This window comes from Lutra lutra, chromosome 9 (assembly GCF_902655055.1).
Source record: "Lutra lutra chromosome 9, mLutLut1.2, whole genome shotgun sequence".
NCBI classification, from domain to species: domain Eukaryota; kingdom Metazoa; phylum Chordata; class Mammalia; order Carnivora; family Mustelidae; genus Lutra; species Lutra lutra.
This window is the reverse complement of record NC_062286.1, coordinates 123245629-123389807: the sequence shown is the minus strand read 5'-3', so window position 1 is coordinate 123389807 and position 144179 is coordinate 123245629. Positions and strand designations below refer to the sequence as shown.

The 144179-nt window shown below is 44.6% G+C and overlaps 2 protein-coding genes and 1 long non-coding RNA gene across 11 annotated transcripts; all 3 read right to left on the bottom strand.

Annotated features, from left to right (window-relative positions):
- Window positions 1-21082: 21082 nt before the first annotated feature.
- Window positions 21083-32103, bottom strand: LOC125109939 (uncharacterized). Its single transcript, XR_007130378.1, has 3 exons — window positions 31974-32103; window positions 24958-25036; window positions 21083-24606 (listed from the first exon to the last, which is right to left on the bottom strand). It is a non-coding gene; the product is annotated as an uncharacterized LOC125109939 (long non-coding RNA).
- Window positions 32104-37141: 5038 nt separating this feature from the next.
- ADIG (adipogenin) lies at window positions 37142-53736 on the bottom strand. 4 transcript variants are annotated; one of them, XM_047747224.1, is made up of 3 exons: window positions 53423-53736; window positions 49722-49857; window positions 37142-37961 (listed from the first exon to the last, which is right to left on the bottom strand). In XM_047747224.1, the coding sequence occupies exons 1-2, from the start codon at window positions 53547-53549 to the stop codon at window positions 49763-49765; spliced, it is 222 nt and encodes a 73-aa protein (XP_047603180.1). In that variant the 5' UTR covers window positions 53550-53736; the 3' UTR covers window positions 37142-37961; window positions 49722-49762. The 4 variants fall into 4 exon arrangements, with proteins under 4 accessions (XP_047603180.1, XP_047603179.1, XP_047603178.1 ...); XM_047747223.1 differs by lacking the exon at window positions 37142-37961 and adding an exon at window positions 46536-47979; XM_047747222.1 differs by lacking the exon at window positions 37142-37961 and adding an exon at window positions 46536-48118 and having other exon boundaries at window positions 53423-53734.
- Window positions 53737-56035: 2299 nt separating this feature from the next.
- RALGAPB (Ral GTPase activating protein non-catalytic subunit beta) lies at window positions 56036-139187 on the bottom strand. 6 transcript variants are annotated; one of them, XM_047744303.1, is made up of 31 exons: window positions 138932-139187; window positions 124639-124854; window positions 121493-121695; window positions 116144-116307; window positions 114273-114459; window positions 110605-110736; window positions 109763-109941; window positions 108191-108339; window positions 107847-108063; window positions 105557-105592; window positions 104138-104339; window positions 101207-101374; window positions 100576-100690; window positions 100057-100204; window positions 97208-97272; window positions 95884-96013; window positions 93950-94083; window positions 92083-92265; window positions 90892-91043; window positions 83956-84143; window positions 81532-81638; window positions 79564-79716; window positions 77027-77236; window positions 74811-74969; window positions 70873-71038; window positions 67897-68019; window positions 66166-66302; window positions 63027-63135; window positions 62156-62234; window positions 60825-60973; window positions 56036-60125 (listed from the first exon to the last, which is right to left on the bottom strand). In XM_047744303.1, exons 2-31 carry the CDS (start codon window positions 124822-124824, stop codon window positions 59932-59934), a joined length of 4524 nt encoding a protein of 1507 aa, XP_047600259.1. In that variant the 5' UTR covers window positions 124825-124854; window positions 138932-139187; the 3' UTR covers window positions 56036-59931. The 6 variants fall into 6 exon arrangements, with proteins under 6 accessions (XP_047600259.1, XP_047600263.1, XP_047600260.1 ...); XM_047744307.1 differs by having other exon boundaries at window positions 93950-94071; XM_047744304.1 differs by lacking the exon at window positions 138932-139187 and adding an exon at window positions 138556-138578.
- Window positions 139188-144179: the final 4992 nt, after the last annotated feature.

Here is a 144179-nt window from a genome sequence, read left to right as displayed (position 1 = left end):
GGTTCTGAGCTGTAGGAGTGGTTGATGTGACACTTGTACACAACATAGGCACATGAATAAGGGGATTGCCCACGATTGCTCTTGATTATGCCATTGTGACTGATGCTGTAATCCAGGGCAAAAGTGTCTTCATGCGGGAGAGAGAGATAAGGCCAGATATTACAGTCAGGTGCTGCCCAAAGAGAGGGAGAGGGCAGCCCTGCCTCCTCCCACAGCTTATCAGGGCAGCTGCATGGAGGAGGAAGTCTTTGGAGGCAGCCAGGAGGAGTCCAGGACCTGTATTCTGCCCAGAATCCCTCCTTGTCCTACACGAGACCCTCCATGGCTCCGTCTGCTCCTGCTAGCCCAATGCTTCTCAAATTTGAGCATGAACCACCTGGGGACTTATTAAAACACAAGTTCTGCACCCCCCAGAGGTTCTGAGTCAGTAGGTTTAACAAGGTTCCAGGTTGCTCATGCTCCTGGTCTACAGACCACACTTAGAACCTGGTTCTCCAGCCTCAGCTCTCCCCATCTCGTCCCATCCCACCTCATATCCTCTACAATACCACGACTTTCCCCACCCCGTGCCCATTGTTCATGACCAGTATTTTTTAAAAAGCCAGGTGGTTCTGATGTGCGGTAAGGGTCAGGAAAGTCTTTCCCAAGCACCCAGAATGAGAATGGGATTTGGAACTGAATTGACTAGGAGCCATGAACAAAACAAATAAGACAGAAACTAAACAAACACCAGGCCTTCTGGAGCTGTCCTGCTGGTTTATATGGAGGTCTGTAACTCCAGATCTCCAAGTACTGACTGCGTGCCCAGGGTCCTCTCTACTCCAACCCCCATGACACCTGCGTGGGCAACGTGTTTTGCAGCCTCTGTCTATATCCAGGGTAGCTCAGAAGAGTTAGTCCCAGAGGCCAGCAGCCCTGTAGCTACGTGTCTGACACACGTACCTTTAGTCTCCTCTCCTCACCCATTGCAGACATCACTAATCAATCCTAGTTCTCTCTATCCCCGGGGGACTGACTTAGCCTCAGAATATTTTCCAGGTTGGTCCAGGCACCCATTTCCAAATAAGCAGAGCTGGTACCCCAATTCACAACTATGTGGTCTGCTCAGGAACTGAGGCTGCCTTCCCCACCTGCTCTCTTGATACCTTTAATGGCAGATGGCTTCTGTTTCATTGTCTGCTCCAGTTTCCGAGCTCTTAGTTCCATGCTCCTGCCTCTGCGCTGTCTCCTGGCACCCCCAGCCTCCCAGCGTTTTAGACTTCAGCTCTCTTGAGTGGCGTTTTGCTGTGGAACTCAGCATTGGACCTGGTGACAGCTGATACTCAAATCATGTTTGTGGATATCTGACAGTGTGTGCATGAAAAGGTAAACTCTCCTGGGTTCTCAGTCATTATTCAGTAACACTCTACTCCGAAATTTGCTAGCTTAAAGCAAGAGTAGTATTGGCTCCTGACTCTGGGTCAAGGATTTGCTCGGTTTTCAGCTGAATGAATCTTCTGCATACATGGCCTCGTGCGGCTTTCTCACTTGGCTGGTGTGGCTGGCAAATGATACAGACGTCAGGAAGGCCTTTCCCCGTGGCAGCTTGGTCTTCCTCGAGTTGCAGTGGTTGGGTTCCAAAAAGGAGTATCTCAAGTAACAAAGGCGGAATCTGCTGATCTATTAGGACCTGGTCTCAGAGCCACGGTGTCACTACTGTCACTGTCCACTGGCCAGACAGGCCACTGAGCTAGCCCTGATTTAGGAGGAGGGAAACAGGCTACCCGTCTCCACAGTGGGAGCGACAAAGAACTCGCAACCACCTTTGGCTCACCAAACCTGGGAGTTTAGTGTCAGGGCACCCAGTAGGTGCTCAGTAAGTATTTCTTAGCGAATGACTCCATCAGTTCCATTGCCAAGAGGGGCCAGGGCTCCTCCAGTTCCTGCCCCTTCACCCAGCCCCCAGGCCTGCTCAGCATTCCCACCCACAAGCCCAGACCTTGCCCCTGACCCAGCCCTCCAGGGCAGTAGTAGATGATTGGTGAATTCCTACCCTGGTCTGGCATCCAGGAGGCAAGATGTGGGTGTGGGGATGGGTGGACGCCTCCTGCAAAGAGGGCAGAGTCTGGGCTGCCCCAGGGCCCATTTCCATCTCATTGTCTCATTGATTTGGAGTTGGAGAAAAATGATGATTTTTTTTTTTTTTTTTTTTGGAGCACTGGAGACGGAGAGCAATCTGGGTTGCTATGCAACCAGCGCCTGTGCCCAGCTGATAACACCAGAGGAATTAACTGTCCTTGTCCTGCTCAGGCTCGGGAGGAGGGGGCTGCGGCTGCCCCCTCCCAGTGCCTCAGCCCCCGCCATCTGAATCTGGCCCAGTTACAGATGGAGGAGTCTGGATCCAGGTCCTGGCCTGGCTCCGGCTTTACAGAGCAACCTAGGGGTGTCCGGTGCCTGAAGCCAAGGGGGGTGCCTTGTGGAGTGTGAGAGGGGGCTGCCTGGGGTGTCTTAGATGCAGAGCATCCTGTCTTTGTGGAGTGTGAGAGGGGGCTGCCTGGGGTGTCTTAGATGCAGAGCATCCTGTCTTCTTTGATCTGCTAATGAGCTGTGAATTAAAGACAAATCTGAACTGGAGGGAGGCTTTCAGGAGGCAAGGCTGAAGGAGAAGATGGGCAGAATGTGGGTACAGCAAATACAGCCCTGACCAGAGGCCAAACAGTGTGCCTGCCACGAGCCCCCCAAGGCCCAGGCAGAAGCAAGCCGGGTAAGGGTAGGAAGCCCTGGTGGGCAGGGGAGACATGCGCAGTGGTGGTGGCCCCTTGGCGCCCTGGAAAAAGGCTGGGACTCTCTTATCCAGGGCCTGGAGACTGAAAGCAGCCCGCCTGGAGCCCCTGAGGATGGACGGGAGAGACCGGGGGAGACAATTTAATGTGGTTGCTTCCCCCACTGGACTGTCTCTTTAAGGCAAGGAACATGGAATCTTTGGGTTTCAGGGTTGGACCTGCTTTCCTGTCCAGCCACTTAATAGCTGTGTGACCTTGGGGTCCTCAGTTCACCTTCCTGAATACCACTCTTCCCCACTACAAAAAGGAGAGTATCCCTCTACAGACTCGTCACCAGGACAAGAGCGATCACATATCTGGTTGAACCGTGGGAAAATACTAGGTCAGTGAATGAAAACTGCTTCAAGAGCGAAAACTGCTTGAATGTCAACTCTCTCATTTGGGTCAACCGTAATTACACGGTGGGCACCAAGCAGGGTCCTGCTGCACATTAAAGACACTTGGTAAATAGAGGCAGCTTTAAAAAAAAAAAAAAAAAAGATTTTAATTTTTAAAGTAATCCGTCCACCCAGTGTGGGGCTTGAACTCACAACCCCAAGATCAAGAGTCACGGGTTCTACAGACTGAGCCAGCCAGGCAACCTTAGAAGCAGCTATGGTTGTCTCTGCTGTCCTGGGTGGTGGTCCAGCATGCATGCTTAGAGAATGGATGAGTGAAGAAACCAGCATCAGGACTGAGCAGACCCAGCGGTGAGGGGCGGGGGGAGGGGGTGAGGGGGCTGGAACCGCAGGGTCAGAAGCTACTAACAGATCGGGGCTCCTTCCCTGAGCCTAGAAGCCCCAGCCTGTCTGCTCCTCCTCTCCTCTTCCCCACCCCCGCCCCTTCTCCACGTGCACGACCTGTGTTTCTTCCTCTTTCCTGCCCCATTTACCAAGCAGAAGTCTTGTTTTTAGGTTACCATGGTTACCATGTACTTGCACACTTACTCTGTGCCTGGCTCCAATCTCTGCACTTTGCAGGCACTAACTCACTTAGTCCTAACAGCAACCTAATGAGAACCTTATTTTTAACCCTTCGCGTTGGGGTTTATTGGGGTATCATTTACACACAATAAAACGCACCTGTTTACACAGTTGAACAAATTTTGGTAAATGGATCCATCCCTGCAACCACCACCGTGGTGATACAGCATTTTCATCCCCCTCTTGCCCCTTGGCAGCCAGGCCCCCCACCGGTTTTCCCACCCACCCTCCCCCAGTCCAGGTACCACAGATGTGCCTTCTGTTAGTGTAGATTTGCTCTAACTTTTCTAGCATGTCATACAGATCATTGGAATTACATAGTCAATACATCTTACAGTGGCTTCTCTTGGTTTTCATTCATGAGAATCATTTGCCATCTCTTTTATTTTTTTAGTGCTTTTTTATTTTTTTTAAGATTTTATTTATTTATTTGACAGACAGAGATTACAAGTAGGCAGAGAGGCAGGCAGAGAGAGAGGAGGAAGCAAGCTCCCCGCGGAGCAGAGAGGCTGATGCGGGGCTCGATCCCAAGACCCTGGGATCATGACCTGAGCTGAAGGCAGAGGCTTTAACCCACTGAGCCACCCAGGTGCCCCTATTTTTCATTTTTTTTAAGATTATTATTTACTTGAGAGGAACAGAGATAGCAGGAGAGAGTGAGAGAGAGCATGAGCAGGGAGGACAGGGAGAAGCAGGATCTCCACTGAGTGGGGAGCCCCATGTAGGGCCCGATCCCAGGACCCCGGGATCTTGACCTGAGCCAAAGGCAGATGCTTAATTGACTGAGTCACGCAGGTATCCCTGTTTATCATTCATTTCTTCTTTTTAATTGCTGAATTGTTGTTATGACTGAATTGTAACATTCCCCCCCCCAATATTTTCATAGTTTGAAGCCCTTGACCCCAGCATGACTGTATTTGGGAAGAGGGCCTTTGAGGAGGATATTAAGATTAAATGAGGTCATAATCCAACTGGACCGATGTCCTTAGAAGGAGAGGAGGAGGGATGCTTGGGAGGCTCTGTCGGTTCAATGTCTGCCTTCAGCTCAGATCATGATCCCAGGGACCTAGGACCGAGCCCTACATGGGGCTCCCTGCTCAGCGGGGAGTCTGCTTCTCCCTCGGCCACTCCCTTTCCACTCATGCTCTCTCACATTCTCTCTCTCAAATAAATAAAAACTTAAAAAAGAAGAGGAGGAGGAGGAAGAAAAGGAGGAGGAGGAGGAGGAACCCCCAGAGATGTGCACGCAGGGAGGAAAGTTCCCGTGAGGACACAGTGGGAAGGGGGCTGTCTGCAAGGCAAGGAGAGAGGCCTCAGGGGAAAGTGAGCCCAATGACCTCAGGATCCTGCCTTTCTGGCCTCTGGAGCTGTGAGAAGTATCTCTCTAGTGTTTAAGGCTGGGTCTGTGGTGTTCTGCTGTGGTGGCCGAGCTGACAGATACAGCAGCATCTCATCACGTGGGCATAGAGCCTCCCCCAGCGGTGATGGCCGGTTCATGGACAAGGACACAGACCTAGAGGCACCCAGCACCTCGTCCAAGGCCCCTCAGGTCAGCCGAGCGGCAAGGCCACGTCTGCGGGACTGTGGAGTCTGCGGTCCTGTGGGTGGGGTGGAACGCGGCACAAAGTGGGTGCTTGCGGGAAAGCCAGCATGGGCCCCCAGTGCCCTGAAGTGAGGCATCCCCAGCTGGAAGCCAGAGGCTGGCAGTGCCAAGAGAAGGTAGCCAGGGCAGATGAGGTGCCCCGGGTCAGTCCTGCGAGCCTCTTGCCTGTGCCCTTGGACGGCGGGGGACACCGGCCTTCCAGGAGCCCACATGGAGGAGGGGCAGTGCCTCTCAGACTGAGGAGGACCAGGGGCGGGAGAGAGGATCCGAGGAGGGAGGCTGTCCAGTGAAAGGCCCCACCAAGGACTTGGCAGAGCAAACTGGTCCTGCCCTGCTGAGCCTCAGTCTTCTGGTCAACAAAATGGGCATGATAATTCTCCTTTGCTGATGGTTCTGAGGAGGAAGAAAAGAGACAATGAATGAGGTGGGGAGGGGAGTGGTCACCCCTTCTCCCAGATGAGAATCTGGAGGCCGAGGGAAGAGAACGGACACAAGGGTCTCTCCAGCCCACCAAGAACCATCCTGCTGGGGGCTGAGAGCACGCCTTCAGGTCTGGGCTCCGAAAACGGCTTCTGGGCCTTTAATGCCATAGGACAGAGGTCCCATGACCAAGGCCTGCTTCTCCTCCAGTCCATGAGCTTCTGGAGACCAGGGCTATGTCCAGTTTTGTTCATCATCATATCCTCAGCGACCAGCAGAGCTCTTGACACACTGAGGGCACCCAGCCAATATTCGTGGAATGAATTCATAAACGATTGAAGGTAGCCATGCTTTTCAAAAAGGTACATGAGTAGCCTGGCACGGTAGCAGAGAGTGCCAGAAACCATGGGTGCCCCTTCCTGAAATGTCCATTAAATCCAGAATAGGGGCGAAATAGCCATGTTACAGGTTAACATCATTTTTTAAAATTGTGGCTGTTTTGTAAAAAGCTAAACATAGATTAACGACGATGTAGCAATTGCACTCCTGGGGCTATATCCCCAGAAGAAGTGAAAGTAGGAACTTGAACATGTACGTGTACACCAACACTTTCTGCAGCGTTATTCACAAGAGTCAAAAGGTGCAACCAACAAATGTCCATCAATGAACAAATGGGTACACAGAATGTGGCATGTCCATACCACAGAAAACCACTCAGCTTTAAATAGGAAGGCAGTTCCAACATGGACAAACCTTGAAGACATGATGCTGAATGAAATAAGCCAGTCACAAAATAATAAATGTTGTCTGATTCTACTTACGTGAGATCCCTTGAGAAGTCAAAGTCATAGAGACAGAAAGCACGGTAGCTGCTGGTAGGGACCCAGGCAGAGGAACACGGAGCTGGTGTTTAATGGGGAAAGACTTTCTGTTTGGGAAGATGAGAAAGTTCTGGAAACGGATGGTGGCAATGGTTACACAGCAAGATGAATGTACTTAATGCCACCGAATCGTGCACCTAAAAATGGTTAAAATGGCAAACTTTACATTAGTATACGTTTTTAATACCAGTAAAATACACACAACTCCACAGCACTAGCATCATTCTCATGGGGATCGGGGCCACCCTTCTGTCCCAGGGGAGGGTCACGGCCATCTTCCAAAAAGGCTGAGTCCCATCAGGAGCACAAGGTATCAGTGTCCGCACTGCAGGTTGGATGGAGAAGGCATGGGAGGAGGAAATGGGGTGATTTAAGGAGACATGTCTGGTTAGGTGATTTTTCCAGTAACCCACAAAATCTGCCTGTCTTGTATTTATTTCCTTCATCAAATATCTCGAGTGTGTGCCAAGTGCAGGTTACCTGGAGGGCTGTGGGGAGGGATGCCAAGGAAGACAAGCCTGGGTCTGGTCTCTGGAGCATCCAGGCCAAGAGGAAAGGCATGACACCCCCGTCTGTGAAATAGGCTGAAACCCTCCATGGGGTTGGAAGGGAGGAAGCTTGAAAAGCTCTTTGTACAGGGCCTGACCCAGAGCAAGAGCCTAGGAGAAGCCCGCCGTAGTTCTTGGTTTTTTAAAAGATTTTATTTATTTATTTGACAGACAGAGATCACAAGTAGGCAGAGAGGCAGGCAGAGAGAGAGGAGGAAGCAGGCTCCCTGCCAAGCAGAGAGTCCCATGCGGGACTCAATCCCAGGACCCTGAGAACATGACCTGAGCCAAAGGCAGAGGCTTAACCCACTGAGCCACCCAGGCGCCCTTGTTTTTTGTTTTTTTTTTTTTAACTTCTCAATCTCATAGGAGGTAAAGAAGGTCCAAGTGAGTTGGTTAGGGGGATGGGGGGTTCTGTGAAAGGATGAGCCCATGAAAGAGTTTTTTTCTTATTTTAAATATAGGAAAAATATACTGGAGAAAATAGAGAATATCTACCCTATACAAGGAGGAAAACTCACTGAGGGGACAAAGTGGTGGCTTGCTAATCCTGATTTCTCTGCAGTTTCCCACCCCCACCCCAATCAAGAGCCTGGTCTAACATCAATCTCCGTCCCCCCTACACTTAGTGCCCCCTCCCCATGACTCATTTGCCTTAGATCCAATTGTTCTCCCGGCCTCCTCAGTACGGAGCTCTTGATGGATTTGGTAATTGGAGTAATTACGGTAATTTTACCTTAAAGACAGGCAGCTGCAGATTTCCTATTGGGAGCCCCTCCCTGGGCCTCCTGCCAGCCAGTATTCAGGGAAGGCAAGGACAAGTGGCTCCCATTCCCCTCCCCCAGAATGCAAAGTGGCTGGGGTAGAATGAGTGCTTTCAATAGAAGGCATGTCCCAGCCTCTCATTGCTGGGCCCCCCAGAACCACCCCCACTGCAAGAGGGGCAGAAGACAGCGGGATGGATTTGCCAGAAATCACTTCTCTCCAGCACCCCAGCATTGGCTCCAGGACTTGTAAAACACAGCAACTACATTCAGACTTGTTCCCCATCCAGGCCTGGAAACCAAGACAAGGGACCCCCCACTCCCCACCAAACCCAGGTCTAAGGATGAAGACTCTTATAGATCCCCTAAAGCCCCAACTCATGTATCCTGTGGTCTCCGTATGTAAGAGGCAGGGAGGGCTGATGGACCCTGCGACAAGGTGAGGAGAGTCACCTGCCCACAGCCAGGTCCCAGCAGCACCCTCCCACCCTCACCCCGCCCGGGCCTGGGCTCCCTGCCCCCAGGGCAGCCTGAGAAATTTCCCCTTCATCCCAGTGCCCCTCAGAGTCCAGAGACCAAAGCACCGCAGGCAGAGCTCCGATGGTGTCAGGGTTAGAAGGCTTCCCAGAGGAAGGACCTCAAGGAAGTTCTCAGAGAATGTATGAGGGACTCCCTCTGATGCTTGGGAATCACGGCCGGACTGCCAGTTGGGCCCACCAGTGAGGAGGAGCACTGGTGGGTGTGGAATTCCCCCCCAACCCCCATCAAGATAGGTGCCTCCTGGACACCTTGAGTTGGGGAGCAGGGGGCTGGGAGAAGGGTTGAAGGAGCAAAGGTCAAAGGAGGGACATGGTACCCTAGGTTAGCCTCCCAGGTTTGCAAGAATTATTGAGGACTAGAACTCAGATTAATTGGATTATGAGTAAGTGAGGTAACCTGTTTGCACCCTGTCCATATTCCTAAGGCTTTATGGCTTCGGTATGCTCCAGCAAGGTCCAAGGACATGGGGCTCCCCCCAGCAAACATGGGTGGCAAGGGGAGGGGAATTAACATTCTCGAAACAGCCCTCAGCCAATGACTAATGGGAGTAGGCCTTTAAACACACCTCTTCCTCGCCCTTCAGGAGTGAATAACTCTGAGAGTGTTCTCTGTCTCCCTGAGTTCCTCTCTCAATGGAGTCTCAGTGTGATGACTCACCGTTCAGTGGCTTCCTGTCCCACGTCCCCACTGTCCTGCACTCAAATCCTTGTCTCTGGCCTGCTTCTGGGAACTCATACTGAGACAGCACCCAAGCCAGGGGATGCTGGAGGGATGTTCTGACAGAATATCACGAGCCTGGGCTCTACTCCCAGTTAGACCACTGCAGACAGAACACCCCTTGTTGGGGTCCATATCCCAGTCAGCCTCACTGGGTCACCTCATTGCCATTCTGCCCACTTGATCTGGCCACTAGTTTAGACTGGGGCTACCGGAGTCGCGGGGTCTGGGGACTACTTAGAGCCAGAAGGGGAACATGCCCGTGTGACATCACAGCATCACTGGATGGCCAGGGAAGCACATCACTGTGTCCTCGAGCATGGGGCAGGGTGGGGCGGGGTGGGGTGGAGGGAGGGCAGCAGTGGCTGCAGAATTCCAACTTCTCTGGCCTCTCACCTCCCTTAGGTGAGCAGCATCTCCCCAGCCCTCCCACCTAGTGAATGAATGGATAGGACCTCCTGGGATTGGGCCCCCAAGGCCCGGCCCACCCCAGCCAGCCAATCACTGACTAGCCGTAGGTGGGTACAAGGGTGAGAGGAGTCCTGGGGAAGGCAAGATGGGAAAGGTCTAGAAGCAAGCCTAATCCATCTCTTAGCCCGGCTGCCCAGACAATCTCTCTTCCAGCATGTGCTGCTCCAGCAACAATGGCCCTGGCCGACATCCTTCTGTTCCCTCTCTGCAACCCCTCTCCAGGCTCTTCCAAAGGGTGACCCTTTCTCATTCTGGTGTCTGTTCAAGTGTCCCCTCCTCAGGGAGGCCTTCTGTGACAGGGGCTATGCCCACATCTGCCCCACCCACATCCCCTATCACCCACTGATCCTGTCCTCACAGATGGCTTCCTATAGTAAGCATCTGGGATCCCCTGCCCAGGCTCTTTCTGTGACACACAAGAGGGTCAGCCTTGTATCTGTGAAATGGACCAGATGCACCAGGGAGTTAACACCCCCAGAAGCAGCTCTCAACCAATACAGGTGGCCGGGCAGTCCGTGATAACACTGTCTCTTCTTTACTCCTTAGCTGACACAGACCGGAAGCAGATCTATATGGTTGCCCAGAAATCCCTGCAGCATCGAGCCCCAGCTGCTCACCGCTGAAATCTGCTGGTTAGCACACCCTGCTCTGGCTCCAGCCTTCCTACTCACATCTCTACCCTCAACAGGGTCTTCCTGGGACCACTTCCCAAATAAACTTCTTGCCCTCCAATTTTTGGCTCAGGGTCTGCTTCTAGGGACTTCCAAACTTAGATCTTTCTCTGGCCACCCAAAACACCCACCCACATTCCTTCCACCATCTCTCTCTAGGGGCTTTCCTTCTTTCTTTCTTTCTTTCTTAAAATCAAGTTTCTATTTATTTATTTGAGAGAGAGAAAGAGAGAGTGTGCACCAGCAAGGGGAGGGGCAGAGCGACAGGGGAAACCTCAAGCAGACCCCCACTGAGGGCAGAACCCAATACCGGGCTTCTTCCCATGACCCTGAGATCGTGACCTGAGCCACAATCAAGGGTTGAATGCTAACCGGACTGAGCCACCCAGGCAACCCAATAATTTTGTTGTGTCTCTGAATAGTCCATGAGTTCCAAGAGAGTCGGGACCTTCCCTGTCTTGTTGATTACTCTGGTTCCAGCCTAGCCCAGTGCTGGGCATTGAATATCATTGCGGACTCAATACAGATTCCCTCGTGTCATCCTTCCATCCTTTGGAATGACACCGGAATGGCAGATTGACTCTCCAGGAGCACAGAGAGGTTACCTGCAGCCCCACATGGGTGTACCGGAGCTCAGGGCTGCCATCCAGCCCCATGTGGCCACCACTAAACACTGCCTGTCCCAGAGAAGCCCTCACTTGAATGCCAGAAGAGACACCTCCTTTGCCCAGGGGGCATTTCTGCCTTTGCCCAGGGAAATAGTCCCACTCAAAAGCATCTTTCCAAATCCCATCCTCCTTCCTCGCAGAAGCTAGAGGCAGGAAGGGCTTGTCTCTGTCGGCTCCAGCTGCATAACAAGACACCATAGGTTGAGGGATTTAAACACCAGACACTATTCTCTCCCAGCTCTACAGGCTCGAAGTCCAAGGTCAAAGGTGGCAGAAAATTGGGTTTCTGGTGGCAACTATCTTCCTGGCTTGCTGACAGTTGCCTTCTTATTCTCTCTTCCCATGGCCTTTCCTCTGTGTGCCCGAAGAGAGTTTTGGTGTCTCTTCTTTGTATAAGGACATAAGTCCTACAGGATCAGGGCTCCATCTTATGACCTCCTTTAACCCTAATTACCTCCTTAAAAGCCCTATTTCCAGAAACAGTCAACTTGGGGGTTAGGGCTTCAACACATGAAAGAAGGGGGACATAATTCAGGAGCCTATAACTGGGCTTCTTTTTTTTTTTTTAAAAGATTTTATTTATTTATTTGACAGACAGAGATCACAAGTAGGCAGAGAGGCAGGCAGAGAGAGAAGGGGAAGCAGGCTCCCCGCTGAGCAGAGAGCCCAACGCGGAGCTCGATCCCAGGACCCTGGGATCATGACCTGAGCCGAAGGCAGAGGCTTTAACCCACTGAGCCATCCAGGCGCCCCTATAACAGGGCTTCTTAAAAGAAATTTGATCCTAGCCCAAGTCAGCCCCCAGTGCATAGTGCTTGGAGAAGCTGGGCACCCAGTGTGAGCTGTGCTAACCCAGCGGCAGGGCTGGTGCAGGCTCATCAATCATCATGATACCACTCAGTGGAAGAAGATGAGCCCTCAGATAGAGCCAAAGATGAATGGGCAAGCTGACATGTGATTAAACTGGGATCCTCTGCTGGTGGCTGATGGCCCACACTGGGTGCCAAGTTAGCACAGCTGGGTGTGGGCTCATAGCACCCACCGAGGCACCTACACCCTCTTCCTGCCCAGGTTAAAAGATTGTCCCTCCAACCACACAGATCTCTGCCATCCCGGCCCTCTTAATGAGAGAATGAGGCAGGCAATGGGACCAGTGTAGGTGCTGGAAACCATGTGGGAGAGAATAGCATTAGTTACCATTCAGCCTGCCTGGTTCCTCCTAATAATAATAATAGTGAGGGCACTGAATGAGCACTATCTACTTCAAAGGCATTTTCTCATTTCACTTATAGGACCAGGGAGGTCAGAGTTCAGTTAGGGGATGAGGCAACAGTTTCTAGAGGAAACAGACAGAGGGACAAAGACGGATTCATTTATCCATTCATTCATCCAACAGATTTTTATTAAGCACCTACTGTGTACCATTATATCCACAAAGGTGAGCAAAACCCCACATGATCTCTGCCTTCAAGGGACTACCTTGTATTTGGGGAGACAGATGACTAAAAAATGAATTAAATAAGATAACTTCAGGTAATGATAAATGTTAGGATGAAAATTAACCAAGGTAACGAGAGAGGATGTCAGAGGAGACCGTGTCAGAGGAGACAGTGGGATGGTCAGAGGAAGGGACATCTGAGCAGAGACCCAGATGTGGGAGGAGCTGGTCATGGGAGTGGCTGGACTAAAAGTATCATAGGCAGAGAGGGCAGCAAGGGCAAACTCTCCAAAGCAGGAATGAACATGGTATGTCTCAGGAATTGATAGGAGGTTCGTGTGGCTGGCTTTGGTGGTTGTGCGTGAATGGCAGGAGAGACATTAGACAGACCTCATAGGCCAGGGGAAAGACTTGGCTACTATTTTAAGTGATATGTATCCCTCTGGAAGGTTTTTAGTAGGAAGGCTTTCAGAAGAATTGAGTTTTTGTTTTACAAGGAGCACTGTGCCTGCTGTACAGAGGATAAATAGGAGGGTAACAAGAGAGAATAGTTCTAACTGACAGTGAAGCCACTGAGACTTTGTACCATCACAATCATCACCATCACCACCATCACCATCAACACCATCATCACGGCCACCACCACCATCACAATCACCAAAGGCATTCAGGTGATTGTGGCTTGAACTAGGATGGTAGTAGGAACGAAATGGTGAAGTGGGCAGATTGGAGTGTATTTTGGTGGGTGGTTCCATAGGGCTTGTAGGTGGATTGTGGGGGTAGGGAGGAATTGGGAAACAGAAGCAGCAACTTTGGCTGAATCCCATGGTATTTCCCCCATTTGGATAATCTACCGAATCCCCCTACTTGCACTGTTGTTGTTGTTGTTTTTAAGATTCTATTCATCTATTTGAAAAAGAGAAAGAGAGAGCATGAGCAAAAGGAGAGGGAGAAGCAGACTCCCATCTAAGCAGGGGACCTGACATAGAGCTTGATGCCAGGACCTGAGATCATGACCTAAGCTGAAGGCAGACGCTTAACTGACTGAGCCACCCACGTTCTCCCCCACTTCCATTCTTGACTGTCCCCTCTCGCTAGAACCTACCAGGTCTTGATCCTGCTTCAGGCAATCATGGTATGGCTGAAAGAGCACCAGATTTGGAATTGGGCATTTAAGCATCTCACTCTGTGCGGCTTTGAACCCATGGCATAACTTTGCGGAATTTCAGTTCCTTCATAGGTAACATGGGACCATAGTAACACATACCTCATGGGATTGTGGGGCTAGTGTTGGGCTAAACTTGTACTTCATCCAGCTCTTTGGATGGAGCTGCTGGGGAAACTGAGGCCACTCAAAGGCTCTTAATCTGTTGCAAGCAGGAGGGGATAAGTCAGATGGATATCTTCTACAATGCTTCTCAGAATTCTCCAGTAGAATTAAGCTCTGGTTGCCTACCTGGTAACCTGTTTGATGATGGGTCCTTTTATGAGCTGCCTCCCCTCTCACCTCCCCACCACTTTGTGTCTCTTGGGAGTCACTATTTGCACTTGAATCATTGTCTCAGGGGCTGCTTCTGGATGAACCCAAATGGAGACATTGGATTATTGCAGAGGTTAAACTTGTAAAGCCCTGGGCATATGTTAAGCACTTCATAAATCCATTGTTGAATAAATGAATGAATGAGGCTTCCCCTGTTCTGAGGAGACAGAGCTGGGAAAGGGAGAGGAAGAAGGGAGAGACCTGGGAAGCTGGGAAATGAGAGGGGGAGGCCTTGGGCATTTCTGGGAAATGAGAGTCAGCCTTGCGCATGCCCACCACATTCACGACTCCATCCCTCCCTCTCCCGAGTTCTCTTCCTGGCCCTAGGGTGGGGGTAGCTGCAGGTGCAAGGTGTAGCCAGATCTCTTTGAGAAACACAGCCGTTCTCAGCACCAAGCCCCCAGGTTCACTCACCGAAGGGACAGCACCCACTAAGAGCTGAACTGGGGAGAAAAAAACCTGAATGAAGTGAAAGCAACATTTCACACGTGGCTTTCTTCTTCAAGTGGAATTTAAACATGATATTACAGAATGACAAAACTGTACAAAGCAACATTGAAATCAAGAGAGCTGCGGAGAGTCTCCGTCTTGTTTTTCCAGTTCTTCCCGGGGCTGGAGTTCAGGTGGCAGAGCCTGGGCTCCCTCTCCCTCTCCCTCCTGGAGGCCCAACCTCTCCTCTTTCAAGGCAGCACAGAGAAGGCAAGGGGTTTAGCCCAGGCCACAAAGCTCTTCTGACTTGGTCTCCAGGACTGTCCCATGATATACTCTAGGGCCACTTTCAAAGTAATTTCTCTGGGAGAAAAAAAAATAACTGCCTCTCAAGAGAGGTGCTGTATTTTTTATTCTCCTCAGACTGGGACTCACGACAAAACTCCATAGAGATCCAAGTCCCTGCGTGCTGTGGCCATACAGCCAGCCCGTGCAGGAGTCACCATCCTGAGGGCTGTGGAGCCCGTGGCGGGGGTGGGCGCTCTGTGTGTGGGGTCCTGAGGGGAGAGACAGCCCCAGCCCCAGCCCCAGCCCTCTGCGGGATCTGGGAGCCATCGCAGAGAAGGGTGCTTCTGAGGAAGATCTAGACCTTTCCCTGAGGCAGCTGCGCTCCCAGGCTGGGTCCACTGGCATAGGACAGAGAGGCAGGGGTGAGGCATCTGGGGCTGCTCCTCAGAGCCCAGGGTTTAGGGGGGCTCTGTTTAATGACCCACTGGCCATGGGGGTTGGAGCGATACAGAGCTAAGCGGCAGGGCTCTGGGTCCAGGCGATGTTCACCTGTAGGAAGCGGGGAGGAGGGACGTGGCAGGCAGTGGGTGGGAAGGTGCCGGCTTGCCAGGAGCCTCACCGGACCAGTGCACCGCACCGACCCCTACCTGTGTGAGCTTCGGCTGCTGTGGCTCACAGCTACCCCTCTGTCTGCAGAATGGGCCTCTGCAGATGTCAGGTGCCTTGAGGGGGTGGTTGAGCTGCCTTCCCCAGGGCATCCCACAGCCAAAAGCTGTCAGGCGAGGTGGGAACCACAGGCTTCCCGGCCTCCGATGCAATTTGCACTCTAGCGCCCCCGTGTGGCCGAGGCTGGACTTTTCTCTTCTTCCCCTTCTCCCCTTGCTCCCTCCTAAAGCTTAGCCTGCGGAGCACTCCCTCAAGGCACCACCACCATCCAAGCCTGGTCTTAGCCTCTGCTCTTCAGCCAGGGGTTCTCAGAGTGGAGACCCTGTACGGCCAGCAGCAGCAGCACCGGGGAACCTGCTAGAAATGCGGATTCTCTGGGTCCAGCCACTGTGTCTTCACAGCCCTCTAGGGGATTCTGACCCTGTGGTACAGTTTGAGAATCACTGCCCTGGAGAATGGCATCTGGAAAGAAATGCCCATCCTTGGCTCCCCCAAAGCCAGGGAAAGAGGCCTCAGAGCCGGGCGTGTGTTGGCAGAATTCCTTCCAGAATCCCTGGCCAGGAGGTGCAGGAGGAACCTCCTCAGCCAGGGAGCCCCAGAGGCATCCCTTTCAGTGGTGGCGCTGGCAACTGTCTCACTAAACAAAAATTTCTGCCCTCCCCTGTCTCAGGCCAGCTCTGGGCAAAGCTCCACATTCCTGGACAGAATTCTGAGGCAAGGCACAGGCTGACCCTCTACCTCCTGGCCAGGTCCCACCTGTGTTCATGGGAGACAGAGGCCCGAGGGGAAGGCTCACCCCAAAGTGGGCTCTGGTATCCCCCAGAGGAGCCTAGTGAGCCCTCGAGGTCAAGAGCTCCCAGGACCTGGGCTTGGGCCTCCCCCCGCCCCATGCCCCTGGGACTTATAGATATTCCCTCCAACCTCTTAGAGGAGGATGTCACGAGGCAGAGACAACGAAACCACTGATCTTTTCTCCCAGAGGCAGCGAGGTCAACTGCTTCTGGACCAGAAACCTGGAAGGGCCAGCCTGACAGATTTGGGGTGCCAGGTGCGAGAGGAGACAGAAGAACACCTCCCAGGAGAGCCGGAGCCCCTGAAGGAGCCCAGGGCCCAAAGGGAGGGGAGAGGTAGCCGGATGGCACTCAGGGGACGAGCCCTGGGTATCCTCTCACCAGAACATCAGGATGGAGGCTATGAGGGGGTGGAATGAGGGGAGACAGATGGGAATAGGAGTCTGCTGTGAGAGGCAAATTCGAAGTCAGTGTGGGTTATGGATATTGTATGACTACATATGAGAACTAAAATTATTATATAATTGTCATATTATAATTATGAATATCCCGAGTTCAACTGCAGAATCTGTCCCTTTTGCTGTGTGGCCCTAGGCAAGTCCCTTTCCCTCTCTGGGCCTTAGTTTTCCCATCCATACAAAGAGGAAGTAGATGAGACACTTGCTAAGGCTGGCTGGCAATCCAAGATCCCTCATGCCAGTTCCATCAAGGAGGCTCCAAAGGTTTCAAGCTATTTCTTGCATCCTGGAACAACTGCAGTGTACCAGCCCCACTAATCCTCTCTCAGCATTTTGGCCATACTGCCTCAGGACCTTTGCACCTGTGGGTTTCTCTGCCTGGAACCCTTATCTCTTCCCCCAAACTATACCAGGTACGTTGTTTGACATTTACATTACTCCCTGTATGTCTTGTAAAACCAAATACAGTTTGTAACTTGATATTTACTTTGTGGCTTTTGACTCCTGTCTGTCTCTTCTACCGGGTTGGAAGCTGGTAAGTCCAGGGCTCCTGTCTATTCTTTTCATGGTGATTCTAGCCTTCCCCATGGTACCTGGTCTATAGTAGGCAGTCATTAAATATCATTATTATTCAGAGCCAAAAAACTCTCTAAGAAGTCTGCAGAACCCACTTCTGAACACCTCAAAGAGGGAAAAGCCAATGACATGAGCAACTCCCCTCAGTGGTAAGCTCTGAGACACTGGTCCCTCCTTGCACCTGCTCCCTGCAGGGGAAGGGCTCCTGTCTCAGCACTCTGTGAACAGCCTAGGGACATGGGCCACTTCGGGGGCTGGGAGTCAGGGGCACCTCCAGGGGATCTGTGATAGGCCAGGCCACCTGGATCTTTGGCACTTTGGAAGTCTACAGAGAAAGAAAAAGATCCATCTGCAGAGGACATATATGCATTCCTGGAATTCAAATGTATGAGCATAAACACACATGTGCACTTACACAAAAACCCACATTAGAAATACAAGACTCAGGGGTGCCTGGGTGGCTCAGTGGGTTAAAGCCTCTGCCTTCAGCTCAGGTCATGATCCCAGGGTCCTGGGATCGAGCCCCACATTGGGCTCTCTGCTCGGCGGGGAGCCTGCTTCCTCCTCTCTCTCTCTCTGCCTGCCTCTCTGCCTACTTGTAATCTCTGTCTGTCAAATAAATAAATAAAATCTTAAAAAAAAAAAAAGAAATACAAGACGCACACATACACCAGCCGTCTGTACACAGAGCATCTCATGTGCACGTACATAAGGCCCCCGAAAGTGTGCATACACAGACATGGAAACACGAGTGTGCACAAGGCTTCACACTCAAGACACACACCAGGAGTGAGTGCAATGCACCTAGACACGCACGCATGTAGGTTTATATAAAGGTACGTCATGCACAACACGATGGCGGTCAAGTTCTCTGTTGAGGGCTCCAGTAAGGACCTCTGCTGCGGGACTCGCAGGAGCACTCCGGGTTCTCGGAAGGCCATTCTTTTCTACCACTCCTCTCCTCACCCCAATCACCCCACAGCTCACCATACAATCCCCACTTTCCCAGCCCTCGGTCAGGCACACAAAAGGCTGTGCGAAGCGGGGGTACGGGAGATGGCTGCTAGAAGTCCCCGCACCCCGCCACTTCCCTCCCGCTCAGTCGGGGCTTCTCCCCGGTCTCAGAGACACGGCCTCCTCGCTCGCTCCGACGGGGCTGGCGCGCCCCCTGGTGGCCGAATCCGCAGCGCCATTCCTGGCTTTCCTGGCTGTCAGGTAGAGAGCACCTGCAGGAGGCGGGAGGCCGCCTCCCCTGGTACCTGTCTCCGTCCGCCTGGCAGGGGACGCTCAACACTGCCTCTCAGCCGCATCCCCGTCCCTGTCCCTGTCTGCGTGTAACCTTCGCATCCAGGTCTTGAGGTCCCCGTCGCCGAGCTGGGGTCGGGGGGAGGCAGCCACGGCTGTCATTCAGTTTTCGCACCTGGACAACCAAGAAAGAGGGGAGCTGGCCGGAAGGAATCGTGAAATAGCAGGGACCTGAGGCTGCTGGGGAGAGACGCAGAGCATAGGAGGGTCACTGTGGCCTCTTTCCTGTCCCAGCACCCCACGCAGGGGTGGCAATACAATTCGTTGAAGTTGGGGCTGAAGCGCTAGTTTGGTAGGATGTGTTGGGGGAGGGCATGTAGGCCCTAAAGAGGGCCAGGGAGTAGGAGACTCTGAGAGTTAGAACCCACTTTGGGGTTTAATGGACAGCAATCTCCCAGACAGAAGCTGGAGGGTCATGTACCTGCTGTGGGACAACTGTACAAGGTGTCCCCAAGAACACACCTGGAGTGGGCTAAGGCTGTGGGAAACCCCAGCCATCCCTGCACTGGCAAATTCCCAAAGACCTTCAGATCAGCCCATGCCTGTCTGTTGGATCAGAACCCAGCAGACAGAGCTAGAAGAACCTAGCTCCCTGGGACCCTGATGGCAAAGAGCACGTGTGCACATCTGAAAGAAGTAGGTTCCATTCTGGGCTCCTCTGTTTTTTTGCCTGTGAGACACCCAAGCAAGATAATACACGTGGGGGAGGGAGAGGGGCAAGTCTCCCATATACTGACGCTTGCAACAAAAAAATACTTAGGTATTCCTGGAATTTTTAAACTCCCTATGATAAAAATTATCTAATCTAATGTGTCTTAGTCACCTTAGTTCAGAGATGAAAGACACAGAGGAGAAAGGAACTATGGGAGCAGAGGCGGGTACCTGCGTGGGGGAAGAGGGGGAGGGAGCCATCCACACAGCTGATTCTTGAACTAGGCTGGAAGAAGGAGCAGAGCTACCCGGCTTCAGCCCTTTCTGAAAACACATAAGCCAAAGCTCAGAGGGATGACATGTCGGAGGAGGGGGGAGAACTGGCTGACATACGGTGGGCTTAGAACACAAAGGAATGCCTGGGTTTGGTGGGGGAGAAACAGAACAGTCAGAGCCGCACTTGCTAGTTTCTGGAATTAAAAAAAAAAAAACTATCTTACTGACTTGATGGATGGAGGGAGTGAGGGAGGGAAGGGGAAAAGGTGAGTCAGTGGGTGTATGAGTAGAAGGGTGGGTGGGTGGGTCCATGGGCTGCTGTCTCCCAGTGCCGCAGTCACCCAGCCGTGGTGGGCCATGCTGCCTGTGTTCACAGGGGACTCCAGTGCCAGCTGGGTCTTCCCAGGGCTCCTGCCCGGCCCTCAGCTTTTAGCAGGCCTTGCATGCCTATAGTGCAGAGGGGTCCCTCTCCTTACTCTCATCCCTCGCCTTTGCTTTGGACTACTCTGATGGTTGCTCAGGGTGAGGCTCGAGGGGGGGCCAGGGGAACGTTGGCTCTCTGGCTGCGGCCTGGGTTTTAGGGAGGTCCTGTGCTCCTGAGCCTCAGGAGTGGGGCTTTTTCAGCATCTTTGGAGCTTTAATGTGAAGGAATTCCTTGCAAGAGCTCGGGGAACACCCCGAATCTGGGGTAGCCCAGACAGTAGTGGACTGGCTGAGAGGCACGGCAGTAGAGACAGAAAGTGGAGACAGCTCTTGGACACCAAGGCAGGGGGAGGAAGGGGACCAGGGTCCACACATAGGATCCCACAAAGATCCCAGAAGAGATTGGAGAGACAGCCAGGGAGACATCCAGTCCAGGATGGCGGGAGCAGCAGGGCAGCTGACCGAGAGGAGGATGGGAGCTATCCCCACCACCAGGACGAACACCTTGTCCCCTCCACTTGTGGTTGACCCATGGGCACTCACCGTCTGGAGCAGGTCCTGGTCGTGCACCGTCCTCGGCACCCCCCCAGTCACCCCCCCATGCCAGCTGCTCCTTCTAGTGTTTGGGGAGCTTAGGGGGGCCATCCTTGGTGCAGGAGAAGATTCAGGGCCATAGCGTCATCTTGTTGCTTGGCTCTCAGGCCACCACCTTCCCAAGGAATTCGGGAGTGCCTGGGGAAGGACACAGAACCTCCCTTGGGTCTTAGCGTGTCCCAGAACTCCTTACCTTTCCCAGAACCCCATGCTGCACCCCTTGGGGCATGTGGAGGGAGCCTGGGGCCAGGATGGGGGGGGCCTGTTTCAGCTTTGCCATCAGCCCGTGAGTTCCTCCCTGCTTCTCAGTCCCCTGCTGTTGTCCATACCCCTCCCTGTCCCTCTTCCCTCAGAAGCAAAGGAAATATCAGAATGAGACTTCAACTTCCAGGCGGAAAAGAGCCACAGCTTTGGGAAATGGGTCTTTTCCCCAAGAGCCCCAGGATAGCTGCTTTTTCTGGAGTCTGGATCTGCCAAAATGTGCAAAGGAAAAGCCAGGGAAACAGAGACAATGGGAGGAAATGGGGGAGACGATACAACTCCCATTTATTAAGTCTTCTTTGTGTTTCTGGCCGAGTGAGCAACGTACTTGCATTTATCATCCTGTTCAGTCCTCACAACCACTCAGCAAAGTGGGTTCTATCATTGTACCCATTTTACAGAGAAGGAGAATGTGCAACAAGGCCACATAACCATAAGGGTGAAGGAAAAGAGGATGGAAAGCTGGAGAGATGGACAGATGGATGGATGGAAGGATGGTGGGGAGGAGAGAAGAGCGCGTACCGAGGCCCCGCAAAGCACCACACCTTCTGCTCTATGAGTTCTCATGCGTTAGCTCTTTTAATTGCCAAAACAATCACACACCATGCTATTATCATCCTCCTTTTACTGAAAAGGAAGCAGAAATTCAAAGAGGCCGTCTCTTCCACCAAAGCTGAGGCACGAGGCGTAGAGGTCCCTCGAGCCCGGCTATCTGGTTTCACAGACTTCCTCAGGGCCTCCCGTGCCCACAGCAGACGAGGACTCCAGGAGGCCCGGACCTCCTCACAGCCTCACCCTAGCATCTGACCCAAAGACAGCCAGGAGGGGCTGGAGTTAAGGTAAGGCTGCACCTGAGCCCCACTCTAGCCTAGGTCCTGAGCACCAACTCCCGCAACACACAGTGGGAGTTTCCTAAAAGAGTGTTTCCCAGACTGGTGCCCCCCCGCAGCCCGCCCCTGAATGCCAGCGCCCTGTAATGCTTTCCGCAACTAAAGAGGTCCGTGATCAGCTGGGTTGGCAAAGTACTACATACTCTAGTCCCACTTGGAGACCATATCACAGGCTCTGAGAAGTCTGTAGGGAAGAATGAGCCTCAGCCTTGTTTCGGGGAGTCAGTGTTCACCCATGTTATTTGAACACGGAGCCCTTTTCCTCTGTGCCACCTGTGAGCGCCACACAGGACTGACGGCCGGCAGTCCCCACTCCAGTGAGCCCTGATTTCCTTCAGGGCTCATCTGCTTTCTCTAGGGAAGAAGTCCAGGAAAGCCTCGGTCATCACTGTCGTCGTCACAGCAGGCAGCATGTGGCATCGTCATGGAAGGGATGGCTAAGTCGATGAATGAGGAGCCATGATGGCGGCCGTGGGCTGAGATCGTGGAATGGAGGCAGCTCCAGTTACGGCTTCTCCTTTTCTTTTTTTTATTTCTTTTTTAAGTAAGCTCTCCACCCAACGTGGGGCTCGAACTCATGACCCTGAGATCAAGAATCGCATGCTTGCTTTACTGACTGAGCCAGCCAGGTGCCATTCGGGGCCTTTCTGCTGGGTTCCGGGAGGATCAGGATGGGCAGGTGGAGGGCCGGCAGGGGTTGCCTGCCTGAGGGAGGAGGGAGGCTTCAGCCTCTAGTCTCCAGTCCTTGAGAGTCTCAGGGACTCTCCCTCTCTCAGTCTGGAGGCCCCTTCTTGGGGGGAGATCGCAGAGTCCAGGGACAGCCAGGAAACCCTTCGTCACAAGACCAGGAACTGTTTCCTGGGCTTGTGGCAGCTCAGAGAGCTCTGACCAGTGCCGGTCACGAGGCTCACTCTCTATGCTGTGAGAATAAAAAGTATCCCGTGGGTGCAAACACAGACACATACATGTGCACATGTGTGCGCGCACACACACACACACACGTATGCCAAGATGTGTGGCCCGAGAGCTCCAGTCCAGGGGCAGAAATGCGCTGAGCCCACAATCACCCTTAGAGGGGAGATCGTCAAGTGCCCTGGAGAGGTTTCATGGGACCCTTAGCACTGTGAGAGCCACAAAGAAGCAGTCATCCCCTACCTGGGGTCAGGATCTCCAGGGAGCAGAGGAGGTGGGAGTTACAGAGTTCAGAGGAGGAGTTCCCCAAGCCAGACCAGACCCCTGGGCTGAGAGCTGGCAGAGCCTGCGTGGGGGCACAGAGGCTGAGCGCTGGGCCTCCTCCCTCAGATCCCGCGGGGCTCGCGTTCCTTCGTTCGGCGCTGGCTCATCTATTCATTCACTCATCCGCTCCCTCCCGCAACAAGTATGCTCAGTGCCTATCCGGTGGGCTCTCCAGTCCAGGTGCCGGGACGCAGGACCGAAGAAGAAGACAAACAGGCCGCAGATCTGCAAAGCTTCGGTTTCAGGGGAGAAGGCAGACAATAAGTGATTCGAGAAATGACTATCTTCAGACAATGATTCACACACACAACTACGCAGCAGAGCGGAGCGTCTGGGATACGCAGCGCCTGGGCGGGCCTCTGGGAGGCGCTGACAGCCAGCGGCCATCCCAGTGCCCAGCGGCAGCCCTCCAGGGGGGTGGGCAGGTTTCTAGAGGGGGAGGGCGGTGAGCGCACCGGCCAGAGGGAGGGAGCCAGGGCCCGAAGGCGGGGAGGACGGGGGAAGCCCCCTACTGGGAGGGGCCCAGAGGGAGACTGGAGGGCCCTGGGGGCAGATGAGGGGAGGGACTGAGGATTGATAGCGGGTGGTGGGGCGTGGAGCAGGAGGAGCTCTGCAGCCACAAGGTTTCTGTTTTAAAACGAGGCTGAGGAGCCCGGGGATGGGTACGAAGGAGGGCACGGACTGCACGGAGCACTGGGTGTTATAGGCCAGCAATGAATCAGGGAACGCTGCATCAACACTAATGATGTCCTGGATGGCGACTAACATATTAAAAAAATGATAAAATAGAAAAAAAAAAGAAGGGAAAAAAATAAAGCAAGGCTGTGGGAAGCAAAGGCTGGAGAAGATTTCTCGGGGTCCCTGACCTTGGCTGGGGATGGACATCAGACAGCCCGCACCCTGAAGCTTATCGGAGAGTCGGAGAGAGTGACAGGGCGAGCGGGTTTCCCCGCTAGGTCACAGGTGGACCCTGGGCGGGTTGCTTTATTCTTTTCAGCAAACTAGGAGTGTTTGCACTCTGTGGGTTATGAGAAGTCCAGGCAGAAGGTAAGTGGGGATCTGTGCAATATGTGCCCACGGGCAGACCTACATGCCCACGGACAGATGGATGTGCACACATGTGTGCGCCTGCTGATATACAATGAGCTGAATCTGATAAGCTCGGCCCCACTGCCATCGTGAAGGGAGGAAAGCTGGTCTGTAGGAGGATGAATGAGGACTGCGGTGAGCAAGCCGCACCTCCTCTTCTCCCCCCTTACACACCACACACACGCATGCCCTTGACATACACATATAGGCATACACTATATACCCATGCACACACACACATACCCGATACAAACCACACACACCTGCGCGTGTGCACGTGACACGCGTACATGCAAACACTACATGCACACACATACGGTACACACCATACACAGGCACACACATGTACAGGCACATACATCCTTCCCCATCAGCTCAAGGTCACAGGGAGGAGGTAGTCCTGTCTTCCCACCATGTCGCCTCTCCAACCAAGGTCAGTGGCATCAAATACTCTTCTCTGCAAATGCAAAGGGCTGGGACATCCTCACTGGGCAGCGCGGTGAATGTCGGGAGGCTCTCGGCACTCCCGGATGAACCTCTTGAGCAAATGGGACGTGTCACTATGGTGAACCTTGTCCCAGCCAGAAAGGCCAGTGGAGAAATCTCTCTCCAGCTCTTGTTTCATCCCCTAAAAGAAGGAGGGGCATCAGTGAGAAGCTGGCCCAAGACTCTAGGAAAAGTTGTTCTACCATTTCTCTGGGCCTCCATTTCCTCATCTGGAAAGCAACAGCACCATCTCTGTGGGCTGATATGCAGAGTAAATGGCCGAACTGGGTAAGTGATAGCACAAGTTTCACCCAAGACATGCTGGCAGGCTGACTCCACCCCTGTGCCGCACGCTGCTGCCTCCCTGCTTTCCACCCTCCTGGAATTCCCTGACCCAAACAGGACCCAAGGCAGAACACAGACTGCTTCTCCCATGGCTTAACTCAGAGATGTAGCTTCGATGACATGGGGGAAACCAAAACCAAACCGTTACCTTGACCCTGGCCTGGGATCCAAGCACCCTGAGAATACCTTCAATGTCCAGTTCTCTCTTTTCCAAAACAGGACAGTGGCTATGAGAGAAGGAAGCCAGCATTTAAACCAGCACCCCTGAAAAGTGTGATTCAAACTGGTGTGTTTGTCTCCCATGAAAACCAGGAAGAGGAGAGAGCTACGAGGAGGGTAACAGCTTTCTCAGCCACTTCCAGAAGCCAGCCCCTGCTCTGAGAGCTTCATATGCATTTCTCTTACTTAGTCCTTCATAAAAGGAGGGTACTATTATTATGACTTCACTGCACAGATCTTGACAGGGAGGTTTACGGAGGTTCAAAAATTCATCCCCAGTCTCCAAACTGGCAAGTGTCGGAGCCAGAACTTAAAACCAGGAGTCCAATTCTAAAGCCCACGTTCTTACGCTCCTGGGCTAGACATCTCCCAATGGTGGCCCCAGACACAGCCTCTCACCGGCTCAATGAGCCAAATCTGGGCACAACTAACGGCATGAAGGACCAGCAGGACCCCGGGGCTAGGGAGGGCTCTGTGGTCAGCTTCCGGCAGGGCGTCAAGGGGCATGCCGAAAGCCATGTTTCTATGGGAAGTCAAGAGCAGAAGGGCCATTTCATGTCGTGCAAGGCCAGTCGGGCTCTAGCCTGCAGGATCGTCTGGGCGACATGAGTCCGACTCCTTTCCCTGCGTGGGGACTGAGCTCTCCGCAGAATGCTGAGCTCAAACTTCACATCTCTCCAGCAGAAACTTCAATCTCAGCAATAATGAAAATGTTAGCTGCATCACAGACCAGAAAGTCTCAGCTGGACAAAGAGGTGTTAAAAGGAAAAGGTGATGCTGTGCTGGGGGTTGCTGGGTAAGGTACCAGTGGTCTGAGGCAGAGGGCCTAGCCCTGCAGGCATGCGCCAAGTTCCTAAGACGTACCCCCAGGTCTTCTTACTCATCCTGTCTCATAGTCTTCTCGGGAAACTTCCTCCTTCCAAATCTACCCTACCTTCCTTCTCTCTTTACTTCTCTACCCCTCTCTCTGCAAAACTCCCACCCCTGGTCTGTCTTACCCACTATGTTCTTGCTGTGTTTTTTTTTTAAACATTTTATTTATTTATTTGACAGAGAGAGAGAGAGATCACAAGTAGGCAGAGAGGCAGGGAGAGAGTGGTGGTAAGCAGGATCACCACTGAGCAGAGAGCCTGATGCAGGGCTTGATCCCAGAACCCTGGGACCATGACCCAAGCTGAAGGCAGAGGCTTAACCCTCTGAGCCACCCAGGTGCTCCTGTTCTTTTTTTAAGGACACAAATAAAAAATTCAGTGTGTAATGTTGACAATGATGCAGTGAAATGAACACTCTCATACACAACTGAAGGGTAACAAACACCAAGAACTTAACAGGTCTATTTCAGATAATCCAAGATGCACTCATGGTTGTATGTACAATAATAGTGGTTGTGTTTTACAATCGCAGAAACAGGGAAATAGTAAATGTCCACTAGTAAGGAAATGGCTAAATAAATTAGAATATATCCCCAAGGGGGTGCCTGGGTGGCTCAGTGGGTGAAAGCCTCTGCCTTTGGCTCAGGTCATGATCTCAGGGTCGTGGGATTGAGCCCCGCATCGGGCTCTCTGATCAGCAGGGAGCCAGCTTCGTCCTCTCTCTGCCTGCCTCTCTGCCTACTTGTGATCTCTGTCTGTCAAATAAATAAATAAAATCTTAAAAAAAAAAAAAAAAGAATATATCCCTAAGGACGAAAATAATACCGTGAGTAAAAATCATGTTTTCAAAAGGAAACAACAAATGTTGGCAAGGATGCAGAGAACGGGGAACCTTCCCACACTGTTAGTGGGAATGCAAGCTGGGGCAGCCACTCTGGAAAACAGTACGGACGATCCTCAAGATGTTAAGAACAGAACCACCCTATGACCCGACAATTGCACTACTGGGTATTTACCCCAAAGATACAGACACAGTGAAAAGAAGGGGCACATGCACCCCAGTGTTCATAGCAGCAATGTCCACAAGAGCCAAACTATGGAAGGTGCTAAGATGCTCTTTGACAGATAAATGGATAAAGAAGATGTGGTCCCCCTACACTATGGACTATTGTTCAGCCGTCAGAACCGTCAGAAGGGATGAACACCCACCATTTGCATTGACATGGACGGACCTGGAGGGGATCATGCTAAGTGAGGTAAGTCAAGCAGACAAGGACAATGATCATATGGTTTCACTCATATGTGGACATAAGTAATAGCATGAGGACCACAGGGGAAGGGAGGGAAATCCAAAGGGGGAGAAATCATCGAGGGAGACGAACCATGAGAGACTATGGACCCCAAGAAACAATCTGGGGGTTTCAGAGGGGAGGAGAGTGGGGAATGGGGTAACATGGTGATGGGCATGGAGGAGGGCACATGCTGTGATAAGCACTGGGTGTTATACTTAAAATAATGAATCACTGAACACTGCATCAAGAACTAGTTATGTACTCTACAGGGACTAACTGAACATAATAATAAAAAAATCATGTTTCCAAGGAATGTTATTACTAGTTGTAATAAATGGTAACATTGTTCCAAGTTCATTACCCAGCCTTGTAGCCACACCCTTTGCCATATGAATTTGCAGTTCTTCCCATAAAGCAACAGAAAATACTTCCCCATGGCTTTGCTAGTCAGCCAGGTGATAGTTTTGACCCATGGATCAATAAATTCCATGATGCATGCAGAGGTTTAAAATGCATTGTGTGTCAGGGCACCTGGGGGGTTCAGTCGGTTAAGTGTCTGCCCTGGCCTCAGGTCATGATCCCAGGGTCCTGGAATCGAGTCCTGCATCGGGCTCCCTGTTCAGTGGAGAGCCTGCTTCTCCTTCTGCTCCCTGCTTGTACTTTTTCTAGCTCTATCTCTCTGACAAATAAGTAAATAAAATCTTTAAAAAAATAAAAAAAATGCATTATGTGGTAGGGTTTGCTCTCTTGTGCTTCTGCCATTAATTGCTATAAGGACAGGCTCCAGATGGCCTGCTGGTCCCAGGCGGATGAGACACATGAAAAGCAGCCCCAGCCCCAGCCAACAGCTTGAGCCAAGGCAGCCTAGGTCAGCCGAACCGCCAAACATGTGAACAAGAGCGAGTAATTGTTGTTTTAAATCATGAGTTTGCCGATTGTTTGTTATGAGGCATTATTGTGGCAATAGCTGAATGATACAATGGGAAATGTCCATAATTCTCTAATATTTAGTGAAAAAAAGATACACGCACACACAGGAAGATGATGCACTGAGAGCTGACAGCACTTAAATCTGAATCGTATCTTTCCGTTTGTATTTTGCTCTATTTCCCAAATTTCCCACAATGAGCAGGTTTGTTTTCAGATGCAGAAATATACATATATGTGTGTGTGTATATATACATACACACACACATATAACAGCATATATATTCTATATATAACATAATATATTTGTTACTGTTATATGTAACAGGAAGAAATACAGCAGCTAAGCATGCTTCCTTTCCACGCAGCTCCTTGGATGAGAAATCCACAGGGTTTTCGGAGCTGGGACTGCTGACCAGTTGCCTTCCGCTTCCCTACCTTGTTCCTCTTCAGGTCCAAGCCTCACTGGTGCAGAGCACAGTCAGCTCGAGAGGGCCAGAGCAGGGATCGTCTGCATATCCTGCAGGGAGAAGTCTCTATCCTCGTCAAGCCAAGTCTGCCTTTGGGAATCCTAAACATCTAGAGAGGGAAGTAGAGACAATCGCTCAAGGGGCCCCTGAGTAGCTCAGTTGGTTAAGCGTCAGACTCTTGGTTTCAGCTCAGATCATGATCTCAGGGTCCTATGAGCGAGTCCTGCATTGGGCTCTGCACTCAGTGTGGAGTCTGCTTGAGATTCTCTCTCCCTCTTCCCCATTCATGTGCTTGCTTGTTCTCTCTCCAAAGAAATAAAATCTTTAAAAGAAAAAAAGGCAATCGCTGAAGCTGCATGTCTGGTAAGGGCATTGAGGTTCTCCCATCCCCCGCAGGAGGTTACTGGGGGTTGGGTAACAGAGGCGATGAGGACTGGGGCTCAGGCGTCCATCCCAGGTTCAAGTTTAAGCTCTATCTCTGACTGATTAGGTTGCATTCTGAGCTTCTAAATCCTCATCTCTAACCGTAAAATAGTGCCTGCCTCATAGGGTTTTGTAAAATGGGCTAAGGGGTACAAAGTACTTCTGGTGCCAAGCACACAGCGAGGCCCCAATAAATGGAAGCTGTTTTTATTACTTGCATTCCAACAGGAGGGAAGACCGCACGGACCTCTTATCATTGCTTCTATTCCAGTCCTTTGTTGCTCTCTCTCGCCCCATCCGTCTCTGCCCTTGGCAGTGCCACCCATGGATCCAATGCTCCTCTTCCTATTACTCTGAATAATAACAGAATATTAATTGAAAAAATAAATTATGCTCAACTGCGCCGTCTAGAGGCCATAGTAGGGTTCTGCGGGCAGCACGAGGCATTCCTGCGGCCAGAGGTCAAAGACAGCAAGAGGGACGGACTGATGGATTTGTTTAGTATTGCTGGTCAACTTGACCAGCGTATTCCCCAGGGCCCCATTCCAGTGCCCTAAGAAGGGAAAGGAAGCATGTTGTGCTTGTAGGTAACAATGTTGTGGCTATCGTACAGCCTAGTGCTTGTGGTGTGAGCTGTGATGTCACATCTTCTGGGTTCAAAGTCTGATGTTCCCTATGGATTTGGGGAAATCATTTTACCTGTCTCTGTGTCAACAGTCTCACTTGTAAAATGGGGCTAATGACAGGAACTACTTCACAGGATTGGGGGGGGGGCGTTAAATTAGATAAAGCATATGAAACACAGTTTCATATAACTACTATAATTATTTATTTTTTCAGGGCATGATTGCTCACATAGCAGAAAGAAATGAAAATCATAAAGGTAAAGTACTGGGTATAAGGCCTGATCCATGGTAAAACATCCATATATAGTATCTCCAGATTATTAATCATCATCCTTCATGGGTTAATGCGGGAAATCAAATGATCAAGGCTAGAAGGTAAGATAATGTTGAGCATTAATTATCTCTGATGCTTTAGAAATAGAAAGTCATTATTTAAAAAAAAATTATTTTGATGTACTGTGCTTACATAAGATATTTTCCCTGGGAGAAACTAGGTAAGGAGTACATGGGAACTCTGTACTATTTTTGCAACTTCTTGTGAGTCTAAACTTATCTCAAAAAGAAAAAGAAACATTCTATTTGTGGAGTAGAGGTTACCGGGGGAGGGGGCATATTTCCTAAGCGGTGGACAGTAACAGTCCACCAGGAAGTTACTGGGTGGGGCGGCTGGGGGCTCCAGTCCTGGCCTCAGGATCAGCCGGCTCTCTCACTTCTCTCTGAACCTCACTGCTCCTTTCCTACCAGCGAGGTGAGGATGCAGTGACAGCACCCACCTTCTAGGGTGAGGGAAGAAAACAAGCCAGTGCATGGAAGCCTCTGGAACAAGGCCCAGAGCCAGCTACCTAGGGTTATCCAATGACATCAAAATATGGTCAGTGAAGAACCTCTTCCTTTTGGTAACAGCAGGACCTGGGAAAACCTATACATGCTAAGAAGAGTCAGAACAGTGGCTGCCCTAGGCAGTGGGGATTAACTAGGAAAGGCACAGTGGAGACTTCAGGGGTGCTGGAAGTGATCTAGACCTTGACCTGGTGGGAGTTAACAGGTGCACGCATCCAGCTGCACATAGCAAATATTTGCCTACCTTCCCATGCACTTTATTTCAATCTTTAAAACATAGCTATAGGGGCGCCTGGGTGGCTCAGCGGGTTAAAGCCTCTGCCTTCAGCTCAGGTCATGATCCCAGGGTCCTGGGATCGAGCCCCACATCAGGCTCTCTGCTCAGCAGGGAGCCTGCTTCCCTTCCTCTCTCTGCCTGCCTCTCTGCCTGCCTGTGATCTCTGTCTGTCGAATGAATAAATAAAATCTTTTAAAAAAAAATTAAAAAAATTAAAAAAAAATAAAACATAGCTATAAATGATGACATCCTCATGTGGAAGGAATTGTGCTGGGACAGTTCAGCCCTCTGGGAGAAAGAAAAGGGCAGGAGTTGGGTGTTTCTCTTTCACACCAGACACCAAAATGAATTTTTTTTTTTAAGATTTTATTTATTTATTTGACAGACAGAGATCACAAGTAGACAGAGAGGCAGGCAGAGAGAGAGAGGGAAGCAGGCTCCCTGCCGAGCAGAGAGCCCGATGTGGGACTCGATCCCAGGACCCTGAGATCATGACCTGAGCCGAAGGCAGCGGCTTAACCCACTGAGCCACCCAGGCGCCCCCAAAATGAATTTTTAAAAAAACTAGGAAAAATACCTGGAGGTGGACAGTTTTCAGTTTGCTGGATTAAGGAGGACTTTCTAAGCGTAAAAACAGAGAACATAAATGAACATAGAGTGAAGAAGGAGCATGAATGCCTGTAGCTCTCCGCTCCCCAGGCCCCAGCACAGCAGTTACCAGGCAGAGAGCTGTGCTAGGAATTCAGTGAGTGAACGGTTCAACCCCTGTGTGCTGGGTGCCCCGCAGCTCAGCAGGGGTGAGGATGGCGATGCAAGATGTACAGGTGCCAAAGGATGGGGCCCAGCCACCACCCCTCTGGGCAGCGTGCTCACCAGCTAGGTGCCTCCCCTGAGGCAGCGGGCCCTCTGCAGGAGCCCAGCAGCATCCACGGGGATGCACCCCCCCCCACCCCCACTCGCTGCTGTGGGACTGGAAACAGAACAGAGAGGCACACATTCCTGGCTGCCTCCCCTCATTGACTCCAAGCCCAGAGCCGCAAGAAGCAAATTCCCAGGCTTGTGCCCTTGCGCAGGCCCACGTAACTCAGTAGTAATTGCCCAAGATTAGGATCGGAGATTGTGACTCCAGGAAGCAAGCCGTGAGGCCAAGGATTCAGGCCTTTACCCCAGCAACCCGCAGAAAGATGGAAAAACTCAGAGGGGTGCGCCCTCTCTTACCTCAGAGTGCAAGCCCCGGGGGCGCAGGTGGAGAATGCCGACGCCTGGAGAATGCAGGCCATTTACCTGGAGGAGACTTCGAGGTCCTGGACCTGAGCTGGGTCCATTTCATACCCGAGGCCCCAATCTCTGAAGACGCGTCCTATGCGAAGGACAAACGGCTCCCAGTTAGTAGTGCAGGAAGCACGGGGTGCTCGGTCGCGGGACGCAGGAGCAGTCCCCAACCCCTTCGCAGGCAGAGCCGCTGAAGCTCAGGGAGCTTGCCCAACACCCCACAGGGGCGGAAGACCTACACGTATCATGAGAACACAGTGGCTGACAAGCACCCAGATGGGCAGTCTTGCCGTCTGTGCGCACGCGCACACGCGCGCACACGCGAACACACACACGCACGCACGTACGTGCGCGCGCCAATACAGCTCTGCCGTAGTATTGCTGTTGTGCTCAGGATGTGATGACATCCCAGAGGCCCCAGGGAGACAGGGCCTGCCGTGACCTTATGCCACTTCCTCACCATTGATCGGAAGACCCTGCGGGTGTCCCCGACATCTCTGGCAGGTGCCCGGTATTGTCTGCAGGTTTAGCAGGCAGAGATGTGCAGCCGGCCGCACACGGCAACCGCCTGGGGCCGCGTCGGGGTGGACGGGAGCCCCTGGTGGTCACGGCCCAAGCTCTGGCCACCAAGGAGGCCTGACAGGCCTGTGTCCTGCAGCCACTGGGATTCGGCTTCTCCTGCCAACAGAGAACACCCAGAGGAACACACACAGCTCCGTGCCCAGCCACAGGCACTCACCAAGGCCACATGTAAGAATACATACTCCCGTGTACGCAAGGGGCATCCACATATCCGACCACGGGACCCCCTAACACCAACCACACCTTTCAATGGGGAGATCTAGTAAGACGCCTGAGAATACGGGGGATACTGATGGGATTACCCACTAGCTAGATGCCAACACTTAACACTGCCACCACTGGGAAACAGAGCAGGCTGAGGAGGCCCCCTGTATGTACTGATTCTGAAATGTAGCAATGAACTCACTCCCTCTCCCAGATCTGGCGGAGACCACCACAGAATCACATGGGCCCTGCTTTGTAGAGTGTGGGCAAGCCATTGGTGTCCCCTTGGAAAGTCCCTTTCTACTCAAGACCTTATTTATGATAGAAGACACCCTCCACTATGTTTCCCCCTCTGCTTCCCACCGCAAAACCGTTCATCCAGATCAGTCCTGAGACCCACCTCCAGAGACCACCCAGGAGATCGGCCCCAGGCCCGGGAAACTGCACTTGGAACATCCTCCCCAGGTTCCTGGAGCATCTGGGAAACACTGGCCTGCTGTGTTCCTTCCTTCTTTCGGCAAACAGATGAGAGCTCAAGAAGGAAGTTGCACACACATGTGAGCTGACTGGGGGCGCGATATATGGTTGTGCCCAGTGTGACCAACTTAGTGGACCAGGTGCCAGTGGTTTAAAAACCCCAAATTGCCTTTCTGGCAGGCTGGATCGCACACATAAGACAGACACGGTAGTCTTCGAACATTTCCCCTGTACTTGGGTGCCAAGGAAATGCTTCCAGGGCAGACACAGCTCTGTGGGTCCTCCCCTCTGGCAGGTGGAGGTACTGATGTCACTGTAATGCTAGGAGACTTTTCCCTCCTGCTAACCACAGGTCATTTGTGCAGATCTTTTCAATGAATCAGTGTTTCATGAAATTGAGACATTTACCTACCACCTTTATCATTTTTATCTGTATCTAATTAGTCCCGTACAATTGTTTCCTTACTATTTTTCCCTAATCAAGGGCCACATTTTTACTTACATCTGTTCTTGGAAAAGAAACCTAATATCCTAACCACTAAAGGGAGTATCTATCACCGCAGGTAGTAAGTAGAAGTTAATGAGAAACAGTGACTATATTAACGTTCTTGGCCCCGCGCCACCCAGAGGCTTCCGCTGTCCTGTGAGTCTAAAAAAGCTCCTGTGTCTATTTAGTCGTCCACATGGGTTTCTCCTTTACCCACCCCAGCCCCAATCCCTTTGATTGTGTGAAATTAGATTGCTGGTGAATGCACGATGGCCGCCTGGTTTCCTGCAGCAGGGGCATCTCCCCAAACCACTTCTTCTGTGCCCAGCGATGTGCGTTCTGCACTGGAGCTGCGGTGGCAGACCATCAGGCCCTTGGGGGACCCCTGTCTCCCATACAACCACATGTTTTGGAAACCAGGGGCTAGCGTAGCTGAACTGTATTCTAAACCAAGGAGGTTTCCGTGTGGATGCTCTCTCCATTCCCTCCTTCACTGAACCAATAAGGATGGAGTATGAGAATGTGCTTGGCTTGGGTCTAGGCACTGAGGAGGCAGTGGTAAAGAAGATGGGCAATGTCCCCAGCCTTGTGGAGCGTCCCTTCAAGTCCCTGAGTGAGAAGGGCCCGGCTGAGCCCTGTCAAGCCCTAGATGATGCCGTCACCATCGTCCTTGTCGTCGTCATCATTATCATCACAGTGAATGCTGCTTTACACTGCTGAGCTTTGGGTGCCCGTGCAGTAATAGGTAACAAGGACACAGGGTTGTCTGTCTCTCAGAGAGATGGGGAGACATCTAACTTGTGAGCAGAGCACTTTGAATTCCACTAGGATGTTAGCTCCACGAGGGGAGAGATTTTGCTTTGAACAGTGAACAGTGTTCACTGTTGTATCCCCAGTGTCCAGAACAGTTCTTGGCATGTGATAGGCACCCATCAATATTTGCTAAATGAATTAATCTAAGGAGGGCATGATAATTTACATTATAAAAAGATCATATGACTGTTGCATGGAAAAGGGAGAGACCGGACGGCTGGGAGCAAGGGGAGGGCAGGGAAACCGGTGAAGAGGATACTGCATCAGTCCAGATTCCAGGTAGAGCCCCTTCCTGTTCTGGTTCCCGTCTGGCTCCTGTCATGTTTTTCTTCCCCTTGCCCCAGCACCCAACAGGCCCCAGCCAGGGCTCCTCACCCTCTGAAAGCTGGCTTTCACCCCCATCGCACCCTCTTCCTTCAGCTCACCCCTCTGTTGGATCCACTCGACCTCCATCCAAAAGCCATCCATGGATGAGCTCTCTGCCAAGCTATTATTTAAAAAACAAACAATAAACCAGAAAAGAAAAGAAACATTAGGTGCATTCCTCCAGCCACAATAATTGATTCAAGGAAGGGAACATGCAGGACTTTGGCTGGGAGTTCTAGGCTAGAGACGACCAGCTCTAGCCCAGGACGCAGAGCGGGTAGCCCCATGGAGGTGGCGAGCACACGTGGTGATCCAGGCTCAGAACGAAGTGGATCCCACACTCAACACAAATAGAAAACTTAAAAACTTGGTCCTAGATGATGTCATTGAGTAGTTGAGTCACAAGAGGGTCACCTACATGGCGCATATTCAGGAAAGATCCTCGTGGGGAGGCAGTAACCCTCCCCTTTGACAGGGGTTGGATTAGCTCTATCTGTCAGTCGCAAGTAACGACGATAAGCGTCCTCACGTTCATTCTCATGTTCCCTTGTGTAGAGGTAATAGCGGAAAAGAGTGTGAGGGGCGGATTTGTAAGCACAAAGGGTTTGTGAGATTGTGACACTTCTAACCCAAATTGCCTTCCAGAAAGGATTGTTCTATTGGATTTGTTTGTTGTGGTCCATGTTGCAGCCTGGGGCGGGCTGCTGATTTGGTTCCTGCTGCCTCCCTGGCTTCCCTCTTGTGGGTCCTGTGCCCTTGAGTCTCTGAGGCTATATTTTGCCCATAACCTGAGATCCCACCTCCTGATGTCCCCCCAGCTTCTGGAGGTGTGATCCAGTATACCCAGGATCAGGGTCACAGATGTGGGACCTGAGCAGTCACACACGGTCCCTCAGTTAGAAGGGCCTCCCATTAGGTTTGATCATTATCAGGAAATTCTTAATAACGGTTGAATAAGAGCCTCCATGTTCATTTGACGCATGGCTTGTGCCTTTCTCCCAAGTGTCCTGCCCACACACTGAGCTCGACTCCAAGCGATAAACACTCACATCCCAAAACACACTCAAACGGGGTAAAGCCGAGAATTCTCAGGTCCTTTGGGGCCCAAGGCAAGAGGCAGGGCACCAGCTCTCCCCTGGGGGAACGGCTTGGCCATTCTCACTGAGCAGAAGCTTAACTGGGGACCGATTCCCAGTTAATTATAAAATTGGCTGTTCCACTCTATTTATGCTTTTCGAGAAAGCTGCTAGCCGGCGCCCCTCCTGCGAATCCGTTTGGTCCCGCATGCTGGCGCTCAGTTTGGTTTCTTTAGCTGTTTTGCGATTTCGCTTGAAAATTGCCGGCATCTGTGTGTTTTCCTGACAATTTGAAAACCTCCGTGACTAAACCCAAACAGAAGACAGTAACTGTGTCTCGATTTGACAGCTGAGAGTGAGAGAGGAGCCGTTGCCATTTCTCTGGGTGAACTTTTCTAAAGAGGTCAGACAGGGACCCAGGAGAAAACAGACACAAAATAAAACCCCAGCAGTTCTAAAAGGATTGTTGCGCTGAGATCACGGCGTGCAGTGCGGTGACAGATCTTCAGTTTAGCACAACTGGGGCACTCGGCACGTCCGCAAAATTCATTCCGAGCTTCACAAACACAGCCCATTTTCTGCTTTTGTTGTCAACATTTTTTTGAGGTATCATGTACGCAGAAAAGCGCACAGATCCTAAGCGTACAGCATGATGGTCTCTCGTTGTAATTTTGTGTTTAGGCATTTACTGAGCACTTACCACACGCCCACTAAGCGATAGATAATGGGATCCTTAAGTTTAGAAGGTAAGAACTTCGGCTCCAGTGTCAGGTGTGACTTTGAATCCTAGAGCCGTTATATTAGCGAAGTAACCTTGGGGAGCCTGTGAACCTGGAAAGCCTCCGCTTCCTCCTCATCCCACAGAGACCCCTAGTGTGGTTTAAGAGATACTCGGGGCAGTCAGCAAATGTGGATTGAGCCCCCGCATAGTTTCTAGAGAGCTGGGGCACGTACAGTGCTGGACTGAGAGGTCCTCCACAAATGTCAGTTCGATAAATACTTGTTGCTTCGGGGCACTTTCCGCCTGACATTCAGACGGGACGAGTGACTTGCCCGGGCTGCCCAGCCGATGAGTGGGTTTGTTTTCAGATGCAGAAATATAGCCACGCGCCAGCTGGTTGTCCCTCCAGGTGACCCATGGGAGGACGAAGATCCTGCAAATTCTCAGCTGCAGTCTGTGCCCCCTAATACTTCCTCTCTGCGTGACCGTGGATGTTTCCCTTTCTCACTCCAGGCCTTAGTTTCCATAACCGTGCAGTGGGGAAAAGGTGGTTGGGACAGGAACTTTGCAAGACAGACTTGGGAAGACTCTTGCCCGTGGGGTCACGGCAGGCGCCCAAGGATCAGGTGATGGGGGGAGGCAGCGGCTGGAGAATGGGCCGAGGAGCCCGCACCGACAGGATGACCGAGGGACGAGGATGCCTCACTAGGGGAGTTCCAGGGGAGGTGTGGCCAGGCCTCCTCTCCAGCTCAGCCGGCTGGCCAGCCGGCTGGTGGCAGTCAGGCTCTTGGGCCCCCCTTCATTCCCTTCAAAGAGCCTGCCATTGCTGTCACCTCCCTGACTCCGATGAAGTAATGGCAGGTGGCAGGACCGGGCATCCAGGTTAGACAGAAGCTGAGCTCCACACGCTGACTTTGCATCTCAGCAGAGATGTTTCACTTCCCTGAGCCTCCGTGTCCTCTGCAGAGGGGGGCTAATCCGAGCTACTGTCGCAGTGAGCATCACAAGAGGGGTAACTGAGAAGCCACGCAAAGTAGCTGGCCTGCCCTGGGTGCTCGGGAAATAGGAACCGTTGCCACAATTGTCATTAGTGTGACAGCATCACTGCTCCCCTCATCATGAACGATAGAGGCAACTGTAAGTTTGGGAGAAGGATCTGAACACCAGCACAGGCGATGTGGCCACAGTGACATGTTGTCACATGTCTCCTGGGGGGGCAAAATTACGCACGTTAAAAACCAATGTCATTCATGTCATCTTCACAACAATTTCTTATTCTTATAATCGCATTTTACAGAGGAGAAAACAGGCACACAGAAATGAACTTGTCCAAGATTACCTGTCTAGTAAATGGGCAGGACTCTGACCTCAGGCATCAGGCTCCATAGCCCACGTTCTCAACCACTATGCAATAAGGCCTTTGTGCAACTTTTTTTCTTAATTGTGACTTTTCCTTCCCTCTCTCTTTTTTTCCAGCCCATTGGCCAGATGCAGCAGGTGGCTGGGGAGGAAATACCACCAGCCTAGACTCAGTCCCAGCTCTGCTTCTTACCAGCTGCTCTGACACTTTTGAAGATTCCCTCTGGCCCATCATTAGGAGTAGACAGAGGGGCCTGGTGACTCAGCCGGTTAAGCATCTGCCTTCAGCTCAGGTCATGAGCCCAGAGTCCTGGGATCGAGACCTACATCAGGCTCTCTGCTCAGTGGGGAGTCTGTTCTCCCTCGAACCTTCCCCCTGCTTGTGCTTTTTCTCTCCTAATAAATACATAAAATCTTTTTTAAAAATTAGCAGTGGGTAGTGATACGTCATAGCAAAATGGACTGAGATAAATCCCCATGGGGCATGCTGGAGGAGCAACTGGAGGTCACTGTCGGGGAAATGCCAAAGTCTCCTGGGCCAAGTAGATGACCCAGGGGCTGGTAAGAAGAAGGGGTGAGGATAAAGGAGGGACAGAGGATGAGTGGATTTCCAAGAACGGCCACCATGGGAGGAATGGCCATAGGGCACGTGATGTGACCCTATCTTTTATATCCTCTACAAACATTTAGGAAATCAAACAGACCAGCCAGTGCTTTGGGAATTGGGTTGTTTCAGAGCTAGTTGCTAAAAATGCTGACATCAGCCTCTGGTTCAGGGTGGAATGAGGACACATGCTGGATACTCAGAGGTGTTAGTTACATATACCCAGTCACAACCACCCCAATTCCCAAGAGGGCACAGGCAAAAGTACAAGAAGGGAAAAGCCACAAATATTTGGCATTTGCACAGTTTGATCCCTGGCTACCAGAGGAGTTTAGTTTTTTGGTCCCAGCGCTGTATTTTACACTGTTTGAAAATGTCTTCCTGACAAAGAGTTCTAAGTATGCTGCTTGTGTTATCCCTATGTCATTTGAGTTTGCCCCCCACCCATCTATTGACATGGGCTTTGGGCACATGCCATGCTCTGGCCCATAGAATGTTCACAGACATGAGATACTCGAAGGCATGAAATGTGCCTGCGTGATGGGGCTGGCCCTCCAGCGGCTCCCATCACCATGGGAGTTGCTGTCCGAGGATGGCTGCAGCCTGAGTCCCAGAATGAACACGTATGGGACAGACAGAGCCCAGCCAGCAGGAGCAGCAAGTTCAGCCAGACCCACAGCTTGAAATGGGGCCACCCAGCAGAGCCTGGGCCAGATCAGTGAACTCTCAGCCAGCCAGCAGACACATGGCTTGAGTAATGAGCATTGTTTAGTGAATGATTGCCATTGAGTTCAAGATCATTTGTTACACAGTGATAGCCGACAGAGACAGTGTATTATTGAACAACCTAAACCACTTGGCTAGAGCACTAGTGGGCCCACTGGAGGGAGCTGGGTGGTGGCCACCCCTTCCAGCGGGCTTTCTAGCCAGCAGTGCATCCCTGCCCTGCTTGCCAGAGAGGGTCTGAAAGCTCCCATGGGGTTGAGGCTTGCCTCCATCCTTCCTTTAAGGAAAATCATGGACACTACCTTGTCCCCACCTGAGCCACTTAATCAGATTATTTTATATGTTGGGCAACATATGGAATTGTGTTGGTCACCTGTGCCTACCCAAGCCCTTGAAATGTGATTAGTCTAACTCCAGGCCCTGGAGTCAAACTATCTGGGTCTGGGTCTGTCCTCTTAATATGTGACCATGGGAAAATATCTTAGTCTCTCAACTCCCCCTGCAAAATGGGCATGATGAGGATGATACTAGTATACACAGGTTGTGAGGAGGAAGTAAAGCAATGCACACAAATCATTTGGCCCCTAGGAAGTGCTCCACCAAATGTCTAAAAGCAAAACTGTGCTTCAACACAGCCTACAAACCTCCTAAAATGAGGCAAACAGCCCCGAGGGACAGAACAGGAACAAGAGTGGGAGGGGGCTGAAGAGAGAAGGCCTCCTGGAGGAGGCAATCTTGGGACTTAGTTTTAAAGGGTCAGTGAACACCAGGGAGGGAATGAGATAGAGAGCTCACGGGAAGGGGAGCAGGTTATTATGCTGGTAAGTACAAAGGAATTTCCCTGGGTGGATGGGAGTCTACATTAGGGTTTCATGAGAATGAAGTTGGAAAGAAATAAAGGGTTATGGAGATCTCCCCATGCAAAATAAAACCTAGAAGCCATTAACCAGCAATATGAAAGGTTTGATCACACCAAAATTCAAAATTCCTGTATAACAAAGACACCATACACAAATTTAGTGATCAGCTGACAGGACATTTGCAACAAATGATAAAGGTTACTACCTAATCTATATAAAGAGTTCCTGGAAATTGATAAAGAAAAAATACCTTCAAAAAACATCTCATAGGAAAGTACACAACAGATATGAATTAACAGCCACTGGAGATAAAATGTAAATGCTCCATGTGAAAAGATGTGATTAGAGAAACACAAATTAGAACAATGAAACATTTTCACCCACCAGATTGGCAAACACCAAAAAGATGGCTAATACCCAGGGGTGGCAAGTGTCAAGAAGACATTTTCACAACCTATGAGTATCTGCTGGCTCAACTGGGCGGAGCTGGTAATGCTTGACAGGAGGGGAATTAGGGGTGGGGAATTCCAGAGCCTTGAAGGGCCCTCACCTAACCGCTCAGCATAATGAGAAGCTTCTCCCTTTGCTTCATTGTAGGGCAAGAGAGGAAATATGGAGCCCATCAGAAGGGACTTGCCCTTCGCTGGTTTGTAAGCAAGTCGGCCCAGGTGAGCCCCGGAGAGAAGCCGCCTGCCAGCCCATCTGTTGCAAAAGTGGTTGGAATGCAGCCCCCGATGGCCAATCCGTGGTGGACATCCAGGAGGACATGTGTGAGCAACAACTATCAGAACAGTATTCATTGCAAATGAAGGCGCAGGCTCAGAAGGGTGACGTAAGCGGAGGACTTAGAGCTCAAATGCAGATCTTTCTTCCACTGCAAGGAGTCAGGAGGCCTGACTTTACTTACTGTATGAAAATAAGTCTGTGCTATTTGTGTCCTTCCCAGAGCGATCCCTCATAGTGCTAATGTCTGGGGGCATCCAGCGCGCTCCCCACATCCCCGCTCTGTGCCAGACCCTGCCCGTGCGTTCATCTCCTTGGGTCCTCATAGCAGACAAGGCAGAGAAGGCTGCCCCCATCTTACAGAAAAGGAAGCTGAGGCTCAGAGAGCTTAAGTGACTTTCCTGGAGCCCCACACAGCTGGGAAAGGTGGAAGCTGGACTTTGAGCTTCAGGCTGACCTTCAACCACTGATGCATTTAAACTACCCTCAGCGATCTCTTGGTGCTTGGGTTTGCATACAGGGGTGTGTGCCTGAGGGGTTAAAGCAGCAGGATATCTGGAAAGACTGGTGACATTACCCGTGGTAAAGACCTCAGAGCTACACATGAACAGAGCATGAGGTTAGGCAGGCTTTGTAAAAATGACTTATGACATGAGTTATCTGTGTGTAGCTGGGCAAGTCGCTTATCAGAACCTAGACCGTCGCACTAGACTCAAAATGGTCTTCCTGCTTCTGTGATCTACCAGACACTCAGCATGTGAAAAGTTGCTCAATGGCACTTATATAAGAAAGTGGAGTTAGGGTGCCTGGGTGGCTCTGTGGGTTAAAGCCTCTGCCTTTGGCTTTAATGATCATCAGGTCATGATCTTAGGGTCCTGGGATCAAGCCCTGCATCGGGGCTCTCTTCTCAGCAGGGAGCCTGCTTCCCCCACCCCTCTGCCTGCCTCACTGCCTACTTGTGATCTCTATCAAATAAATAAATAAACTCTTTAGAAAAAAAAAAAAGCAGAGTTAAGAACAAGATACAATTAGCATAGGCTAAAAAGAGCAGTATTGTCCAGTCAAGAATGTCAACATAAAAAACCAAACCAGCACCCACACTGTGAGTCTGTAATTGGACACAGACTTCTGGGAAACCACTGGGTGATATGATTCAGTTTTAAAGGTACAGACCTTTGGATTCAGTGATTTCTGTTCTGGGAATTTATCATAAGGTAAGTGCACAAAGATATATATGCCTAAGACAATGCATATAGTTAAAATAGCAACAAGAAAAGAAGGAGGGAAGGCAGAAGGAAAGAAAGAAAGAAAGAAAGAAAGGAGGGAGGGAGGAGAAAAAGAAAGGAAACGGCCTAAATTTTCATCATAGGGTATTTGTCAACAAAAGTAGAGTTTGGTCATAAAAGAGCTACATAGACCCAGCTGAGACCCCATAGCTTAAGGTCCTGAATCCTGAACCCCAAATAAACTCTTGGGTCTCTAATACAGCACACATGGTGGGGGGCATCCCTCATATCCCTTGGAATCTGAAAATCAGTGACACCTGCGGAAGGCATGAGTTGGAATTCAGGGCAATGTGTGTCCCAGAAGGGTCTCATTTGGAGTTCACCAACCAAGGTTTGAAATACACCCCCAACACTTGGCAGCTTGGAACCTTGGGTCATTTACTTGACCTCTCTGAGTTTCTGTCTCCTCATCTGTAGGATAGGAGGACAATTCTTCCCTCACGGGGGTGTAGCAGGGACTGACAGAACATATACCCCTCTAAGGTCTTCATCTTATTCCTTTTACCCCTCAGGCCTGGCCCTGAGACACCAGTGGCCCAAACCTCCCCACTCTCTTTCCTTGACGACTGTACCTTCAGCCCAGGTCTGCACAGTGCCGGGGCTGCTGGGCGGTGCGGGCTCACAGGATCCAGGGACATGGTGAGGCAAGGGGCACTGGGGTCCAGCCTCTCCATCAGGAGTGCAGGGAAAAGGGCTGACACCCTCACAGCTCCTAGTTCAGTGGCTGGGCTCCCATCACCATGAGGCTGACTCGACCAACGATGCACGCAGGAGGAAGGCTGCAGAGTTCTGTGACACATTCAATTCCCAGACGCCCCAAAATGTCCAACCTCCTCTCCTGTGAGCCTGTCTCAGCTGGGGCCACCTACAGGCAGACACACACAGACAGACCGCCCCCCACCACCCACCAGCGCACAGTGAAGTAAAAATGGCACCTTTTAAAAAGTCATGAAATATTATTTGCATTGCATTATTACCTGCAGCCATCCAATTTTAAATTAAACTGAATTAACAAAGTACCCGACTAAGATAGCCAGAAAAAGTAGCTGATGACTCAGGGATCTTCACCCCAGCCTGGCCACTCTTTGAGCAGGTCGCCCACCTGCTCTATGTCTTGATTTCCTCCTCCTTGAAATGGGGATGGTAACATTTGCCAGGAAGCAGGAAAGCAAGCCAGCAGGTTTGTGTTGAAGTGGTGAGAAGGGCAGGGCCTGGGTGGGAGAGGAGGCTAAGGAGCAGGGAAGGAGAGTGGCAGAATGTGGGGATCCTGGGAATTGACATTTTGCCTGGAGTGTGAAGGAGCAGGAGCTCGGCACATGCAAAGGCATGGAAGTGAGGGATTTTCCTGCCAGTTTCCCTGGCTTGTGTCCCCATATCTATAGGGACCAGAAGGGCCTCCTCTTGCACTCTGGCCAGGACAGAACCCTGTGGTCTTCCCCCAGGTTGCTCTGGGCTCCCGCACTGTCCTCCTCAAGGTCTCTGAGTGTTAATGAACCTCCCAGGGCAGCATAGTTGACTTTACACTAAGAGTGGCCCCAGGGAGCAGTTCAAGGATGGGGCCCAAGTCCACAGGTCACCATAGCCTGCTCTGTCCAGGGAGAAGAAAAATGGAGCCCAATAACTGGAAATAATACCCCAGGGGAACCACAGTGCCCAGGACTGTGCATGACTCTCACATCAAAAGATGGTAAGGGCCCCACAGGACAAAGACTCTGTTGGGAGCCTCAAGTCTCAGGTAAATGTCACTGGCTCTCACATGGAGACTAAGACCATGCAGATGACTAACTGTCCAGTCTTCCCAAGGTCCTCCTGAGGACAAGACTCTGGAACCATGCCATCAGAAGGTCAAGTACTTGGAGGTCCCATTGGTGCAGAGGCCCTCCTTCCCAACTAAGTTGAAATAGCCATGAAAATGGGTGAAAAGTACTTTAGGAGCCATAAGTAGTTTTGTGTGTAAAACATATAGATGCTTAGTAAGTGTTAGATGGGTGGATGAATGGATAGATGGTTGGATAATGGATGGATGGATGGATGGATGGATGGATAATGGAAGGGTGGATGGATGGATGGATGGATAATGGATGGATGGATGGATGGAGGATAGATGGATGAAGGGATGGATGGATGGATGATGGGTGAATAGATGGATGGATGGATGGATGGATCATGGATGGGTCATGGATAGATGGATGGATGGATGGATGGATAATGGATGGATGGATAATGAATGAATGAATGGATGGATGGATGGATAATGGATGGATGGATGGATAGATGATAGATGGATGAAGGGATGGATGGATGGATGGATGATGGGTGAATAGATGGATGGATGGATGGATGGATGATGGGTGGATAGATGGATGGATGGATGGATCATGGATGGGTCATGGATAGATGGATGGATGGATGATGGATGGATGGATGGATGGATCATGGATGGGTCATGGATAGATGGATGGATGGATGGATAATGGATGGATGGATGGATGGATGATAGATGGATGAAGGGATGGATGGATGGATAATGGATGAATAGATGGATGGATGGATGATGGGTGGATGGATGGATGGATGGATGATGGCTGTGTATATGAATGTGTTAGAGCATGAATGAGTGCATGAAGAATTCAGTGAGCCATTAGGCAAATGGATAGAAAAGCTAATGAGTGAAGGAATAAATAAATGCTTGAATGAGTAAACAAGTTAGTACCCGAGTAAATAAACTTATGGTCCAGAACAGAAAACCTAACTTGTTATCACCTTGCTTAGGTGTAGGGAACCCCTGGAAAGCAAGGAGGAAGAGAGAGTATCCTGAGTCTTGAGTAAGCTTCTTTAAGGAAGTACTACTTCCCAGCTTCCTGGAGAACCACACTTACTCAGAAGAGGGTGAAGTGTGCCCGCACTCTGGGCAACATCCTTCTTTTGAATATAGAGACAGACACACACAGAGGGAGACGGTGCAAAGACCCACAGGAAGAAGGCCGTGTGAAGAGGGAGGCAGGGGCTGGAGGGATACAGCCAGAAGCCAAGGAATATCTGGAGCTGTTAGAAGCTGGATCCTTCCCGCAGGTTCAGAGGGAGCACGTCCTGCCAGCGCCTTCTGGACTCCTGGCCTCCAGCCTGTGGAACAATCCATTTCTGTTGTTCTAGGCCACCCAGTTTGTGCTGCTCTGTGGTGGTCGCCTCATGAAAGGAGTACATAGAGGATTGGCCTCAAGTTGCCAAGGACGACACTGAGCGGGGGAGAGGGAAGGTCCCAGAGCTTCCGGTTAGAGGTGGAAAATATGGGCATGCCTGGGAAATGTGTCATGACAAGAGGTCCAAAGAGAGAGCCACGTCCACTTACTGTCCTGAGTTTACTCGTGTGTCTTACAAACATCAATGGCACAACCTTCAGTTGCATCGTCCGGGCTAGGAAGAGCGAAGGATATCCCTGCGGATCTTCAGATATACCTCTCAGTAACAGTCAGGAAAGCAGGCCGTTTCCAGGCTGTGCGACTTTGGGGGAGTTACTTAACCTCTCTGACCCTCAGTTTCCTCATCGGAAAATGAAATTAAGACCCACCTCACAGGGTTGTTGGGAGGGTCAAATAAGACAACTCACGGGGAGTGGATAGCCCTGGGGTAGGCACAGAGCAGCAGGCACTCAGCCACGGCTGCTGTAATGGGGATGATGTCTCTTGGAGAGCCTATCACTAGAGGCTCACAGGCTGTGTTTCACACACACACACACACACACATCTGCCTTATAGAACAAAATGTTGAAAAGGAAACCTCAATCCATACCCCTCAGAGACACGGGATTTCAGCCTTCCACCCAGAGCTGGGAGGGCTTCTTCCCACAGCTCCCACCACCATCCAGTGCTGTTTACCTGCCAGGAGTCCCAAGGAGCTGTGTCCCCTGCCTTCTGCAGCAGGTGCTCCCAGGTTCATGGCCAGAGGTCCTCCCTGCAGAGCCAGGCAGTGCCCACTCTCCCTCAAGGTCTGAGCCCCCACCCCAGGAGGCTTCTCTGGCTCCTCCAGAGTGACGGGGGGCAGGAGGGTGGGGCTTGATGGCTCATCTGGCTTTTCTAGGTCAGCACAGAGGCTGACCCGCAGCATGTTCCCTCACAGCAAAGGGGACAGAGGTGACCAAGCAGTGCATGGGACTCTACGGAGCAGGGAAGCTGGAGGAAATGCCAGACAAATCCTGAGAGAAGCTCTAGCCACAGGGGATGTATGTTACCAAAAGTGTTTATTTCAATGCCAGGAAAGCTTCCAGGAAAACACAGGTTGCCAAAATCTCATCAGCTAGAACAAGGCATGTGTGGAGGGAGAGGTGGGATGGGGTGAAGGGATGGGGGAGAATATGTGTGTGTGAGGATACCTGTACAGTAGGGGAAAGGCCTGGGGGAACAGGCACATAATGTACACCCTCGGAGTTACCATATAGTGGGGCAACTTAGCAACATCTGCAAAATGTAAACACATAGGTCTCAAATTCAACAACTTCTCCCAGAATTTATCCTCTAGATAGAAGCGCACTTGTATACCAAGATAAAAGTTCAAGGATGTTCCCATTGTCGTTAGGAACAGAAACCTTGTCCTGCAAATTTAGTGGGGCTCAGCTCCCAAAGGGCAGCCCTCTGTACCACACAAGGAACTCAAGACTTTAGCCCTAGGACAATAGGGAGCCATAGAGGGCTTGAAGCAGGCGGAAAGACATGTTCTACTTTGTGCATTGGATGGACCGTCTGACAGGGCAAAAAAAGCAGAGCCGGGGAGACCAAACTCCAGACGAGCTAATAATTCATACTCCTGAATGGTAGGATCTAGGTGGCAGAGGAGGGGACACCAGGAGGGCCTGTCCCCTTCTCCTGCCATCAACTCTGCTGCCCCTGTGAAGCTAGTGAGGACGCAAGGACAGGGGATTTCTGCAAAGGAGAGAACACTTCCTTACCTGCACCACCCCCACATCCCACACTGGGTGAGACCTGGCACCGTGGAGTCAGGGTCTTGGCTCAAAGCCCAACTCCATTGGCATGGCTCCAAGCCACAAAATGAGGTCATTCTGTGCCTCATTTTCCCCTTCTGTGAAACAGGGATCACCAAAGACCCTACCTCATAGAATTCTTGTGAGGGTTAAAACCCCTGTATAAAGCCCATGGAAAAGTGCCTGGTATACAGTGGGTGCTTATGAAAGGTGAGTTAATTTTATACTAGCATATGGTAGCTGCTCTGTATTTACAAAATGAGTATTTGTTATTAAAGTCAACCTAAAGGCGAATCAAGGAGTGTGAAATTATAGAATGGGAGCTGGGAGCAAGAATCCCCCAACCCTTTGAAAGGATGGGAGAAAGTCAGGCATTCCCAAAGATGGTCAAGGACAAGTGGAGTCAGTGCCAGAGGCTGGGCCCGGACCCGACGGCTTATTAAATGAATGGATCTGGCCAGGCCCAGTGGACTTGTCAGGGCTCTCCTGAGCACAGGAGACTCCTCGTTTTTTTTTAATATGGACCCACACCTTTTGGCCCAGCCCTATCCTCGGACCTCCTCTGAGTTCAGATGGCCAACTTTTCCCTGCATGCCTGTTTATCTATCCCATCTTCACAGGCTCAGGCTCCTCCCCAGGGACCCTGGGAGGTCATCTGTAGTGAGAGAAGAGCTGGGTCCTCTGGAGGCTTTCCCGAGTCCGTCGGTGGAGGAGCGGAGTCGGGGGACCCCCGGGAAGCACCACATTTGCCAGAGTCCTCTTCCCTCATCGGTGAGTCTCTCCCATCCAGCTCGGTTACTGCCACCGCTCCGCTGACTCCAGGAAAGCCAGGCTGGAAAAGCATGGAAGGTTGAGTCTAGAGATGACGATGGAATGAAAGAATGAGAGGAACAGATACATGATGGGGCGGTAAGGGCTCTATATGAATGGGACAGGGTTGTGGAGCAGAGTCCAAAAGTCTCCTTTCCTTACCCCACTAATTGTACACAAACAGGGCAGGTTACGTAATTTGTGGGCCCATTGAAAAAATGAATGTACAGGGCCCCTCATTCAAAAATTAAAAATTTTAAGACGAGAGACAGCAGATCATTAAGGCAAGCACGGGGCTTTTCAGAACATGGGACCTCATGGGACCGCACAGGTTACCACCATGAAGCTGGGCCTGAACACGGTGCTCTGAGTGCAAGCACTCGCGTGTGTTTTTCCAGGGAAAGCACCCTCGGCTGTCAAAGTCATGGCCCAGAAAGGTTAAGAATCAGTGTAACTGAGGTTAAGTGAGGGCCCTTGCTTCTCACCCCACACAGGCAGGGGCTCCACACTGTGACCCACAGGGAGCAGAGGGGGTTGGGAACACGTTGCATCGGCAGACTTGGAATAGATCAGGCTGGGGTGGCCGTGGGGACAGAGGGAAGTGGGCACATGAGGGATAGAGTTGAGGACTTGCTGATGGATTGGATGTGGGCTGGGAAGGAAAAAAGGCACGAAGACTGACTCTTGCGTTTATGGCTCAAGCAATGAGACCGAGCAATGGAGGTGCTATTCATGGAGATGGAGAAAGCTGGAAGAAGTTCAGGGGCAGTGTTTTGCTTTGTTGGGTACCCAAGGGAATCAAGACTCCCCTTCCAGCCATGAAAAGGTGTCAAGGAGATAACAGAGCTGAGAAGGACGATTAGAGCATCGGGGTCATTGGCACAGGGCTGACATTCCACTCTTCTGGAGTGGCTGAGGCCTTTCCAGGTGTTCAGTGGGTGCCAGGGCCCCGTTACTCCAGGCAAATTACTTACTGCTCTGCCACTCAGGTTCTCATTTGCAAAGTGGAGGTAAGAATGATACCCTCTTCGTAAGATCTCATAGACGAGCTTGTGAAAGGGAAGTGCTCGGCACAGGCCCTGGTGCCTTGTAAGTGTCCAGTGAATATCAGCGAGCTGCATCACTGGATCGTGTCATTCCTCCTCCAAAGGGCTGTGTGTCAGGAGTGCTGGGAGGGCTTTGGATTTGGAGCATCAGTTATCGGGCACGTCAGGAGGTGGTAATGCTATGGCAGAAGACAATCTAGAGCAGAGGAAGGGGGACATTTGAGCTCAATCTCAGAGGTGAGGGAGTGCACTGAGTGAATGTGGGGGAGAAGGATTCCAGGCAGAGGGAGCAGCAAGGGCAAAGACCCTCTGTATGGAGAGCAGTGGGAGGTCATGGAGGTAAAGGGTAGGGAAACTTTGTGAAGGCACTCTTCATGGCAGAGAAGTCTGGTCCTCCAACATGGTGAAAACATGTCTCCAAAAGAATGAAGCAGAGGGTTCTCCAACATGGCAAAGACAAGCAGCTCTTGTCCTATGGTGGAGGGAGTGGATATCCAACATGGCAGCCACCCAGGCCTTGGGTAGGACCTGAGGCTCCCCTTTCCTGCCCCCCTGCCCCAACTCCCAGAAGGGTCTCACCTGGCTGAACAGAAGGCTCACAGGCAGGGCCTCTCCTCCTTTTAGCTATGGAGTGTCCCCTCCCAGCAAAATTGGGCTGGGGCTTTGCTCCAAGGCTCCCAATCAAAGCATACATCTGAGTCATTTTCCTCTGAATCTGTGGAGGTACAAGATAAGGCATCTTGGGTGGTCACATCCTGTCTCCTACCCCTGACCTCAAGGGAGCCCCCTGCCACGCCTGGGCATCCCTGGTAACCCTATCTGAGACCAAGGGGCCAAGGCAGAATCATGACATATGGGACAGCCCTGAGATCTCAGGAAGACCTGAGGACCTTGAAGGTGACCGGGACCAACAAAGGTTGTCCTAGGACTCAGAAAGTGGCCACACACACCTACTAAATAGGGACAGGCCGTCGAGGCAAACAAACAACCTATTTGTATTCGGAATGGTCCAAGAGCGGGCACTGGGGAGACACACACCCAGCGACTGGCCCATCCATCCATTCGTCCACCGGTCCACTTATTAACAAGTGTCTGAGCATGTATGTGCAACATTTCCCTGTAGCACTGCTTTGTGGTGAAGCACGCACAAACAATAAAATATGCTAGAAACTCCGTGCATGTGTGTGTGTGTCCATCATGAGGGGTCTGGGTGACGGAGGGTGGCACAGTCGCACTGCACAGAGCCACCCCTCCATCCAGTGCCATGTTAGAAACTGTTAAAACAACCATGAGACCTGTAGCCTTTGACTTGCAGGATGTCCATGATACATCACAAGCAAGTTTCAGAGAAATGTATAGGTTAGGATCTCCTCCCCTTTTTACTGAAAAACAAGTAACAATCTGCCCATGCTTTTTTGGAAAACCGGCATGTGTTGTTAGATAGGTGTGTGAGCTTGCCGCCGTGACTTATCGGGGAAGGCAAGGTGGAGGAGGAGGGAGAAGGGAGAGGGGAATCCTCCTCCTTACTATACTCCTAAGGAGCCTCACTGATGGCAGAGAAGTAATGAAGACTGAAGAGAGCCCTCCGCTTGCAGACCAAGAGCAGGAGACAGGAGAGGCGGGCTTCATTTCCTCATCTGTAGAATGGGCACATTACAGCCCTATGAAGAGGGAGTGATGAGGATTTACAAACCAGTGTAAGGGCTTGAAGGGTCCGCTCTTCGCTACAGGTCGTGATTGTTTCTTGAACACATGCTAAGTGCTAAGTATGGCACGTGCATTTTCTCATTTAATCCTGTCAACAACGTCTTGAAGGAATTACTAATGTTTGTTGCAATTTGCCGGTGAGGAAGGCTCGGGAAGGCGGAACGTCCAGGCTCCCAGCCAGGAAGCGGTGGGGCTGGACTCCAATGGGCCTCCCAGCACCAGGGCCCTGAGGTTCCATGTTCCATGGGCTGCACCAGTTTGAAGTCAGGGGATTCAAAGGGAGCTTTGCATTTAACCCCTCGCTCCCAGGATCACCCCGAGGTGGGCGGGACAGGCATGTTTCAGCCCTAAATCCATCTCTTCGGAGGTTTCTCTTCTTGCTGCAAATTCCTTTCCGATCACAAAGGAAATGTCCTCAGGGGAGCACCTTCCCCTTGAAGGGCACACGGGGCTGCATACTCTCTCCTGTCATGGTCCGGAATTAGTAGTCCCCACTGGCCAGCTTCTCCAGGGCTCAGCTGCCCACGATCTTTTCTTGCCTCGGTGCCAAGCTTGCCGGGCAGCTCCCTTCTCCTCCCCTTGCTCCCTCATCTACTTGAGAAACCGTGTCCTCCTGGGCCCCATGGCACTCCCTGCCCAAACCGGCTGCCTTCTGGGCCCTGGAACGGCCCTGCTGAGCAGGGGGGTCAGAGCTAGTCCTGCCTGCTTTTCACACCTGATTCCAGGCCAAACGGATTCCAGTGAGATCAACAGCAGAACAGAAAACTGCCAGCCCAGGTGTCCCTGAGAAGCAGCTCCCCCAAACCCCGGCAGGCCCAGACCCTGGCACAAGGACATGACCAGGGCAACAATACTAAGAGTTCTGAGCAGATGGGCCCCTGAGAGGAGACTGCTTATCTTGCTTTAAGGACAGTTTCTGGTCATTGCAAATTTCCAAATGCCTTTTTGCAAAGGGCCATGTGAGATGTGGGAGGAAGTTTGAGACAAGGTCAGGATAGGGCAGGCTGCAGATGGTTTTAGAGGGGGGCATTCAAGGAGCATGAACTGCTGGAGATTAGTGCCTTAGACTTTGGGGGAGGTGCTCCTGGCTTCTGGAGAAGCCATCCGAAGACACGCCTATGCTTCCTCCCACCTCGTCTACACCGTCACTGAAATGGATTATTTCTCAGCCTATAAGCACCTACTATGTGCCACACATGTACATGTCCTCAACGCCCTGCCCTTCACACGCATCTCTCCACAGCCCCAAAGGGTAGGGACTGATATTCTCTCCATCCTATAGATGAGAAACCCGAAGCTCAGAGAGGACTTGCCCAAAGTCACAGAGCTGCTGGGAGGCAGAGCCAGGAGGTGACACCAGATAACCGGCACTCTCAAGTACTTCATGGGTGTGTGATCTGGGAACGTGGCTCCTCTCCCTGAGCCTCAGTTTCCTCCGTTGTGCGATAAGGATTACTTCTCAGGTTATTTCGAGGATTAAATGAGATGATGCACATCAGTGTTTAGCACACCCTTTAGTACGGTATGCAAGAAAGGTTAGCAGTTATTCCGAATGATGAAGGGCCAAGGCTCAAATGTGGGCCCCGTCCTAGACTCCAGAGAGACGGCTTTTGCAGCCACTGCACGGACATGTGCTCTGTCCACCACCAGCCACCAGCCCTGAGCCTGAGTTGCGCCCCTCAGGGAAGGCGGCAGTCCACCCCGGGAATATGAGAATGTACTCTAAACAGACATTTTCCAAAAGCTCTCGCCAGGAACTCCCAGTAATGACACCATCAGCAGCCCCCACACTGGAGGACGTGGGGCAGCTCTGGGGATGAACCGCTTACCCCGTCTCAGTGCCATCGGACCAGAGCTGGCGGCGCATCAGCACCCTCCCTGCCTCACTGACCAAAGGTCTTGGAACTGCGGAGCAGGAGGTGGGAGGTCAAACGGTCCCCAGGAAGAGGCTCCATGGTGAGGGGAGCGCCCAGGGGAATAGGACACCTGCGGAGCCGAAGGCCATCCCTGCCACTAGCCCCAAGCTTCCCTTCTGGCCAGCTTCATCCTGCCTCCTGTCGCTCTGGGGGGCATGCCGAGCTTGGGACAAGCGTCCATCAGCCTCCATGATCTAGCGACCCTGAGAACCCAGCTGCCTCCCTGATGCATAGTCCAGGCAGAAAGCAGCGTGAGGGGTCTCTTGCCTGGCGCTGCCATATCCCATCGCGTCCGTTATTTACTGCACGGAAGCACTGGGAGGGGCTCAAGTCCAGCGCATGCCTTGTTGCCCCCACCTTGTGCCCTGGCTAGTCACAGCAAAGGGCCCCTTTTACTAATTCATCTGGGGGAAGGGGCCACCTCTTTTTCGGACCTGATTTGTGCTGAAGACCTTCTTTGCTAGCAGTGGCTGTGAGGGGACACAGGTGTACGCACGCGCGCGCACACACACACACACACACACACCCCGCTTCCCAAACTCGGGGACTCACTCTTGGCCTCTAAACTACTCAATGAATCCTTTGCTCCTACTCGCCTGCCCAGCTTCGGGACCCCCTGCTCAGCTCCAGGATTAGGGCCCAGCCCAGGAAGCTCACCTTGGCTCAGTAAGAAGCGGAGCCAGACGATCAGCAGGACCAACAGCAAGCTCACGGGCAGGCAGAGCCAGAACACCAGGAAAGAAAACGTGAGGTCGTTCACCAGCGGCACCAGAGGGTACTTCATGGTGTGTGGCTAAGCCACGGCTGCCTGGGCTGGGCTGGCAGGGCTGCCCTGGGGACCCAGTGGGCCGGCCCACACTCTGCTCTCAGCTCAATTGTGACTGAGTGGGTGACCTAACAAGGAAGTCAGTGTCTTTCAGGCAAAGGGAGAGCTGTTTTGGACAAGCGAGTGGGAACTACTGGCAGGGAGACAGTTTGGCCAAGAACAAAACGCCCAGGCTTCCAGGCAGGCAGGTCTGGGTTGGAATGCCAGCTAAGATGCTATGGGTTCATGGGACACCTCCTCGGATCCTCTTGTAAGATGGAAAGAATCCTTACTTCAGCAAGCTGCTAGAAGAATAAATGATGGGATAAACATCGACCCCAGGTGGCTATTCAAGAATTTGAGGTCACAGGTTCCTTCAGGAGCCCGCCAGATCCCAGGGCCTGTCCTTCTGGCTACAGGTGCCCACGTGTGCACTTGGTGGCACTGGGAGGGGGGGATGCGGCGACCTGGTCGGAGTTTGGTGCATCGAAGCAGGCAGCTGTCGCAGCTTCAGGCAATAACTACTGTGTGTGAAAGGCAGGCCTGGTACTGGCACATCTCCTTTCCTAAGAGAGCCCCACAAATCTGCATTTTTATGCAAAATCTTCCAATTTAAAAATGTTGCATCAATCACTGAAACACTGTTAGCTCAAGAAAACAAATCTGCTGGGCCTGGGTCACTGGGCTGCCATTTACAAACTTTCTAACACATAGGAGGCCCTCAATAAATGACTATTTACTCTGGAAACTTTGGCAGCTCTCCTTAGGACAGTTTTCAGTGACGGGCTTCTAAGTAGCTAGCCTTGTTCCTTTGTCTCCCAAGTAGAGCGAATACTCTCCAAATGCCGTCTTCTCTTCCCACCTCACCTGTCATTCGTTCGTTCATGTAGAAGCACACCTCCATGTGCCCGGCCCTGTGTCGGGAAGAGGACCTCCAGGGCCCGGCCATCCCAGAGCTGGAGGGAGATGCTGGCCAGACGGGGAGCCTGACAGCTGCGGGGAGTTCACAGGTGGAACGGCTGCTGCTTGTGGAGCGGAGCGAGGCAGAAGCACTCGGTCCCCACAAGGGTCCTGGGCCAGCTACCTCAGTCACTACCGGCAAGTGTCTGTGAAACACACCAATTCCTACACTTCCCCCTGCTCTACTCAGAAACTCTAGGCGAGGCCCAAAGAGCAGCCGGTCTGATCCAGCCCCGTCTCTGGCGCCACAGCAGCTCACAGAGCGCGGGTCGGAAAGTCAGGCAGGCGCAGTTCCAGCTGGGAGAGCAGCTGCAAGGATTGGGTGGTAGACCTGGGGGAGGCTTGGGGTGGACGGACCCCCTTACAGGAGGACATCAGCTCAGGGAGAAAGGCAAGAGGCCAGCCACAGGGAAAGTAGGGAAGGGGCGGAAGGAGGAGAGGGGGGAGCCGGAGCTTGGGGGCCAGTGCTTAGAGTCTTAGGCCGGGGACTCAGAGACTGGAATCCTCAGAAGGGGCGGCCCGGGCAAGACGGCATTACAGTGTGTGTCCAAGAAGAACAGCGCCTTGGCGGGCTGTGCTACTCCGAGCCCGGAGGCCATGACCAGGAGAGGCTTGGGCTGGGGTGGGGGTGGGGATCCTTTGACACGGAGTCCCGAAGGGGCTGAGCAGCACTGGTGGGAAAGGCTTGAACGGACATTTTCTCACCAGAGCCCGAAACAGGACCACTGTGCAATCAGCCTGACGCTTCCCTAGCCTCCAAGGACCGGCTAGAGGTCCTGTGGGCAGAGCAGGCATGGACACACAATTACAGGGAAGGCAGCTCAGAGAGTCACCTGTTAATGTCAAGTCAGTGATAGGCTGGAGGGATAGCTCTTGGCAGAGGCACGAACCCTAACCATTCTCATTGCTGTTTCCTTGGTTCCCCACATGTGTGGTCTTGGTAAGAAGGTGCTAATCAGGCTGTGTGGAACCCTCTCGAGCCAATCTTACTCACGGGGCAGTAGGTGGGGGGAGGATGACTGCCTCTGCGTCTCCCCTTTCCTGACTGCTAGCCCTGGCAGAGCCCAGATTTGGGGCAGGCAGAAGGTAAAGCTGCTTTTCTGTGTCCCTAAGATACAGGCAGCCGGCCCCTCGGTGAACACAAGCCTCTGTACGGCGGGTTTCTGCTGGCAGTGTTTTCATTACACAAGCCCTGTGATGACTTTGTACAGTGACAGAGAGTAACTTATACCTATGGAAGTAATCAATTAATCGTGTATAAAAACAGCAAATCACTATGTTGTAGCCTGAAACTAATATAATGCTGCATGTCAATTATAATTCTGTTAAAAAATTAATCTAACTTTCAGTATTCCATGAAACTCTACAAAACCAGTGTGAAAACCCACAGATCTAAATTAGGAAGGTCAGGCAAAGCAGAGCACACAGCCCTGGAAAGAGTAAATGAGAAACACCAAGTGCAGGAATCAAAACCCAGCCTGTCACCAAAAGCACACACAATGTTATTAGATAAGAATCTCCTTAAAATTTAATTGACTAAATGTATTACATTCAATATTCCATGGGTTTCTTCTGGACAAAGGATCGGCATAAATACAAACAAGCCTCTGGGCTTTTCCCTAACCGATGAAGAGAAAACACAGGAGGCGAGGGGACACAGGTACACCTTCGTATTTACATTTCGCCTTTACTTTACAGTTCAGTGCCAGGAATATTTACAGAAAATACAATAAGAAAAAGATCATGTCTTGGCAACATACCGAAATTCATACAAACTGTATATATGATTTCAAGCAAATAATGATACTGTTTATTTTTTAGCCACAACCGCCAAGCCCTTCAGAGGAGAAAGATGTTCTCGGTCACTGCAAGAGGCAAGGACTTGGGAAACTTGGTTTGCTTCAACAAATGTTTATTGGGCGCCTACTATATGCAAGGCACTGTGGAATCCCAAATTACACCTTTTCCCTCACCATTAAAAAAAGAAAAGCATCTGAGGAACGTGAGCTGATGCTCTGAGAAAAACACTATACAGTACATGGCTTCTTCAGCTACCGAGAACCCACAGTTGGATTCCACACTGAGCGGGTGGATTACCTCCAATCTCTCCATCTCAGGAAAAGAGGCTGTCACGGAAATCCTTCGAACAGACCATCTCATTCAACTTACTGTTTCATGTAAACACATAAATAAAATCTTTTCAGGAAGATATAACATGAATGGGTTTTAAAATGCTGAATGGAGAACCACTGCCAGCAGGAGTGTCCAATTACCCCCAATACATCTTTACTATCTACCTCAAAGCGGGTCTTTGAGCAAGGCTGATTTCCACCTTGGGTAAAGTCTTACCTTCCAATGGAAATAAATGCTCCCGAAGACGGTCTCTCCAAAAATCACTCTGTAGAGCCTCACAAATGCTTCCCCACAGTAGGCAGAAAGTAACCATTCATAAAGGCCTCATATACACAGCCTGCGGGCAACCGACATTACTGGCCAAAGACGTAGGTCTTTTCTATTTATAAGGGAGTCCAGAGGAGAATGGGCTACCCTGAAATCGAGGACCAGGAAATGGAGGACAGCACGCACGCACGTTGCTGTGTATGGCCAGCGCGGGAGGGGGTGAACCCACCACATAACTATTCCTTTCGGGACCAGTGCTAGGTAGGAGGAGGTCTTAGGAGGAAGCACAGGACAAAAGTGGGAGCTGGCTGACCAAGAAAAGGCAAAGCCTCCTCACTGGCGTCAGTGCTCCCAACCAGAAAGGAGAAGGAAAGCTCCCATCTCCCAAATAGGAAAAAGGACTACGAGGGGCTACCTGCCTCTGCCCCTTGGGTAATGCTTTGTCACCAAATGCCACACTCATCCACCCCCTGATAATACCTGTCACATGCAGCAACTATACTGTTTAAGCCACAGACCAAAGTGGTCCTGGCTTCCCTTTGAAGGTTAGGAACACATGCTAGCAAATTTATCAAGTGGACTACTAAAGGTTATCACTAGGGACTAAATACGCTCCTCTGGCATTATTCTACTCAAAGTGATTCTAACAAAGGCAGGTGGGTGAACTTAGTGACCATGAACTCAAACCCATACTAGTGAAAGGTTCCAAGTGTTCTTACCGCACTCCCTTTTTAGGTAAATGTTATTTTGAGCAGAAAGAAGGGGCACCTCATGAGGTAGATGTACCCCTATGTTCTATTTGTGCTGTACACACTGGGGTCTCATGCCTTCGGGGGCTGCACAGCTCTGCATCTATCCCTCCTTCCCTGGGAGATCATAGGCTTCCAGATTACAAACTGCATTCAACACGGTTATTCACTTCTCAGTCAGAATTACAAAGCGTTGCCAGAAATGAGAGCAAACGGAAGGATCAAGAAGCCTACCCTCAACACGCACATCACAGTATATTTTGCTGACAGTATATCTGTGCTAAAGGTTTTATCTGAAGAATCACACTGAGGAAGCACACCTACATCAGTTATTTTTAACCTCTGGAATGTTATGAGTTGCCTATTGATTTAAGCCTTCTTTGTTCAAGTCCACCAGAAAAAAAGGCCCATTTTTCCCTTGAAATGTCAATCTGGAATTTCCATGAAAGTTGTTAAACTTCACTTTACACCTGCTGAGTTAATAAAATATTTTTAGAGTAGAATTTGCTCATCTTTGTCCTACACCCCCTACCCCCATGCTACCACCTGGAAACATGAATTTATTGTCCAGATTAAAAAGAAAATCGATTATTCAAAAACACCATACCCTGAATGGAAACTGGAGTCACAGAAGGAGGAAGTAATCTTTACCTGAGCTTAAAACAAATATGAAGGAACGGGTACAGCAAACTTAAAACCAAGAGTTGCTATGATACCCAAATTTCTTGCTCATAGATGACAAAACACATACTTTTGGAATAGAAATATCTGCACGGGGAACTAGGCCCTACATTACCCCCCACCCTCAAATGAACTCCCCAAACATCAAACCAAACACGCCACTGCAGCCCTGACCTACAGTCTATTGACTCCAGAGTTCACGTGGAAAACCACCCCTAACACAGCTGTGAGCACTCCTCTTTGGACTTCAAATGTCACTTATTTTCTTAACATAAAATAATCTTAATAAAGAAGAAAGCATGGAAGAATAGGAGAAATGAGCATTTATACTCTAGCACTGTAACAGGAATCCTCGGAAGGTTGTTCTGGGTCTGGCCACCTCAAAACATTTATCCCTGGCAGAAAAGTAGCAGTGAGGTAACAGAAATATTTCCAAAACCCGGGCAGGGATTTGTTGTGCCTTTGGCTGGCAAAAGTCCAGAAAACATGACAACAACCACCATTTCTAACAGCAGTCACCCTAGGGGGTGGTCACTAATGTTTGTCAATTACGATGAAATCCAGGAGCGCTCTGGGAGAGATCTGAATTAGTAGCGTTGAGAGGCTGTTTCCTGAACCCCAAATTAGAATCCTTCATAAACTACTGCAGTTTCCTGCTTGGTCCTGAAATAAGAGTCAATGGATGAAACCAAGTAATTTTCAACCCTTGTTGCGAACTTCCATTTCTTAAAATTTAACCAAGAAATTACCAAGGAATAACGAATGCTTAGCCTGTCATCATGCCCCAAGCCACACAGCAATGGAGAGAGTGGAGGCATCACTGCTGTCTCACTTTCTAACCCCAATGCCACTTGTGTCCCCTTTAAAGGACAGAGCCATGCCTCCAATGTAGATCTGCTCCTGGGCTGCCCAGAAACTGAGGCCTTCAGATAGATCTGTGCAGTAATGAGGACGATAACTTTGTGAAATGTGGAGAGGAAACATGAAATATTTTAATGTCAGGCTTCTTACCTAAACAAAACACATTTATGCTCATTTCTGTCAGTTGGACAGCTGGACGACAACTGAACTTACAAGTGAGCAGAAAGCTGAGATTTCTTTCCTTTTCCTCCATGCTATCATCAGCATGAGTCTTTGAATGTCCTGGAAGATTCTGAGACAGATTTTAATTCTGAACATAACCTCCTAAAAAGTGAAGTATAAAACTATCTTCAACTTCTAATTTGCAAATTTGATACTACCAATGCACGTGTTTAACTGAGATGCAGGAAGCCTTTCTCCTCAAAAGGCTTATATTTAACTAAAATTGTCACTTTTAAAAGAAAGTTCATGGCTAAAATGTATATCATCATTACCAGCAGGAATATGATTGTGTCTGGGAGCCCATTTCACTAGAAAGCCAAAAGTCTTCTATCAAATGGGTTTATAATGGGTTTCTTCTATTCTGGTGATTAAACAGTAAGCTCTTGGGGAGTGATTGGTTTTTCTTTTTACAGTAATCACCTATCCAACTGTTTTGCTCTGATATCATAGCCCCAAACTGGAGTTCAAGAGTCCTAGACAGACAGTGTCTAAGAAGTGCAGTTCTTGAGTCCAACCTCCTGGAAAAGTGAAGTATAAAACTCTGGCTCCAGCTGCTTATTCCGGTACTTGTTGACAATGTCTGTGATTTTCTGTTTCCGGCGGACATGTGGTGGACTGTAGGAGTCACTCTCCAGTCTCTTTCTTCTACAAATATTAATTACAGTCTGCCTTACCAGAAAACCTTGAAAAAACAGAGGGTATTAAATTCAACGTGAGTAACGAGCTGTCTAGGTGAACTATCGGTATTCAAAGTGAACTACTCTCTACAAAGTCAAACCTAGTTCATTCCATGTGCAAAACTTCTCGTCCCTGGAGAAATGGACAACACTCTACTGAGACAAAACTGCTAGAAGAAATAAACCAGGGAAAACAGAAGTAAATCTGGTCTGACAACCCATCTTCCTGCCCTGGATTATAAACAGCTCTCTGATTTTCTAGGCCTGGAAGTTTGTGAATCATAGTTCTACATGTACTTAAGTATATGAAGCACAGTTAAAAAAGAACAAAACATGCTTCTTAGTTAACAAGAATGTTGGCAATTTCTTTTTTTTCTTTTTAGATTTGATTTGAGAGAGAGCAACGGCGAGAGAGAGAGAGAACGAGCAGGGAGGAGGAGAGGGAGAAGCAGACTTCCCACTGAGCAGGGAGCCCGATGTGGGAACTTGATCCCAGGACCCTGAGCTCATGACCTGAGCCCAAGGCAGACGCCTGACCAACTGAGCCATCCAGGTGCCCCAAACCACAGCATTTTCTACATGTAGGATCTATTAAGTAGTATCACCATTTCCTTATTTCTACTTCTTGGTTCATAAAAATATTTAAGCAAATAAATTTTTAAAAAGAGAGAAACCTTAACTCTGGCCATATATGAAGGCCTTACCAAGTGCTCGCCTGCTGACAATCATCCCATCCACAAGCGGGATGACCATGTTAAATTTTCCAGTGGCTCCTTGAATTTTTATCCGGAATAATCCAGTGTTTAAAGGGTGGATAAAGATGACAGGAACTTCTTTTTCAAGAGTGGTAGATCTTAAGGAAAGAAAAGAAAACTCTTTTTTACCCCAACCACATAAAAGCTGAAGTTCTCCATGTGTAATTTAAGAAAATTAAGGACACTTGATGCCATGCTTGATGTAGTCTGATAGGACCCAACGTGTCACTCTGCTCAGAATCCTCCTTCTGGGAGCCCACGTTGCTGCACCCCACCCCAAACCCCTATTAACACCTGGCCCTAATGCCCATCACTGCAGTTGGGCTTTTCAAACTAATAAAAAAGGGCTTAAAAATGTGTTTTAAAACCACTAGGGACACAGGGTAGAAGCAAAGGGAGAGGAATCTCGGGGGGGGGGGGGGGTAGATCCAGCAACCAGCTGTGGGACTTTCACTTAGTTCCTCCTTCTTGTGGGGAACAATTCATCTTACATGCAATACAAATCAGGTTATGTAACTTGATATCAAGGGCAGATCTCTGATGTATGAAATAAGGTTGGCATCTGGGGTCAGAAGCCTGAGTTCAGATCACCTTCTCTTTCATTTACTGAATGTGTGATACTGAAGAATAATTTCTATCAGCCCATTTTATTCCATTTGTAAAACAGAGATGATAATGGCACTTATTGTGAATTGTTTTAAAATAAATACCTATTTAAACCAAAAGCAAGCAAGCAAGCAAGCAAAAAGTCTTGAGACTATAAAGCCTATAGAGATACATTATTACTAATTTTAGAATCTAATTATACCCTTTTATCCTTTTTGTGTATTGGCAGCTAAAATAGGAATCTTATTACTATAATAAGGTTAACATTACATTTTACTTAGAAATATTTCCCCATTAAATAGCTCATTTAGTTAGGACATTTTAACTATCCAGAATGTTTTGACCAATTTAACTCTATTACTTCTATCTAATATTGGCAGTCTGTTGTTATAGTCTTCATTAATGCTTAACTGCTCCCACCTATTCAGTTTTCTCTTTGCTGCAGATGAATACAAAATAGCAATTAATTATGCCATTTTAAAATGCCTGATAATTTATCACCTTGTACACGTATCTACCAACTTCTTTGATTTTTTTTCCTTATGTTTATTTCCTATTGCCTCCACCCCTTTTGTTTCCTTATCTTTATGAAATCACAACGGACATACTGTAACGAATAGATTTTTCTATGCTTCAAGACATGCTGGTGAGCCTGACACAAATAAAGAGTGTACCTCAGAGAAGTGCTACTGTTTGCAGTAGTTTCCACACCAGTACTGATCTCTGTCAGCAGGTCTGAGAGGGGAAAGTTTTCTGGAAGAAAGTAACAGCATTACAATTAATATCTCCCTCATATTTCTAAAACAAATAGTAGGAAATCTAATTTCCTAATCTTTTTAAACAAGTGTGCAATGAATATATGGATTGTGATATCCCAAAATACATAATCCTGACCATTCCTACCAAAAAGAAATCTCCCTCAAGACAAATTTTAGCTAAGTGCATCTAAAGCTCAGTATTTATAGAACATGATCTGTGGTCTTTGAGAGCTTGGTTGGAAAGCAATGATCACACTTTTCCACAAACCCTGAGCTGGATGAGATACTAGGCTAAGAATGCATTTCTAATGCTCTTATGTTGCTTACATAAAAATCACGAGAAACTTACCCACAGCAGAATTCCTAAGGACAAATTAATCTTTACACCAGAACTAGACAGTCGGGTTCATCCAGAGGTGAGGGAACTGTTCCCCCTTCCCCTTTCCAGAGGTCCTGAGATGACCGGGAGCTACATGGAGTGGGACCAACTCACAACAAGCCAGTCACTGTGATATCAAGAATAGCTGAACGTTTTACACCCACTAGTCTCATCAAATCATCACGACTAGGAGATGCCATGAGTGTCTCCATTTAACAGATGAGTACTCTAAGGCTTAACGAAACTGAGTGAGGGGTGGAGCCCGGATGCCAACCCAGGCTTGCTGAACTCCAGCCCCAGCTTCTGGCCACCACACCACATCTGTGCTTCCTTCCTCTCTTTAGACATTCAGCAAGTCACTGTCATTCTACAATAATTTTACTTATGGACAAAGTCCTTACACAGTACCTATATCATCATAGCGCTCCACCCAGACTACAGAAACTCTTGTCTCAGGTCCAAGGGGAGGCACAGGGCGACCCTGAGGCAGCTTCTTCATTCTGGAACTGGGACTAAGCTATATGAGGTAGAGAAAAGCAGAAAAGAAAAAGGGGGAGGGAAAAAAAAGAAGCGGCTTAATAAAATGACCCAACCACATATTCATCAAGCTGCCCAGTGATGTAAATATCAGGTCACGGGAAATCACTTCAGGAGAAAAGTAAATATATTTGCAAAAAAGCTCTTCTTTGACTCCTGTTTATCAAGTCTCAGCCTAGAACAAAGAAACGAGGGTCTTAGATTCCCAAAGAAGATAAGGAATACTGACCAATTATAATTTACATTAATAAAAATAAAACTTGGTGGGGAGTTGCCAGGGCGGCTCAGTCGGTTGGGCGCCTGACTCGGCTCAGGTCCTAATCTCGGGGTTGTGGGATCGAGCCCCATGTCTGCTGGAGATTTTCTCCCTCTCCCTCTGTCCGCCCTTCCACCTGCTAGCGTGCACTCTCTCTCTCTAAAATAAATGGATAAATAAAATCTTTAAAAAATTTGCAGGCAATGTCTTAATGAGGGCTTCAGAGGATTTGAGTCTATCAATAGCCTACGGCCAGTAAGCAGAATGCTTTCCTCACCTCAGCAACGTCACTGGTTTGCCTGAGGATCCTAATCTCTAAAATGTCCCATCAGCAAGTTACTTCTAGTTCTCATTTCTAGGCCAGAGGTTTCCTACTGCAATCTAGGCCAAAAAAGTCCTTTTTCTTGTCAACAGAATGAAAAAAAGAGTTGCTTGTGTCTTTGTTATCATGCAATCTGCTTCTGGCTTTCCTGCCTACCTGATCGGCATGAAGTTTCTCTGAAGGGCTAGCAGGCCTCTGCGGCTCCCCTTTAGCAAACTGGCGCTGGCAAACACCACTGTGAGGGCATACAGTAGGGATGAGTTTGTGCTAAAGCCCTAAACAAAGCTACGTGGACAAAAGAGAGAATCTCATACCTAAGTTGAATTTTAAAAATAAAACTGCTTTATTAGCACAGAAATATCCCTGTGTTCGGATGACAGAGCCCATGGCAATTCCCTTAGATTCTTATTTCCATTTCAGTTTGTGTTCTGGCAGTCACAGAAAATGGCTGTGACTAAGAGATCTCCTCCAAAGTGGTGGCAGACACCGGCCACACTCAGAGACCATTTTCTTACCATGGCTCCTAGTCAGCTGTGAATCTGACTTTAGCCCTAGATTCAAAGGGCTCCTATGGGATGCCCGGGTGGCTTAGTTGGTTAAGCATCTGCCTTCAGCTCAGGTCATGATCCTGTAGTCCTGGGATCGAGCCCTCTATCAGGCTCTCGGCTCAGTGGGGAGTCTGCTTCCCCCTCTGCCCTTCCCCCTACCATGCCCTCTCACACTCTCTCTCAAATAAAATCTTAAAAAAGCAGGGGGGCTCCTGTGATTAGGTCAGGCCTACCTGGGTAAGCTCTTTTGATTAACTCAAAGTAACCTTAATAATTATACCCACAAAATCCTTTTTGCTGTATAACAGAACATAATCACAGGATAGCTCATCATATTCACAGGTTCTACACACACACATGGGGAGGACATCATACAGGGGCAGGAGTCCCTGGGGGTTATCTTAGAATTCAGCCTAACATGGTGGCCTTTTTTCCTATAACTTGAATAAACTCACTCAGCAGATCGAGTAGATTTTTTAAAAAAGATTCCTCAGGGTTTCTACATATATATGATCATGTCATCTGCAAATACATACAGTATTACTTCTCCTTTCCAATACTTATGCACTTTGTTTCTTTTTCTTGTCATATTTCCCTGTATAGGACTCCATGTTGAATGCAAGTGGTGAGAGCAAATATTCTTGCTTTGTACTCCATTCAGGGGGGAAAGCAGTCAACAATACTGTATAGTATAACCTTAGGCTTCCAGTAGAGCTCGGTCTCAGGTTCAGAAAGTTCTCTTCTATTCAGAGTTTGCTGAAAGTCATGAATGAATGTCGAATTTAAAGTCAACTGCTTTTTCTGCATCTATTGAGATAACATTTTTATTTTAGATAGTAGTGTATAAATCAACAAAGGGAAACCTCACTAAAGCGGGAGGCTAGAAAAAGGAGCCATGCCACCCAACTGCAGTTACATGAATAACTGTCCATTACAGACGCCAACAGGAAAGAATCATCAATTACAGGCCCCACCAGGAAAAGATGTACATGAAATCTCCTGCCAAGAAAACCTCTGCTTCAATCAAGTTTACGTTTCTTTTGTCTTTCTATTATTTGTTACAAATCAATCTTCTCACATTTATGAAAGGATCCCATACCCTCCTATCACTCACTTGTCCACTTTCCAGTAAGCATAAAGAGGTAATATGAGGAGAAAACAAAAATAAAGACGTAACATCTACTCATACGGCAAGAAAAATCATATAAAAGTAAAATGCTCCCTTCTTGCAGTGGCTGCTGTGTGTCTCACTCATTACATCTAGTCATACTCTGGGCTAGTCTCCAAAGTGCTACCATTTGTACAGAGTAGACTTAAGTTGAATGTTGCATGATTAAAGATGTGGACCATACAGCTGCTGTTGTACTTTTCTTTATTAAGGTTTATTTATTTATCTGAGAGAGCGAGAACTAGCGTGTGCACGAGTGGGGAGAGGCGGGGGGGTGCAGAGGAAGAGGGAATAGCAGACTCCCTGCTGAGCATGGAGCCCAATGCAGGGCTTGATCCCAGGACCCCAAGATTATACCTGAGTCAAAGGTATAACCAACTGAGCCACCGAGGCACCCCACTACTATTGTACCTTTAATGGATATTTCAGGGACAAGATAAAAACTTAAGCCTGAGAAGGAATGGGTGAGAGACCCAAGCATGGTACCAAAATGGCCAAATCAAGGAAAACAACAGGGGCTGTCTTATTTGTGCATTTGCTGCAAGCTGAGAAAAAGAAAACTGTGAGAATTTGATTTAAAAAAATTAAGATACTAATGAATCAGTACTGCTATCATTACTCTCTACGTTACAGTTAAAAGGTAACTAAAGGCATGATTCTATAATTACTCCCACTGCATGACAAATTTTCAGAGTTCTATCAACAGAGCTACTTACCCGCTGTGAGGAATTAAGATTGTCTGTGTGATTAGGGAAAAGCTCAAGTGTCAGGGATGGCTGCTTTAGAATTCCAGGCATAAGATCCATATTTGAATCACTATCTTGGTCCGAGATGTTACTTTCCAAAGAATCAGCTATAGAGTAAAGAAAAAAATCAATTATATTTACTATTTCTTTAGAAAAGTGTTTAATTATGCTAATGGTCTAACCTAAGTCACTTAAGAGAAGTAATGCCTCTAGACAAAAAATTGATAACCTTTTTCTGTAAGGGGTCGTAAATATTTTAGGCTTTGCTGGTTATGTAGGTCTCTATGGCATATTCTCCTCTGCATTTTATTTACAATGCTAAAAATGGGAAAACTGTACTTAGTGGTCTGATTTTGGCCTGTGAGCCATAGTTTGTCAGCTCCTGTGCTACAGGATAACTGAGGTAAGACTAGAAAATATTTTGACTTTTCAGATGCAGAATATAAGCCATCTGTTACTCTCTGAAATATTTTGATTACATATTCAATCATGTAGCATGGTACCAAGTGGCACAGGGGCATTCCGAAGCCACAGAGTACCTAGTCTCTGTGATTAAGAAGTGATCTGATTAGAGACAAGCGCACAGAGTCAGAAAAAACAAACACAAAAACAAATCTCAAGAAACCGGAGGAGGCGGAGTTGGAGCAGGGGCACAGTCAGCACACAGGACGTTTCCTGACAAGAGGTGAAGAAGACCCAACTGTGGCAAATGAAGTACAGGGACAAGGCTCTAGCTCCGCTGGTGCAAACAGGCTGGGCTAGAGATGAAGCAGGGACTCAACTCAGAGAGGACAAGTGGGACCTGGCTTCTGGAATTAGAGTAGTAGATCACAGTCTTGACATGAAGGCAAACAGCTGCTAGGGATACTGACCTAGACCATGAAAGGTCTCTCTTGCCAGGTACACAACTGGCCAGAGAATATAAGACAGGGGTTGGGGCGGGGGGCGCTGGTGTAGGAAATCAAAGGCCCAAGTACAAAGGTCAGGAGGCCGCCAGCATAAAGGCATGAGAGAAGTCATTAGCCTGGAGATGAGACTATAACAGTGTGACATATATAGCAGCCCATCCTACAGATGGTCTCAATGAAGAAGGTGAAAATTTTCCACCTACTGCCTGGTCAGGCACAAAGAAATGGGCTTAATTTGGGAGGAGCAAAGGCTCTTGGCAAGATAAGACTATGGGTTCAGACTGAGAAGTAATAATCACTCCTGATCCTTTGAAGAACAGACTTAATTTGCTACCTTTTCTAGGCTGTGCTGTTTCTCCTACTTGGTGTCAGAAGATCAGCCAGATGCTATCTTCCAATTGTAGGATTCTCTGAGGTTCCACATAAGGCTCTCACATGGAAAGAGGCAAGTAGGTGGGGAGCTCATTCATAAATAGAGATAAAAATGAATAAACTGGAAAACAAGCCTTCCACATATTAATTAAAGAAAGACAAAAAACAGGTTGAAGTGGGTCCCCTTCTCTACTTAAAGATTATTATGGGAGGTTCAGTCTACCTGTCTTTAACTAGTGTTCTTAAGAAAGTTAAGAAGAGCTAACATCCTATACCTCTGCATAATCTAAATGCTACCATGCCTTAGAAGTTAAACAGTGACTTAGATGACTTCAGAATATCTCCCAATGCAAAAATACTGCACAAACCAGTGAATACAAAAATAGATTTTAAAACAGCACCATACAAAAAATGCTCTTACTTAAGGACTCCACAGGAGAAGGAACTACAAAAGCTATTTCCGTAAGGGCATCGGCATAATACAGCACCTTCTTCTGTCCATTGAAAATGCTAGCCCCAACGTCTTCAGAAGAAATAACTTCATCTAGGAATGAGAAATACTACATTATTGCTCCAAAAAGGGGGAAAAATCAGTTTCATCCTGCTTCATGAAATTTTAACTGGTTAATAAAATGGAAATCGACAGAAGGCACATTTCCAGCAAGAACCAATAAGTGTTTAAGAAGAATAAACTATAAGTGTTCATTATATGCCTTTACACTAAATTTAAATGATAACATCTTAAATTCACAGTTTCTGAAACTACTCTAATTAGGCTACTTCTGATTAGCAAAGCCTTGAACTCATCTGTACGAGGCAGATTATGAAAACAGTTTTTCGGGAAGAGGTAATAATCCAAAGGAAGACAACCACCACAAACCTCTGAACAGAGTTAGGGCAGGTGTCTGTGTGTTTCATACTCTTGCTTTCAAGGCATTCCTGTCTCTGGTCTCTCTCTACTGCTCCTCAGCTCTGCTTCTGCTCCACCTTCCCCAACGGTCAGTGACAGAACATAAAACATACAGGCATTCTGAGTAATAGTATCTGCTCCATGCCAGCAAGAATGAATGAACAAAAGTAACATTCCTGAGACCTAGTATAGTTCTCAATTAAAATGAACATAATGCCCTACCAGTAATACATAAAAGACCAACAACAACCTGAAAAAAACTAGGAAGAGGAAATGAACAAGTTCTTCTCAGGAGAGAAATAAAAATATGAAAAAATGCTGAAAAAATAAAAATGTGAAAAAATATGAAAAAATGCTCAATCTTTTTTTTTTTTTAAAGATTTTATTTATTTATTTGACAGAGAGAGATCACAAGTAGACAGAGAGGCAGGCAGAGAGAGAGAGGAGGAAGCAGGCTTCCCGCTGAGCAGAGAGCCCGATGTGGGACTCGATCCCAGGACCCTGAGATCATGACCTGAGCCGAAGGCAGCGGCTTAACCCACTGAGCCACCCAGGCGCCCAAAAATGCTCAATCTTAATTAAAAACAGAAAATTGGGGGGGGGGCCTGGGTGGCTCAGTGGGTTAAAGCCTCTGCCTTCGGCTCAGGTCATGATCTCAGGGTCCTGGGATCGAGCCCTGGATCGGGCTCTCTGCTCAGCGGGGAGCCTGCTTCCTCCTCTCTCTCTGCCTGCCCCTCCATCTACTTGTAATCTCTGTCAAATAAATAAATAAAATCTTTAAGAAAAAAAACAAAAACAGAAAATTTCTCAGCTAACAGACTGGTAGATACCTAATGTTGGTGAGGATGTGGCACACAGAAGTTTAGACCAGAGGTTAACAAACTTTCTCTGTGAAGGATCAGATGGTAAATAAGGCTTTGTAGGCCAAATGGTCTCTGCCATGATGACTCAAGTATGAGAGCACCATAGCACGAAAGCAGTCGTAAACAAGTGTAGCTGAGTTCCAATAAAATTTCATTTGCAAAAATGGGATGGGCTGTAGTTTGCCAGCTCCTGGTTTCAACACTGGGAAGGCACATTGCGTCTACTATAGTAGACACTTTGGTTATTGCCACAATACCCACTCTGTCCTCCTGCATTCTATAGCAGGTGTGAACTGTAAGTGAAACTGATCCTTCATACCGGTTGTACCTTGTCTACAGCTCTCTACCAGTGTCAGTCCATCTCTCTTGCCATAGCAACGGTCTGGAGTGGCCAAATCACTGCGTATCTCAGGACCTGGGTGTAGGGAGGTACTGAGACCCAGCTAATCTCTCCTCTTCGGGCTAGGGTTGGTATGTGAATGTAAAGCCTGGAATGGCCTTTCCATACTATGAGAGAAGCCAGGCTAGGGACAAAATCAATATACGAACAGCAGAGCTAAAGGTAAATTGCAGAGAAAGGGAACAGGGTGCTGACTAAATGACAACAAAAATGTACACTAACCTCTGGAATTTTAATTTACATCAGACAATAAATGACCTTTAAAATATAAGCCAGTTTGGGTCAAGTTTTCTATTACTGCAACCATAAGCATCCAATGATACATTTATCAAATTAAAAAAAATGCGTATTCTTTTATCAGTTTACTTATAAGAATTAAATATACTCAAGCATATTATTAAAGGATATGTGGAAATTAAGATTAGAGTATATCCCCAAATAGTTCCATTCAACCTTGACTGAAATCAGAAAAAATGACAGGTCACAAGTCACTATGGTATTCAGTGGGAAACCTTGAGAGAATACAATCTGGTTAACAAAGCAACTCTGATAATTCAAAGCACTGGGGGTATCACCCACTTCAGAGATAATATTAACTCTCCAGTGACTTCAGGAGCCCTCAGAAAAAGAGCCAGGAGGGGCAAAGGTCTTAAGTTTAAATTTATACTTGCCCTGGTATTTATTATTCTGATTATAGTTCCCCAAGAAGATTTGTAGATATGGGCATGAATCTCTCCAAGATAGTCAGGTGTTTACTACAAAGACTTTTATATATTGTCCCAATAATGGAACCTTTAACGATAGCCACGATATCTATAAAACACACCTGTTAATAGAAAACTGTATTGGGCAAAATATACGTTAGCAAACTTGTTAGCAAATAAATCTTGATTTATTATAATACTGTTATACAAAACAGAATTTGTTTACTCACAATATAAAAGGGAACTTATTAGCCTTGTGATATTTAACCCATGAATTTCATATTAACTACCTTTATGTGTCTGTAATTTTTTCCCCATTTATGCAAAAGACATCTGAAAGAATATACAAACAAACTAGTGTTAAGTGGCCTCTTGTGAGGAGTTGAATTAGGGGAAGAAAAGTTTTCTTTAATATACCTCTGGTTTGTTTCTTTGTAAAATAAGGCTACAAACTTATAGTAAAGAGGGAGAAACCAAGAGTAACAAAACAAGGAAAAACAATGACCATTAAGAGTTTTACCTTGTTCAGGTCCTTCACCATCATCACAACTGTTAATAGACCAACTGGTGGAAACATGCCCAGTCCAACCCGGGTGTCTGCCCACATCTACTGACCAGCCAAGGGAAAGCAAAAATTCTAGGAAATGTGGCTGAACATTTCTGGAAGATTCCACATTCTTTAAAATCTGAAATACATACCAATCATCAGCACATAGTAAAGGAAACAAAAGAGCATATCAAAATAAATCTTGAAAATAAATAAATCAATCTCCATAAAATCCGTTAGTTTTAAAGTATCTGACAAATTAAGTCTAAGCTCAGAATAAACTTGGGAATACATCCCTTTGGTTAAAAATGATGCTTCTAGTTAAGACAGATTTGGGTTCAAATCCTAGCTGGGTCTTGGGAAAGTTTCTTAACCTCACTGTTACAGTGTCTTCAACTTTAAAGTAGGGATAATAATGATGTTTGCGAAGAGTAGCTGCGATAATGCAAGTAAAGACTTTAGCTTCCCCTCTTGCAAAACAATACTGAACCAGACAAGTTTACTTAAAGTAAATTAAAACTGCAATGTCCCTGTTTTCACAGACTTTACTGTCTGGTTAGTGAGATACATTACACAGGTATGTGATTATTTTATTACACATCATAAGAAAGGATATTATAAAAAGTACAAATCTATTAAAAATTCAATAAAGAATAGGTATAATTAACAAACAAGCAAGAAAACATCCTTCTCCGAGTCCCTAAAAGAGAATGCAGCCATTCCAGAAAAAACAGAATGACCAGAAGGTTCTCCCTTCTTCACTAAATACAAGATTTAATACCTTGGCTTTTTACTTGTCTCAAAAAGAAAAATCCCTAAAATCATAGTTCCATGGGGGTGAATCCCCCTCCAGGGGGCAACTGGAATGTCTGAAGACACTTCTGTCATTGCAGCTTATGGAGTGCGACTGGCATCTAGTGACCTATTTGTAGGACAGCTTCCATAACAAAGAATTATCTAGCCGAAAATAGCAATAGTACTGTTGTCGAAAACCCTACACTAACAGAAGGAAAATGAGAAATCCTCTACAAATTATAAATGAAAAGGGGGGAATGTATCAAAATCAGCAAGGGAATATTTTTTTCTTGAATGTTTCACTAAACTTTTAATTTAATAATTATAAAAACATTTAACTTTTATTTCATTTTGTATTCAATGTTATCTCCCTTGTGAGAATAAATGACTATAATTAAGTGATTTATCTGAACTACAGTTCTTAATCTAAGATCATTCAACCTATAATCTAATATCAGTAATATTAAAAGTCTGCAGTATGAACTGCATCTATAAAACACATAAACAGATCACACAACATGAAAACAAAGAATAAAAGGATCGCCTGACACTGAACACAGCAATGGATAACACTGTTGATAATAACACTCAAAATCAGCATACAGAGATTTGAGGCATTCTTGAATTCAGAGAGGGGTGAGCGGACACTGATTCTAAAGGACCAGGGAAACATAAATCTGCCACCTGAGCAACATCTTAAACATGAGATTCTCTTAGACCACTGCAGACCTTCTACCATCAGCAAAAGTAGGATCCTGGAATCACTATTCTTAAAACTCTCCAAATGACAGTGATGGAGTCGGTCTACAAGTCACATGTGTGGCTCATCAGTGCTAATCTATTCAAGACCATACAGAGGCCTGAACAAATCAAAATATGGGGTGTTCCCTCTGTTACTTGTCAACCCACTGGGTGAAACTTGCCAGGCCATCACATCTTAAACACTTGTTAGAAGTACCCTATGTATCGGAGAAAGACAACTATCATATGATCTCCCTGATATGAGGGAGAGGAGATGCAACATGGGGGGTTAAGGGGGTAGGAGAAGAATAAATGAAACAAGATGGGATTGGGAGGGAGACAAACCATAAGTGACTCTTAATCTCACAAAACAAACTGAGGGTTGATGGGGGGAGGGGGGGGTGGGAGAGGGGGGTGGGGTTATGGATATTGGGGAGGGTATGTGCTATGGTGAGTGCTGTGAAGTGTGTAAACCTGGCGATTCGCAGACCTGTACCCCTGGGGATAAAAATATATGTTTATAAAAAATAAAATTTAAAATACGATTCCAAAAAAAAAAAAAGAAGTACCCTATGTAGTTCACCCACAGCCCTTCACAGTCCTGTAAGCGTAAGGAAACTGATTTGACAGCCACTTCCAGTTTTCTTTCAATTAAAATTGTTATTCAAAAGTGGAAGTTTTAAATAAACAATTTCTGAAAAATTAGTCAAGACACAATAGATGAGCAGATTCAACGTGCAGGCCCTGGTGGGCGACTAGAAATTACCCTAAAGCTATCCTGCGGCTAGGGAAGGTGGGACTCAGACATTCTACAGGAGGCTGCAGACTGTGCGATGCTCTCATCCCTCTCAGTGCCTAGAAAGCTAAGGAAATGGAATTAGTTTAAGAGCTATCTCAACAGTCTGTGTCTTCTTTTACAGGAAGGAGAAAAATGACCCTACTATTGTCATACGAACCATGCATGAGACTTCTTCCAAACAAATCCCCAACCTCTGCAATCAACCCCATTCTCAGGTTCTTTCAAATACCTGGAGTCCACTAGTCTCACCTCCAGCCATCATAAGCCCACATTCTCCCAAGCTCCAAGTATACTGGACTCCACAGTGAATTTGGTGAAGATGGAATTCTCTCTTAACCTCCAGGGCCATTACACATGCTACGACTTTGTTAGTAAAAACCTGCTTTTCCCTTTTTACCCACTCTCAATATAACCACAGATAACAGCTAAAATATTTTCCTCCTAACCTTCTCAAAAGGAGGTTAGGTTTTCCTGTTGATGGCTCCTATAAAATGTTTCTAATTAGCACACTTTACTATGGCTGTTTCTTTAGTCATCTGTCTTCCCCTTTAGACGGCAGTTCTGGAATGTCAGATACCTTGCAGATCCTGTTCACCACTACAACCCTGGCACCTAACTGACAGTGGACACTTAATATTTATTGAGTCAATAGCATGAGATGAGAAATCTCATATTTTCTAATAGTTCACCAATTATAATAAATCTCATAAATCTCATAAATCAATCTCATTTTCTAATAGTTTACCAATTACCTGAAATAGTGCTTCTAATAGAAATAAACATTTTGAGACTTTGATAAATTTCTTATGGTGTGTTCAATTTGATTAGCTACCAGCATTACAAGGATTACAGTAAAATTCTGAGACCATGCAGACATAGTGCCCTGTACATCTAATACTGTATTTGGTAACTCTTCCTTTGGCTCTTTCCTAGTCAAAAGTTCGTAGCTGCCTGCCAATCCATGTTTCAACTATTCGTTTCCAACAGATGCTTTAACTCTCTTGTCATTTGTTCTCCATTTTCCCATTATCCTTTATCTTGTATTTTTCTTCATACTTCTCCTACTCTCTTTGATACATGCACCAACTTAAGTCTTCTTTAACTTAAGTTTTACTCAAGTCTTCCACTTCTGTCCTTTATTTCAGGTGTTCTTCTCCCCACTGCACGCTATGCACACCTCAACTGAAATTATCTGCTTGTGAAATTACCTGCAAGGTAAGCTCCTTGAGAGGAAAGACTGTTACTCACTTCTATACCAGGCACTGAAGATGCTCAGTAAATATCTGCTGTTTTTCACCTTAAGCTTTTTGTGGTTAACCTGTACTTCAGTTTCTTTTGAATCCAAATTCTTTAAGGGGAAGAAAGACACATTATGGCTCCTCTCTACATCACGTTCTTTTGAGAGTCAAAAGGCTTAGGACTCTGAGCATCACGATTTCATTAACTCCATTCTGAACTGGTTCACAGTCTTTAAGCATCATGTATAACCTACCTACTACTATGGATAAACACAGCCAAGTAAAACTTTTTAACATTTATAGCATAAAAAATTATCCCCAAAATGCAGAAATCTTACCTCCTGGTTGGTTTTCTGACCTGGTTTCATATAGAAAATAAAAACTGTGTCAAAGGGACGACATGGCAAGAGATCCAGATACCCAATGTCATCAAAAAATCCAGGTATCGTGGAGTCAAGTGCAATGAGGTGAGGAGGTAGGCGACTATTTGCAGGTTCCTACCACCAAAGGAAGAAAGGAGAAATTATTATCTCTTTTCATTATTCTAATTATAAAAGCAACACTTGCTCAGAGTTTAATATATATAAGTAAAAAAATTATAAAGTGGCAGGAATAAATACAACTATTATCCTAAACTAGAAAAACTATTTAACATTCTTGTATACTTCCTTTCAACTATTTTTTTGTCAAAGACAATTGAGATCATACTATGTATACAATTTTTTTCTTTTTTTTTTTTTTAAAAGATTTTATTTATTTATTTGACAGATAGAGATCACAAGTTGGCAGAGAGGCAGGCAGAGAGAGAGGAAGGGAAGCAGGCTCCCCGCTGAGCAGAGAGCTCGATGCGGGACTCGATCCCAAGACCCCGGGATCATGACCTGAGCCGAAGGCAGAGGCTTTAACCCACTGAGCCACCCAGGTGCCCTGTATATAATTTTTTCAAAGACAACTGAGATCATACTATGCATATAATTTTGAATCCTATTTTCTCTGTAATCTATCACGCTTTCTAGTAAAAAATAAATTTCACAGGGGTGCCTGGGTGGCCCCCGTCGGTTAAACAGCTGACTTGTTTTTAGCTCAGGTCACGATCTCAGGATTGTGAGACTGAGCCCCACCACTGGGCTCTGTGCTGGAGCCTGCTTGAGATTCCTTCTCTCCCTCTCCCTGTGCCCCTCCCCCGACTCGTGTGAGCTCAGAGTAATGTTCATACTCTCCACCACCAACTCACTTTTCTATGACTCAGAACATTTTCCATCATCGTGCTGAAACCCAAAACCAGAAATGTTACCCCTGCTTCCTAAAACGTTAACCCTTGACCTTTAATCAAGTAGCTATGCTAGGGAGTAAAAGCAGGGGACAACTTCTGCAATGAGCAACTTCTTCCCTGGTACACTTCAATTGTGCTTTTCAAAACAAAGAGGCCTTAGTACAAACTCCAAATCCACCTTAGGCAAGCCATTTCACATTTTTGAGCCTGTTTTCATTTCACATCTGTAAAACAGGGATAGTATCACTTTCCTTGTAAAACTGTTTTAAGGATAATGGAATTAAGAATAATGGCAAGAGGGGTGCCTGGGTAGCTCAGTAGGCTAAGCGTCTGCCTTCAACTCAGGTCATTATCTCAGGATCCTGGGATCTAGTCCCACATTTGGTTCCCTGCTCAGTGAGGAGTCTGCTTCTCCCTCTCCCCCTTCATCTCCCCACCCCCTGCTTGTGCTCTTTTTCAAATAGATAAAATCTTCAAAAAAGGAGGAAGAAGAAGAAGAAGAAAAATGGCAATATCTGGGCCCTGCCTGGTGCAGTCGGTAGAGTATGTGACACTTGATCTCAGGGTTGGGAGTTCAAGCCCCATGCTGGGTGTGGAGCCTACTTAAAGAAAAAAAGAAGAAGAAGAATGGCAATATTTACCTTCCAGGCTGGCTGGCTGTGCTCTAAGCACTGCATGAAATATCTCATGCAGCCTCACACAGCCACAGTGTGGCGGGGACTTTCATTGTCTCCGTTTCAGATGAGGAGCTAAGACTCGGAGACGTCAGGCAATTGCCCAAGACCACAAAGTTGGCAAGCACTGGTGTCAGGACCTAAACCCAGCCAGTCTGATCTTAGAACCTGCACAACATAAGAACTTCTCGGCTCACAAATACTTGTTACTTTTTAGAAGAGGCATGAAAGAGCAGAGCCCACTGTAGCCTATACCTTCAGTCATAAATGTTGATAGAAGATTTTTAACATTCTTGTTCTAATTATCTGTAGATTTCATTTATACACGTGATATGGGCCCTACACTACTCAGCAAATTTCAGTGCTAGGTGTATTACCAAAGCAGCCCCCTGAGAGGGGGACTGTCCCCTCAATCCAGAAGGATTCATGGGACAAACGGTCTTGGACTTGCAGAGTAAAAACTACAGCACCACAGAATTTCATTGACTTGCATACAGGATAAGATTTATTTATTTAATTCCTTCTGTCCTCATAAAAATGTTTTAGCTATCATCAACTCCATGTTAACTTATGAATATATTTACTCATAGAGGCTTAGGAAAATTACCTTCAGTGCTTCTAAGGACAAAAATCCAAAGTGAGAAAGGAAGAGGCGTGCTGTTTGGAATTCCTGGGCAGGAGGTGGAGGCTTACAATCCGTAACTGGATCAGGAAAACTTCTCTTCCGCAGCTCTTCCTCACTTTGTTGTTCAAGGTGTACTTCATAAGCAATCTGCTGGGTCATGCCATTCCTTAATTTTTCATGTCTTTCTTCCAACTGAAATAAACAAAATATTTAATTTTTTTGGAACTATCAGAAAAGTAAAAGGATTAATCTTAATTTAAGAATAAAAATAAAGCTTTAAGCAACAAAGGAAATGCAGATAATTTTCAGTGATCAACACAGAGTTTCAATTCAGTAGAGAATGCGACCAAGCAAACACATTTCAAGGTTAAAACAAATACCCAAAAAACTGTAAATGAAACCATTCTGTCTCTGCTTCCCCTCAAATGGGCAAGAAAGGGGTAGGGGCTGTTGCTTCCACTCCCTCTCCCTCACCACTGTCCACCCTCACCCTGCAGCCCCTCATGTTCAAAGTCCTCATCTGAATGGATTACTCCACTAGATTCAGAGAATCTCCCCTACCCCCTGCTTCGCTTCTGCTCAATCCTAGTCTAACTCGATCCTCTGTGGTAAGCAATGATCCTTCCAATAGCCTGGCTTATATTTCTATAACCTCCTCAACCCTCACAATTTGGGCTATCCACGAGAACACTCTGTACCTCGGATAAGCTGTACTTTCAAGAGCTACAATGATGAGATTCCCTTCTCCAACCACAAGCCCCCTCCTGTATCTCTCCCACACCTTCACTCGCCGAGCTGTGCTTTCCCACCACTGTGGGCATTCAACCCCTCCTCATGTTGTCCCAGGCTAGTAGTATCCTGGCTTCATCTATATGCCAACCAACCCAACTAACCCCTACCAAATCTAACATCTTGGTACCCTCTTCTAAACATACAAATGGCCATTATTCTTCCATATTCTTACACCACTCAAATTTTTTACTTAATGCCTCCAGATCCCAAGGACTTGTGAAGAAGACAGTCAGCACAGGAAGTTAAGTAATTTCCCTATAGACGATTCTATTTAACCTGGGCTGGGCTGCCTGGTAATTTTATGAGCTATCTTTTATTCCCTATTTCATTGCTAAGAACTAAAATTAAAATTTACATGAGCTCCTTCAGTTTCTCTCCTTTCCACCTTCAAATGTCTCTGAATCTCCACCTGCTCACTCCTTCTCTCCTGTCTTACCAGAAATATGGTTTTTCTATTTTTTTTTAAGAGTCACTCAGACTCTTATTCGATTACTTAGCACTTTCCCAGACCATCTTAAAGTGTTAGCAGACACAGGCCCTTCTCCACTGCTTCCTTCCTTTCAGCCTCTAAGCATGTTCATATTCCTCACACCTATGAGTTTAAAAAATAGAAAGAAAAAAGTAAAAACTAGGGATGCCTGGGTGGCTCAGTTGGTTGGACGACTGCCTTTGGCTCAGGTCATGATCCTGGAGTCCCGGGATCGAGTCCCGCATCGGGCTCCCGGCTCCACGGGAGTCTGCTTCTCTCTCTGACCTTCTCCTCGCTCATGCTCTCTCTCACTGTCTCTCTCAAATAAATAAATAAAATCTTTAAAAAAAAAAAAAAAAAAGTAAAAACTAGCTTTGCCTTGCCTTAGCTAGGCCATTTCCTCATGCTGCTATCCACTTTGTACCCTTCTCTTAACTGCTAACCGTGTAGTTTATGTTCACTGCCTCTCATTAACCACTCATCCCCCAGCCCCTTACACTAGTGTCACTGACTTTGGACCTGCTCTCAAAGGTCACCTGCACATTCATGCCAAAATCCAGAGGCCTCTACTTAGCACTCCTTCTCCCTGATCTCTCTGGCTAGAGTAAGCAGCCTCCATTCCTGCCCTATTCTCTCATGCCCTGACATACTTCTGCCCCCTGCTTCTTAAACTTCTCTCCTGATGTACGATACCTATTAGTTAATCTATTTATCTAAATCTAAAACCAAATACATCTTTCCCATCTTGCCAAACCTGTCCTCTTCCTAAATAATCCATATTTCTATAAATAGCACTGATATCTCCTTTGTCACTCAGCTTGAGAATCTAAGTTCTTCATTTTTTTTCCTTCTCTCATCAATTGAAGACTGCTTGGGTCTATCTCTATAGTACATTCCATGTGTTTCAACTTCTGCTATTAGTCAGGTAGTCCTTCCTTTTTCCCTGCCTGGATGGTCATCCAAATCTCTGAATTGGGTTTCCCTTCTCCAAATGCCTTCCAGAGTGCGATCATGTCTCCATCCTGCTGAAACCTACCACAGACTGGCCCAGATGCCTCTCTAAGAGAGGTCCAGGTCCTTTGAATCAGCTACAAACTACACTTGTCTTACTACATGGTAACCTGGATGACAGAGATCTAGGTCATCTTATGAACCATCTCCAGTAACATCAAAAAAAAAGCAGTGTCTCAACCACGGCAGTTGTTCAAGAATGTTTATCATCATTCCTTTAACAACAGCTGACAAAGACTTATCTTACTTCTTCAGTGACAATTTCATGCAAATCTGGAATGCTCAGATCTGCTTTCACAAAAGGAATCTTATCCACCTCTTCAGGAAATGGTCGATGTTTGACAGTATATTTAAATCCAACATCATTTTTAGGAACTGGACGAGGTTCAGGTACAAAAAGCTGTTAAAATAAAACAAATAATGTTATGTGCATTACATTTGGTGTCATCTGTAATGACACATACTTTCCTGGTCTCTTAGATGCCTGTTTCCCTAGGATTACATAACACTGGAACTCAGGAAGAATCTGCAAATACCACTGTTAACACTAAAGGTAAACAGCCCGTGTACCAGTGTACTCTTTTATTTTTACAAAAATGTTCATCATTTTACAGATTTTGTGACTTATGGGTTGTATATCTCTAACAGCCTCAGGCCAGAATCTCCAATAGATGGTAAACCAATGGATAAAGCAGTTCAGAACTTAAGGCTCAAATCTCCCTCTTCTCCAAAGGTTCTCAAAACATCTGATACAAACAAAGCAGAAATTTGGGTCCCCTGGGCCTCTCTAGACAGTGAGTCTAACTGAACACCAAATCTAGATGCTCATGGCTCCGCATCCCTGCTTTAATATCCATTAACTGCGTGGCTTTTGTTTTTGCATCTGAAAAGTGCAAATATCCATCATCAGGATGTTGTAATGATTAAATAAAAATGTACAAGACACATATTAAAGCACCAACAAATTTTAATTCCTTTCCCAATCTTCTTCCTCCTGTCTTTAATGCTAATTTACTGGCTTACAGTGCTGACAGAATGTGATCTGCTTGACGCCACCAAGCAAAAACAGGGGTGTGCTCCTCACAGGGCAGAAACACAGTTCATCTAAAACAGACACCTAAGGGACGCCTGGGTGGCTCAGTTGGTTAAGCCGCTGCCTTCAGCTCAGGTCATGATCCCAGGGTCCTGGGATCGAGTCCCACATCGGGCTCTCTGCTCAGCAGGGAGCCTGCTTCTCCCTCTGCCTCTGCCTGCCTCTCTGCCTGCTTGTGTTCTCCCTCTCGCTCTGACAAATAAATAAATAAAATCTTTAAAAAAACAAAACAAAACAAAACAAAACCAGACACCTAGGATGTTAAACGATTTTAGACACATGCTCCAATTCTGTGGCGGTCTCTCTTAAATGCTGGTGACACATTTAATGAACTCATGTTTTAAAGAAATTTTATAACGTAAGTAAAAGCTTCTAATGTTGTTAAGTGAAAAGAACAGTATACAAAAAGGACTCAAACTCCATTTAATATTACCGTGTACAGAAAGGGAAAAAAGATTGTAAAGAAATCTACTAAAATACTTAATGACTACATCTAGAAAATCAGGGTAGAGATGACTTAAAATTTCTTCCTTATTATCTGAATTTTCCAACCTTCTCCCATGAGCAAATTTTTATTCACAAAATTACAAACATTACAAAGAAAAAAAACTATGCCATCCCAAATAAGATTTCATTAAATTATATAGCATATTAAAAAATTATAGGGCATATTACCAATTATACAGGAATAAATCATATAAAAACAACGTGAAACTAAGTCCTATTGTCAGAGAGATCAAGAGTCTGGCCAAATTTTTTTCCTATACAGCGCATACCTGAGTTTTATTATATTTAACACAACATAAAAAAAATGAGGCCATGGCTCAGAACAATTCTTAATCATAAGCAGATTCAGAATCACCTGGAAAGCTTTTTGAAAATATACCTGTCATGAAGATGTCTTTAAAGATTAATTTAGTGGATGTGGGAATTATGGGCTCTTAAGGTGATTCTGATGTGAACCAAATGACTGAACCCTGGCTAGGATCAAAAATATTTACCAATGAACTTTGTTGAGATGTTATCTAACCTTTAAATCATAACACACAAACACTCACACACACACACACACACACACACTCACTCACTCCTAGTCACTTCCCTGTAATTTCTAATGGATACCTTCTGATTTGCTTTTGCTCCTCTGGGTAAAAGGCAAAGTTGTTGTGCCCAAGCAAGTCTTCCAGACATTCCCCGGACCAGCACAGTGACAGAGGGGAAAAAATCATCTAAAATAAAATATTGGTGTAAAAAGTTTTTATTTCAGACAACAACCATTTAAAATACACGTGTTATCAACCACTAATAATCCAAGCCCAGCACAGTGTTTGAAAGCCACAGTGTTCTTGTCTATGTTTCTGCCATATCCACATACTCTAAGTATTATTATCTTACTTTGTATCAACCACTTTCTTTTTTAAATTTAAATCTATTCAAAAAGGAAACTGTGTATCTTTAAGTGGAAAACTGTGAGTTTTGGTGTGCTAATAATTTATTTTTTAAACCCATATTTAACAATCCATAAAATTATGTTCATCAACGCGTTGACTAACACCATCTCACATGCCTCCAGTGGTACACACATTTTTGGCAGACCCTGTCCTAGCTAATACTCTTAGTCCAGAAAAACAGACTGGGTGTCTGCAGTGCTGCTGCTGCATTCCCCCATGCCTTATGTACTGCTATCCACCACAGGCAGTCCCTGTTCCATCCCAGGGGAAGTTCAGGGGCAGGGAATTGGGCAGGGGGAGGGGCAATGGGGAAAAACTCAAGATGGACTTCCCGAGTGACCCAGATCCTCCTTCTTATTCCCTCCCTTCGTCCTGGTATGGGAGTTAAACTTTTTCAAACTTTTCCTTCTCACTTCTTCTGTTACTAATTATAATAAACTATCAAAATATTCTTGTAAATCTATAAAATCCCAACTATTTATATTTTTAGTACACTTCCAATGCAGTGAAATTACTAGGAATGAGAGTAGGTAAGTCCTAAAAAATCTGGAAGAGGACTGACACTTACCCCTCAGGCCAGGAAACCTAAAGGGAACACTGAGATTTTACACTCCTTAGGAAGCGGCCTCAGAGTAGAAGGCTAGAGGAGTCATGAATTATAGGCACAAGCCAGGGAAAAAGTGATGCAAGCCCTAGGTCTGGGACAGGGAAGAAAGAAGTGCATGCAGGGAAGAGTTGGAACTAGAACTTCTGGAGCTGGGAAATGATTAAAGGCCACATCTGTTTTACATTAAAGTCATCGTACCTTACCTCCATACAAGGGAAACCTGTGATGGTATTCATTCATTTCTGAACTGTAGGGAAATGTCTCATTTTCATTTTATGGATTCATGAGATCCTACCCATATAGTCTCAACAGAATTTGCATGGGACTGTAAGACCCTGTTCACCTCTGTAAAGGTTAACAAGTCTTTAATTACTGAGAAAATCCTATGGGGCAGGGACAACAGAAAAGCACAGTATAAGGCTCAGAAAATTTGGACACTAGTCCTAGTCACACCTCACATTCTTGAGTAACCCTGACCAAGTCATATATATCCTCTCTGAGCCTCCATTTCTTCACCTGTAAATGAAGGAACAGTGGGAGATTCCCTGGACCCTCTCTGCCCATAGGTTCTATAACCTTCACTTTCCCGGAAATAAGGATATCTCTGAGAACATGCTTCCTTTACATACTGGCTGATTCCAATAGCCATCAGGAAAAAAAATGTACTCTGAGTAGCCTGGGTTGCAGTGGTAGTCATATACCTTGAGATGGCTTACGGTGGGGCAGGGTAGGGGGGGAGTTGAGGAGGGAACAAGTGTACGCTGTGTCAATGGAAAATCATTTAAGGGTTTTCAGGAGGGCATGGCATGGTGAGATCCATACTTGAGGAAGACTATAATGGTGGCAGTAAGTAGGACCGGGGTAAGGATAAGACATTTTGGAACCAGAGGAGGGGGGATGAGACCAATAGGAAGCAACTATAACAATCTCAGTGAGAAATAATAAGGCCCTGAATTTGGATGTATTGGGAGGGATGCAGAGGAAAAAAGGATGCAAGAGTCACTGGGTAAGCAGAAACTTGGACACCAATTATGGTAGGGAGAAACAGGAAGGAGCAGGCCAAGATGACTCCTCAAATTTCCCACCTGTTTGGGTGGCACAGATAGCTAAAATACAGTAACGGGGAGTGAGGGCCACAAGAGGAGAAGGGCAGGATCCAAAGTTCAAGAAGAGTAATACAATTTTTATGCATAGTACAAAAGAGAAAATACCCCACTAAAATAAACTTTTTATAGAACTACAGAGCTCCTTTCTGGTATTCAGGTACAGACAAAGAGCGTCTAAGAGATTCTATTTAATATGTGTATTCTATTTTCTGACCCTCTCTTTTTTAGTTACTATTATCACACAGCTAGGAGACATTTTGACAAATGCAGAATTGTGTGCATTTGTAGCCTTTTCCTTCCCTATTCCTGGAAACAGCCCGAGAGTAGTACTGACGAACATGTCGATTTAGCAGTGGAAAAGGCCCAAAGTGCTGAAACTTACTCTGTTCATTTCCAAGAGGTTGCTCCAGCATTGCCAGGATGACACTGTTATCCAAGACAAAGTACCGGAAACTATGCTTGTTTATGGTTGGCAGTCTGGAGTATTTAATCAAAGTGGTCTCATTCACCAGACTACAAGGAGAGGCAGGACCACTGGGTGAAGGAAATGCTCCAAGCAACTGCATAATACTATGGAGAATGCAAAAGATAACAGTTAATCCCCAAAGCAAAATCTTAAGTTTACCTCATGCATCAATGTGGCTCTTTGAATTTTAAGTGACCACAGCCATGCTTCCACTTTGCAAGTCAGATTTACTCCCTGTGGCAGATGTCATGGTGTGTGCCCCAGATTCCTGCCTCCAAAACTGAAAGCTCCTGTTCCCCAGATGCAAAGAGATGGTGGCCACAGCTTCTAGCTGCATCCCTCTCTAGGACTTGTTCTCAGCCAAGAAGCAGTACCTCACCCCAATTCACTGCTTTGTCCTGGGACAGCTCATAGTCAGAGAAAGGGTGATGTGGGGGTATCAAGTCCCATCCCAGCCCCAGAGCTCTTTGTTGCACCTGCCCCAGCTTAGTGCTTCCCTCTGCTCAGTCCTGCCTCCTTCACTCCCACAGAGAGGCTGATCCTAAGAGCACCCTCCAATAAACTTCTTGCAAGGAAATTTCTCTCAGAGTCTGCTATCCAGAGAACCCAACTAATCACACTTTGAAACTGTGGAGCTCCCAAAGATAAACATATTTTAAAAATATGTTAAGTGCTCCAGGTGTCAGGATTATGCTAGCTAAAGTATTCTAGACCTAGAAAAGGACCCAAAGACTAGCCAAACTTCAGTATTTCAGATGAGGAAATTCAGACTCAGATGTGATAAGTGATTTTTAAGCAACCAGGAACCAGGGCTTGCTGCCTTCTCACTGTGTGGCCCTGAGGAGACATTATCCTAATTTTACAGATAAGACTGAAGGCACTGGAGCACCTGGGTGGCTCAGTGGGTTAAGCCTCTGCCTTTAGCTCAGGTCATGATCCCAAGAATCCCCTGGGATCAAGCCTTGCATCGGGCTCTCTGCTCAGCGGGGAGCCTGCTTCCCCTCTCCCGCTGCCTGCCTCTCTGCCTACTTGTGATCCCTGTCTGTCATATAAATAAATAAAATCTTAAAAAAAAAAAAAAAAGCCTGAAGGCACTAATAGTACAATTTACAAAACGCCTATAATTACTAAATAAGAATATTTAAGAAAAAAATGTTTTGTAAACCAGAATTCAACCAAATAAAACTTAACATTCAGAAATGTTTATGTCCATAGAGATTTCTGCATACATTCAATTAACAATAATAATAACTGGCACGCAACATTTGCATCAACATGAATGGAACTGGAGGAGATTATGCTGAGTGAAATAAGTCAAACAGAGAAAGACAATTATCATAAGGTTTCACTTATTTGTGGAACATAAGGAATAGCATGGAGGACATAAGAAGAAGGAAGGGAAAAATGAAGGGGGGGGAATCAGAGGGGGAGACAAACCATGACTAGGGACTCCAGGAATCAAACTTCGGGTTTTAGAGGGAAGAAGGGTAAGGGGATGGGTTGGCCCGGTGGTGGGTATTAAGGAGGACACAGATTGCATGGAGCACTGGGTGTTACACGCAAACAATGAATCATGGAGCACTACATCAAAAACTAATGATGTACTGTATGGTGACTAACACAACATAATTTTAAAAACTAATTTTAAAAACTATAAAAAATTAATAATAACTGGCACTTATCATGAAGCACTTTACACACATTCTTTTATTTAGCTATCAGAACAACCCTCTGAGGTGAGTACTATTATTATTCCCATTTTATAATGAAGAAACTGAAGCACAGAAAGTATCTTGTAATGATTTTACCTTGTGGTCCTAGTATCACCTGACCCCTCACATGCATCTCATTTGGAGTCCAACATACTACCAGTGTGCCACAAGGCCTTCCCAATATGCACTTCATTTGGAAAACTAACACTCCCCAACACATTTTTATCATCTCAATCCTTAGCTTGAGTGGCTTCTCCCTTTCTCCTTCATTCTAATGCCTGAATGCAAATACCTCTGATAATGGAAGGCAACGCTGCTCGAGAAGTTTTCCATCCAAAATTTTCTCTCCTCCTAGGAGGAGGATGGTCTAAAAATTTCAAAGACCAGGAGAATCTGATGGTGAGTTCAAGCCCCTAAGGTTTTGTGGAAAAACAGGTGATATACCAGCAAAGCAGAAATGGGAAAATGTGACTTCAGTTTTCTAATATGGGACAGAGACAGATGTCACAAAGTATATGGACCATGTGAGTTGGCATGTTCCAAGCAAGATTCTAAGACAATATCAAATGGGCTGCTGGCAAGGAAATGGGTTACTGAGATCAAATCACACCAGCCTAACAACATTTTCTCTTCTGATAGTGACTAGACTGGAAAGGCCAGAGCATGGTCTCTGAAATCAAGACATACAAGTATTTGACAGTGTATGGTGATAACCTTGGAGATGACATTGAAAAATCCCTGCCAACCTGAATGGAAATCTCTGAGGGTGTGCTTTGTGGGTCTACCTCTGTTTAGAATTTACACCAGTGTCTTTGATTAGGACACACACATAGCAGGCTAATTAAATCTGCGGTTGACCAAAAGTTGAACTGCAGAGGAAGAGTTGGGATCCAAACAATGAGGTAAATCTTACATAAAGAGATCTTAAGTTTAAATGTAGAGTTCTGTACATCCAAATACCCCAAACAAGTAAGTACACGATGAGAAAAACAGACAAAAGATAAATGTGTGAAAAAGACTCTAATTTTAGTTACTTCATGCAAATTATAAGTTCTCAAAACCCAATGCAACCTCAAAGTACATTTGAATCCAAATATAATATCCTACAGAGCGTAAAAATCATCCAACTCACCTAGAATATTATACTCAGCGCCTTTAAGAGGTACCTAAGTAGTGAAACCCACACTGCTGAGAGAAGAATGACCAGGATGATAAAGGTACTTGAAGCTCTCTTATAACAAATAGCTTAACGTACTGACAAAAACAAATCACTATCTTCATGAGCACTATGGTCAGACATTGTTACTGCCTGGAAAGAGGACTCCACTAGCAAGAATTTGAATTAGAACCAATAGTGAGTAGAAGTTAAAGTGGGAGAGATTTCAGTTCAATGTAAACATCAAAATTTTAACAATAAAAATGAAGGGGCAACCTGGGTGGCTCAGTGGGTTAAAGCCTCTGCCTTCGGCTCGGATCATGATCCGAGGGTCCTGGGACCAAGCCCCACATCGGGCTCTCTGCTCAGCAGGAAGCCTGCTTCCTCCTCTCTCTCTGACTGTCTCTCTACCTACTTATGATCTCTGTCAAATAAATAAACAAAATCTTTAAAAAACAAACAAACAAACAAATAATAAAAATGAAATGGGAACCCTGGGGGTTAGAGTATCCCAAAATTAGAGACTAAATAACTCGGTATACGTGTCTTACAGGTGGCTTAGGCAGAGGGGCTGCTGAAAGGTGTTCCAAGAGTCCTAACTCTGAATTTGTATTATTACATGAAGGAGAAGATGCTACTATTCTTAGCATTGTGAGAGGTGTTGAAGAAGAAATGTCGCCTCTACCCAAGTTAGGGAGACAACACTAGCATGTATCAAATATAACCAGATATGATCGTGACAGTATAGAATTCCATACTATGCAGTTGGGTCTGACTGAATGAGCACAGAGGCACAGAAAAGAGTTATCATTAAGAAGCAGAATAGGGGGGGGCGCCTGGGTGGCTCAGTGGTTTAAGCCTCTGCCTTCGGCTCAGGTCATGATCCCGGGGTCCTGGGATCGAGCCCCGCATCGGGCTCTCTGCTCAGCAGGGAGCCTGCTTCCTCCTCTCTCTCTGCCTGCTCTCTGCCTACTTGTGTTCTCTCTCTGCCAAATAAATAAATAAAAATCTTTAAAAAAAAAAAAAAAAAAAAAAAAGAAGCAGAATAGGGGCGCCTGGGTGGCTCAGTGGTTAAAGCCTCTGCCTTTGGCTCAGGTCATGATCCCAGGGTCCTGGGATCGAGCCTCACATCGGGATCTCTGCTCAGCAGGGAGCCTGCCTCCTCCTCCTCTCTCTCTCTGCCTGCCTCTCTGCCTACTTGTGATCTGTCTGTCAAATAAATAAAAATCTTAAAAAAAAAAAGAAGCAGAATAGCCAAGGAACATCCCTGGAGGTAGCCAGATGTGATGTGAACACTGAGCAGGGGAAGATGTGAGCACAAGGGAAAGAGAGAAGTCATGGAACCCAGGGAACACACAGAGACAGGTATGAGCATGCCCACAAATGGCCTGTCAGGTCCCTCTACGGCAAAAGGGATATGCTGGGAAAGATTAGACAGTATGAGTGGGGACAGAATAAGGAGAGCCTTGACAACCAGACAAGGAGTTCAGACAACATGGCAGGAAACAGAGATCTATTCAGTTTTCAATCGCTTAAGCAGCAGGAAAAAAAAAACAACAGTGCCTAAGGATGAATTAAAAAATGGAATGCAAGATGAACAGGGTGAGATTAAAAACAGGGAAATTAGACAAGAAGTGAGAAGAGCCTAGACCAGGATGCCGAGGTTAGAGGGCATGGAGGAAATACTTCTAAAAATAAAGTCTACTGACTTAGTCACTGGTTTCATATAGGGAATGACAGAAAAAGTAGAGATAAATCAGACAAAAAAGACAAAGGTTTGTGTTTGCATAACCGGAAAACAGCAGTGATGCAGACAAAAAGCAGTAATTTTGAGGAAGAGATGTGATTTGGGACGGGTTTCATGATGACGGTACTCTGCAGGGCCCTCTTCAGGACTGGTAACTGGAGATACCATTTGTGGAGTTGGCAGAAGAAACAAGACAGCTGCAGATAAAACAGATGAACCACCTAGATAACCACCAGCTGGGTTGCCTGGAAGCCAGGGCTCACTACTCATTCTGAGCACATATCCAGTTCTTACAGCGTCATATTCTCACAGGAATGCCCCACCCAGGCTAGGATAAGCCAACTTAACTTTTGTATAATACAGAGTTCCCAGTGAGAAGGGCTCTCCCCCTTTCTCTCTATATCCGTCTTACTCTTCCAGGCACATATTAAAGCTCATTTCTTTTATAAAGCTTTTCAGTCTACCCCACCCCCAGATGGTCTTCTCTCTGAACTTTTTTTAAGGATTTATTTGAAAGAGAGAGAGCACGTGCTCATGCGCGTGCATGCAGGACATGCACGCACACGCGCGCGCACGAGTGTGGGGAGGGGCAGAGGAAGTTAATCATTGAGCAGACTCTCCGCTGGCCGCAAAGCCCAACTCCGGGCTCAATCTTACATGACCTGAGCCAAAAACCAAGAGCCGGAAGGACGCCTGAGTGGCTCAGTCAGTTAAGTGTCTGCATTTGGCTCAGGGCCCTGGAATCAAGCGCCGCATCAGGCTCCCTGCTCGGGGGGAGTCTGCTTCTTCCTCTGTCCTTCCTCCGCTCACGCACACTCTCTCTCTCAGATAAATAAAATCTTCAAAAACAAAACCCAAGAGTTAGATACTGAGCCATCCAGGTACCCCTCCCAACTTTTATTATTTCTAGTACTCACTGCCTGTGTAAGTACATGTTTAAACAATTGCATTCACATTTTTCTGATTTTCCAACTATTAGCCAAACCCCCAGAAGCACACCGAAAGCCTAGCTAGTGCAGTAAGCAAGCCTGAACTGACGCATGCATGATTCTAAAAATGTACCGAATGACCAAAGCCCATGAGTAAGAGAAATAAATCCAACTTTACTGTCCATGCCCCAAGTGATAAATAGACCAGTGAACTCAAAAGATTCTGGGATCCTGGTAAGGGCTGATTTAGATACAAATCTGCAAGCAGTCTAGCCCGCCACTTAAAGACCAAGATGAGCCAATACTGACTGACCGGACATCCTCCTTCCTGCTTTTATGTTTTCTGTGTCTTCACCCACAATTACCCTTTCATAAGCCCCATCTTTCCATCTGTATTGTGATTCTACCTAATGATCTCCACTCAACCCTTCCCTTCAATCCATAAATGCCTGCCTTCCCTCTTTCCACTCTCCCCACTTACCAGCCAAATGCAAACTCTCTCAGGAATCTCTGCTAAGGAATCTCTAACCTTTGCTAAGGTTCCAACCTGTCTCCATCCCTTCATCACCAAAATGATTAGAATAGAAATCTTCTTGCTGCCTTAACTACTCTGTAATCCAGCTCTTGATGAAACTTCACCCATCCTATAAAAGTCAGGTCCAAAGTCATCTTCTCTAGAAATCTTTGATTTCCCCTTGTCTAGTAGTATTCCTTTCCCCTGTCAAGCATGTTATTACACCTCTCTTCCTGCAGCACTTACTCTCCACCTAACATTATAGCTATTTGTGCTCATCTCTCATCTTCCATATTGGACAAGAAGCTCTTTTAGGGTGGTGACCAAACCTGATGTATCTTTACAATCCTATTACCAAGTTCATAAGAAGGAGCTCATAAATCTTGACTGAATGCACTTCTAATATGTACTATAAATTTAACAGAATACACACACCACTGAGCTAAGAAGCAGGGGACTTAATAGAGGGAGTTCAGGCAGATCCCATCTCTGCACTCAGGCACCAAAGTGAAGAGGAAGAGTAAGGCTCTCCAAGATCCTAACTCTAACGTGATACGACTTCAGTTAATGCCAATTAGCACAGAAAAACAAGGACCCAAACTCTCAGCCCCACATTCCTGGTTTCTTTTGGTCCCCAAAATAAGTTTTTCCTTTCCATTTTATTTCTAAAGAAAAAGCATCCTAGTAGGTTACATCACTTCATGCTGAACAACTGGGGAGGAGAGGAAACAACATGGATCATAGCTAACCCCATCTAATTGCCAGGCGCAATCCCTTTGCAGTCACTTTCATACCATGTTAGGGTGGCTTCTGCAGCATCCTTTACCCTCATAGACGCAGGATTTGGCTCCTTATCTCCTTTGTACTTGACCTCTTGCTCACTGTTCTTGGACTTACTTCCTGAAATACCCAGTTCCACAATCTCCAATACCTCCTTAAGACAGTCCTAGAAGCAGGAAAGGCAAATCAGTTTTTGCAATACACCTATTTTGTGAGAAGATAAGGAACTACAGCAATATGCAACAGTCGTGTTTTAGTGGTGGGCTGCAGTTTCCTTCTCACTTTAATAGGTGTACATTAATTTCACAATAATATAATAAACTTTGCCCCCTAATTTTTCTTTAAAGTACTGTATTTGAATGCTCAGAGTTAAATAATAATGATAAATTGAATTCAATCTTATCAATCGTAATTCTTATAAAATTACCACAGACTACAAAAATCACGAAAGCCCAAGTTTAAGAGAACAGGAATTCAGTTAAACCTGGGGTGGTTTAAGACATTAAGACATTAGATTATCCAAAGGGAAGTTCATCAGTTACTGACATTCTTAAGCGATTCTTTGGTACCATAACTTTAGAAGCCATAATGAAAGTAACTAAGATTTAATCAACAGTATTATTTTAAAATGATATAAAGCTCTCCATAAATACTCAATGGGCCTGATAACTCTTATTTATACTATGAATTCTTGATAACTGTCTGCCGCCCTATAAGGAAGATATTAAATGGAACAATGGCAAGGGAAACCAGCTTAGATATCTGTGCCTACTTGAAAGTAGAAAATATGTGAAACGAAATTTTTATATACAGTCAAACCACTAATGGTAAGTTGTGCTCTAGGTTTTCGGCCTGGCTACCAACTGCCCTTCAAAGTTTGGCAAGGAGTGACCAAAGTGCCTTTTGGCCACCTTGAAACTACCACATCCTTTCAGGAAAGAATTTTCTTGATAGTTCAGATAAATTAGTGAAGGCTCTATCTTTCAAAAGAAGTTCTCTATTGCATTAATTTGCAACCAAATTAATTAATTAAGCATGATGACAATTTTTGAGCTGTGCTCAAAAGGATAAGTGTTCTACCGAAATATAACAAGTATATTCAGTTTAAAGTATGTAATATTGTATTTAAATATTCTCTTTTAAGAGGCGTCTTCCCAACATACATTTTTGTTTCTCCTTCCTGTTTTAAGATCTAGTAATCTAACCTTTTCATCAAGCATATCAGGGTGCTCTGTCAGCCAGACACAGAGACACTGAAAAGCTGCTACTATCATGGAGTGCAGATCCCGGGAGTGAAGAGGAGCTGGCCGACTACACTGGTACACAATGTAGCTGCACACGGAACTGATGGCTCGCTTCCGGTCTCCAGAGTCAACCATCACCTTCACCTGAGCATATTCATATGGGGAACACAGTTAGCCAGGAACCATTGTACTAATTTCAAACTATCTACACTGTAGCCTGACCTTTCTGACACTGGGATACACCACAGGAAGCCTCACTTTTTAAAATATTATTTGCACAAATGCACCTGGGTGGCTCAATCGGTTGAGTGTCCGTCTCTTGATTTTGGCTTGGGTCATGATCTCAGGATTGTGAGATCGAGTCCCATGTCGGGCTCTGTGCTAGGGGGTGGAGTGTCCTTGAGATTCTCTCCCCCCTCTCCCTTTGCCCTTCCTCCCACGCTCTAAAATAAATAAATAAATCTTAAAAATAAATAAGATATTTATACAGAGAAACAGAATATTTCAGATATATAATACTCTTAAAATCAGAAAGCATGCTGGCTCAGTGTGTTAAAGCCTCTGCCTTCGGCTCAGGTCATGATCCCAGGGTCCTGGGATTGAGCCCCGCATCGGGCTCTCTGCTCAGCAGAGACCCTGCTTCCTCTCCTGTCTCTGCCTGCCTCTCTGCCTGCTTATGATCTCTGTCAAATAAATAAATAAAAATCTTTTAAAAAATAAATAAATAAAATAAAACAGTTATTTCATTTTAGCATATTTTTTCATTGGCTAAAAACCTAAATTCCTGGGGTGTACCTATTCATCATTGCCAGCTATCAAAAGAATAGCTGACAATGGGATGCGTATACATTTCTTTTTTTTTTTTCTTTAAAGATTTTATTTATTTATTTGACAGAGAGAGATCACAAGCAGGCAGAGAGGCAGGCAGAGAGAGAGGAGGAAGCAGGCTCCCTGCCGAGCAGAGAGCCCGATGCGGGGCTCGATCCCAGGACCCTGAGATCATGACCTGAGCCGAAGGCAGCGGCTTAACCCACTGAGCCACCCAGGCGCCCCTGCGTATACATTTCTGAAGCCCCCTAACCCAACTCTGCAGTGATGCTCTATGGGCTATAAAGTTCTGTGTAACTGCTCAGAGGTATAATTAACATACAGGAAACTATTTAAACTATTTAAAACTATTTAAAGTGAACAATTTCATAAATTTTGGCATAAGTATACACTTGTGAACTATCACCAAAATCAAAACAGTAGACCTATCCATCACCTCCCAAAATGTCCTCATGTACCCTTCTCATCCCCTCTTCCACTTCCTTTATGCCTCTTCCTTAGGTTATTACTGATATGCACTCTGTCAATACAAGTTAATCTGCATTTTTTAGTTTTATAAAAAAAAAAAAAAATGTATTCTTTTTTGGGGGCCTGGCTTCTATTCAGCATAAATATTTTGAGATTTATGCATATTTTTGTGTGCATTTATTAAAATCAGATGATCCTACAATGACACAAAATGTCATGTTGAAAATGTAAGGGTATTATAAGCAAATACAAAACCAACAGGTATTCTATTATCACATGCAAATAAATAGCAAGTATTGAAATGTTTCCTGTAACTTAACAGCAAAAGTATCATTCATAATCTTTGAACCTATTTAAAAAAGTAATGTTCACGTTGTAAAATTTCACTTGGAGGCCCATTTTTGCACTCTGGATAAAACTATGTTTGAGTATGAGCAACAGTGTAATACCCACATCAAGGAGTAAAGCAATACAGGGAAAGGACTCATGGTCCACAGCTACTGGGCTAAAATAAAAGGACTGTTTTCCTCACCTTTGCCAGGCCAGAGAGGAGCTCTAGAGCTGCCAGTGATATGCTCATGTCTTGGCGCCACTGGGAGTTGAGTCTTTGGGTGACAAGATGAATGCTGCGAATCAGGAGCCCAGCAGCTGAATCTGTATTAAGAGCTAGGATATAACCCCAATGCCACATCCCACAGGGAGGGAAAACAACTAAGCATTAGTAACAAGAAGCACAGCATTCCACCAGGCACAGACCACAGCAGCCACAGTGAGCATGACGGGCACCCACACAGTGCTATGCTCCCCACCCCATGGGCCTGAGCATCAAGCCTGACTGAACAACAGTGCATAGGGCACACACACCGGACTGAAGCAGCTTTTAGCTCCCAGCTCAGGTACTTTTACACAGACATCCACTAGGATTTGGCAGTTCAATATATCTTAGAATTTCTTGATTAACTCATAGAGAGTCACATTTTCAAAAAAAACAATGAAAACGCTATCAATTATATCCTTGGAATTTTACAGAAAAGAGAATTCACATTTTAGAATCTCCTCAGACACTAAGAATACCCTAAAACATCTGCTGAAATTATTTTCAGGGTTTAAACTATCAAAAGTCACATGCAATGCCTTCTCAAACATATTTTGACATTTAATTCTCTAAAGCTACTTTAATACTTCTAAAAGAATTAAATAACCAAGTTGCCATGTTTTTATTTGGCCTCCAGTTCTACATTTAAAAGTAATCACTACTTAGCTAATAAAAAATTAGGACAAATTAAATTGAATTTATAAAGGAAGCTTTAGGGACATTATACCTGTCGATCCTATCAGAAAGAGGGCAGTGACAACAGAAAAAGGAATGATCATTAAAGAGAGACATTCATGCGACACTAACACAAATCTGGATTTCTTAGTAAAAACTACTTTACGACATTACAACCAGAACTAACACCAGTTCAAAAGGCTGAAACAAACAATAATCACTTCAAACATTTATATTAGAACACATACAATAATTCAAAAAGTTCTTTAGAAGTGTTTTAGAAAGCATGAAAAGCAAATTTTCACCTATATTTAAACCCATGAACATAATGAATAACAATTTAAATAACTTCTTCATAAATGCAATTTTTAAATTTGCTGAATAACCACACGATGACCCAATGTATTTGACGTGCTCAAGGATACTGAAAGCAAACTTAAACATGCCTAGACTCCTAGGCTCATGAATTCTCCAGGTAATTAAAAAATTGAATTCACATCTAAGGATCTAGATTTCACTCCAGTCATGTTGGACTAGCACTCTGAGATTCAACATGATATTAATAATTATGTATAAAAGAAAAGGCACCCACAAATTCACAGAACCCATAAAGTAATTGCCAAGGTAAAGGACATCACTGAATAGGATGCTCTGCTAGCAAATGCTTCTTCACCTTTGCTTAAAATTTGTGACTAAAAAATCTAACCAGTTATAGTAGGGTGTAGTTTTTAAACACAAAGACTCTCTTCTCTGGGTTCTAATGTACATTTTATCACTCCACTTACCATACTGCAATAATTGATGTGCTGGCTCTCTCATTAAAGCCTGAGGCAGAGCACATTCTACTTCTCTGTATAACCAGTAGCTGGTAACAGAACCCATAAATTGCCACCCACTGTAATCATTTATAACATCTAAAAAACAACCCAAAATCTAGTTACTAAAAGCTATAGAGGTAATTTTACAAGATTTGTTTCCTTTTATTTTTTATTTTTTTTTTCCTTTTAAAACATCTTTTAGACTAGTAAGTATTAGGTTATTAAGTATTATACTTAATTTATACATTTAAGTATAATACTTAAATACATTAAAATCACAAACATTCAAATTTTGTTTAAAAAGATTTTGTTTTATATATCTGGGCATTAAAAATTACTCAATAATCTTTGGATTTCAAAAAAACAAACATGGCTTACCATAATCCCTTAGGAGAGCTTGAGCAGGTCTTTCACTGTCAGGAGTTGTGGGCTCTGTGCTTCCACCACTTGCTGAACTAATACCACTATTAGTGCGACTATGACTCTTCAGGTTATTCTCTCCACCACCCTAGTTAAGTAAAAATGGATCAAATATTTGAGGACTACACCCGAAATTGACAACTACAGATAGAAGTCAGTCATTAAAAGCCATGTTGATAAAACGGAATGGGCCAGAGAAGTAGCACAAACTGATACACAGATAAAAACAGACAAGGGATTAAAACTACTACTACGGTGTTTTTGCATAGACACCATCTACTAAAGGGTATGAAGGGTGTGATGATTATGGGTGTCCATTCCGCAGTGTTCTTTGCAAAGGGGCATCCGAAGTCCTTTTCTATCTTCACTTGACTTCACTAGCTAATGACTCTGGGTCCTTTAAGAATTACCCAATTCCTCCTAAGCAAAACTTCAGGAGTACAAGCTTATTAAAAATACAACACAAATAAGCAACAGTAACTTTCAAATGTAGTTACATTATAGAACACAAACAATAAGATATCATGGTTAGTATAAAGATTAACGCCTAGACATGTAGGGGCTATCTGTTAAAGGTTTCTCTCATTTTTTCCCCCAATAAACAAAATTCATTATATCCAGATCAGCTGATTATTATTAGCCACCTACTAGGATACAAATATAATTTCCTTAATAATAATTTGATCACCCATCCTGTATCTATTCAGCTCATTCCAGAATACTCTATTTCTCCACTCTCCTGCCTCTACTCCAGGTGGGAGGTCACCTATTCTGAAGCCAGAAGCAAGGGGCAGTGGGAGTCTCTAGGAAGCTTTTTTAATTTGGAAATATTGGTGCTTTGGGGGATCTTCAAACTTTGGTCTAGGGAAGCTCAAAGAGCTGATGAGATGGAAAAGAATAAGCTCAATGCTTGTTTCTGGACAGCATTAGATCTACTAGGAAGAATTATAGAATAGGGGGCTTTTCTTAGATTATTCAAGCCAGTTCACCAGCACAATAAAGAAGTTAAGAGTTTTAAGTAGAGACTGTCCAGAAATAAAGACTGCATTTGGCTGATATGTCTCTCGTGCAGAATCTCTCAAGGACCTGATGAATGGCTAAGGAAACACTGAAAGGTAAAAAAACCTCAAAATACTTATTTTAAAATATGATCCTTCTGAATCAATGAGCTGAATTTAGAAACAAATGCCTTTAAAAATCACAAGGACAAACATTTTGGAATGCAATTTACATCTAATCAGATGCTGATATTCTGACAGATAACATGTGGTATGCTTCTTACCATCTCCATTTGGCAACCAATGGCTTCTAAAAGTGCTGAATCTTGAACAATATTTAACATTGCCCCTGTAAGAGGAAAAAAAAAGCATTTTATTTAAATATATGGTAAGAATATTAAAATGGCTAACATATCTCAAAAGAGATAAGAATATGATTTTAGCTGACTACTCTTGAAATGTCCATAAAATTACTAATAAATCTATTGACTGGTATGAAAAAGACACTCTTTAGAAAGGCCCTAATTCTGATCTGCCATCGCATCAATCATCAAATGTGTTTTAAAGCCACATTTTCTAAAATAAACTTGAAGGTCAAATTTAACTATCTAAAAATATGACCACTATCAGATATTTTTAAACTGGTATTTCAGACCAGATGTAAGCATCTCAATTTCAAGGCTATTACAAACTAAGAAAAATATATATACATATTTTAAAGATTTTATTCATTCATTGGACACAGAGGCAGAGAGAGAGAGATCACAAGTATTCAGAGCAGCAGGCAGAGGGAGAGGAAGAAGTAGGTTCCCCATCAAGCAGAGACCCCAATGCAGAACTGGATCCCAGGACCCCGGGATCATGACCCGAGACGAAGGCAGATGCCCAACTGACCGAGCCATCCCGGTACCCCCAAACTAAGAAAAATATTCTGGAATACGTTTAAAAAACTGATTCTGTTCTTCTAGAAATAAAGGAAAAATAACAAAAATCACAGCTGTATCTTTCTGATCAGACTGCCCCTTTTTTTTAAAGATTTATTTATTTATTTACTTATTTTATTTATTTGAGGGAAAGTAAGCTAGAGAAGGAGAGGGCATGTGTGGGCGGAGGAGCAGAGGGAGAGGGAGAATCTCAAGCAGACTCCCTGCAGGGCACAGAGCCTGGGGCTCGAGATGTGGGGCTTGATTCCACAACCTATGAAATCATGATCTGAGCGGAAATCATCAGTTGGATGCTCAACCAACTGAGCCACCCACATGCCCTTGATCAGACTGCTTTTTAAGAATGATTAAAGCCACACGGTTGAGGGCTACCCCTGGTTGCATATTTTGAAGGCAAGCTGCGCATATTTACTATCAAGGAACTTACAGCCCTAGAAAGGCTAGAACAGAAATAAGATGATGAGCCTAGCACACTGCTTCTCATCTCAGTGTGGGAGTACTCTTGTCCACAATAAATAAAGAGAGGACAGACTCAACTTTGCCAATCTATGGCAAGAGCTGACAAGTGACTCTTCCTTGAAACGTACATACAGAGCTCTTCAGGGCAAGGGTAAGGCAGAACTACACAACTCTGTAGAAAATTATCTGATTTCAAGTGATACATTATTTCAATAACCTAAAACACAACTTGGAGGCCCCCTCATAGCAAGATTTAATCTGTTCTTTCAACTCTTTCAAAATGAAAGGATTTATTCTTCCCTATTTATTCCACCTTCTCACTGCATAACATACTATACATACTTCCAGAACACTCAGTCCAACTATTCCTACCACCACCAATTCTTTGGCAACGACATTTCGTCTCCTAAAATGAAAACCTAACGTCATTTCTGCCTATTCAAATTCTGCCCTACAAGATCAAATTTAACCTCCACTTCCCCCCATGAAGGTCTTCCTTGCTGTTGGTTTCTTCTCTCAACAGTGAAGACACTGAACAAGACAAGCAATCAGCTCTTCCCTCTGTTATTACCTAACACTTTGTGAGAATAGTCTTTCTACAATAAGATTTACTCAAGGATGAAAGCCATACAATTCAGTTCTTTAGTACTGTCCTCAGAGCACCTGTACTTATGGCCATGCTCTTGGCTTTGATGAAAAGTCAGAAGTACAGAAAGAGACAATTGTAGTAATCAAGCTGAAAAACAATATATATGGCTTAATATATGGCAGTGAGCATAATGATGAGCCATTTAAAAGAGAGAATCAGGGGCGCCTGGGTGGCTCAGTGGGTTGAGGCCTCTGCCTTCGGCTTGGGTCATGATCCCGGGGTCCTGGGATCGAGCCCCGCATCGGGCTCTCTGCTCGGCAGGGAGCCTGCTTCCCTTCCTCTCTCTGCCTGCCTCTCTGCCTACCTGTGATCTCTGTCAAATAAATAAATAAAATCTTAAAAAAAAAAAAAAGAGAGAGAGAGAATCAGGCACACCTTTGTGGCTCAGTCAGTTAAGTGTCTGCCTTTGGCTCAAGTCATGATCCTAGAGTACTAGGATCGAGTCCACACCGGGCTCCCTGCTCAATGGGGAGTTTGCTTCTCTCTCTGCCTGCCGCTCACCCTGCTTGTGCCCTCTCTCTCTCTCTCTGACAAATAAATAAATAAAATCTTAAAAAATTTTTTAAAAACTAAAAATAAAACAGAGAATCAGTATGATCAGGAGACCAATAGAGAACATTAAGAAAAAAGGGAGGAAGCACAGCAACAGCTATTTTTCAGTTTCCTCCCAGCAGGGTTCTGACACAGCGTCCAGATTTGTACCAGACTCAAAATTCTTCCCCATGGACACAATGGGCAGGATGCAGAGGAAAACGCAGATATAGGGGTGGGGGGGAGGAAGAGGGAAAAGGAAGAAGGGAGTAAGGGAAAAGGAGGAGAGAGGAAAGACAAGAGGGAAAGAGAAAAATAGCACAAATAAAACTAAGCAAAAATGACCCCCTAAGATAACTGTAACGCTTTTCTCTTCCCTCATCTCACCCCTTTAAACTCTTGCACATGCAAAAGCAAACATATTCTGCCTCTGATTCAGAATAAATACAGCTGTATTGGGCTCAGGCTTCATCACTGACCCCTGCCTTCCAAGCACGCCTGGGGTCAACAGCATATGGGTTCTCTTACAAAAAACCGTGTGAACACAAACCTAGTATCATCTGAGTGTTGTTGGGGTCCGTTTCTGTTTGCAAGGCACCTATTAGTATATTCACAAGTCGCAACTTCAGGGACAAAAAAGTTATTGGTTTATCATATGAAGAGCTGTCATCATTACTAAACTTTCCTTCCAGGACCACCTATGGAAGAAACAAACAATATTCACCATCAACTGCTGTGGTGCACTATGCCCGTGTAGCAACTCCTACAGTGGACAGAGACCAGGCTAACAGGCAAGGCTTTCGATCTGACTGGTAGTAGCCCCTGTGCTAAGTCTGGCACTAACTCACACAACACATGCTATTATTAGCTCTCACTAGCTGTTGTCACCTGTAACAGTAGACCAAGCCAGGCTGGCTGGCTGACAGAAGAAAAACAAATGAACTTTGTCAATTTGATTGAAATAATCTGAGAAAAGTTTTAAAAAGCCCATGTTCCATTTTTAAAATATAATTTGACTTAAGTTCACAAAATAAAATACAGAATATAAAAAACTTCAGTAAAACATTACCTCAGATCTGACTGTGCCAAAATGATGAGGGAGGGGCAACAAAGAAAGGAGGATATTAATGGAAGATCTTCTCAATTCTGTTGGATTTACATAGCTTTTGAATTTTGAGAGCTCTCTGCCAAAAACAAACAAACAAACAAACAAACAAGAAATAGCTATTGGTATTTCCAAACCAAAGCTTGTTTTTAGCTATTGCCAAATATACATTATGTCAGTTTTTCACAATATAAGCACTGGGTTTGGTTTCATAAAGAGTGAAGTAACTACTTTCCACTGTGTTTATAATCTGCCTGTGTGTGTGAACTTCTATGTTAAACTGTTACAGAAAACTAAAACCTGACTGATTGATTTCAAATGTTTCATCTACTCTATACAAATAGGACCTCCAGGCTGGTTTGTTCTTAGCTCTCTAGACAAGGCTAAAAAGGATTCAACATGCCCAAGACAAATTAGAACTAAATGAATTCAGGGATGAGGTGTGTCTGGATGTTCTATGCTCTCGTAATGTGACCTGAGTCCCCTTGAGTTATGAAGACAACTGCATAGGATAAATTAGGAAACTGGGGAGGAAGCACAAAAACAGACCAAGTCAAACCCACAAGTGATATGCTAGTACAGAGTGAGAGCTTACCTGTCAGGCAAAATGGTTTCAAGAGCTGAAATAAAGTAAGGAACCACAACATCAATCCCTTTCAAGTCACAGCAGAACAAAGGAGGGGAGTTTAGAATAACGCTGGCCAAGACAGGATGGCACACATAATCATTTATCTGCAAACCTTGAATTAAAAGCATGTAAAATCTAGGAAAGCAAGAAAAAAATTTTAAATAAACTGCTGGTCAACTGTTTTCATAATTATTAATATTTTCTACACAGTCATCTGAAAGTCTATTTCTACTCTTCACTATTTCTATCCTTTAAAAGGTATTACTAGAGTTAGAACAATTCAAAAGCAAATATACTAAGAACCAAATTATCTTTCCTAATGAAAAGAGAAAAAAGATTCATGTCTATTACACCCTCGTGAAATGTGAAGCCTTGCAACTCAGTTATAGCTGCCTGCATATGAAGTCACCAAAACAAATGACTGCAGTAATTATCAGTAAACTAGAGGAATTAGTGAACTGAATTCCATGCCAGTAAAATTTTGCAGTATTTCCCAATTCCTGAAGAAAAACAAAAAAAGAGGTGTGTGTTGTGTCTTTTCCCCTTCCCCATCATTTCTGTGGGGACAATGAAAGAAAGAAATCTGCATTTATCATGACATGGAGGTGAGTCTGAGTAAGACTCCTTTCAGGAATACACCTGAGCCCACCTTCTTTTAGCTTCCTCTCCTAACCCCCAATCAACTACGTATTTGATCTTCCATCATTCAAGAGCAACTGTATCGGTCAACTCTTCTACTACTGTGAGGCACTTTTCTCCACAAACCTGTTCGGAAACAATTTCCTCACCTCCTGGTCACTACTCAAAACACTGCAGTCTAGCTTTTACTCCTAGAATTCAGTTGAAACCATGTCAGCAAATAGCCAACAAACTCTCAATTGCTAAATCCAGAAGGTATGTCTAAGTCTTAACTTACTCTGCCTTTTTTAAAGCATTCAACCCTTTACTCGCTTCTCTTCTTTTCCTTCTGTGACCTCTGTAGCTGTTTTCTGTAACAGACACTCTTACTCCTCCTGCCTCCTATCCTGGTATCCAACAGGCTATCAATCTGCACTCTAGGTTCTCTCTCGCACTAACCTGGTTTTAAGCTCCTGAATATAATCAAATCAGTCTCTAGCCTATGCCTCTCAAGTGAGCTCCAGACCTGTTAACCAAAAGTGTGTTGGATACTTGAAAGCAGGTCATGTCTAATTATTGATTACTGATAATTTGTACTAATTACTTCAGTACTTCCTATGCACAGTGTCTGGCACATAGTAGGAACTTGATAAATATTTGTTGATTAATATTTTATAGGCATCTCAAACTCAACAGTTTCATAAGTAGGTTCATCACTTGCCCTGTAACAAATCTGCTCTTTTGGTTGGTCTTAGGGGCCAGACAGAAAGCTCATGGTCACAGCCTTTTCCCTTATTGCTATTTACTCTTCGGGGTATCTCCCCAACCCACAGTCTCCCTTCTGAGACTATGCCCTCACCACAAGGGATGAGCTCCAGCCATCTGTGTGACCCACCCACATAGCTGTAGTTGACTACAGCACAGGAAGACACCTGATTAATCAGATCCTCCTTCCCAGGTATCTGAAGTTGGTCATCTAGACCAAAGCCATGGAATTTGGGAATTCAGAAGCCTACTGAATATAAGAAAATAATCTGCAGAGAAGAATGAAGCAGTTCTAGGAGACCATGAAGACAGAGAAACAGAAAGGAAGAAAATTGTTTTGTTCCTTGAACACTTTCTAGTGTCTGATCCCTGCCCTTTGTGAGGCCCTGCTGCAAGAGCTGAAATAAAGGAACCACAACATTAATCCCTGACCTTAAAATGTATTAAACAGCACAGTTTCTCAAAACTCATTACCATTTTGCTTAAATCACACTGAGGGGTTTCCTGTTACTTAAAGCCAAGAACCCATTAAGATATCCCTGATTAGCTGCCTGCATGTATGAGTTTGTTTCAGGCCTACAGGACTCTGCACTCGTCATTCCTGAGAACCCAACAGGTACAGACTCTGAATGGTCTGTTGATCACTTTAGCAGCTATGTGAATGATCAGCTCAGGAAGGAAAAACAGAGTCAAGAAAAATAGGAGGCTGGTACAAGTTAATTTAGGAGAAAAGTGACAAGATCTAAAGTGTCGCGGTGAGGACAGAGTGGAGATTAGAAAGCGGGTTAAGTAACAGAAAGGCAGGAGATGGTTTACCATCTAAAGATGAAGAGGGAGAAGAGTCTAAAATGACTCCTAGTTTCTGGCCTGAGCAACTGAATTGGCTGGCAAAGCCATTTACCAAGATAGCTGAAGTCACCTATTTGGGTAAGAGGACCATACCCAACCTGCTAATGTATGCTAAATGCTACCTATCCTTCTTAAGTCCAGCAAAATCACCCCATTCTCTGTAACTCTTTTCTGAACCCCTGGGGTAAGTGTGTACTGCTGCTTCTTCTGAAGGCCCACAGCACTTGACCTCTGCCTTTCTCCTACCAACTTCCTATTACCAATGGATCATTATTACTTATGTACATGCCTTTGCTCATTCGAGAAAATAAGCTCCTCAGAGGCCGGATTTATAGCTAACATTTCTGGACCATCGGTAGTGCCTACTATTCTGCCAAAAATCTATTTAATTAATGTGATCCTTCCAAATCTCTCCATCATTAAGAAAAGTCATATATGATTAAATAAATAATAATTTAAAATAAAAAGCATCTTAAGGATCTTTGCCAAATTTGATGAGGCAGGTAAAATGCAAGAATTTCAAGCCAAAATTCCAATTACTTACAGACATTTGAAAGTATTTCAGACCAAAATTTACTTATCACTTCAGCCTACCAAGCCATGCTATAATAGAGTTTCACTATCAAAACTATATAAATGGAAAAATAAACAAAAAAATTCGAAGACCTGGATAAATAAGCTGGCAGAATCTCTTCTCCAGTCTTCTTGCTACAAAAAATCCTACACAGTGTCCCACAAGCCTCAGCTCTTCCTGCTTCATAGTTATCAGGAAATTCACTTGCATCAAACATAGGATTGGAAACCATGGTGTCTGTGGACATTTGTGACCCTTTCCGTCGAAACTCCATGCTAGCTTGTGTTGTAATGGCTGAGGAGAGAAAAGGAGCATTTTATTATATTTGTCAATATGCAAATAGGCTCATGGGACCCTGGACACAAAGATCAAGTGTTGGTGTCATTAAATTGTTAAATAGAATTCAATAATGCTTTTGTTTGGCAACTACGTCTTAATTTTTTTCAGAAGGGGCTCTCTGAAATCTTCTTTGAAAATGGTAACAATTTACAGTGGTATTATCAGCTTAATAGATTCTACTAGAAGCATTCTTCAACTGAATTTTTGATCAGCAGAGTACATGTGTATATATCTGTATGTGAATACAGATATATAATAAAAGAATTTGGCTTTTCTCTTATTTATTCTTTTTCTTCCCCCTGCAGAATGATGCTTAAACATTAAGAAAAATAGCTACTGCAATTTACATATTAACCCAGACAGACATCATAATCGAATGGGCAAGCCCATGCCAGTTTGTATACTTTAGGGAGAGGGCAAAGTAAGGATGAGAAATGGGTAGGGAGGAAGAGAGAGAGCATTCCCACCACCCACCCAACTCCAAAACACACACCAAAGAATCGCCCAACCAAGCAAAATGAGAATGAATTTTAACAACCACAGACAGCAGCTAACTTGAGGTTGATAAATCAGAAAATTGGATTGGTAAGAAAGATTATCATGGTCATTCGTTGTCACTGAAACAGAAGCCCTTTGAAAGTTGCTTTTATTTTTAACAAAAGATTTCACAGTGTATTGAAAATCACTCTGAAATCTTTTATCACTCTACATGAAATGTTTAAATTATTTTTAATAGTTTTAATAGAATGCAGAGTCAAGCATAAATCTTTATGCAACTTCCCATGAGCCATTTTTAGTCCTGAATAAGCTATCCAGCGATAATACATTTGAAAAACACTACATGCAGAATGCATACAAATCAAACACTAAATCTGTATAAAAATAAGCTTAAAGCTTTAAAAAAAAAAAAAAAAAAAGAAAAGCCAAAACACAGTTAGTGCAAAGTCCTGGAATTCATGACATGACCAGACTAGTGTACAGAAATAATGGGACTGATTCAGGCAGATTAATTTGCTTTTGCCAACAATCTTCCCCATTCAAAACACAGAAAAGTATTTTTCTTCCCAAGTGCAAAAACTACAAGAGACAATGACAATCAAAATTTTTAATGGAATTATGAAAAAAATAAAAACATGACTGCAATTAAGGAGAAGCTTCTGGTTCCTACTTACAAGATTTATAAGAAAGAAGAATTTGGATAAAAGATGCTGCAAGATAATAGAAATAAATGGAAACAAATCAAAGGACAGCAGTAATTATAAAATACTTTAAAGATGGTGAAATTTTACAATAAGTTAAGAAGCTTTTTAGCTTTTTAAAAGTTAGATTAAAAGCTTTATGATACCACAAGCTAATTCAAAAACAGGAAATTGTGCATTCAGATCCAAAATTATGATTTTTGTATCATGCAAAACAATGAACAAAGAAAATTACACAACTACAAAGAATTGAGGTTTTGAACTGCCGATAACGTGCGTTAAAATTTTAGTTCATTAACCCTTCCCAGCTCAATGTTACTTTTACAAACTACAGTGTAATGTCACATCAGTCTAGAGCTAACCAGTTCATAGAAGCAAACATTTTAAGTTAGAGGTGAACTGCATGGCAGAATTCCTTGATGGCAGCCAGTACTTAGAAAACACACTAGCAGTGTTAGTATTTCCGAACCTTCCACCCCGCCCCTCCTCTCCCAACCCCACAAGTTCAAGAGCAGTGCCCAGTAGCACTCAAACCCAGTGAAATACCAGGACACTTCCTATCTCCCGGGTAATGTAACAGCCTTTCTCATCTCCAAACACAATAGGAGAAAGAAGAGCTTCTATCTTTTCCGTACCAAGGAAAATGTTAAGAGTTAAAAGTAAGAACTGGTTGCCCACATATTATCTGAATTATCCATCTTTTGGCACAAGAGGGTGAGCAAAGCTGTTACAAACTCCCTAGAGAGTGAGAAGATCTGTATATTCTCTTAAGCAAGCCCACCAAGAAGGCAGGAGATTGAGCCATTCTGGATTCAGGGATTGTAGTAATGTCAATAGTTTGATACCCAAAAGTTACAATTACAAGAATTGTACCTTAATAAAAATGAAAATAAAAATATGACTGATTCATCATAGAAAATACAATACAAATTAATAAATATAAACATGGTTCAGAAAACTCAAAATATAAGCCACATGAACATAAGAAAATATAAGCCAAAAATGGTTTTCTAAAACTTTTCATTTAGTCATAAGTGAGTACATTTACTTATCCATACATAAGCACTACAGTCAAACTTGTAAATAAAATATAATATGGAAATGGTAGAATATAAAGTATCTGAACTTGAAGAAAATAAACAAAGGAATCTGTAAACTCAAACATGCAATCTCAAATTATATACCCAAAACCATCTTCATATTCACACCTTTTTAAATTATTTAAAAGATTTCTAAAAACATCTAAAATGATTACACATGTATAATACCCATACAGACCTTAGTTCTGAGATGATTCATAATAGCTAAGAATGCATTTCTGAGAGAAAGCAGAGACCTTTATGGTCATCACATTAGTTTTAATCCTTGGAACTAATATTCTCCCTAGAGATGCATAAACTAATGCAATTAGGCAACCTTTGCCCCCAATCTACACCTAACCCCAGTTGGAAAAGTGCTTTCTTACCAAACAACCAATACACTCATTAGTGCATATAACAAGGTGCCGGGGCACATAGTCATGGCCACTCAGTAAATGCGAGCCATGATTACTGTTCTCCAGAAGATGTGTCATAAATATCCAGTACGTTCTGGACTACCCCACACCCCCATCCTGCACACTGTGCCACCATTCCCAAGTACAGTGGTAAGATGACAAAAATAAATCAGATTTCATTTAGACAGTGTCATTTCTGTAATAAAATCTAAATGAAGACATCAGGGTTGAGTAATCATTTGCCACCAGTCTTATTTAGTTCCAGAGCAATGGTATTTTTTTAAGTGTGCTCTGAAATAAAGTTCTCTAGACTAAAACCTGAGAAGAGTTTTTCATGAAGCAGAAATTTTCTAATATTTATATGTACTAATAAGTGAATGGCTGCCAGGATCTAAGAAAAACACTTCTTGTGAATAAATTTCTGATCAAAATCTTTAGTTCTTTCTATCAATATTATTATCCTGGCTGACATGAAGGGAACTTCCGGCCACCTACTGAAAGGAATTTGATTCAACAAAAAGTGGCTAACCTGAAGTATGTCTAATAAAACCAGACAAAAGCCAAACCTCATAGAACAGACATAAAAAGGACAGGTAGGAAAACTTCCAAAATTCTGTTACTGCAGCTGGAAGGGGTTAAACACAAGACACTGCTTGGTCAGAGACAGAAAGCTTTTTAAGATACATATTAATCTTGCAGGTAGGAAAGATTAAAAAGAAAAAAAAAGAAAAGAAAAAAGTGATAACATATTTCTTGAGCAATATTTACCAGTCATGCTGCTGTCTCTGTTTATCCCATTATGAAGTTTACAGTGAACAAATGCTGCATCAAATAACCATGATCCAAAGAGATTCAAGATGCTGTTAACCTTTGGTCTCCGAGGGGCAGGCAGTGGCCGCGGTTCAGAACTAGTCTGATTGGGACTTGAGAGAGGAGAGGTGGATGATGTCTGGTGCTGAACTTTCGAGGCATGAGCAGTACTAACCTGTCAGAGGAGTACAAGAATATATCCACACTCAAGAAAAGTTTGAGAAAACAGCACGACTTTTTTAAAAGGTTGGCAAATTAGAAAGTCAACTCTATACAGCATAATAATGGCGATGAAAACTTACTGTGCTTGTCTTTATGGTGGCCTTATTCACAGTAACAGCCCGGTGCCTCCGGTTATGTGGTGGGGTGGTACTCACAGCAGTGCTTTGAGGCATACTTAATCTATTCACAGGTGTTGGAGGAGCACTGTCTGATCGGGGTCTAGAAATGCCTTTAAGAAAAAGACAAATGGAGTTATTCTTCAGAGTTTCAAACATGTGGCCAAAAAATCTTCCTCAAATAACACCAATGAAGGCAGACTAGAGCAGACACGGCTCTAGCTGCCTCCCAATATCCATTCACTCTTCCTTCCTGAGTTACAAAACACAAATTTTAGCTGGACATGGCTACCCAAAATACACAACTACATTTTCTAGCCTCCCTTACAGCTACATGTGGCTATGTTCTGACCATAGAGAAGTGGGTGATTGCTGGGTGGGTCTTCCAAGAAATCTCCTTAAAAAGACCAATCAAGTACAGACTCTCCTCCCTTCCTAACTGCTGAACAGGATGTTTGGAACTCATTTAACCATCACAGTCCCTGAGAGAGTACACAAAAAGCCATAAGATAGAAGGGCCTTGGGTCCCTTACAATGATGGAACAGCTATAGCAGCCCTATACTAGCTAGCCCTGGCCTTACCATATATGAAAATAAACTACCTTGTTTAAACCACTGATATTTTCGGTTGTTATGTGGCAACCAAACTTAATTTAAACTAATATATTACCTATGTAATGTATTAACAAGTGCACATAATAAATGTTTTAGAAAAAAAATAGATACTAAATATCATTACCTTTCAGTAGGTTAAAAATACTGACTTTTCATATTCCTAAAATGTGAAAAATGGGGCTTTTTAAAAAAAAGATTTTATTTATTTATTTAACAAAGAGAGCACCCGTGAGTGAGCGCTCACAAGCAGGGGGAGCAACAGGACCATTGCAGGACTCGATCCCAGGACACCAGGATCATGACCTGAGCCAAAGGCAGACGTTTACCCAACTGAGCCACTCAGTCACCCCAAAATGTTTAAAATAATGATTCACAAAAGGTGCAATCTGCTTCCCAGTGACACACATAAGAATGATACCTAATGTATTTTATTTTTTAAAGATTTTATTTATTTATTTGACAGAGAGAGAGATCACAAGTAGGCAGAGAGAGAGAAAGGGAAGCAGGCTCCCCGCGGAGCAGAGAGCCCGATGTGGGGCTCGATCCCAGAACCCTGGGATCATGACCTGAGCTGAAGGCAGAGGCTTAACCCACTGAGCCACCCAGGCACCCCCTAATGTATTTTAATCTGTATTTTCTTGAGAATAAACTTTTCCTTTCTGCAAATCATTTATTCATATCCTTTGTCCATTTATCTACCAAGTCTTATTCTTTTTCTTAGCATACTTTGATTTATATAAAGACAACGAAAGCTTTCCAGCTATTACATTTGTTGCAAATAATTTTTTTCCTACTTTTGTCATATGTAATCAAATCTGTTCCATCTTTTTCTTTGGGCTTTCCATAATAGTTTCTAAATCTATACTCTAGACTTATCTACATGTAGGTCTCCAAACATTTAGCAACATACACAAAATTCACCTAAGAATGCATCCACCAGACAGCTGATCCCACGCATGGCACGAAAAAATATTTGAGGCAGGTGTTTAAGGCAGGGATACTGATTCAATTCTTGCGGCATTCCGCTAACGTTTAAGAACTGTTCCTGAAATTTGGGAGTAGAGCTTATAATGGCCGGGTTACTCAAATCCACGGGATTACTACCAAAAAAGAGAAAAAGAATTACTTATACAGGAAGGCTTTCTAATTTTAAAGGAAATAGAAAATGACCATAGAAAAAGACATTTTAAAAAAGCTGAAATCACTGAAAGATGAAAAACATGAACTACAAACGAGAAGATAGAGAATGGTTAACACACTAATTTACAAAAAGGGTAATTTAGAATCACTAATACACAGAACAGAAAAATGAGGCCAAACTAGAATGAGGAGATATGGAGAGGAAATGATTTAAGAATTAGGGCAGCATGCAACAGAAAAAAAGTTCCACAGGACATAAGGATGTAGCTAGTAGAGAGAAAAGTAAGAAGCAATAATACTGAATTGAACAGAATTACTATAAAGAGAGAGCAGGTCCTGGGAGAGATAATATCCAGGCTGCAGCAGTAGGCATGAAAACAAATGTTACATGTACCACAGGGACAAGCTTCAAGAGTACAGACCAAGCACAGCTGAGGGTAGCCTGACTCTGCTGGGACATGGAGCGCAGGAGGCACATGATGTAGATGTGCCTATTGTCTAATGTGGCTCCATCTGAGGGCTGTATTTAGCCATCACACTCTGAGCACCAACACGAAAGTTACAGCGTGGTTCCTGCTCTAAGAGACCGGGGAGAGAGAATACACAATACTAAGTAACAGTACCTTAACATATGTAAGAAGCGAAACCATGTCTGTGCTACACACTCGTTATCCATTTCAGGAGGGATCAGACTGGCATCTTCATCAGGAACTTTAAATGGAGGAAATGAAGGACCATACGTAAAGCGTAGCAATCTGAAATACAAAAAAAAATGCACACCACCAAGTTCATTTCTTAACAGTATGAAAAATACATTGAAGTATTAAAATATGATAAGAGAAATACAAGAGAAAATAGAAGACATGCATATTACACCTCACAGAAGTAAGATGAATGAAGACCCTCGTTGATAAGAGACAAATTATAAAGGGAAATACAGTTTTGTAAGATTAAAAAAAATGTCTAAACATTTGAATAATGCATTTATTTTAAAAATTATTGTCATTTAAGTTACATACCTATTCATATTTTAGGTTATATAATTTTATTATAAATGTATCTATAATTTATAAAACTACATAATGATATACATTAAATACATATGTTATGATCTTATAGTAATGTAATAGTTTAATATATAATATGTAATATATAAAACTGTAAATGAATGATATAATTTCATAATAAAATTACAAATATCAAATTATAAAATTATGGATTATTTTTAAATTTTTATTTATAAATAATTGAAAATATATTAGTAAATTGTATAATTATGGATGAAACTGATGTTTATAGTTATGTAATTATAAATAAATTGTTATTTAATTTTTAAAAAGATTCATCCCACTACAAACTCCTTCAACACAAGTAGGCTGTAATTTATCCATAATAACTGCTATATAACTTGCATGAAGTTCAGAATTTACAGTGTACCTTAAATTTATAGTGTACCTTAGATACTTAAAAGTAATTCAACAATTCAATTACTTAATAGTCTTATTCTAAATGTATTTAAACTGTTCAAAGCCCTTTGACTCAATTACCTTATGTCTAGAAATTATATCTTAATGAAATAACCAGTATACAGACTTTTCTATAAAGTATTCATATAAACAGTATTTTTAAAGAACATAAACATCTGAACAATGAAATTATTGTATAAATTATAACTTCACTTATATAACAAAAAACTATAAAGGCATTCGAAGTATCTCAAGATTTAATCATAGAAAAGGTACATGTAATTAATGGGATAAGAATCAAATTTTAAAAGCAGGTAATACTACATAGAATAATCTCAAACTTTTTTTATAAAGAGAAATGGAAAAAATACATTAAAATGTTAACACTGAGGGCACCTGGGTGGCTCAGTGGGTTAAAGCCTCTGTCAGCTCAGGTCATGATCCCAGGGTCCTGGGATCAAGCCCCACATCGGGCTCTCTGTTCAGTGGGGAGCCAGCTTCTCCCCCTCTCTCTGCCTGCCTCTCTGCCTAGTTGTGATCTCTGTCAAATAAATAAATAAAATCTTAAAAAAAAAAATGTTAACACTGGTGATCTGTAAATCATGGACAGTTTCCCCCATATCTTCCAAGTTTTCTATTTTTTTTCCCCAAGTTTTCTATTTTAAGAATGTATTGGTTTTGGGGTGCCTGGGGGCTCAGTCATTGAGCATCTGCCTTTGGCTCAGGTCATGATCCCAGGGTCCTGGGATCGAGCCCCACATCGGGCTCCTTGTTCGGCAGAAAGCCTGCTTCTCCCTCTCCCAATCCCCATTTGTGTTCCCGCTCGTACTGTGTCTCTCTGTCAAATAAATAAATAAAATCTTTAAAAAAAATTAAAAAATTATGTATTGGTTTTATAATCAAGATAAAAAGTATTTATTTTTTTTGGAGCAGAAATTAGTTGATTTATTTAACATGATACAGGTATTATTTAGATGACTTTTTTTTTCCTAAAAATTTTTGTTTTTTCATTTATTTACTTTTTCCATTTAAATTCATTTAAGTATTATTTTAAACTAGATTTATAATTTTGACATTCACTAAGATATGAAAGAATCAAAAGAATATTCTAAAACCTCCATTTCTTACTTTAAATAATGATGAAGCTAGAAACATAAACATTTCACTAACTCAGAAAAAGACCAGTCTATCATCTGATACATAATACTACCTATAAGTTATTTGTTCCTGCCTTCACACTGCCTCTCCCAGCATGGAATCTAAATCAGATCAAGTCTCTAGATCTAATTGCCAGTTGACAGGAAACACAGAGGACAGAGAAACATATTAACACAACTAAGACATCATCAGAAAAATTCAGAATGTGGAAACACTCTAAGACAAACAACCCAGTTTCTTCAACAAAAACCACAAAGAAATAAAAACGAGAGAGTAGGAACCTATAGCTTAAGAAAGGCTTAAGAAACATGTCAATTAAATGTAATATGTGAACCTTGCTTGTTTTGATTCAATGGAATCAACCACACAAAAAACCCCCAAAAACAATAAAAACAAACAACAAAAGAAAACTGGAGGCATTCAAGGGAAATCTAAACATTAAATGGCTGATATTAAAGAACTGTTAATTTTTTTAGGTATGATAATGGTACTGTGATTATGTTTTAAAAAGAATCCTCATCTTTTAGAGCTACATATTTAAATATGTAGAATTAGGGTCACCTGGTGGCTCAATCAGTTAAGCATCTGCCTTCAGCTCAGGTCTTGATTCCGGAGTCCTGGGATCAAGCCCCGCATCAGGCTCCCTGCTCAGCGGGGAGTCTGCTTCTCCTGCTGCCCCTCACCCTGCTCTTGTGCTCTCTCACTCTTGCTCAAATAAATAAATAAGTAGAATCCTTAGGGAAAAATTCGTAGAACTGAAATGAAGAAACAAGTCCGAAAAAAAAATAAAGCCTAAAGTTTACTCACATTACATATAAATGGTAAAAAAGGTAAAATTCGTAGAACTGAAATGAAGAAACAAGTCCGAAAAAAAAATAAAGCCTAAAGTTTACTCACATTACATATAAATGGTAAAAAAGGTAAAATTCGTAGAACTGAAATGAAGAAACAAGTCCAAAAAAAAATAAAGCCTAAAGTTTACTCACATTACATATAAATGGTAAAAAAGGTAAAATTAATATAACAAACTACCTACTTTGGTTATAATATAGCACATTATAGTACGGTCTCATTTCTGTAAAATTATGTATAAATATATATAATAGCATTTCTAAAGAACTTAATTTTTTATACCTTTCTATGGTTTTTTAAAAAATAATAATCATGGTATTTTAGTAATCAGATTAAGAATGGGATTTTGGCAAGGGAGTCAGGGTGCAAAATTTATCTGCTTCTCCATATTTGCTTAATCTGAAAGGTTTTAAATTTGCCAGGCAGTAGCCAAACTGTATATCAATTTTTAAAAAGTGGCTTGAGAGCGCCTGGGTGCCTCAGTTGGTTAGGCATCTGCCTTCAGCTCAGGTCATGATCCCACTAGGAATGAGTCCCACATCAGGCTTTCTGCCCAGTGAGGAGTCTATTTCTCCCTCTACCCTCCCCTACTGCTTGTGATCTCTTTCTCTCACTCTCTCAAATAAATAAAAAACCTTAAAAATAAAAAAGAAATAAAAAGTGGCTTGATTCTGTACTTAAAATGCAAGTAATAACAGACACAGGATACGGACTTTTCAGAACATATTCTATGAATCCCAGGAAGACATGGAACTAGGAGAAAGCTGCCTTAGACCAGGTGGATGAAGGAAGGCAAGTCAATGATGATAACCTACCTTGAAGTGAGTGCACAGGTGACTTTGCTCCACTGCTCCACCACTGCGGGGTGGTGCCTCCAGTTCGCCACCATCTCCTTGGCTGTTTTCCAGTAAGGTGGTGTTGGAAAGCACCGAGTACAAGCTAGTAACCAAACCTCAAAGAGAACACCAATCAACTTCTCTGCTAGATTCTCAGCAATGCCACCTTACCAACAAAAAGAAAACATCTTTGGCATACTTATTAAAAACAAATAAACAAACAAACAAACTTTAATTCACTGATTTGGGGTAAGTGGTCAAAAAATCAAAATAATTGCAATGTTAAGTTCTGACTTTCAAATAGCCACTTAATAAGTAAGAATGAGAAACTATTCTTAGGAGGGCCTATGAAGAAAATCATGATGACATCAACCAATTATCATTTATAAAGTTTTCAAGTTCCCCTGCTCAGTTCTTATCAAAGATCTTTATCTTCCAGCAATTGGGACAGACACAGAGGAGAAGGGGAAGGATGAATGTCTATGATGTGTGACTACTGGGTTAGTTTCTGTGCTGACTGGTTTATGCACATGACCTCATATATTTTGCACACTAATTCTGCAAGACAGAGACTTATATCTTTTACAAATTATCAATTAAACACATTTTGAAGAAGAGAAAACTTAAACGAGAAAATTTAAGTAACCTCTCCAAGTTTACACAGTCAGTAAGTAAAGGAATCAGAGCAAATACCCAGGTCTTTCTACCTCCAAACTTTGTTGTAAAACTTTCAGGTGTTTGAAAGCTACCCTTTGGGGAGAGGGAGACAAAGAAGGGAGCAAAAGGACGGGTGCTGTGTAGGACAGAGCCTCAACCATGAAAACAGACCTATTCCTCCACTCTGAGCCCTGGAACTAGGGAGAAAAGTAGTGGTCTATACTCTGCATAGCTCCACAAGGCAAACTTGGGAGTAGTAGGAAAAGTTATAAGGATGCATATTTTAAATGAGCACAAATGAAGTTTCAACAATAATGAGCCCCAGAAGGGGAGAAACTGCCTGTGCTGAGTTGCTGCGATTCCTGGCATGGAGACTGTGTACCATAGAGCTAATGAATCAATGACTGCCTAGCTATCATCATAACAGACAAGGTATTCCTACTATGGACTGATTTTTCAACAGTGGAATTCTGTGATTTCTTTTAGATACTTTCCTGGACACTGCATTTGTGCTAGTTCACAAGTGCATACTGCATGTCTGTTAGTAAGAGACTACACAGATAATGGGCAACAAGGGAACCTAGAACTAGCGTATCAACTTACAGGTTTTGCGTATACAACTTACAGTTTGTATATACTTTGCTGTAACATACACAGCAGGGCCTCTAAAATACAATCTGAAGGCATAAAACTGGAGGCTTCTTAATGACAAGGTATGAGTGGCATATTGTCATACCTCCAAATAGAACCATTAAGATTTTGCAGGATTCGTTTACTGACAAAATATCTTCTGCCACTGTCAAGTTTTTAATGTCTACTTTGATAACTACTTTGCAATCAGGTACTGTTCTTACAGGTTCTACTTCAGTTAGCTGTTTCTTATATAGCCTCTATCCTAATAGACTGAACAACCTACTGTTCCTAATAGACTGAACAACCTACTGTTCCTATCCTATCATTCCTATATTATCAAATATGCATTCATGCACCGAATCTCTCCTACATTAGCAAAATCATCACTGAAAGTAAAATAACTTTATGTTGTGCCTATGAGGGCTTCCATTCTAAGACCCGTTAACCTCGGTTTGTCCAATGTCATCCCAAATTGTAAAACCCTACAGTCTACTACTCAGTGAGTTTAAAGTAAACTGTATCCAGAGCTTGGAAATAAATTAGAAAAAACATAAACAGACCTTGAACAGTTGGCGGGGCTAGAAGTATGTCATTAATCTGCAGAAGAAACAACAGTAAGACTTCCCATGTTTCTCGTGCCATGATGGATGACTCACGGGCCAGTTTCTGAATGGCTCTCAGGACCTGTAAGCATAGTCGGATCTGACTGGAGCCCTGTTCCTGTCTGAAGAAGACAGATACATCACTGACAAGCCTTGAGGAGAGAAAGCAAAGGCTTGAGGACAAGCGACTTATGGACACAGGAAGCAATGGTCCAATGACACTCCCTAAGAGCATCAGAAGGCAGGACAAGGCGCAGCCTCTTCAATTCAAAGCTATTTTGCCACCATAGTTTGGCTCTCTGGGATCTCAACCTACCATTCCTACGAGAGCTTGAAAAGCTCCCGGGCAGGGGGGAATAGTAGAATGTAAGTTTCACCTCTGGATTTTCTAAGTCTAAAATGTACCAGACAATGTAACAGGCACACCATTTTCTCCTGAGTGAATGAGTAAATACCCACAGCCCCTTCTGTTGCTCACACTGAAGCACAATGCCCTTTGTATTCTTTAAAAAAAGTTTTAAACACACATTCACGAGAATTTAGAATGTGAATTCTTGGTGTTCACAGTCCCTTTCAGGCTAATGTCTGCTAGAGAAGAGCCTACAGACCTAAGGGAATATCCTCACAGGTCCCTGAAACTGATGAGGTATGGAGGCAACTGCCTCAAAAGTGAGCACCCTGTTACTGCTGTTCTAATAAAAAAGGCACCTTAACCTAAGATGGGCGTTCAAATGGTTCCCAAGATACTCTAGAAAAAAGTTTTAAAACTCTCTTTAGTCTATAGGACCATTTTTTCTCAAGAGAATAAAACAGATCAAAGTACTGGGGCTAGAGTAGAAGACAGAGGTCCAAGCCCCAGCCCCTTATCCCTACTTTGCAAAGCAGACCACCTGAGAATTTTGAGAATAGTAGGAAATTCAATGCATAAATGAGTGGTGAGTTGGCCTCCTGACTTACTATGTGAAACCTAGTACCTAATAGTACTGAAATAAATCTTGACAAGTTTCTATATTATGACTTATATCACAAAGAACTGATAAAACAGAGCTTCCTCAAAAAATCCAGAAAATGAAACAAGTGGACTTACCACTCCTGCCCCAACCTGAGGATAGAAGATTCTCAGATTCTGGGCTACGGCCCAGAAAACCAGACACTTACCTTAAAGTTACAAATGACACCACTAAGTTTTTCCTAAAGAAGTCCTACCTCTCAGCTAGGAAAGACCAAGATCCCCAAAGAGCAGGGAGATGTCCCACATTCAGCTAGAGGTGAATCCAGTACATGCGAAGCCATGAGGCATAAGTTTGTGTCTGCGGCACTGGCTACTTGAAGAACAGGACAAAACTATAATAGCCCCAAATCTCATCTAGTCATACAAGAAGTCCAGAATAAGAAACAAGAATAGCTCTGGGGTTGACACTCTTCCAAGCTGGTGATAAGACTCCAAGCTAGTAATCTAGGCCTACCCACTATTTCCAGGTACCTGTCCACTGGTACAAAAGGAAACATCCGCTCTATAGGTAACTGTAGCCTCACAAAGAAGACCTAAATTCAGGAGCAGTGTTCAAGTTTCTAAAGCTAAGAGAAACAAGATCATCTTTACTTCATTTACTTCATTTTACATCATTTTTGCTTAAAAATAAGCAGAAAGGTCTAAACACAAGAGATTTTCCTCTCCCCCCCCCCAATATTTTTTCTTTTTTTTTTAAGATTTTTTTTTTTTTTTTAATTTATTTACTTGACAAACAGATCACGAGTAGGCAGAGAGGCAGGCAGAGAGAGAGGAGGAAGCAGGCTCCCGGCAGAGTAGAGAGCCCGATGCGGGGCTTGATCCCAGGCGTCTGGGATCATGAACTGAGCCGAAGGCAGAGGCTTTATTTAACCCACTGAGCCACCCAGGCACCCCTCCCCCAACATTTTCAAAAAGAACTTGTGATCTTCAGAAAAACTGTTCTCAGAACAAGAGCCGGTGAACTATAGCCCATGGGTCAAATCTGGCCTGCCATCCGGTTTTGTTGAAGTTGTCCTGGAATACTGCCATGTTCATTCATTTACACATTATCTGTGGCTACTTTCTCTACATCAGCAGAGTTGAGTAATTAGAACAGACACCACATAGCCCACAAAGCCTAAAATATTTACTACCTGGCTCTTTATCAAAAAAGTTTATCAACCACTGCTTTAGAAGAGTATTACATTTTTTAAACTACAACATATTTGAGTAATGAAAACCCTAATCAATTTTAAAAGATGATACACTCTTGGGGCGCCTGGGTGGCTCAGTGGGTTAAAGCCTCTGCCTTCGGCTCAGGTCATGATCCCAGAGTCCTGGGATCGAGCCCCATATCTGGCTCTCTGCTCAGCAGGAAGCCTGCTTCCCCCTCTCTCTCTGCCTGCCTCTCTGCCTACCTGTGATCTCTGTCAAATAAATAAATAAAATCTTTTAAAAAATAAATAAATAAAAGATGATTCACTCTTCACTCTATTATGCAAATAAATAAAAGAGATCAAACTAAACTGATAGGCAAAAAGAGAAAGGTTACCCCCACTGACTTATCTCAGGCAAAGTGGTAAAAAGTTTCTTCTATTTTGAGTGTTACTTTTTATAAAAACAACTAAGTAAGCTTGAGGACAATTTTGTGATCTGAATTTAAAACAAAACAAAACAAAAACTCTGATACTTCCAAAAAAGGGAGAGAAGATCGTAACTCCCAACATTTAGCACTGAAAATATTCAGCTCCCTAAGACACTGTTGGCCAGGAGAACTCCAGGACTCCGTCCAATATCCTCTCTGAAGAATGCACACACACTCTTGAGAAAAAAAGTTAATGGACAAGGTACTCATGTTCTCAAAAGGGAAAAAAAGCAAAAGCCCAATTAACTCAAATGTCATTGCTATTTTTCATCAATACAAATGAATTGAGCACAGACAGGTGGTAAGAGAGCAAACAGGAAAGCAACACAGTGACAATACTACTTACCAGACTGTCCCATGCCCAAGGAAAAAGGCCAGTAAATTAGTCTTCTACATGGACCGACAAAAGCATTACAACTATTACACCGTTTTAGAAGAGTCTGCTTAGGCACAAATAATATGCTAATCACTGTCAACTACTTCTTGTTACTACTCCTATTTGAAATCAATAAATACAAGCAACAAATATTTAATTCACACCTCTAATAATGTAAGTACTGCACCAGGTACTGTGGAAGCCCCAAACATGTAAAACCTAGTTCTTGCCTTCAATCTGTTTACCTGGGGAAATGAGACACACACATTTTAAAAGATAAACAATAAAATAGTGAAGACATAAAAGAGTGACACAGGAAGTACCACACTGGTTCAGAAAAGGTATGATTACTGTGGGGCTGGATGGTCAAGCAAGGCTTCTGTTTATAAGGCAGGACTTAAGATGAACCAACAAGAATGAGATGTGGACAACTAGAAGAGGGAGAAGAGGAAGAAGATGACAAAAGGGTAGGAGAAGATCATTAAGGAGTTTTAAGGGAATGTTTAATTTATGAGTCTGACCAATGAGCAGGGCTCATGCAGAATTAGCAGCAGATAATCTGCTTAGATTATAGCCAGCATTTCACAAAAGGCAAGCAGTTTATACTTGATCCTACACATCACAGTTCTCAATGAGTTTTTTTTTTTTTAATTCAAATTTTACAAAGTAAACTTCTTTCTAAAACTCTTTAAAAAAATTTTTTTTGGGGTGGGCACCTATGTGGCTCAGTCAGTTAAACATCTGCCTTCAGATCAGGTCATGATCCCGGGGTCCTGGAATCCAGCCCTGAGTTGGGCTTCCTATTCAGTGGGGAATCTGCCTGTCCCTCTCCTTCCAGCCCTCCCCCGACTCGTGCTCTCTCTTGCTCTCTCACTCACTAATAAATAAATAAAGTTTTAAAAAAATAATTTTTTAAGTAAACCCTACACCATTTGTAGGGCTCAAACTCACAATCCTGAAATGAAGAGTTGCATGCTCTATCAACTGAGCCAGCCAGGGGCCTCCAAAGTATTCTTCCTTATAAATTTGAAAGATTAAAAATTTATAGAGTGGTTTTGGACGATTTAAAGTCTCTCATCATCTGATAAAGAAAAAGCTGTAGGGCGCCTGGGTGGCTCAGTGGGTTAAGCCGCTGCCTTCGGCTCAGGTCATGATCTCAGGGTCCTGGGATCGAGTCCCACATCGGGCTCTCTGCTCAGCAAGAAGCCTGCTTCCCTCTCTCTCTGCCTGCCTCTCCGTCTGCTTGTGATCTCTCTCTGTCAAATAAATTAAAAAAAAAAAAAAAAAAAAAAAAAAAAAAAAAAAAAAAAAAGAGGCCAGAGGGTCTTTTAAAAAAAAAAAAAAAAAAGAAAAAGCTGTAATAAGAACTTTTCCAAAAGGAAGCAAGCCCCTTTGCCTCTTTCAAAGACATTAAAAAACAGCTAAAGACAGGTTTTTCTTAAAGGAAATCCTCATGAATGGATAAGAAACTAATTAATGTTTTCTTCTCCATTATTTTCTATATTTCCCAAACTCTTTACAATGACATATGATCTTTTAGAATTGGAAAAAAAAATTTTTTAAGATTATTTATTTATTTGAGACGGAGAGAGAGAGTGCAAGAGGGGGAGAGCACAAGCAGGGGAAAGGGAGAAAACAGACTCCATAGTGGGCAGCCCGACATGGGGCTTGATCCCAGGACCCTGAGATCATGACCTGAGCTGAAGGCTATCACTTAACCGACTGAGGCACCAAAGGGCCCCTGGAAAAAAAAATCTGAAGCCCAAATAAGGTACATATCCCATATTATGATATTTAAGGTCATCGTCTCAGAAGATAGGAGAAAAAAAATCAGTAACAAACTGCTAACAAAATCTTTTGGTCTACTACAAATTTGCCCCTAATAATTTCAAGTCTGCTTACTTCAATGTCTTCATTCTCTCATAGGAAAGATTCATTTTAAGGTAGAAGGTTTAGTTGCCTTTAGCTTAAGTGGAGAAAAAAATTATGATAGGCAAAAGTATGTTTTTTGAATGGAGGGGAAAGGGGTCATAACGTTTTAATATCTAACAGCTATCAGATCTTAGAAAGGAAACCAAAAGCCTTTAATGAACATACACTTGTTAAAAACACTTAGTAAACATGCTATAAGCCCATCTCTCTTATCATTCATATTAATACGTTCTTTGAACAGTAATGATAGTTACTTTTCAAAAGACTAACAATGAAATCAGCTCCTATTTATATAAAATAGTAATATTTATGAATATTTTATTATGATCCTGATAACAGGCCAGACACACAGGTATAGCTTACCTCGGTACAAAAAGATTTTGCAGGTGTTTTAGTATACTTTGAACATATAGATTAGGCTCTTTAATAACTGGCAACGGAATAGAATCTTTCGGCAATACTAAAGCCATAATCCAATCTGTATATACATCAACACAATATTTTACAGTCTCTCCATCCAGTGGAAGGGTCAGTCCATAGCAAATTACTTCCATAGTCCATTTCACCTAAACAAAAGAAAATATACATACAGCACTATCACACATCCCTACTATATTTCAGTAGACTGATTTATTATTGACCTCTTTTATTATCAAAAACCTCTCAAGTGACAGTATAACCATCTCAACTTTGTATCATCAGATTTATTCTCAATATACTCAGACAACATTTCCTAAGCAAAATATTTAAGAAAAAAATAAATTATTTATTTCTAAATATTAAACCCATGTTGGCTATTACCCATTAGATATTATTATTGTCTTTTATGTGAAATAAAAAGCAATTATGGGCCGTCTTGATTTTCTCTAGAGACTGGAGGCACAGAAACACAGAAAATTTTAGCTTTATTTCTCCTTTTAATTTGTATATGGGTATGTGTGTCATTTAGGAAATCATATATATAAATTCAACCATATTCCATTTCTAGATTATGCAACATTAACAAGCAACAGGAAAGAATACGACCTGCTCAACTCTTATTCTGTGACTCTTTCTGCCAAAGAAAATAATTAACATGGGAAGGTAAGAACACACACAAGTGAGACGGGACTTAAGCTGGTAAGATCTTAACAAGGCACTTAGAGGCACTAAATGAGTGCGAGGCCCTTGACCCATGTGCTTCACATCATAGAGGCTGAGAGAACTTGTCTAAGCGACTACCAAACCACTGCCCACAGTCATAAAGAATGAATATGATATAAGCAGAAAGGGAAAATAGCATAATTTGCAAGAGAGGATGAAACAATATTCCAGATTCTGTAGACTGGAAAGTTTCAGTGAATTCCAGATGAAACTGTGGGCCAAATTACTAAGCAGATGATCAGTGAGCACTTATAAAACGGAAGCATGATCACTGGGAACCAGCCTACTCAAAAAGAACAAGTCATGCCAGTCAAGCTTCATTCCTTTACTAACAAGGTTACTATGAAGGCAGTGGACAATTGCATAACCCTGGCAATTTACAAAGCAACTTTCATAAATATCATCTAACCATCAAAATAACCCTGTGTGAGAGGTTAAATTATCCTCACTTTATAGATAAGAAAACTGATGCTTAGGAAGATTAAGCAGTTTGGCCCAAGTCACTGGTTTGGAAATGGTAAAACTGAAAACTTGGACCCTAATCTTCCAGCTAGACGTCTGAAGCTACTCCCACCATATTCCACCAATAGCTTTGTCTGGCTAAGGGGGATCAGGAAATGTGGTCAGATGCAGGATATTCTTTTGACAAGATGGAGACCTATGGCCCAGAGGAAGGTAAAATGGCTGGATTTTAAGTTGTTGAAATACAAGATGAGAGAACACAGTGGGTTAATGCACCAAGACCATTTTGAAGAAGGTGCCCAGTGGCATGCCAAAGGCCCTGCCGAGATTTTTACTTAGGAAAAGAGAGAAAAACAGTCTATAGGCTAACCATCTGTAGCTATCACAAAGCTAAAATGGATAGCTAACTTGTTATATAGAAATTCAGGATTCAAAAAGACTTCAACAGTTTAAAACAGAAGTTGAATCTAACAAGATAAATACAGGTAGAGAAAATTTTAAGCTCAAAAACAACTAAAACAACTAAGAGTAAAATCATGTTAACAGCAATATAACATAGACAATAAATACAGTATTATCTACAACAGTGATAAACTTTAAAGGCTCTAACACCACAGTGAAGCTGTGACAAATATAGGAGGGTAGGAGGAACTGAACCACGCATAAGAAGGGATTTTAAAAGGGACTGCAAGTCTGTAATTGTCAGATGAAACGACAAAGGAGAAAACATCTCTGGTGATACCTTCATAATAGTTCAGTTGTACAATTCTAGAGGACAGTGGATTCAAGGACTATTCTCTCGTATCTTTTTAAGGGTGAGGAAGGACAACAAACAAGGGCTGCACCAGAGCACCTCTATCCACTCATGTGCCATCTCTTCCCAGGAGAAGATTATAGACCCACCAAGAGGAATGCACCAGGGCAAGCGTTGGTCCTTAGGATAAGTCTCTGCTAAGGTACTCTGAAGAGAGAAAAACGCTCCTCAGACTGAGGGGCTTCATCCTCCAGCAACCCATGGCCTGCAGAGGGTAAATAAACTGCCTTTAGAGCTATAAGCTTTGGTCTTGTATCCAGTCTTCTATCTAGATTAAGGCTAATCTCTCCTTCATCAGAAAGAAATAAAAAAGGGGGAGAAATAGTGGGTCTGGAAAATAACCTAACCCAAAGTCTGAAGGTTATATAAACTTCCTCAAGCACAAAGACAAAGTTTTAATCCCGTATTTTAGCCAGACATCACACTAGCAAGTTCCTGTATCCCTCCATTTTCAGGGTCCCTTCATGACTTGACCCTTAAAACTTCACTTCAGCCCAGTCACTTGAACCCAAGAATAGAGGACCACCTCCAGGCTGAGCCACTCTAAGAGCTCTTATCTTTAGAGACAGCAAACACAACCCCCATTCCAACCACTTGGGCTCACAGCCATACGGGCTTAGCTGCTCTGCAGCATCCTTAACCCTGAGAGACAGGTAAGGGAAGGCAGACGCGGAGACACAGGAGGGCCTCAAGTTCAGTGTGTATGTGTAGCCTGAAAACTTGACACAAGACAGGCCTTCAGTTAGAGGCCATATGGGAGGAGCAGTGAAGACCTTCCAAACATACCTCTGAATAAAAATCTGAAGACTGGGCCCAGAGCTTAGGGGAAAGAGCCTGACATTTAAGCCTTGTCTTGGGTACACAGCTCAAGTGGAGAATTGGGCCTGGCTAGTAAGGGGCTAGCAACACAACAGTACAACCTATTCCTTGACCCCCCACGAACTCTCAGCCCCAACCCTCAGCCCAAAGGTCAAAATTAAGTAAGTTGTACTACATTGGACAGAAACCCATTAAAAGGACAATGTCAAATAAATTCTTCAGTAACAAAATTCTGTTTTCACACAGTAGAATGAAATGAAGAAACACTTACTTCTTTGTCAGTTTTTAACAAACTCTCACTACCAGCCACTGAAGGGGTACCTAAGGCCTGCCCAAGGGGATGGACCACTGCATTTGCCACCTCTCGCCCAACGCTCTCTGGATAGCTGTGCAGCACACTCGTGTGGCCCTGATCATTCTGAATCACCAAATGCAGTGACCTCCACTCAGAGTACATCGTGCCGCTAAAGGACTATCCAAATGGCACCTGAAAAGACAAAAAAAATTTCTGTTAAATTACACTGCTGTAAATTAATAGAAATCAATAAAACACAGATTTGCCCTACATGGTAAGATAAAGCAGCTACAAACACACTACCAAGCAGACAGAAAAAAAAAAAACACATCTAAATGTTTTGAAAATATCCTGAAACAGCCTCACAGCAAGATCAGGTAGGAAGGCAGACCCTGGGAAGCAGCTGTCTGAGCACCTCCCCAAAAGAGCCTCAGAAACCCTGGAGCGGAACTGGGACAGATACCACTGTGCAGGGGGATAAAATGATCTGATCTGGCTCTCATAACAAGAGGGAGACCTCCTCATTCTATGTTCCAGGAGAGAAAAAGATACAAAATGAAGTGCACTAACTAGAGAGGAAGACAAAGGAAAGAATTTACTCCAAGATCTAGATTTTTCAGTCAATAATATCCAAGTACCTATTACATGCTAGAAACATACCCCTGCAATTTCCCACTGAAGTCCTCAAATCAAACATAAAATTCTTTGTGAATATTTCATTCCCTGCAGGAGTGACACACAAATATCTAGTAATGGAACATCTAGAAGTCATGGTGTTCTTCAGAAAATATATTAAGAGCTCGACTCACTGAGCATTTACTACATGCCACTCATGCAATCACCAAAACAACTCAATGAACAGGGGTGCCTGGGTGGCTCAGTCACCTGAGCATCCCCAGCTCTTAGTTTCAGCTCGGGTGGTGGGATCCAGCCCCACATGAGGCTCCACACTCAGCAGGAGTCCGCTTGTGATTCTCTCTCTCCTTCTCCTTCTGCCCCTCCCCACACTTGTGTGTGTGTGTGTGGGTGTGTGGGGGGGGTGGGTTGTGGGTGTGTGGGTGCATATGCACATGCTCTCTCTCTCCCTAAAGATAAAATACATCTTGGAAAAAAACCAACTCAATGAATATTAATGAATGTTATCTCTATTTCACAGATGAAAATGCTGAGACAGGGAGAGGTTTGCTGCTTACCTGAGGCTTCAGAGCTATAACATGGTGGAGCTGGGTTTTAATCCCTATCTGTTGGGTTCCGGTGACCATTCTCTTGACCATGGCATGTACTACCTTCTCCCTATTCTATACATTCTCTGTGCACGTACTGCTTCTCCCTGTGCTGTATAGTCTCATGAAATGATCTCTGTCTATCATGAAAATGAAAAACTTTCAGCCACAGAAAACACAGCTGTATGAATACAATGTAAATGTTACAATCATAAACATGAAGAGAATCAAGGATGGTTAAGCTCTTTCCAATTAATCTCTAACTTCCAACTTCTACTTGTTCTGAAATTTGTATGCCCAGCCAGCAGAGTTTAAGCAAAATACATGGGTACACTTAATCTTTAAAAAGTTCTATCTTTTAAGCTAATTTTCCTTCATACTGGGCAAGACTAGCATTGTTCAATTTTATCTTTAAAAACCTCATTCCAGGGGCGCCTGGGTGGCTCAGTGGGTTAAAGCCTCTACCTTCGGCTCGGGTCATGATCCCAGGGTCCTGGGATCGAGCCCCGCGTTGGGCTCTCTGCTTGGTGGGGAGCCTGCTTCTCCCTCTCTCTCTGCCTGCCTCTCTGCCTACTTGTGATCTCTGTCTGTCAAATAAATAAATAAAAAACATCTTAAAAAAAAATAAAAACCTCATTCCAGCTCAACAAGTATCAGTATTTTTCATGAGGATATGACATTTGAGAATTACAGGTCTGAAGAATGAAGATGAAACTCCTTAGCATGAAAGTCAAAGTCATTCACAGACTCGTCCCAAACTACCTTTCTTTCTCATTTCCGTACAGAGGAACCCACCATGTTCCCTTCCCCTCTCTCATACCTCCTACCCCCAACCCTCCTCAATCTTCTCAGCTTCTCTGGGAATCTGATGGACTCTGGGCCCTGTACCTTTCCATACCCTCTGAGATCTGATGTCCTCCTCTGGACAAAAAGGCCCTGATAATGGGAAGGCAAGAGAGCTGGACCAGCATCTAACAAGGTACCTACCATCTGAAGGAAGGGTGGATTCGACTACAAAGATTAGCTCAGTTTCCTTGGGTTTATAAGGAATTCCCCCAAGGATATTCCGGTGCTCTCCCCACCCCTCCCAAAATAATGGAAGGGAAAAAAGGGAAAGTTCTGATACGGAGCCGTCCCTATCAGATGACAACTTATATTCCTATGCCATACATTTTTTCTCACCTCTTCTAGTCAACATATATACAAGTACATATACATGCAGTGCATACACAGTATAGTATACATAAAAACGCTAGACATAGTCTCTTACGTAAATGCACAAGAATATTACACAAGGACTTTTGTTTCAGTGTAGTTTCTTTACCTTTTTCATTTTATTTGGCTTCATGTCCTATCCAAACAGTTCACTTCCCTAGACAGATAATCCATGTTGACAACCTAATGTTTCCTTTTGTGTTTGCTCTACCCTAACTCAATCATATTAAAATAATTTTACATACTTGCATAGGTAGGCATTGTACACTTTTCTGTATCTTTTTTTTTCCCCATTCAACAATGCCTCATGAACATCCTTCCAACTAATAATACATTCTTTTTCATGACTGTGTAACATTCCACAACATGGGTGTGGTATAACTTATTCAACCAGTCTCCTAACATGTGTATTTACTTCATTTCCCACTTTTTTATCACCAGGAAATGATGCAATAAACATACTTATTCATATAAACACTGGCCTTTTAATTTCTATGGGACAAGTTCCCAAGAATGTAACTATTGGATCAAAGGGCATTTGTTTTTAATGTTAATGGGTCTTGCCAGATTGCTTCCCAAAAAAAAGCTGTAACAACTTCCATCTACATTTGGAATGGATGAGAGCCCTTCCCTCCTCTCACTCTCCATCTCCTGCCAGGAATTGCTTTTTTTCTTTCTTTCTTAGCCAATTGGATAGGTATGAGGTGAAATTTCATTGTTCTAGTCACATATTTATTTTTTAATTTTTTTTTAAGATTTTATTTATTTGACAAACAGAGATCACAAGTAGGCAGAGAGGCAGGCAGAGAGAGAGGGGGAAGAAGAGAGGCCCGATGTGTGGCTTCCCAGGACCCTGGGATCATGACCTGAGCCGAAGGCAAAGGCTTTAACCCACTGAGCCACCCAAGGTGCCTCCTGGTCACATATTTAAATTTTATAGCTTGAGTCTGGCTTAGGTGGTTTCTGCCTCCCATCTCCTCTGTCAGTGTTTTTCAAACTGTGGGTCATGAAATAAATGTAACGGGTAACACTTTTGTTTTTAATTACCTGGAATAAGATATACAATAAAGGCATCAGACATAGTAAAGCCAATATTCTGTGAAACTTGTTTCACTTTTCATAAATGCATATTTCTGGGTCACAGTATAAAATGCATTTATTATAGGACTAGGTCCAAAAGTGTGAAAACGTAACCCGAAAGCGTATATGTAGTCTCCTAGACTTCCTGCAAAACGATTGCTTATTTCTTCACACTTAAGTTTTATATTCATCTGGAATTTACTTTCGTAAATGGTATAGGAAAGGTGCAATTTATTTTCTTATAAATGTACAGTCAGTTGTGCCATCATCATCTATTAAAAATACATCCTTTCCCACCAAACTGAAACACCAATTTGTCATATACTAAATCCTCATTTATATAGGAATCTACTTATGAATCTGTTCTATTCAACTATTTATCTATTCCTATGCCAATGCCATAATGATTTAAATTCGGTGGCTTTATAGAATGTCTTAAGATCTGAAAAGGAAGCCCCCCAACCTCCCCTATTCTTTTTCAAAACTTTATTGACTGTTCTCAGACCAAATTATTATATATGTATTCTTCTATATAAAATTTAAGATGATTTTATACAATTGAAAAAATAAACAAAACCTTGCTAGGAATCTAATTGAAATTGCTTATTCTACCATCCCAGCCTCATCTTTTACTGACACTTTCCCACAAGTACCCTTCCCCCCAACTGTGGCCACAAAGGATCACTGATCCTTTACTGATGGATCCTTAGTGATCCATAGTGATACTGAACGATCCTTACTAATGGATCACTCAAACTCAACAAGGTTTTTCATACCCTGTATTACTGCTCAAGCTATTCCCACTGACTACACTGCCACGTCCCACCCTGATTCACTTTATGAAATAATACTCCTTTGAATAACAGCACAAATGTCCTCCCTTTGGTAAGGCTTTTTTACATTCCTCGAATCACCCCTCCTCCATGTGCCTATTACATGCTGGTCTTATCAAGCTTCACATTAACTTATTTGTTAACCATGTAAAGATATCTTCACCACAATAGTGTCAACCTTTTCTGAGTGAAAGCCTCACTTCCTAAATCTTTGAGTAGTTCCTAGCATGCAAAAGATACTAAATAAATGTTTCAGAATGTTAAGGTTTACCAGTGGGAAACCGGAAGACATTAGAAAGTTCCCTTTATTCCACTGAGGTATGTCCAAAATTTTGCATGACATACACAAATAAATTTGGGAAATGTCCATTTATGTTATTAGTTTTGTTTTGTTTTTTTTAAGATTTTATCTCTTTGAGAGTGAGAGAGAGAGAGAGAGAACACGAGAGAGGAGGGTCAGAGGGAGAAGCAGACTCCCCACTGAGCAGGGAGTCAGGGTTGGATCCCAGGACTCCAGGATCATGGCCTGAGCCAAAGGCAGATGCTCAACCAACAGAGCCACCTAGGTGCCCCTACACTATTAATTTTTTAAGTGGTAGGTAGATGGTTTCCAAATATCTAAAGAATATTTAATTACTATTTAGCTTGCATTCCAGACAACACACTATTGGCAGAAAAAAAATGTTTTAAGGCAAAAGAAAAAAAAGACAAGCTAGATTTCAAACTCCACTGCACATGTAAGAATCATGGAGGAGCAGGGCAGGAGTGGTGGTGCTGCTGCTGCTGCATATCTCCAGGTCCTGTATCACTAGAAAGTGAAATTCTGTATAGGTCTGCATTGGGGCCTTGGAATAAGCATTTTTAAGAAATAGCCGCTATCCCTCCCAATTCTGAAAAAGACAGGAGTATTATTCTTTAACAACAACAACAACAACACTGTGAAAGACCAATCAAAACAGGTTTAATAGCTCTAAATTCTTTTTTTTTTTAATTTTTTAAAAAGATTTTATTTATTTATTTGATAGAGATCACAAGCAGGCACAGAGGCAGGCAGAGACAGAGAGGGGAAAGCAGGTTGGCTCCCTGCTGAGCAGAGAGCCCGATGTGGGGCTCGATCCCAGGGCCCTGGGATCATGACCAGAGCCGAAGGCAGAGGCTTTAACCCACTGAGCCACTCAGGCGCTCCTAGCTCTTAAATTCTTTTTTCTTTTTTAAAGATTTTATTTATTTATTTGACAGAGATCACAAGTAGGCAGAGAGGCAGACAGAGAGGAGGAAGCAGGCTCCCAGCTGAGCAGAGAGCCCGATTTGGGGCTCGATCCCAAGACCCCAGGAACATGACCTGAGCCAAAGGCAGAGGCTTTAACCTACTGAGCCACCCAGGTGCCCCTAGCTCTCAAATTCTTAAAGACTTTAAGAAACAAACATGCAAAGTAGGAAGGTATAGAAAAGATACAGTGACAAAGTTGAACTATTAAAATCTATATAACAGAAAAAACATGCTAAATTTTAACAAAATACATATAAACAAAAAGTATTAAGACAAAAGTATGATTATAATTACAGGCAAATTAAATAAAACAAGAGAAAATAAACACTGGAAACAAACATAAATTAAAAAAACAAAGCACGGTGCCTGGGTGGCTCAGTGGGTTAAGCCTCTGCCTTCGGCTCTGGTCATCATCCCAGGGTCCTGGGATTGAGCCCCACATCGGGCTCTCTGCTCAGCATGGAGCCTGTTTCCCCTCTCTCTCTGCTGCCTCTCTGCCTACTTGTGATCTCTCTCTGTCAGATAAATAAATAAAACATTAAAAAAAAAAACCAAAGCAAAGCAACAAAAACATTGTTTTGTACCTATTAAACTAGCAAAATAAGTGATAAAACTCAATTCTGAAAAAAAAAAAACAAAAAACAAAACAAAACAAAAAAACCTCAATTCTGATTAGTAGGTAAGGCCACTAAGACACACTCAAGAATTTAAGTCAATGGTTTTCAATACAAAAGAACTGCCTCCTAGCGGCCATTTTGGAAATATGACGTGCACTTCTGGTTAACACAATGACTTGTGTGTGCTACTGGTATTTATGGGCAGAGGCAGGAAATCTAGACATCCTGCAATCCAGGAGACCGTCCTACACAATGAACAATTACGCTACTTTTCACATGACTATCAAATGTCAGCCAAAAAAATCATTCTGTCCTTAACTATCTAAGCCTAGAAATGTAACTCCATTTTATACAAAAATATGAAATATTTTGTGCTAGTTTAATATACACTGAACTTTCCAGTAGTGCAATTAATCGTGTAAACTGCGAAAAGACTGGACCTTCTATGTTTAGAACCTTACCATACCAAGAATTGTTTAAAAAAAATTGTTGACCGTTTCAGAAAAATCACATCACCAAAGGCTATGCCACTGGTGGTATCTGGGCTGCTGATACCACACACTGCTATCAGGAACACAATCACAAGAACTACATATACACTTCTGTAGTCCTTATTTCAAAATGTCAAATATATGAGAAAAGAAAATCTCTTCAATAAATGGTGCTGGGAAACTTGGATATGCAGATGTTAAAAAAAAAAAAAACAAAAACGAAACAACCCCTACTTTACACCATTCACCAAGATTAACTCAAAATGGATTAAAGACTTACTTGTAAGACATGAAACTCCTAGAAGAAAATATAGGAAAAAGGCTCCTTGACCTGGGTTTTGGTAATGGATTTTTTTGGAAATCATATCTAAAGCACAAGTAACAAAATGAAAAATAAGTGGAACCACATGAAACTGAGAAGCTTCTGCACAGCAATAGAAAGCATCAACAAAGCGAAAAGACAATGTATTGAGTGGGGAAAAATACTTGCAAACCACGTATGTGATAAGGGGTTAATATCCAAAACACACAAAGAATTCATACAACTCAATAGCAAAATAACCCCAAATAATCCAATTAAAAATGGGCAAAGGATCTGAACAGACATTTTTCCAAAGACTATATATGAATGGACAGCAGTTACCCGAAAAGGTACTCAACATCATTAGTCATTAGGGAAATGCAAATTGAAACCAAAATGGGATATTACGTCATGCCTGTTAACATGGCCATCATCAAAAAGATATAATAAATGCTGGCATGGATATGGAGAAAAGGGGACCCTTGTACACTGTTGGTGGGATTGTAAACTGCTACAAGCCACTGCAGAAAAAAGGTACGAAATATCCTCAAAAAATTAAAAAAGGACTAACATATGATCCAGCAATTCTACTTCTGGGAATATATCCAAAGGAAATGAAAATGCTAATTCAAAAAAGATACCTGCACCCCCATGTTCACAGCAATGTTAATACATAGAAACACCAAAGTGCCCACTAATGGATGAACGGATAAAGAAGTTGTGGGGTGTGTGTTTGTGTGTGTGCGTGTGTAATGTAACATTATTTAGCCATAAAGAAACAAGAAAATTCTACCATTTGCAACAACATGGATGGACCCTGAAGGCATTATGCTAGGTAAAGCTAGACAGAGAAAGACAAATACTATATGATCCCACTTAAAAGTGGCATCTTAAAAATAAACAAAAGTACCCCATCAAAATCATAGAAAAAGGGATCAGATTTGTGGTTACCAGTGATGGGCACTTTGGGGAGGGGAAATTGGAGGAAGGTGGTCAAACTGTACAAACTTCCAGTTACAAGATAAATAAGCACTAAGAATATAATGTACAGTGTGATGACTATAGTTAACACTGTTGAATGACATACAGGAAAGCTGTTAAGAGAGCAGATCCTGGGGCGCCTGGGTGGCTCAGTGGGTTAAGCCGCTGCCTTCGGCTCAGGTCATGATCTCAGGGTCCTGGGATCGAGGCCCGCATCGGGCTCTCTGCTCAGCAGGGAGCCTGCTTCCTCCTCTCTCTCTGCCTGCCTCTCTGCCTGCTTGTGCTCTCTCTCTGTCAAATAAATAAATAAAAAATCTTTAAAAAAAAAGATAAACAGTGACCAATTTTGATAGAGTACAAATGCTAGGATTGGAGATTTATAATTAATTTAATAAAAACTCGGGCAGTGGGCACCTGGGTGGCTCAGTGGGTTAACCCTCTGCCTTTGGCTCAAATCATGATCTCAGGGTCCTGGGATCGAGGCCCGCAATGGGCTCTCTGCTCAGCGGGGAACCTGCTTCCCCCTCTCTCTCTGCCTGCCTCTCTGCCTACGTGTGATCTCTCTCAAATAAATAAATAAAATCTTCAAAAAAAAAAAAAAAAACCCTGGGGCAGAGAATGAGAGAATATTAACTTTATCATAGAAATGATACAGTAGGAACTAGAATTTGGTGTAAGTATCCAAGACAGGCTGAGGGACAATAGAAAAGTAAACTCTAGTGTAGCTAATATACTGAGGGGGAGGGAGGGAAGGATGGGAACGAGGCAGAGAGAAATGGGCACTGCAGTGAGAAATAAAGACAAAACTGAAGTTAGATAATTAAGGACTCTGACTGCTAAGTTAAGGATCCTGGGTCTCCTCCCCAGATAGGCTCGGTCAGCTATCACCCTGAGCTACTAGCAGAGAAGTCTCCGAAAGTAAATACGACAGGAGGAAGGAGAAGATGATGACAACGCACCCCTGCAGTTCACTTAACTTCTTCCTAACTCTACATGTATCCATTTTCTAGGTAATCTCCCTGGAGGTTTCTATTATCAGGTGATTGTGTGCTGATAACAGCTCAAGGTTTGTAGGTACTACCACAAAGTAACATGAAGGCTTGGTCTGACAGATTACCAAAATGATCAATACAGTGGTAGTGGCAGATGCACAGGGACCACAGTCTGACATTAATTACATCAAATGACTCAACCAGTATTTATTGCATGCCTTCTATACACCATGCACAGGGAAGAATAACAGTGAATAAATAAGATCCCTGCTCCCAAGAAACTTCAAGGCTAATTGCAGAGAACAATTTTTTAAGACTTCATAAAGTAAATCCAGACATCAGTTATTTCATGAAACATTTATTAAACCCCTGTTATGTGTCAGGTATTGTCCTAGGATAAGTACGCAGATATAAACAGGACATGACGGCTGCCCAAGGGAAGGTTTCACAGGGAGGAAGTCAAGAGAAAATCCATGACACCAGAGTACTGTAGTATTTAACATGATTAACTGACATGATGAGTTTTGAAGTCAGCATTAAACAAGAGAAAAACTACTAGAGATCTTGCTTGATAACAATGTGCCTTTGTAAAAACTGATCATTTTGAAAGAACTCCCACATGTTATTTCATTTTATTCCAATAACAAGCTTAGAAAGTTCAGTAAAACAGATGTATTAGACAGGAGGTGAGGAAACAAAAAAGGCTGTAACTTGCTCAGAGTCATATTAAGTGACAGTAAAGCTGGGACAAGAAACTCCATCTTTCACTCCAAAGTCCAAGGCTCTTCCCTTTTGTTCTGACTCCATACCTCACCATTATGACCTTGGACAAGTCACCTGGCATTTCTTTGTCATAGTTTCCTCACCTACAAAACAGGGAGAACACCTGCAGTACCTAAAGTAACTTGGGGGAAGGATCAAATAAAGTGACATAAGTCAACATACTTTAAGATGTACAAAGGCAAAGTACACACTATCAGGCATGCCTTGTTTCTCTTAGGGAAAACAGGGTACAGGGTGCCAAAATACTGAGTAAATAAATGAACCATGCTGAATTTTCAAGCACAAATTGCTCTCAAGGTCACCCGTATAACTTTATGACAAAGACAGAAGGGTTATAGTTCACATTTCTGTTGTAGTCTCAGTGACTCTACAAGGCAAATATCAATCAAGTTTCATCAGAAAGGAATGTGTTCACCTATATACCAGATTCTGCTGGGGATCCTATCAGACACCTGAGTCGCAAGAAAGAAATACAGGTTGTGCCTGTATTCCTCCCTAAAAGGGTAAACAGGTAGTTTTTGCTAGTCTGTTTAAAAAAAAAAAAAAAAAAAAAAAGGCATGAATACTATGAACACCCTGCCCACCTCCAACCAGCACCCCACACTTTTCATCCTTTATGTCTCAGACCTACTCTGTCCAATACAGTAGCCATTTCCACATGTAACTACTTAGATTTAAATTACAAATTCAGTTCCTCATTTGTACTAGTCACATTTCCAGTGCTTAGTACTCACATGTGGGTAGGGGCTACCATACTGGACAGTGCAAAGATAGAATAATTCCATCACTACAGAAAATTCTACCCAGCAGAGCTGCCTAAGATACCACACTTCTATTTTTATTACAGCTCTAACTAGACTATAGACTCCTTGAGGACAGAGCCTGTGTCTTATTTATTTTGGCATTCTCAGGATAAAAAGTACATGTCACACAATAAGCATTCACTATACATCTAATTGAATATCTCAAACATAGACTACTCTGTCATTTCCCCCACCCCAAAACACACACACACACACACACACACACAATATAACAAACAAGACATCCTCTCACGTGGGGTACGGAGATGGAAGGAACTTCTGCGTGCAAAGGAAGGAACCTGCTTTCTAGACCAATGTACTAGAACCTAACCATGTAATCTTGGGCAAACTACCTACTTTCTTCATGTCTAAAAAGTTAGAATTAAATTCCAGGTACTTTAATTCTAAAACTTTAATTATCTTGTACCAAAAGAAATCATGTATTCTATCCTAAAAAGGTTTTTACACATGTCAGAAAACACATCTGCTAACACTGATGAGTATCTCAAATTAAACAGAATCCAGGGCGCCTGGGTGGCTCAGTGGGTTAAGCCGCTGCCTTCGGCTCAGGTCATGATCCCAGGTCCTGGGTTCGAGCCCCGCATCGGGCTTTCTGCTCGGCAGGAAGCCTGCTTCCTCCTCTCTCTCTCTGCCTGCCTCTCTACCTACTTGTGATTTCTCTCTGTCAAATAAATAAATTTAAAAAAAAAATCTTTAAACAGAATCCATTTCTAAGTCTCAGGCTATCTTGATTGCAGCCACTTTCGGTCTTTAATGAACACGTGAAATATTTCACCTTTTCTCTGGATATCAATTACAGAGTAAAACCTCAGGCTTAAAGATTGAGTTTCTTCCATGTGCTGAGGCCAGAACTGGATACTCTGTTCATATCTGATCAGAGAGAAACAAGGGCAAGTTTCTTGAGTATCTGAATTTAACAAGAATTGTCCCATCAGTTTCTCTATTAGCTTTAGCCTAAAAATTGACCTAACAGTCCAAAATGGAACCAAGAGAATCTTTCTATAACAACCCTTATCCGGTAAAGAAAGTCTTTTTTTTTTTTTTTTAAGATTTTATTTACTTATTTGACAGACAGAGATCACAAGTAGGCAGAGAGGCAGGCAGAGAGAGAGGAGAGAGGAGGAAGCAGGCTCCATGCTGAGCAGAGAGCCCGATACGGGGCTCGATCCCAGGACCCTGGGATCATGACCTGAGCTGAAGGCAGAGGCTTTAACCCACTGAGCCACCCAGACGCCCCTAAAGAAAGTCTTTATTAAAAAGGTACATATTTTTTAGTCCACATACCTCACTATATTTTTTTTAAGATTTTCTTTATTTATTTGAAAGAGAGAGAGATCACAAGTAGGCAGAGAGGCAGGCAGAGAGAGAGGGGAAAGCAGGCTCCCCACTGAGCTGAGAGCCCGATGTAGGGTTCCATCCCAGCACCCTGAGATCGTGACCTGAGCTGAAGGCAAAGGCTTAATGCACTGAACTACCCAGGCGCCCCTACTTCACCATATTTAAGTGCTATAAAAAAATCTTTATTGTCCAAAAACCTCTTCATAATGACCTTCACACACATATTCACTCATTCCCTTTTATAAACTTTAAGTGGTTCGAAGACTAGCCAAGAACAAACACAATCTGAATTACTGGCCTGCCTTTCTTTAAAATCAGTAAATATGCTGGGCAATAGCAGTTCAGGCATTCTAAAATAAATATATACTAAGTTTGTCAAATCCTCTGACATCAAGGTTTTCATCTTCATTAAGTACTACTTATATCATCTCTCCTAGTGAACAGGATGAACTACCATCAACAGCCAATTCCGTCTACTAGCATTTACCAAGTACCAATGAGGTAATAACATTTAGTAAATGACAACTACACACTATTTTGGACAACGAGGTAGGGAACATATGCAAAGGCCTAAGGACAATTAAAGGTCTCCACTGCAGAACTGATCATATCTGATTATGATAAAATCAGATTTTTAAAAAAAATTGACCAATGCTAATTACATATCATCCTACATCGTGCCATGGCAGTGTAAGAACTCAATGTGTTTGTCCAACTGCTACATGGATAAATTAATGACCCTAACTAGAGTGTTTCCAACCAAAAAGAACAAAACTCTATAGGCTAAGAACTACCAAACACCTTTTGCAAAAATGGAAATAGAGAAGAATCTGTTTGCAGCGTGAAGTCTATGTCATAGAATAGACTCAAACATGCCAATCTCTAAAACCGGTGTAAGTCTGTATCAAAACACTGGAAGGAAGAGAGATAATATAGTTCAAGTTGCTCATAATCCAAAGAGACAGAAATGCAACACAGAAAAAGAACTAGTAAATTCCATTATGATGATGCTAAACAGCACATAGGAACGACCCAGGGTGGTTGAGTGTCACAGACACAGGCATCCTGAAGGGCATGTGGGGAGTTAGGCAGCCAGAGACTGGAAGAAAAAGCTCTGTGCACGTGTGCAAGAGAGAGCAGAAGTGTGTGCATTTGAGTGGAGTGGGGACAAAGCATGGATAGCCTAGGCAGAAGAACAGCATATGCAAAGATGACCCAGAAGTTAAAGACATTAGACCCATGAGTACTGTACATTCAGGAAAACTGCAAACTAACAGTTTTACATGAGATGTATACACTGTAAAGGTACAGCAACTCAGAAATCCTGTAGACAAAGTCACTTTCCATCCAAGTGGTTTTCACAAAGTGGAGTAGTCACTGGGCCTAAAGATACCATCTTTGCAAGTGCAACTTGCATTTTCAACAAACTCCCAGATGATTCTCCTACACACTTAAACTGGAGGCACACTGAGACGTCTTCTGAGATACAGGACTACCCACCCCAGCAGTTCCCAAAGTTTGCTACACACTGGAATCACATGGGTCTCCTTAAAAAATACTGGTTTGGCTCCCCTCTCCTTCCCCCCCAACATTCTGATTTAATCAGTCTGGGTGTGCTGCCTAAGGTTAGGGAATCTTTGAAAGTGGCCCCAGGTGACTTCAACGTGCAGCAAAGTTGGAGAGCCACTGACCTAATTGTTAAGAACTTCAATCTGGAGTCAGGCTGCCTGAGTCCAAATTACCAGCTATGTGACCTTGGACAAGTAAGTCACCAAACCATTCAGAGCCTCAGTTGCATCGTCAGTAAAATGGGGATAACCATCCTACCTTACAAGCTTGTTGTGAAGTTAGATGTGGTGAACGTAATGGCCTGGCACAATGCCTGGCGTATAGTGAGCGCTTAACAAGGGTTAGCTGTTTATCCTCGTTATTAACTCTTCCTCACCCGGCTGTCATTGTGCAATGGGTAGCATCATCCCCACAGGGCGGCAGCAACTCAAGCAACCCTTCTGCTAAACCAAATTCCTCGCCGGAGTTGTCTAGCTTCGCTCCTGACCCGCCCCCTCCCCCAGGTTGCCAGGAGAGCGCATCGCCCGGCCCAGGGAGCTCCCAAGGGCCAGACCGAGTCCGAATAGACCCGATAGAAGCCGCCAACTCCCAGCACCCCCACCCCGAGTCAGGTCCGGGCTCTGCCGGACCCCGCGAGTCCCCCGAGAAAGACCGAGTCGTGGTTCCGAAGGCAGGGATTCGGTCGTTTCGGGACCGCCCGGAGGGGAGGAGAGGGGAGGGTCCGGCCGCGACGGGGAGGGCCCTCCGGTTACCTGAGGCGACGGGCGGGGCCCGCATCGCTGGGGCGGGCGCCGCCGCCGCCGCCGCCGGCCGCACTCGGCCTTCCGCCTCACGCTACCCGCGCCATAGTGCCGGCGCTTTTGCTGCCCAGGCCGGCTATTCTCAGGCGGTCGGTCCGTCCACCCGTCAGCGACTCTCCGAGGGCGCCGGGGGACGACGAAGGCCGGTCGGGCCGGCCGGCTGGGCTCCGCTCTGGCAACTTCCGACTGCCAGGGGCGGCAGCGTCAAATAACTCCCCGAACCGAGTGAACCACCGCGCGTGCGTGGCGCGCCTGATCAGAGACTTCTGCGGGTCCGAAGCCGCGGCGTCAAATAATTCCCGAGACACGGCGCCGGAAGCTGCGCGTGCGCAGCTATCCCAGATCGCCGTGCGGGGCATAGTCCCTCCTTCCTTTCCAGATCAAATGGAGTGGGAGGAGTGAAGTGACGGAGGCATCTACTTCATCTCAATACCGCCTGGGCGGGGGTGGGGGGTGCTCCACCTGCGTCCCTGTGAATCAGTCCAGGCTTCGCTAGTTTTCGGTGCGGATGGAGTAAAGGACTTCTGTGTAAGATTCTGACTCCCACCCAGGTTCTAGGAGTTTCCCACTCCCACCGTAACAGCACCTTTTCTTTGAAATGTTTCCTTTCTCTCGCTGCCCCCTTATTACCTGGGCATAGCGTTAACTCTAAGAAATACTCAATTTCAGGCCCGGAACAGACTACAAAGATGAATCAGACATCAGAGCCTCTGGTTAAGGAGCCGAGTCTGACATAGGCGAGAAGACATAAATAGTAATAATAATAGCAGGAGAAACCAGTTTGAGCACCTACGATGCACCGTAGATTTTGTAAACATTACCTCTCTCAATAATTTGGTTTCATCCTCAACGAAGAAGATAATAAATACCCTTAAATAGTACAACTCGAGTGCCTCGGGACTGTAAAGGGGGAAACTTGGGCTGAGAGAGAAGAGGTGGGAAGCCACGGCCTTGAGACTGTCCCTGATATTTAGAGATAGGGGATCAGGGTGTTGAGTAGGCTGAAGGCATGGTTGTCTGAGGCTGAAGAGAGCAGAGAAAATGTGACTCCTACTTACCTTCAGTTAGAACAGACCATGGGAACTGATATTCTCATAAAGATATGAGTGTTTCCCCAAGACCTTGCCACCCCCCCAACCCCACCCCCAAGAAAGTTGTTAGAAGAAAGAGGAATAAGGAGTAAGAATGTTCCAGGACAGTAGTGGGGCTGTATCCAGGACACTTTGTGGGTCAAAGCAATGCATTTCAATTAAACACAGTATGACGAACACTGCCAGAGGCTCACTCAATAGCAATTCCAACCACCTATCCCTTGCCTTTCAGAACTACAGAGACTGGAAAGCAAAGCATACCATTTCCAACCTCCCTTGCAGCTAGGAGTGGCAATACAACAAAGTTTCTGGCCAATAGGATGTAGATAGAAGTCCGAAGGGAGATCTTCCCTTCCAGAGTAAAAAGGAAGTCTTTGGAGACATTTGTGATCTTCACCTTTTCCTTACTTCATTCATGGAATTCAGGCACAACACCTGGAGGTGCTGCAGTCATCTTGAGACCATGAGGAGGACTATGCTTAAGGAAGGTGGAACAGAAAGACAAAAGAAGCATGGTTCTTTAGGACATACTCAAGCAGCTGCACAAACCCTGGACTACCTTCTTGCTTTGTGAGACAGGGAAAATCTTATTTAGATCGGAGTTCGTTGAGTTATATATGTTATTGTCAACCAGACTCATTTCTAACATACTAAATATTGAATACTTGTAATATATCAGACAAGTAAGGGGCTGTAATGAGGGTGATAGATTGAAAGAGCAACAGATGGTAGGAATTGGAAAATTGAGAGATACAGGACTAGGAAGCCGTCTGAAAACTGTTAGGGAGAGGTTGAAAATACATCTAGTTCTCCCTGGTGACTTTAATTCATTTCTGAAAATTCTGACTCTAAGCAAAAGCTGTTAAATGAGGATTATATGTTTCTATTAGTTTTAATGGGAAAACAAAAAAAATGTTCAATTCCAACCCAAGATACCGAAATATTTTAACAGAAAAATATATCAATGGAGTAATGAAGATAAAAATTATATAAACAAATTATTTTAAGTCAATAGCATGGCTCTTACATAAAATGCAAAGTGTAAGAACTATTGTACTGTTCAGAAGATAAGATTCAATATTTGGTGGGGGTTGGTGGAGAAAAGATGCAAGAGAGTCATTCTTTCTTTTTTATTTAAGTAGGCTCTACACCCAATGTGGAGCTTTGAACTCACAACCCTGAGCTCAAGAGTCAGATGTTCTACTGACTGAGCCAATCATGTGCCACAAGAGTCATTCTTTTCATTTATTTATTTGAGAGAGAGAGAGCGTGAAAGAGAATATGAGTGGGGGAGAGAAGCAGAGGGAGAGGGAGAAGCAGAGTCCCCGCAGAGCAGGGAGCCCAATACTGGACTTGATCCCAGTACCCTGAGATCATGACCTGAGCCAAAGGGAGCTGCTTAACCAACTGAGCCACCCAGGCGCCCCTCCAAGAGTCATTTTTAAAGGTAATACATTTCTGCACATTTTTCTTTTCCATTTTTTAAAAAATTTTGAGGGCTTCACTTAAACCAATATAAGAATAAAGATATAACCTGCGCACACACACACACACACACACTTGTGGGGGGGGGTGTCAAACATAACACTTTGAAACATATGAGGAAAGTGTTTCAGACTGCAACAGACTGAGGAAACATGAAACACTACACAGGGGGAAACCTTATGGTTTCTCCAGACACAGTGCCCAATTCAAACGTGTTCCACATCATAATTTCTAACTAGAAGAGTAGAACAAATTGGGAGTATCTTCTTCTGAAACTGTTATGTCAAAAAACCACTTTGTATTGTGCACTTATTTACTGTGTATTAAAAGGCATTGCAGGGACGCCTGGGTGGCCCAGTTGGTTAAGCAGCTGCCTTCCGCTCAGGTCATGATCCCAGCGTCCTGGGATCGAGTCCCACATTGGGCTCCTTACTCAGCAGGGAGCCTGCTTCTCCCTCTGCCTCTGCCTGCCACTCTCTCTGCCTGTGCTCACTCTCTCTGACAAATAAATAAATAAAATCTTTAAAAAAATTAAAAAATAAAAGGTGTTGCATTCAGAAAAGGAAAAAATGGAGTTATATTACCTTTTTTCTCCAAAGTTGGCTAGATAGGTAGGTAGATGATAGAAAGAAAAAAAGATATACAAAAGCAATCCCACAGTTCTTACAATGTAACCAACACTCTTCTCACTGAGAAATAGGATCCATGTTCCCTCTGCTTGAGTCCGGTTGTGACTGTTCTGGCCAATGTGGCAGAAGGAATACTATGTGGCTTAGGAAACTAGGTCATAAAGAGGATACAGCTTCCACTTAGTTTACCCCCTTTTGCAATACTTACCCTTGGAAACCAGTCGCCACGTTGGTAAGAAGCCCAGGCCACATGAAGAAACCATGTGGAGGTATTAGCCTGAGCTAATGTCTCAGCTGGCAACATTAAATTGCCAGATACGTGAATGAGGAAGCCTTCAGATCATTCCAGTCCCCAGCTTTTACGCCAACATACGTGACACCGAGCAGAACAGAGACAAGGTAATCCTGTTGAGCTCAGACCAGAGAGCAGATTCATGAGCAAAATAAATATTGTCAGTGTTTTAAACCACTAAGTTTTGGGGTAAATTATATGCGCTCATAGTAATTAAAACACTTTCAAGAACCATAATTAAGAAAAGTTGTTAACAGACATATGAGAGGTATGTCATCTGTAGCCAATTTTTTCTTCCTTTTCAAATTACACAGAACTCGTTTGGGGTGGATAATGGTTGGGAAGACCCACTTCTATTTCTCTTGAACTTAAAACAATACTGGCACAGTGTAGGTACTCAATAAACATTCGTTGGATGGATGGATAGATGTGGGGTGGGGGATGGGTAGTGGATGGAAAATTCATTGGCTCAGCATCTAACCCACTTTCTTGCTCTACTGTTAAGTCTTAGTGAATAATATCCAGTGGCTATTGGTAGTACCATCATTAGATCTAGGTAAGAAGTCCCCTGTCCCAGACCCCGTGCCTCAAGGAGTGCTGCATATTGGATTGGTATTCCTCAGACTTTTCCAAGCGCCTCTCCAAGGCCAACAATGCCACCTTGGAAGGGTGCCCCAATTCAGAAAAGGCCCCACATGGGTCTTGTAAGCTAGAAATTTCCACCCTGAAGTTTTCTAAGCTTCACTCCAGCGGTTGAGACTGGCCAGAGCCAGAACTGCCATCCAGGCAGGGTGATGCACTCCCAGACCAAGTCCATCACCTGTGAGTCTCAATATCTATTTCCACTCTTTGAAGACCTCTTCAGCCTTCTGTCTTACCACCCCTCGCTCCCAATACTTATGTGTGAGGTTGACCAGATGCCTTGAAGAGCTCCAGGACTTATATATATGGAATCATTCTGGAGTCTCATGGCCAGTTCTGGTTCCAGGAGGATAGCCTGGTGAGGAACTCACTCTTGCTAGCAGAATTTCTTTCACCAGTTTGTGTGAGACTGGGCTCCCAAAATGGTGTTGGCATGATGATTTTGGTGACTCTCACTCACATTGAAACCAGGACTCTGAGCATTGAATTGAGGACTCTGAGCTACCAACAGTCCACTGCAGATGCTTGGGCTTGAGTTGCATGATGTGGCCCCAAGTCTTGGTTTGCACCTCTGTGTTCAGGCCATGTTCAGATTGCTCTGACCTATTGCAGCCAGGGCGATGGGGGAGGGGAGCAGCAGAGGTCTTTTACTCTGTGTGCTCTGCAGTCCCTTCCTCAGCTGGCCCCCAGGGATGTCACCTCACTCCCTTTGGCAGGAGTTGCTATGCCTATCTCCTCCAACGACTTGAAATGTTGCTCTGCAATAGTCATGCTCTTCCCATTGATGTACTTTCTTACCTCTGATGGACTTGATGGCATGGTGCTCTCATCATCTTAAGCCATACAGAAGTGGCTTAAGGGTGGATGTATCTTGTATGAATGGGACTGCTCTTCTTGCAGACCCCTTTCCTGTGCTCCCTGCTGGTGGTGGTATGTGGAAGGTGAGTGTGGTCAGCATTGAAATCAATCACGTTTTAGGAACACAGTGGTTACTGCCTGAAGAGTTCAAGACATGATGGGAAGATGTGTTGTCCATGTTTGTGAAACAATATTCCAAAAGG

Bases quoted from the DNA above. Each gene is read 5' to 3' on its own strand.
- ADIG (XM_047747224.1), bottom strand. From the start codon at position 53,549: ATGAAGTACCCTCTGGTGCCGCTGGTGAACGACCTCACGTTTTCTTTC. The intron at 49,858-53,422 runs GTGAGCTTCCTG...GTACCTCCACAG, and splicing joins CCGCTTCTTACTGAGCCAAG to ATTCAGAGGAAAATGACTCA.
- RALGAPB (XM_047744303.1), bottom strand. From the start codon at position 124,824: ATGTACTCTGAGTGGAGGTCACTGCATTTGGTGATTCAGAATGATCAG. The intron at 109,942-110,604 runs GTACTGTTACTT...CTTTTTTGGTAG, and splicing joins CGCTTCTTACATATGTTAAG to TAATCCCGTGGATTTGAGTA. The intron at 71,039-74,810 runs GTAAGATTTCTG...TATGTATTTCAG, and splicing joins GTCAGAAAACCAACCAGGAG to ATTTTAAAGAATGTGGAATC.